The sequence below is a fragment of the Adelges cooleyi genome, unplaced genomic scaffold, assembly GCF_023614345.1.
Source record: "Adelges cooleyi isolate 19-005CV unplaced genomic scaffold, UGA_ACOO_1.1 ACOO_flye_CR_arks_rails_tigmint_CR_PRNA_651, whole genome shotgun sequence".
Classification (NCBI taxonomy): Eukaryota; Metazoa; Arthropoda; class Insecta; order Hemiptera; family Adelgidae; genus Adelges; species Adelges cooleyi.
The window spans coordinates 11,892,946-12,030,721 of NW_026096352.1; the positions used below are offsets into that span (position 1 = coordinate 11,892,946).

The following is a 137,776-nucleotide window of genomic DNA, read 5'->3' on the forward strand; positions in this document are numbered from 1 at the left end:
TATGATTATTTTAAAAAAAATGTATTATTTGTGAAAACAATGATATCAGTATTTTTGTTTCCATTAGTTAAGAATAATATACTATAATTTATAATATGGAATAATTTGTCTAAATGTAAGTGTAATATTTGTAAAATGTATAATTTATGTTTTATCGTCGTTTCTATAGTTATTTACTTTTATAAGTATTGCCATCATGGCCTTTTGATTTGCGTAATTTCCCATTGTCTTATCTGGCATTATTTTACACAGGTGCATCAATCATATACTTGACCTACTTAGTATGAAAATGTCCTAGCTGCTTCGCGTAACAAAATTTTAATACATATTTGGCACATCGGTTATGTTAATATACACCTGAAACGACTGATTTCTACAATGGAAATGTTACAATCTTCCAATAGTTGTACCAATATAAACGTTAGTAAAAGTGTTCATTAATTTTTAAATCGTTTCACTTTTATTAAAATACACTGTACACACGCACTATAGTAAGCCAAAATCCTAATTAATCAGTAATTTTGGCATTCAACACTGATATAATATATATTATGATACGTTAATATGTAGCTGTAGCTAAGTTCTTTAAAGCCAATACTACACACGAACATAATATTGGACAGAAATTTATTAAATTAAATTAACAACAATATAGTTCATATATTTATCCCAGAGACTTTAAACTACCAGAAAATTATAAAAACAGACAATTATTTCAGATATGAATCGACATAAAACTCGCTGCAAGTGTTTATAATCTCAAAAACATAAAATGTACGATTTTTTTGTTTAAATTTGTGTTTTTTATTTTGTATTTCTGTTTACTAAACTAATTGTCTTTATACTACCAAAAATGCAACACAATTATTTGATATTGTTTACATTGCGTATACAGTGTGATTAAATATTTACTAACAGCATTTTTTCTGTGAAATGGTTGTTTTAACTAAGCATATTTAAAATAAAATATTTATTTTGTCGATGTTAAATGATAATATTATATTATATTGGATACCTACAACATAATGCAAACCTGGGTGCATCTCTATCGGTTGCCTAAAAACTGTAAACACTGCGACAATTTTGACATTTACATATTGATCGTCACGGTCCCGTTTCCCCTCTAAAACCCCATTTGAGATAGGTGTCGGAATGTATTTCGGACAAGAGGAACAATAATAAAAAAGAAGCCACCAGTGCTAAAAAGGACTGTAGGAACACCGGAAAATATGGAGAGGTTAAGTGAGTCGTTATGTCGTAATTGAGGTGTTTCTATCTAGACTCTTTAGCGTCTTCAGGAATTGTGAAAAATTTCATGAGGGTTTGGACGACTTTTTGGTTTTCTGGCTTTAAATGGCTTGATTACATATTTTGTGCTATTCTATGTATTGAGCTGTGGTTTCTAAAGATAATAAAATTTTTATATTTTTCTTATTATAGCATTAGTTCTTAGTTATAATTATTTATGAACTATATTTGTATTAACCCATAAATATCAGTGCACATAACTTTTTAATACATTGGTAAGAAATGAGTTTTTAAATAAAACACAATTAAATTTATAAAAAACAAAAAACAGTTAGGGTTTTATGAAATAAGTTACGTTTAAAAATAACTATTATTGGTTCATAAGACGTATTAAACAGGTCTATAAAACTTAATAAAACCAAATTTAATTTTCTAGTATGAATTGATAATATATCCGTAGCATTTTTAACCACCGTACCCTGTTTATTTTATCAAGAATTTTCGCGGTTCATGTTTTTCAAATAAAGCATACATCAGCTATTTAAAAATTATAACGCTGTCAAACGAAAAATATACTTTTTTTTAAAATATAAACTAAATAAAACCAAATTTTAATTTTTTATTTAAATAAATGAAAATAATACGTTTTGCATAAATCAAACAGGCCTCCTGTACAATTTATACACGAAATGACACGTTTTAAAGCGGAAATAATACGTTTTGATAAAAAATTGGGAAATACAACCTTTTGGAAAAAAATAAGTATACTCCCTATACTTTGTATACAGGAAATGATACGTTTTTTGTTGACTAAATATTATTCTCCAAATGTTTTACCACTTTAAAGCATACCCACACTAACCAGTTAAGGTGACTAATGACTAAAACAAAAAAAAATTAATTTTACAAGATTTTTAAAATAATAAATAATAGAGGTTTATGCATACTAATATATATATATATTTTTTAATTTATCACTTTATTATCGTTCCGTGTATTATGATTAACAAGATTGTAATACTCCATAAAATTAGTAAATTAAATATTTTACATAACATTATAATTTGTTTAAATTGATAACCAAAAGTATAGTTATTTAACTAAAACTGTGATATTAGGTATGTAATTAGTATTAGGACACTTTAATCAGTTATTATAATAAAAACTTAGAATACTGAATGTGTATTGTGTATCGCCTTTCAGGTATGAACAGATTATAATTAAATAAGTATAATATTTTAACAATATTAAAACTTAAGATAACAATTTTTTTAAACTGTAATATTTTAAGTATAGTTGGTGTAAAATTAGGAAAATTAAACATTAGTTTAATAAGTAAATAGTTGGTGAGATTGTTGTTACGTAGCTACCAAAACTGTTATATTAATTTACATAGTTTCTTGGATCAAAAGGTTACTTTAAAGGTTTTAATTTACGTTTAAAATTCTTTAAAATTGTAAAGCAATGGCTTTACAATTTGCAATTGGAAAAAATGTTGGCTAAAAATCGAGTCATATACAGGGTGGGGCGTGGTTACTTCCTTATTTTAAAAAATCGTAACACAAAAAGTATTAGAAATATCGATTTAATTTTTTTTTCATTGTACAGGGGTACATTTAAAGTTTTATTTCACTGGGTTTTAAAAACGACATCTCGAAGGTGGCCACCGTCCACGGCAATGCACTGAGATGGCCGAAATCTCTTTAGCCGCCGAATGTTTGCGTGCAGATCGCCTAGAGGATTTCAAAAGTGCCGCCCTTATCCTCCCGATGTTTTCTGGCGTCCTGAAGGTTCTGGAAGGTCCATCACATTTCTTTTTCACAGCTAACAGTATCCCTAAACGTGTCCTCCCATAAACCAATTGATTTCTGATCAGGCACATGACCTACAGGCACGATGTTGAAATGCTTTCTGAAGTTGAGTTGTGATGACCGAACGGCGAAGGAAAAGTAGGCCTCCACGGCGAACGCGCGCTCCTCCTTTGTCCACTGCATGTTGACATTGAACTAGTCATAAAAAAAACTTTAGATACCGAGCTTTCGAACGCGCCATATACCAACACTCTAGGAGTAATGGTCACACTGTGGCGCGAGTTTCAAATAAGGAAGTAACCGCGCCCCACCCTGTATTATACTATTATTATTTTAAAATGTTAACAAACAAAATCGTTCTACCCTAAAATGTTCTAAACTTATAACTAAAAAATTAAAAATAGATTTATTGTAGTTGAATAACTACAAGTATTTAACTGGGTAAAATACATACAAATGTTTTGCATTTGCAGTGTTTTAAGTTTTACAATAAAAATAATTTCAAGTATATATCAGACATACAAATATAGCATAGCTGGTATGTTAACGTTTGTAGAAGTATAGGATGCAAGTATGCAACATTTAATGTGTCAGAAACAATATTGCTTAATTGGATCAGTGAACAAAAAAAAAAAAAGTACTCGTTGTATACCATAGTTATTATAACATTTAATCATATCTAATATTGTACTAATATAATTAATACAACGAAATTAGAGTCATTATTTATATTATTTAAATAAATGTAATGAATCTGATATTTCATATAATGTTTGGAAAAATCATATTTTACATTACACTTTTTAGTGTATGCGTAGCTAGAAAATTACATAGAATTTTACACAATTGAAAAATGGTATTATGATAGAAAATTATTACAATTTACAAACATTGATAGGCTTATTACAATTAATATTGGCAGCCTGTTATACAATACACTACGTCGACGAATAATCAGCGTTTAGGTAGCATTCGTTTTCCATCCTAGAAATTCATTTGTTTGATTGTTGACCGTCCATAAATGATCGTAAAGAGTACGGAAGTACTCTAACATAGGATTTGCGTCCAATCGAGAATGGCCAACTATAGTTTCCAACAGGCTTTGCCATTTGACCGACGCACCCTTTGACATCACTGGTCTTGCCGTAGATAAACAAATTTGTTTTTTTAGAAATAATATTAACAGCTAATACATACTACAACCGATAAATGAGTACTTTATTATTTTGGCGATTTTTTTGTACCCTCTCAAATTGCATTCGTACAGCTGTTTTGTGTCGGCGTGCTTAGGATCATACTCACCGCAAGCTATGCATAATGCTTTGAATATCTGGAATTCTATAATTGGCTGCAAAAAGTACCTGTTGACACACAATTAACATCAGAGCATTGCCAATAAACCGACCCACATGGAATTCTGGTGTACAGCTATGATTTATAAAAAATAAACGCGAGAAGCTAGGCTAACTTGTTCCAACCAAGAAGTTGGTACTCGGTCATATTAGTTCAGAAGCTGTTTTCGATAGTAAAAACTTTCTTTGGTTGTTTATTTTTATTTACTACAAACATGTTATATTTTAAGTGATAATAACTGTATTTATTCATCTCAAAACGGGTCTAATTTAATGTACATTATTATAGGTTGAAACAAAATTGGGAAGTTAAAGGTTCGGGAACGGCACTCGTCAACAATTAATGTGATTTTTAATTGGCTAATTCTAATTTGTCATGTAAATAAAATTCATGAAATAATATTGCGATCAATTTGACAACATATAGCTGATGTGCTAGGTGTTCATAATTTTTACATATTATGTTTTATTTACTTTATTTGTGGCAGTTCTGTCAAAACGCTATACGAAGCGCTCGGATCGAACGGCTTGTAATTGCTGTTGGCCGATTTATCTTTACCCTTGGCTATGGGTGACGAAACGCCTTCGTATTTGAGTCTGTACTCGGAGAAACAATCATTAAAACACAATTAAAATTAGGAAAAAAACAACAATAAAACTCGTTAGGACCTTTTGCTCCACCAAAAATCGTTCATGTGCTTGGGCGCGAATGTCCTCTTGAACACTCCAGTGTGCCAAAGATCGCTGGCGTAGGCAAATGGCAGGATCGACACTTTTTTTAGTGCCATCTGCAACAGAAATTTGTGTCTACTGTCCTGGCTGTCCGAATGCCTGTCAATAAAGTCTTGATACCGCACGGATAACACCAGGGCGTTAATCAAACTCTCCGAAAACACTGCAAGGCAATATAATATCAGTCAAACGTTTAACGTACCAAGTATAGGTATAAGAGAACAGAAAGTATATTATATTTAAATCAACCGTATACCAGTGTCGGCCGGTCGTTGGTACACTATCGGTTGTTTCTTGTACGCCATGAAATAATGCACCAACCCTATTTGGGCGTGGAACTTGTATACGTCTTCAGCACCTCCTTTACAGCAAATTTTGATCCTGAAATTTAGGTGTCATTGTCAATGCCTTCTGTTCCGCCCATCTGTACTAATGTTAGTTATTTTGCAACCTGAAATCGTTGTCTTTGTAAATATCCCAGGACGACGGTTGGCAGTCGACAAACTCATCGGATTTTTTGAATAATGACCGAGCCCACACGGATTTAGGTAGATTTCCCATGCCGATCGACGAATAAAACCCGTTGGCTTGGTCGAACAGCCGTTTAGGCGTCTTGAATACAAAAAGACATTAGCTAATTAATATCATAATACTAGTATGTATCTACCTTAATGTCCATCTTATCATTTTTGTCCGGTACGAATTCGTCCGGCATGGAATGTATTAAATTAGTCCAAGGCTGACCTAACACAGAACCTGTGGACAATGTTAGATGCATGTTAATCTCTTGCAAAATGTATTATAATAATAGGGGCTTGTCGGTAATATAAAATTATAAGCTAGGGAAGGGAGTTATAAAAATAAGCTTCTTAATTGTTTGCTGAGTAATTGTATAAAAGATCAAAAGGAGGACTTTCTCAATGCATAGACGTTTTGTCGTTTTGTACCTACGACTCTTTTCGATAGTCTCATAATAAATGTATTCTCCTTCTCCTCTTAATTCAAACCATTCATAATGATCCATTACTATAATATTACAGTTTCACATAGCGATGAAATGGTTGTGCGTTAAGGGTTTACCAGTGTCAGCTATACTTTAGCTAAAATTGTTTATTTTTTAGCAAAAACAAACAATTGTATCTATAACTTTTTTTCCATAGAAAATATGCACGGTTACTTAATTTTTTAAACACTCTTATTTTAATATATTTATTTATTGTATGTTTTGAAATCGAAAATATTTAAAAAGAAATAATGATTATGTATAATGAATTGGCAACAAACACAAAAGTAAACATATTAAACAAAACCCGTAAATAAGGAGAGGGTTGAACCAAAAAGATGTATTTAAACCAACAATTTTTCTATTCAATAACAAAAATAATAAAAAATAGCTTTAACAACCAGGAAACAGAAAGGTACGGTTTTGATGGAGAACAGCCATGCTTATAGCTTTTATTTATTTTCAAACCAATTATGATCAAATAATTAAAAACTCACCCAATAAATGCACGGGGATAGGGCCTTTGGCGGCTACAGTGTTTGGTCCGAATTTGTTTCTGAGTAATTTGCGGACGTAAGTATACAATTGCAAGTACAGCGGTTTAATGTTTTCGTAAATCCGGTTAAAATTTACTGGACATTCAGTATAATAAGGCTTAGCGTGATATGCGATTACATCTGAAACATCTTAAACGACAATGGTAATTGATTAACATTTCATTGTTTTTAGCTTCAATGCGAAGTTGAGAAGGTATTGTTTTTATTTATTTTTGTACGTGGACCGATTTCCTTATATTTTAGAAAAATATACACAAAACTACGGCGTGCCACAACTTTTAGATAATAAGTCTAATTACTTTTAAAGTTATGTGGTATTCTTTATAAATAGGTAGTATTACCGATGTACAACAGTTTGTTAAGAATATATCATTAATTTTTTCCTCCAAACGGAGTAGAAACTGTTTCTTTATTTCCCTTTTTTAGCTGTAGTGGTAGAACTTAAAATTAGGCTGAAGGTAGATCGATAGGGCTTTAAGCTATAGGATTGTGCATTTTTCTCTAAACAACAAATTTAAGCCTTTTGTTGCCATTCAAATATTTTTTATCAGTGTTTAATAATTCTACTGTCTACAAAATATGTGCATCGAAGTGTTTATTTAGAAAATAACTCATGTCTAATAAGTATAGTTATAATAATTCCTGAAAGCCCATAACTACTCCGACCTCGATATTCACCGTCACCACTAGCTCTGACCCTGCTATGCCCTGACCACTTTTCTTGTTTTTTTTTTAAATAGACTTACTATTCAGCTTAGCCATGTTGTTGAGATGTCCGATAAATTTTAAGTACTGATTTTTTATATCATAACTGGTATAATTATGCCAAGCTTTCCAATAGTGTTTCAGTTCGGCCGGATCCCATGAACTAATCATGAGTTCTTTGATATCTGAAATTAAACAGTAGTGTTACTTTTAGAAACAAATTAAAAAAAAAAAAGTCAAATATTGGTTATAACTAAAATAATAATACAAATGGCCATTTAATCTAAATACCGGTAAAAGTAATCCCGCACGATCGATCGTTTCGCAAGTATTCACAAACTTTGCCGTCGATCAAAGCGTTAATCATATTGCTCTTTTGCATTATAAGCTGAAAGGCGACTATTCGATTACACAAGCTCTTAGGATTACGTATTACGTGTATAAAACGACAACCTTTTTATAAATGGCCAAGTCCAATTGACATACACCCGGACTACTCAAAAAGGAAACGTTGTGTATCAAGTCTTCGTAGTTCAAGCCAAACGCTAAAGACATATTTTTAGCCATTGACATCAGTAATTTTTGAAAAAGGAACAAATTCACCGAAGCGTTGATCTTTATACAGAATATTAACATAGAACAATGATAAATGAGGTTTAAAGCCGGGCTAACCATTATAAGTATAAGGCTTCAGCCATCGGATGTACAATATACAATTATTATTACTATTGAAACGTGAAACAATAGAATACTTTTTCAAATAGACTTGTGACGACTTACAGCACTTTTTATCGTTTCCACACTGACGTTTGTGTTGTACTTCCACTGAGCCAACGCGTATGAGTGCAGCTCATCTTCGGTCATTTTATGGATCTTACGAAATTTCTGTTCCAAACTGCTAGACGAATCTATTGACTGAACAAAGCAATTTGATGTTATACGAACAATGGACCGTCAGAGGTTTTTATTGTTTACTGTTTCATTTGACTTCTTGCTCATCTCGTCTAGAGAAATCGCACCGGCTGGCCGCATCGTCAATAATGTGACAAAACTAAAATAAGAACATAGCAAAAACGTTAAATCTATCATTTTTCAGATTTCATTACTCAACACATGTCCTGGTACCGGGAAATCAACGTAAAATAATAACATTTAATTTATCGTAGCCCAGACCCGAGTGTAAGAAACAACTGAATAAACATGCAACTTTATCACTATAGTAACTCGGTTTGATTTTAGTTATACCTAACTCAAAGCAAAAAAAAAACACTTATTATTTTATTACAAGTATAGTGTGGCAAAACGATTTTTTTCATACATAAATACATCAACGATTAACCATTTTATAAAACGTATACCATTCAAATAATTATTATTACATTTCCCAAGATTAATACGTTAAGCAAAACTTGTTAGGATCTTTGGTATATTTTTTTGCACTGTGAAAGTATACAACTTTACCATACTTCATGTTATAGATAATTTATCCAATGCCCTGAACTGTACAATAATATTAACTCGTACAATCTAATTAATAATTAACAATTGGGTATTTTAACGGTAAAGTTCAACGGAACACAGTTTACAAATACTGCTGCCACCTGTAGATGAAATATGAATAAGCACAGTATACGCAGCACTGCAACAGAGAGCGCTAGTCATTCTCCAACAGGTTTTTGCCATGAAGTTAGGTAATGGGCGAAAAGGTTACATTAAACATTTGTAAACATTGTACCTAACAAAAAATCAATGTAATTCTACTTGTACAATTTGCGCTAACTTATAATAATGTTCTAATTTGTTATATCTTTTTGTGAACAGCAAAATATAATGATGTTTGAGTGAAAACAATTTTTTTTCGATTGGTTCAAAGCAATACGAAAGTAAGCCTGACGTATATAAAACGGCATAGCACATAAACTTATTCATATTTAAAATAATTTAGAAGATTATAGTTTTCACAATTATTTGTTTTAATATGATATCTAGGCGTAGAAAAATATATTGTCGATTTTGTCAGGTATGAAGTTATAGGTAAGTCCAAGTATTTTTTATAATATTTTTGTTATCTGCTTGGCTAGGTAAAAAAGTCACTCGTTTAGGAGTTTACATGAATTTAACTCTTTGCAACTTACCTGATACCATAAAAAACCAACAATTTCAACTATTTTTGTTCAAGTATATAAAGTCTCTTCTAATGCGACCATAATTTACCAATGCTATGTGCAAATTCAAAATATGATTGGTTATTTTATAACTAAAAATCCATGTTGATTAATAAAAAAAAAACAATACAGTAGACCCTAGCATATGACCTGGGCAAAGCATATTGGGGAGGGGGAGGTTACAGGTCTACAAAAATTATTATAACTGAAAGTGATAGAATCACTTTTAAATAAACGTTTCGATGCGTATCTGCAGATATACAAGCAATAATAGTGTATTGGCGTTGTTACTCATACATCGTATTTAATAGCATAATGAAAATATTTTTTAGAAACCTGTTGACTGTTTAATCGATTCAATCATAGCAACCTAGAAATTTACTATTGTCAGTGTAATTTTCGGCTTTTTTTCTAAATAATACTGTACTTATGTTATAGCCCCACCCTAGATTAAGCTCCAGTCTAAATTTCAGGCGTTAAGTCCTAAAGTTTTGTTGGAAAAAGAAAAATAAGGAAAGACTTTTTACCCCTTCTAAAGGTAAAATATTCAAATACGTTTGCTTATATACAATTAGGCTGTACTGTCATCCTATGTGGTCACGTTTATATGTTTTAATTTAGTTTAATACTCGAGGTAAGTATTTGTTTACTACAAATACACCTATCAATAAGATCAAAATAAAAGTCAACAGTCAGTATTGACTTTGACTTTGATGTATATTTTTACAGTTTTCAAAACGTACGTCCAACGCTGTTCAACTTTTTTTTTTACCATAATTTGTTATATATATATATATATATTATATATTATATGTTATAATAGTATTAGCCATACAAGAAAAACTTTGATGCCTACCCAAAATGAAATATTATCGTGTTAGTCATGTAGAAAAATAAGTGAAATCCTAATTATTTGGTTTTTTTTTTTAAATTTTAATAGGCTGCTCATATTTCATAACATATTATGTGGTGTACAGTGAGAACCCATGGGAAAATGTTATTCGCTACTTTGTTAGGAGCTCAAGATTATACGATTACAATTTAACGTGACAAGTTGAATTCAAGTGAACATTGTATGGGACCCTGTGTCACGTTGGCTGTAATGAGCATAAAATACATTCAAGGTTTTGCATGAGTCGTCGACGATTTTGCGACCGTCGGGTTTAAAAAAAATCAAACTAAGCTGATCTCTCTCTCTCTCCGTGTACTAATTTGTATGCGAATTAGTCGATATGCTAACGCTAATTGGCCGTGGTATTTCGGTACTATAGCTGTAGTTGTTCACCTTTGGGAAACATTTCCAAATGAATAAGACGAACATAGTACAACATCACGATTTTAAATACTATTTTAATTTAAGGACATTTTCTAGAAGTCACCATCATTAAATGATGGTGATCATTATATTATCCAATAGTTTACTTTCGTGAAAATTTGTATTAAAGTCACTTAAATCAGCCTTTTGATTGTTACCGCTTCGTTTATATTATATTATGCGTAAATCCAGTGTGTGCCAGTGTTTTCGTTCAATGAACCATCGCTATTGCGCTATGGAGTTTATATATATATATATATATTTTTTATTCATTTAACATGAGAACAAACAAACCGTACAAGCGCTGGACGATTGATATTCGTTCGGTGCCCGCCCTTAAAATATAATAAAATAATTCAGGGTTTTCGATTACCACCAGGTATTTTTACGATTGGATCACGATAAAAACGGTGGAAACAAATAATACAAACTTAGGGGGTGGTATTGTACATTATATTTTTTATTTTTTATAACGCCGCGGGACTACGCGGTCTTTAATTTCATTATTGTTATTATTATTACTATGAGGTTCACCACCGAATACCCACACAGATTAATGCGCCTGTAATAACATATAGTATAGTTTTATTTTTCCCACTTGCGTTTATGACGAATGCCCACTTTGGTGGTGATTTACGTAATCCTTACTTTTGAACTGCCCGATAACAGATCCAGAGCCCCCTGAGCTGTGTGTTTATCCTTTAATCGCGGCTATCATCATAACAATAATATGTTTATATACTGTTTAGTCAAAAGGGTCGATTACATATTATGTATATTACATATAATTATGGATGTATAATATTATAAATGGATTACACTGGCGTCTGGCACTATGTAATTTGCGTTGTTCGTACCTAAATTGAATAAACAACGACCGATAGCGTTTCTATACGGAACATTGAAATGAGTTTTTCACATTTATTTTAAATAATATTACATTATTATTATAGGTATTATGTTTCGTTAAAAATAAAAAAAATTATCGTACCATATCAAAATGTAAAAGAAAAAATGTTTCTAATTTTTAGCTACCAAATAAAAGTGTTTCCTCTTTCTGAAATTCATTATAGCTTTATAAACTCTTTATGTGCCCTTTTGTTTGTTCAACCCTATGTGAAAGATACTTATAAGTTATATGTAATCTATATTATTATGTATGGTACATGTCATTCCATCAGAAATTAGCATGGCAATTTGTAATAGTAATTCCAAATTGTTTTCTTTATTATACTGTCAATATTAGGAATACAACATTTTTACCTTGAAATGAAAAATACTACGATAAAAATGGTCCTATTTTTATAGCCTAATTGACGAAACAATACAATTTTTGGTGACCAATATATTTTACCTATAAGTATAATCTAAATTATTTGTTTTAGATATAACTGTTACACTTTATTTGAATTAAACAATAAGTAGTATGTAATAGTATGCGAAATTTCAACTAAATTGAATAATGAAAACACATTCCGCATAGCCTTCAAAATATCTATCATAATGCTATAATTGACCACATAGTAAAAAAAAGTGATTATAATCAAAATTGTCTTGGATATTATTTAATGGGGTTCTAGTAAAAAAATTAAAAAACAGTCTGCTTATCTCATGATTTAAACAAAAACCAAATAGGTAGGTATAACTAAATCTGAAAAATATGATAAAATCTAATTTGATGATAACCCATTTTAATTCAACTCGAAACAAAAATTGAGTAACTTAATTAATAATTAATAATTATATTTAAGCTAAAGTACTAACTTAACAACTAGTGGGTAACGTTGATCCTTGGGAAAAAGTTCTCACTGAAAATAAAAAATAAAGCTGAATTCGCATAAGTGTTTTGGCCCGTCTTAGATCTAGTTGAAAACACTAAATTTTTACTTTAAACTAAACTAATGGGATTTTTTTATCAAAATACATTTTTCATAGTATTACAGAGATTTTTATTATTAAATTCTATGTGATGATATTTTTATAAATTGTTTTTAAATTCTAATAATAGTATAATATTCAACAATACTTAAATTTAAATGACCGTTTAAATTAGTTTGCTGATAAGCTTATAAAGCACTATGTTTGATGCATGGAAGGCCTGACGATACGTGTAATCGTGCAATTCAGTTGAAATTTGGGGTGCTTACATTTTAAAGATGATAAAAAAATTGAGGGTATCTAGGTACAACAAATAAACAAATTTTTAATTAGGACTGCCTTATTAACACTTTTGCCATATTTGAGGGTATGTAAGTAATTATTTTTAAATTGTTAAATTGTATTATTAATGATATACACGTATAAAGCCAAAATTGTAAATGATCAAAAGTCAAAACCATATCTTTATGGGTAAATTTAGATGGCAACTTTGAAGAAACTCTTTTAACGTTTTCTTTAATTTATATATTGTTTTTTTATTGTAATTTTAGAAAATAACACAAGGAATGAAGTTTATGAATACTCAATACTCTCAAATAAACTTTATGATGAAGCGTTATACCAAAGTCCAAACATACAATAAATTAAGTCGATTAAGATACTGTTTTCTGTTATTGATGAAATGGTAAATATTCTTTTGTCTGTTCTAGCCATTGACCTAATTAACATATTAATCATTTGAGATCTCTAAACTAGTTTTCCTCGCCGATGCTTGACATGTGTTAGATAGTAAAAGAGTGATACTCATACAATATATTGTGGTAAGGAACTCCGGAATGAAGGTGCCAGCAAAAAAATGATCTTAAGTGGTAAAATGTTTAAGCACAAGATGATTTACTCCAAAACGTTAAATTGTAATGTTGTTGAGTTTTACATTTAAAAAAACAATACATGTTTCCATTACAATGGAAAAATAGGTAAGTTATATATTATAAGTTAATATATACAACTAAACAAATTATAATATTATACTTCAATAGTTTTTAATAAAAGTTCTTATAGTCAGTATAAGATAGTCTTTATAAGATAGTCATTTTAATTATTTCAAACTTTGTACATTTTTAAGTGTAATTTTATTTTTGGAAAAATCTAAAACGGATTTAAAAATGTGTTTATTATTTTATTTTCAGTCATTGGGCAACAATCAGTCGCAGTTGTTTAAATTAAAGTAAAACTGTTTATAAAATATTTGATATTAATTGTATAACGTTATTATTAAATTCAACGACAAAATAACTAATACAAAAAAAAAACTGGAATTTTTCGAATTTTGTTAACTCTGCGAGGTAATGGAGTTTTTTTATTCTGATAATAAATTGATTAGTATTATCCAAAAACCGTTCAGATCAAAGTACTTGAAATCCATTAGGTATTGACCTTAACCAGGGCCTATTTGATATTAATGGTTACATTGTACCTCACAGCTGGAAACTTGACGTATGATTTTTAGCGTTTTGATCGAATGCATTTTTTCCAAACAAAAGTATTCCCAGTTAATCCGAGTGTGTATTGATTGTTTTCCATTTGTTTTTCACGTGCCATTATTCTCCGTTTTTGTTGGACACATGGCGCATATGTATATTTTTCAAAATGAGAATGTCACAATTATTACGACCACGTTATAATTATACTAATGTTTTATCAGTAATTATTTTAAGGATATTAAAATTAATTGTTTTTTTTTTTATTGTTACTACCCAAAGAATAATCATACGTCTTTAAATGTATATGCAAAGTGGTTTGTACACGGACCACGGGCCACAGTCATAGGTCGTCTGAATTTTATCTCGTATAAAATATATTAACATCGAAGTCGATAAATCATAAACATTATTGTCGTGGGTTAAATGCTCGACCGACCTACGAATGCGAGTCGGTTAATTTTCGGCTAGCTACACTAATGAAATATGAACAGAAGACCTTTCAGTTACGGCGGAGGTCATCATTTACTTCACAAGGGTTCTTGACGCGCTAATAATAATTGTTGATTAGGTACATATTATACAGGACCAGCCGAAACAACGGCATCACGTACTACATCCGATTGTCATCTCGACTGCCATTCTCACGTGTCTTCTTTTTATTCACTCGCGATTCACTTTCAATGCGGTCCAGTCTGTTAAACGCTAAGAGCACGCAGTCATCAAACGACAATAGCCACAAAAAAAAAAATCACCCAGTACTACCAAAACTGTGTTGAGACAACCAAAGTATAAAACAGCACTAATCCATATTTTTTACCCAAAGTAACAAACATCGCTCTAACGTGCTCATGGTATAAAATAATCATAAATGTTCAAAAAAAAAGAAAAATGTACAAAGACGGTGCAAAAATATTTAAAATGCGTAGACAGCGAGTAATGGTAGTGATAATCTACACTTTTTTTAAAAAAATATTTGCTTTTCACGTAGAAATCAAATTTCTAAAATGTTTTGGCGGAAAATTAAATACCTATTGTAACAACGTAAATATTAAAAGTCTAAAAAAGTTACAACATTTTAATTTATTTTAAAAAACTAAAAAAAAAATATTATTCTACGAACTGATTTGTACTGATTTATACTGTGCTGGTTTAGACTATGCTTGGTTTAGATTGTGCTGGTTGGTACTAAGATGAGGTATTGTTGTAAAACCGATTACAGTCGATTGCGGCCGATTACGTGGGGAAGAATGGGTGTTGAAACCCTTAAATACTTAATTTTGTTTTGATTATCTTTTACGTTCATTAATTAATGTCACTTTAAAAGGTGGTAACAATTTATTGGCACAAACGAGGATATAGGATAACCTTACCACGTCTGGTTATTGGAGAGCGAGTGAAAATTGTATCAAGGTAAACAAAAAAAATTTGGATTTGAAATATTTCTTTTGAACATATTTGGTTTCTGAATATTTTATCATTTATTAATTTTAGTGACTACGTTAACTACAAAAATGATGTTAATTTATGGCATCGATACTTAAACTAAAATAATATTTAACTGTAACGCATTGGACGCGTTAAATAAATGTAATCAAGAATTTTGTCCAAATATCTATTGAACATTTTAGTTGTACTCTCAGATACATCGTGTAAAACAGATAGATCTTTGACAATAATAAAGCGGCCTAACACATGTCTTAGCAATGAAAATCCAGAAAATCGATTAAATGAATTCACTTTCCAGTCTCCTCAGTTTATATTGTTGCTTATATGAATTTGAAATTTTAAGTGAATTTTTTTTACCAGCACCCTACTTTTTTAATTCCTAGATCCTCTCCTGACTGACACTATTTTATTTATTTCTTCATGACCATTGGATAGTGAATTTTTGTATACTACCATGTATACTACTATGTTACTTAATATAAACGGTGTGTTGTTAAAATATTGTATATTAAATCTAAGCGTCCTTGGTGTTTGGCTAATTTCTTTGTTCGAACACGACGAAATCTGTTGTGCATAAAATAATAATAATAATAACACTATGTATTATAAAATATATTATGGGAATATTACGACTTTTTTTTACGGCGCCGTTAAACGCATTGGAGACCTGTATGCTGTCTGGCCGGTGACGTTAGGAAGTAAAGCACACAGTACTCTGTGTACCTATAACACACTGCATGCCACCGTTATCGGTAAAGAGCAAACGACTTAAATATATTTATTATATTATTATATTTTCGCAGTCGCACGTTAAATTAATTGGCACCGTGTGCGAGTGTGCGACGGTCCAAACGATTTATTAAGCCGTCCTAGCATCTCGTTAATTGATTTTACGTTTCGCACAGAATTTTAAATTCGCCCCGGCGGTCGTCGAATTACAGTTTTACGATTCGATAAAAGCTATTTTTTTTTCTCAACGCTGTTTAATTTTAATGAAAATCGTTTGTACAAGACATACCGTACCGGTCATCGGGTCAGATGGTTCGTTATTATACCTACTCAACATAGAATGTTCGCCTACGATTCGTTCGACTGTACCTACCTATTTGTTGGACATTGACAATACAGACCGAAATCCGTAATTCCAAATATATTATAGTTTTTTTTAATTCCATTGCGGTAGCCATCTACGGCTTGAGGGGCTTTTAATTGGACGAGCATGCCGTTGTATCTTGGCGCAGATCGATCGGAGCCGGTGTTATCGTTGCATCCTCGCCGGGTATAACATATTACACAGCGACGTATGGGTCTGTATAAAATAACAACACAGTCGGACACAGCAGACAGAGACACGGTGACAGAGAGACCGTGGAAGCTTCCTACGTGATCTTAGGAAACCGCCTAATTATGTCGGTGAAGTACTGGTAAAAAAACGTTCGATCCGTCACGACAGATAACGCAACAACAACGAAGAACTCTTTTTTTAGTGGTACCTATATCATGGTCGATGCGCCGCTATTAAAAAAATAAAAATAAAAAACATACCTACCCGGTATTGCCGCAGCCCGACGTACTTACCTAGTTACAACATTATGCGTAGGCACCCGGCCACAGATTTCGATTCCTCTAAAATCGTTTCATCAATCAATATTGTAATCCGCGGCCGCGAGGTTCCATTAAATTGGACTCGATACATCACACAGTGTGAAGTTGATCGGAGGCCGAGAAAAATAATACCATATCATATCCAAGACTAAAATACATATAAACAGCCATGATTGCTATGGATAATACCGTGCGGGAAAATTGGCCCAGACTTGGAAAAAGAAGTATTTTAAAATCTTCCACGACCGGGTCTAATGTGCAAATAATAAGAAAATCTATAAATCATGCCTGTCTATAATACCTATTATACACACGGTTTCAATAGCGACACCCGTTTTCGGAAATACATCCACAGTCGATCATTTATATATAGCTCGATGTAGTTTCTTCTAACCCACCCGCACACAGTGAATTCTAATCGCTCAAAAGTCCTATTGTTAAATATGCAAAAAATACCAAAACTTTTATGAATTTGATTATTTGAATATTTTTCTTAGACGCAATATAAAATTTCAAGGTCATATGTATAATTTTAATTGCGTTTTGTATTGTATAAACGTTTCATATTGCTATTTAAAGTATTGATGAGTGGGTAAAAATAGGTAAATTTTAGTACTACTCTCTTAAATCAATAACACATGAAAAATACCTTATATTTTTCATTAAAAATGTTCGTAACTAGTTTGAAAAAAATTATTTTTTCAAAAAAATGTTTTTTTCTTTCACTTATCTTCTAGCAATAAAAAACATCCAGGTACTTGGCATCTTATACTATTATGTCGAGAAACATGTTAAAATTCATAATTGGTTCGATTTTTTTTGCATAATATTTAATAATGGGACTTTTGAGCGACTAGAATTAATTTTCGGACCACTGTACGGCACAGATCTGTGGCGAAATAGTCTGTCGACAATCAACACTTCATTTTTCATATTATCGTTTATCGAGAAATTACTTCAACTGTTTGGCCACATCGATGCGGTCGGTGATAAATAAGACGAAATACCTATAGAAACGATCAACAAGCAAGATGTGAAGAACGCGTCCAAATCCACGGACAACGATAAAAATATATTTATACTAACCTAAACCGACAAGGAGACTCCTTGAAGGAGTAGGCATATATTATATTATGTTTACTAAAGCCCTAAGAGTTATGACAGTTATCTCGGTCCGGTTATATCGTTCATTAATCACAAAAGAAGTTAATAATAACAATTTAATATACTAGAATACATAAAATAAAAAACTGTTTACGATTAATAAATTATTTCTGTCGTCGGCTGTGCAAATACTATTTGGCGAATAACGTCATTAATCTTCATATAGTAAAATAACAGCGGCTTTTGGATTTAACGGACCACCGACGCACTGTTTTCGGTCTCATGTAAATTTGGCGGTGCGTTCGATCGTAAATCAGTAAAGAGATAATGTTTTTTTTTTACAACCGAACGGACACGAGTTGTTGGTGTGTAACATCATCGCTAGTTCATAAAAGTTAACTCTACCCAACAAGTGACAGCGAAAACGATCCGGTATTAAGGAGCATGTGATCTTGGAAAACATACCTACTTGTAATTTTATTATGATCCAAATGTGAGTACAATAATTAAAAAAACACACCTATATTATACTAGTTGTAATAAAAGTATGCCTAAGAAAACTAGTTTATTTTTGGAAAGAAAACTAGTTTATTTCTGTGAACGCTTTCGTTTTGAAGTGCCTTCATCAACTAGTTTCATTGTTAGCATAATATTATGTAACGTTTATTGTTTGTTCATACACTATTTTTTTCATTTAATAGTGTTTTATTTTTAAATTTATAAATGTTTAAATAAAATATGTTGTTAATTCTTTATTTTTTAACAGAAATCATCTAATACCTAAACAAATTTCCAATTTTTATTTGACTGCGGAAAAAAAGACTGTAAGTTATCTTTTAATTTTAAACCTTTTAAATAGGAAAAAAATATAGTATGTATAGTTCAAGCAGTGATGTACTTCAGTGTCATATATAAAACATTTAGTAATGTGATTTTTAAGAAGACGACTTTCTCCTATTTTAATTTATGATTTTTTTTTTTTGCAAAATTTAAGACGTTAAGTGTATTTTTATTTATACAGTTAAGAAAAATCATTAAGAGTAGTTTTTTTAATTTCGGTCATTTTTTAGTACAGTGTGTATACAACATTCCCTACAAATTTTTAAAGGTTCCAAAGTTTAAACACAGGTTAAGAATTAAGATATGTATGTGTATTTTGCATGGACTATTACCAGTAAATGCATTAACAAAAGACTTTTTACTAGGGGTTCAAAATAAATTTATTTTTAGAAGTCTTAATTCAAATTTGTGGTTTCAATACTTCTATAGTACCGTGTAGGGGAACTCTTCGGTTATTTTTCTTCATCACCATCGGTATGTCATAACTCATAAACCTTCATATTTTTTTCTGTAGAAATTCTAAAATCCTTAAACTTTGGTCTAAGTATGAGTATAAATTATAAAATATATACGATATGTACTTCTTAAGCATGTTCGATACTATTTTGCTAAAGTTAATAAAATATACAGAATAAAGTGAACAAAAAAAGAAAGAAAATAAGGCTGTTAGTGATATTAATAAATAGTTACCACAGAGTTAGTTAATTTAATAGCCATATTAATTGTATTATTATTTTAATTTTACTACCGTTTCTTAAACTATGGTATATTACATAAATTATCGTATTTAAAAAAAGCAACAAACATATTATTGTAAGCAATATCAGTTTGTTATTGCATTACTTGCTGGTATATACCAGTTTTTTTTGGTCTGCTTACCAATTTTCCTGAACCAAACCAAATTAACAGAGAAAAGCAAATTAACTACTCTTTCATATTTTGTAAAAACGTTACAACGTTAAAGGGAGCTTAATTTTTGGAAGATTAATGTAAACATGAACGAGTTAACATTTTCAACGAACGTTCCAAATAACTATACATGTAAATTTAAAACTATACACCTTTTTACTAAATAAAAACTTTAAAGTTCGTAGGACTAAAGTACCTAGTGATATAAAGTGTTATTTTTTTTCAAATTTAGTTAGATTAGTTAGTTTTTGTTTTCAGTTTTTCTTTAAAACCGGTTATTAGAAATTACAAGGCAATCAATACGCTTGTGCCGCATAAACGTCTCATCGACCGTCTTGCAATGTAAAAAATAACATAGCGCAAGTAATAAAGGCAAGGGACCGGCCTTATCTAACCCCAGTGTATACAGGGTGAACATATTTTCGCTTTGAATTTCAGACACAAGAAGTCGTACACATACACCATTGTGTTTGAGCCCCACACTGTACAAGAAGGCGTTCGTATTGGTACCACAAAACGCCATCGAGACAATTATTTATGACGTACATATCTTTTTCGGTGGTGCTTGTTGAGAGGAGTAGCTGCCGTGGTTATCGATTTGCATCGGGATATGGCAACGGCGGGGAGAAGTGATAATAAAACATAATGTAAAATAAAAGAAATAAACGACCAACGTCGTCTCCTTTGTAGATAAAACATCTAAACGCCGTTAAAACATTTATAATCGTTATTATTGTTATTAGAGTGTGGCCGGATTACCGACACCATGCTGATATTAGGTCCCTTTAAAACGCCATTATTTATGTATGTACATACACCAGTTGTTATTATGTAATATGAAATACGTGCATCCAGTTAAGGTTACCCTGTCGAATGGCCGTAGCCTTTGCCACAATGGTGCAGAATGTATGTGCGTAGCACACACTAGCACCGAGTACCTAATTTGTCCCTTAATAGCAAATACAAATTTTAAATAGTGAATCCCAATAAAGAAAAAAATCCTTATAATTATAAAATCTTAGTTTGAATTATTATATAAATCACATTCTAGTTTCTGTTACTTTAGTTTAGACAATAAATAAATACATTTTTTTTTTCAATAGCTATATTAACTTTTAAAACTTAAATGGTAACCTATGTTGTATATTATGTTTAATTAACTTTTTAAACTGAGAATATTCGCTGACAATTTTGACCGGTCGATAACAGTTTTTGTATAAATAGTTTTAAAGTTACTAATGTTTAATTTTTAGCAAGGGGAGTGAAATTTGGCAGACAAAAATTATGCTACACTTCACCCTATCTTCCATCAAGCAATATATATGCATTTAACTAGAGTTATGACTTATGAATACTGCAACAGTAATTTTCAGACATACTCTTTAAGCGAATTTTAGTTGAAAATTTCTTGTATTTGAATTTACTCACAAAATTATTTAAACCCCGATAAACCCATTTTTTTTTAAAATTGATTTAATACAGTGGTTGACACATAATATCATTGAGTACACTGTACATATATTAGTACAGAGTACTACTATGTATTGATAGTCAGTGCTAATACCCTACAACACATCGTGTTGACATTTTAGAAGACAATTACTTAAATTTATATTACCAGAATGTATTAACACGTGATATGACAATTACTAGAATAATTATTATACATTTTTAAATACCGTTTTTTTTTTTTTTTTTTTAAACTTTCTAATATTATTATGATATTATATTAGTTTTACTGTAAAATAGGTATAATATTATAATAGGTTTTCTTTTAATGTCAAGAGTAAGTGTACATTTTTAACCACAGTTTTCGACCAGCCAAGCAGACAAAGACAACAAGAGGAAGTTACAACCGCCACCTTCAGTTTACTGTGGTAAGTAAAAGTATACCAGCTAAGGTGCAACAATAGTCCAGTCACTAGTGTACCCGGACTACAAACGCATAATATTATTATCAGAAATCCAAGTTCCAGAATTAATTTCTGTTAGACTCCTTGATGAGGTTTTATTCGTTCTCCAGAGTAAGTACAATTTAGTCGTTTCCTTAAGTTATTAGTTCTGAAGCAAATATAGGTGTTAAAAGCACATTCATTCCGAAGCCCTGATTATGATAGGTTTAGTAAATATGCATAATGGAATTGGCGGGATACAAAGAGAAAAACCAGGCCGTTAAATTTAGTACAGCCAACGATAAAACAACGTATGCAGCTGAACGCGGCCGGCAATGATTATGTTATATTGTCCATAAAAAAAACCGTCGACTAGATTATTGTAATAAGACATCATCAATGGGAAGATCGCATTTTTACTGGTCAATAAAAACGTTTAGCGCCGATTTTTACTTTGAATACCATCTTACCGTCCAGTCCTGTGCCGAGCTGTGTACATATTATTACTATGCTGCACATAATATTATTATTATATACTGCCAGCACCCAGCGGGAGTTAACCTATTTTTTTTGTTGCTTTTTTGCCGTCCGTCCACTACAAGTGAACGTCATAAGAGGGTTGTGCAGACACGTATGTTGCAAAAGAATCTGCCGCCTTGCCATCGAAAAGATAAAAAACATGTATATATACTTATAAGAAGGTTATAGCTGTATACTAAAAAATTCAACTGGTCTACATTATATTTGCGAGTAATTTACAATCTATGAGCGCATACACGGCGACGTATCCATTAAATAATTTATACTCTGAGCAATTTTATATTTATATATAGATATATATAAACATCGGCCGCCAAGCAATATACACACTGGATAGAATAGCAAATCTCTCTGTATATTACATGTTTTTTTTCGCGTGCACACCATCATTAATGTTATTGTGCTTTCTATTTAGGAAAAATAAAATAAAACCCTGCACTTAAATAATTCAAGTACCGTCTCGGTTAAAATTTAGTCGAGAGCTTTAAGATATTGTTAAGAAATTTATATGCACATTTATTAAAGATCATAATTTATTTTCTAGGAGTTTTCTTGTTCGCAATAAAATTATACAAATGGTGCGTGCCGTTGCAGTTGTTGTATTTCTTAATAAAATCTAAAACCATTTATACAGACGACGCCAAACAATTGCACGTGCTATGATGCATTATAATTTATTTTTCCGTTAAAAAAATATACTATTGTCTATTACAAATAGGTTTCTTGTATTTCTCTCTCTATCCGAGCTTCTCTCTAGTTATTTTAATAAAACGAATAGCATTTTTATACGTTTGCAGGGCAAGGCAAAAGCTAGACGCCACTAAAAGTTTTATAAAGATAACGGCAACGTCGATGAGAAAAATAATATAAACCTCAATGGCAAGTGTAGTAATAATACATACTTATACTAAAAAAAAAAAAAATAAGTGTACTGAAAATATACTATACCCGATTTAAACTGTTTGGCCTTACCACACTAGTGTGCAATATAATATTATAATAGGATACTGTTCCACTTAAGCATTATATTTGAAAATATATACAAACAATTCATAATGTCTTTATAGGCGACCGTTTATATGATGCATAAACATGTTTATTGGGTACACCATAATTTATCGTTTGATATTATGTGTTTGGAAGAAACGATCACCGAAACATAACATGCAGCATGATAAAATTATATTCTTGCTATTGTACTGCACCAAGAGATTTAAGCAGCACACTTATAAGACTTAGAAGATATGAGAAAGGTAATTCAGACAGAGAATAAACAAGTTTATAGTAATGTTTAATTAACACTTTTAAACACAATAATAATTCAAGACAATACTTATAATAGTGACACAGAGTATCAATTAGATCACTGAGTATAATAATTAAGTACTGAGGTGTCTAGCTTAATAACTAATGCCCTTTTATATTAAACTAAAACAATGGTTAGTCCTACTACTATTCAATAATAATAACAATAGTCAATAACGATAACGCGTGATTGGGCTATTGGCCAACACGCGCGGCTACAAACAAGTAAAAGTATTACAACATCTATATGGAAATAATAATAAGACTAATAATAACAAACAATAGTATTGGGATTATTACACTATACTATTGAACATGATAAAACTTTTGGTATTTGTGCACATTGCATAATTCAAATAATCTAACCAGTAATAACCTACTAGTGATTTCCCTTTACAAACTTAAAGTAATCATAAAATGTGTTTGTTATATAAGGTTAGGATATTATACTGAATACAATAATAATTATGGTTAGCTCTTCAGCACCAAATTTACAAAACCTATCGAATAAATCACTATTAATTTTAGTATGTAAGTGTCTACGACAGTATTATTACAACGGTCAGGATTTGACCTAAGTATATAAATATTTTTTCAAAACGCTAGTTAAAACATAACCTACTTTTTACATTATTTTTGATAGTTTTTACAACGTAGGTGCGTATGCTAGTTTTTCGTGTGTTATCAACTAAATAATTATGTTAACTAGGTAAAATTATTATTAGTAAACAAGTTTGTAAGTATGACAATTAATAAATTACTAATAATAAAAATACTGAAAATTGGAGGGGAGAATTCTAAGTTTACTTCAAGAAAAATAACTTTCAAAGACTGTTAACTCAAAAAATGAAGACCTGATTCTGTGAACGCGTTCCTTAGCAAACTCGTTACTTAGTAACACTGCGTTCGGTATTTAATCATTAGTATACACATACAAACCAGAAAACAACATTACCGACAAAATGAACTATAACAGTGTTGTCCTTGCGTATAATGACTATAAGCGGTTATAAGCTATAACTACAAACAAACAATTATTAACATTTGCTAATTATTGTGGCTAAAAAAATAAAAACACCGATTATTATTTGTATTGTTATTATTACAATCAGTAATTGGTTAATTGGCCGTATCGGTTAAGTGTTCAGATTCTTTCTTACACGATATTGTTATCGTGTGCATATAACATAAAGACACCGGTGTCGTGTCTTATATAGACAGTTATCCTTAAGATTGAACAACAACAGCAGCTATACATATAAGGCCACAATAGTGCCTATAACGTTAATAGCGGGGTGGGACGTTAATAGCGGTGGCTTGGGGACGGATTGAATTAAAGAAAATTTATCAGCAATAAAAAGCCAAAGGCGTTTGAAGCGGGCCACGAAGAGATGAAATTGAAGTAACAACATAATCAAACGCGACTACCATACCGCGGTAGTGAGTGGAAACTTGTCTCAGACTGTCGCCAAGATCGTAACCGATACCGTCGGAGCCGACGACGACAAGCGAGTTATTGCCGGTCGTATATTACAACCGGCCCGTGGTCTCTGTGCAAATAATAATAAAAAAAAAAATAGTATAATAATATAAGAAAGGTCGATTGGGCTGCTTAATGAAACACGGGATCCCGAGTTCCTGGAAGTAGAAGTAGAAGTATATTATGTGTATATGTGTACACAAAAAAATAACATGTACCTATCTTCGCGGAGTTGTCACTTCGGAACCTTTTTTTTAGTTGGGTTTTTAATTTTATGGCCCGTGCAAGTTATTATACAAGCGTGTGCACCACGGGCAGGCAGGTGTAGAGCATTACTCTACTATTCTCCTGGCGTGTATATTATAAATCCAGTTTGTCGAACTCTGTCCATAATCGCTAAAGTCTTTGCCCCGTTGTATCCTCCCCCTGTGGCGGCAGGACGGTGGGGTTACTTACGCTCAAGGAAACGCTTTACCATACTTACCGCTTTGATACGGTACACCTAGCACCATCGACAAACAAAACCTTCCCGGTAAATACACACACTATCATACTATAGTTTTTCCATGAGTGTTGGACGAGCACCCCAATAAAAACCACTAGGTCGTAAAACAATCCGACTTCCTTAATAAAATGTCCTTGGTTAAATTATTATCTTGTACAGCTGCTATTATTTTTTTGGATACTAACCCATTCGACCTAACTCACGACCACAGCTTAGCGTAACGCCAATTGTAATTGTAATATGTCATTTACATTGAATTGTGCTCGAATAATGTCCAACTCTGACGTTCGGAAGAAACCTGTAGGCAATAGTCATTGGTTCATAATCAACTGAATTCTAAACAACGCCTGCTAGCTAATTTGCCACCAGTTATAAAGATAAAATTGTTTTGAATAAAATGTCGTTGCACCTTATTTTTCCCTACGACGTTCTTGTTAGTTTCTAGCAAATTAAGTTTTATTGATGGATGAATGGATTGAATGGCTGAAGGCGACATTTTAAAAATGAATGTAAAACCAACGTTTTACAGTTAAAAAAAAGCCAGTACAGTGGGGTCGGGGCTTAGTGGAGGACTGAGAATATTGTGAGTGGGAGGTTAAAAATATCGATAAAACCATTATACCTAATAACAATAATGTGCTTTTAAGCAAATTAGGGTGGATATGGTTGGGGTTGATGTCTGTCTATAATAATTTATTGCCGTTGTTATCCATATATCATAAGAATATAAATTATAATGAAAATATTAGACATAAATATTAGAGAAAATTGCGTTATAGCCACATTTTAGATTTACCTTCCGTCTAATTTTCAGACCTTTAATGCTAAAGTTTCACCTGAACAAAAAAAAAAGACTCCACCCCTTTTTCGGTTTGTCAACGTAAATTGGTAGTACTATGTCTAAAGAATATTCCATATCAATTTGGAACCAATTCGACGGTTTTTTTTCGCATTGATGTTTTTTAAAAACATTTATTTTTAACATATTATGAACCAAATCACAGAAAAAATGTTGGGTGTGTCGAATTCACTCCGTTGCACGATCAATACACGGTGGTCTAGTATATGATTTCAAAGAAAATAACGTCAATATTCTCACGTTTAGAGGGGTCTTAGAGAAATGAATAGACGCTTTGTCGCCGGATGTACTCTAGTGTGGTGAGGGTTTTGCTAAAAAAAAAAAAAAGAACACATTCCGAATCCCTTTTGGAAAGGGTACTGGGAAGTGTTTGTGTATGTGTGTGTGAATGAACCTAGAATATATTGCGGTGGGTTGTATCATTATTGTTGGCACACTATTGGGTGGAAAAAAATGTAAAGATGCACCGGACGGGTAAACACACTAGACAACAATAATTCAGCGTCCTGCGGACTAGAAACCGAGAAAATACACAACATAATGCTCGCCGAAGAGCAGGTGTGCTCTTGCTATTGAAGTAATTTCGAAAATATGTGAACGCCGCAGGTAAAAACACTTAAAAACTGTCCAGTTTAACGCCTTCGCCAACGGGTATTGTTTATTTGCTTTTTATTTTTTTCGTCTTAACGTTGGCTTCACACTCGGACACGTCAAGGAAATCGTGTCGCCTCTTGGAGTCATCCGTGTTTATCGCAAAGTCACGTTTGGAATTCGTTCGTACAATGTCACCGAGGTTAAGAAAAACGCATACCGGCAAACAATGTTTGGCGGGAAAAAAGCCATAATCTTGGGTCAACGCTTTAGCAGCCGGGTTATCGCGATAAGTACATCCATGTGAAATTGCTATAAGCATTGTGTCACCACCGCGGTGCTTTAACGTCTGAAAAACACTGATAGTCTCTACTAAGTTTGTTCAAGTGTAAAACCGCCCATTCTTGGTCTGAACTCGGACTATGTTTCATTTCAATACTATTTTATTGTAGAAATTACATTAAACCCTATTAAGTAGGTCCCAGTGTCGGTTATTTGTTAAGGGACATAAGAGGTAATATTTGGTAAAAAAAAACTGGTTTTTATCTATTATTTAGACCGTGTCAATTTTTATAGTCCTCAAAATTCCCGAAAAGTCCTTTAAACTACTTAAATTCTAGATAATTTTTCACTAGTTAAAGTTAAACATACATGCCACTATTCTACTAGCTTGAGCATATTATTAATATGCTAATAAATTAAGACATTTTTGGACATAATGTGACTACTTATTTATTGAATATATTATACCCGCAACAACGCGATCAAACAACACGATACGAGCTATTCAAGTCTATTAACGTTTGTATATTAACATAACGTTTATCTACGTAGTATTATCTCAAAGCACACAATGTAGTAATTTCTCAATTACATGGTATGACAGGTGTTTTAACAACTTAATCTATCGAGGTATCTATTGGTGACGGATAGAGTAATATCTCTTTTACCATCATGCACTTGCTCATTGACATAGTATCTTTATAGTAATAAGTTATTTTTTTTTAGTTTAGGCCCCAGATCTAAGGATTATTATTTTTTTATATCAGATAAGGATCAATATCACATGGGCGCTTTAAAATAATAACCATCTTACGGGTTATTGTTTTAACAATAATTACCATAAAATAATATGAAATCGAATTGAAAAATAATTGACTTCATTCTTATTAATAGCGCTATATTTATATAAAAACTAGATTAAAAAAAAATTAGTGTCATAAAATTATATATTAATCATAAAACCATTGACTACGTAAAACTATAAAATCTTCGTGATATTGTATAACGTTTGCGGTAATTATTACTGAAAACTAAATTATATATTTGCTTAAATTCGTTTAACATCCTATATTTTGGATGAAACAAAATTACTTAATTTTTCCTAAATATTATGTATAACACACGCTGTAGTATACTTATTGCTAGATTAATCGGAACTGAAAGATTAATATGGTAGTTTTATTAAAAGGTTATTATAGAACGAAATCGAGGGGATAGGGGTTATTTAAATTGACCTGTTATTATATTATAATATACTTGACCACCCGGCAACTAAATTTAATAATATATATTTATTTTTTTATAAAAATAAAAAATAACTATGATTATTAAAACAGTACTAATAGCACTATTGTGTTATGTATGTCGATTAAATTTAGGCAAATAATTTAAAAAATTGGACTAGACGCTAACGAAATACTTTACCATTGCGTTGAAAATGATTTCCATGTTCATTTTTACTATAATTTTTTCATACAAAGCTCTTTGGACCGATTATATAATATAAGTCTTATTAAATACACTTTAAATAATTTGAAACCCGAACATGATGATCTCGAAGCAGACTCAAAACTTGTTAATACTAAACCGGTGCGTATACTACTTCTTCTCATTGCCTCCTTATATACTTCAAGAGTAGACACACCGCATTAAATTATGATTTTGTGTTGCAATAACAATGAATAATTTATATTGTATTGTTTTTTTAAATAGTATGTATGCATTATTATTGTTAAAAGGAGAAAAACTTGTTGTCTTAGTAAGCATAATATTATGGCGTGATCTATATTAACCAATGAAATATGTTTAAAGTGAATCACATGTTAATTGACGTCAATATTAATATTCTTATTGTGTCTAGAACATTATTTGGTCTTTGGTCTTAAAACTAAAAGGGTATCGGAGGGTGTATTAGATACCTACACACTCTTTCAAACTATTTTAATGTAAGCTAACAGTGTATATAACAAGTCTTTAGTTATCGCTTTATTGTATTAATCGTAGTGAAATGTTACATTATCATTATTACTATGCAACATATAACTCTTATTTTGTCTGGATCCACTCCACTCAACGCACGGTTAATTTTATGTAACATTTTTTTTAATGTACAATAAATACTAATTGAACAGCAAAAATTAATTTTTATTCTATAAACGCTGTAGTTTATTCTACATTTAACACATTAAACGAAACTTGTTTTTTTTTAATTTTTGAATATCCAGTTTTTTGTAAGGTACAAATTCGATTATTTGCAACTAATAAAAAGGTGTTGCGGCATTATTATAATAGGGAACACGTGTTGGTTTAGCCTTTAAAGAATGAACAAGATATTATTTGAATTGTTTCTTTTTAAATTGGGTTTTTAATTAAAATGCCCTGAGTGGTGTAAACTTGTTTGGCCGTTGGAATTCACCATTCGCCTAGTTCGAAGGTCCCGTGAATTTACGCCAAAAAAATTAAAATTAAATAATTATAATTATAAAAACATATGCAAAATAAAAATTAAAAAAAAAACTATGACTGGTAACACCAATACATAGTTTAAGTTCAATTAAAACTAGAAATTTAAATTCCATTAAATGTGTAATGTATTCGGCTATTTAAAGAAAAATTTAACCCGTTGGTAAAAAACTGAGATATGTTAGCGTTTGTAATTTTAAGTAGGTAATGGGTTATGCAAATATTAAATTTATTGTATCTGATGGTCGTTTTTTTTTCTAATAGTTATTCGTTTAGAAAACGATAGGAATATTATTCAATAACGCAAAATGTTGACAGGATGGATTGTATAGTTTTAAAACTGGCTAAATGCCAACAGGTCCACAAATTATAATAATTAACTATATAGGTACGTTATAAAACCAATTAATTATGATAATGTAGACACAATGTAGGTAAAACTTGCTGTAGACTAGCCAAAAAAAAAAGTGGCAGAGGTAAATTAGTTTTTAAAAACATATATTAGGCGTCCAATGTAAAGAGAAGATCGGTGATTTATAATAAATTAGACTCGTAACGCAGAAAAAGCTCAACGCATTGATTTTAACGCATCATTTTAGAATATTTTAATATTTCAAAACCAAAATAACCCAATAGTGAAGAAAATTGACCCGTCAAATGACAGAATTGAATTTTTTTTTGCGTTGGCAATTAAATAACGGCATTTAAACAATTACAATCGACTTTGAAGTAATATATATGCGAGTTTCTTTTTTGTATTGATTACACCGCTTATAAAAAGAATACCACGTTGATTTAAAGTCTATAGACATAAGGTTCTAAGATCTAAAAATAACTTATATTTTTAGGTATATATTATTTTTTAGAAATAAACATATTAAAGTTCAATCATTCTGCGAACCATTGTCTCTTTTCGTGTGGGTCATACTGCATACATTTAGAACAAGAAAGGTGTTGGTCCTTAACTTTAACTGTATTTTATTATTGCAATATTATGTTTTAACATATTTTTGCTTTCAAATTTTTTTGTTTTACATTATAACTATTTGGACGTTGTTTATGTTTAATACAGTCAACATTTTTGAGACTTAAACATAGTAGGGTCTAGCTTCTTCCCCGTTCCTTGTTTGAATGTCCAATAAAGCCTTTGGACCCGACTTTGAATGGAATCCACCGTTTACGAATAAAATATGGTTTCACTTTATATGACATTTTTTTCTTCGTTTTATCATTTTCATTTCCAAAGTCTATTCGACTATTGTTATGCTAATAACAAAGTTCAAGTCGCAATTGTATATTAATCCGATTGACGAGCCACAATGATTTATTAGTTAAAAGCTCATTAACAAGTATAATATTTGTAACCGCGTGGAACTGAACAATAATAACTAAATAAATAAGTAAGCCGTCTGTTGGTTTTAAGTAATTTTTTTTTATTGTTGAAAACAGTGGTTAAAACATGTTACAATTACTCAATACATTGTTTTTACCAACACATATAGTTAAATAGCGAATTAAGCCGTCAGACCGATTAAGCGGTACATTCACAACGCACACGGGTATAGTTTAGGACACTTTAAGGGCGGAACAACCCGTTTAAAGTGTGTTGAACGGATGCAACAATATGCGTTTTATAAATTATCTATACTAAACACGGAAATACAACATTAAAAATCGACCGGTGTGGCGTTAAAAAAATGATTTTATTAAAAAAAAGCCAAAAAAAAAAAAATATGCATGTTTGAACAAACACAACAACTTAAAAGTAACGCCCATTGTGGCAGTAAATCGACTTTTATTTAACTATAAGGCTGTAAACGCGCTTGAGCGCTCGATTGGAGGCCATAGTTGTTTTATTATTATTACTAGTATCATCATTTTTAGAATATTTAAGATATATATTAAATTCAGTATATTATTATAAGATAATTTAAGCGTATAAGTAAACGGTCTCGTTAAAAAAAAAGAAGGTGATATAATATAATAATACTGAAAATTAAAATCAAATAATTTTTTTTGATTTTGATTTGTTATAATAATGTTTATATGTCTCGGTCCAAGTGAACGCGACTTTAAAAGCGCCATAAAAGCATATAATATGGTGGCAGTGTTTTTCACATAGATTATATAATGCATATTACAATAGCTTACAGTGTCAGTATTATTATTATTATTATTATTAAAATAATTAATACAGCTATAAATTTACATACTGCGATCAGCACGGCAACCGAATACTAAAAGAAGGAAAATAATGTGATATTTATAATACAATATAATGTATTGTACGAAAGAAAAAAATTAAATTAAATTAAAAAAGGTTGTAAAGAGGAATGTGAATAAGAGGAGGGAGAAGTAAGAAACACTTAAGTAGTACAATACCCGAGTGTATATACACGGAGTGATACTATAAACATTATGTACAACTAAAAAAAATAAACAATAAAATCAAAACGTTCAACTTATAAGAAATGTAATGTATAGAGGGTATCCTGTATTCACAAACAGTACATGTTTTATAATGTGGGTATATGTGTGTTCTACTTGAACGGTCGTCATTTTCGCTTCTTTGATATTAAGTTAATTTTCTTTAAGTTTTGGGTTATTTTTGAACAGTTATGAAAAAAACATAAACGAGAACACATAAATCCGATTTTAGCATGTCCATCTTTTTTGAAAATTAACAATGTAGCTCACGTCTAACGGTTGAGATTCAAGTAGTACATTGGATTGACGTTCCAATTAAAAACTTCTTGTATAAAATATTATACTATTCTGAAATCTAGGATATGTGCCTAATATTTTATTTAATTAAAAGCACGAATTTATAAATAGAGGTCTTAACTCATCTAATCAATAATAAGGCTAATTTTTAGATTTTAGACGGTCGGTTAATTCCCAACAGTACTAGAATATTAATAGATACCTAAAATTCCAGGTGTATTTTTAGGAGCACCAGCCACGATCTCCCGACACAGTTTTGGGATAGTTTTTCCAAATAAATAAAACAGAAAATTGTTCCAAAACGCTTTGGTTTATTATTAAATGGTATAGGTACCCGAGTCAAGTTCCAAGTTTCTCCGTATATCCTTAACATTATTATAAACTATAATTTTATCATTACTTTCTATCGTTTATGTACTTGAACATAATAATTATTAAGCAGTGAAATATTATCATCATCAGCTAACAAAACATTATTACCAAAAGAAGACAACACACACACACACACACATACATATAATATTATGACGGCGTTTAATACTTAAATACTCAGATATCAACGTGTTATGTAGGTACGAATAGAAAAAATTGTTGACTAGATATTATTTTAACATAACTGTTACACTAAACAAAATAACTGTTTATTTAAAACGTAGTTTTGAATTTTAGCAACAAATTAAAAATAATTTAATGTTTAGTGTATTGTTGCTGCCGTCGGCCGCCGAGGCCACCCTAATAAAGCATTCCCAAATCAAATAGGTACTTACAGTAATATTTGAGTTATTTAAATTATAAGTAAAACGATATATGTTGACGATAATAATAAAATCAAGTATGAATGTCTAACGATATATTTTAGTCATGTGTCATGTGTAGGGCAGCAGCGTTCGTCGACCGAATGTCCTCCTACATATTCAAATGGAGGTCTTTGTGTTCAGCGCTTATTTATTTTGCAAGTAGGTAACATAAATAATACAATTGTTTTTAAAAAATATTTAATGGAATGTTAGGCTCGAGCCCGAATAAAAACCAACGGACTTTGGTATAAATTATATTGTTTTCAAATTAAAAAAATATATATACATAATTATATACATTTGGCCTTTCAATAACCATCTTCGTCAACTGCACCGCGTGACTAATATTATGCAACTAATTTAGATGGTTTTAGTTCATTTTCATATTGTAAAAAGAAAATACCGCCGCAGTCAGAGCTCTAATAATTTGTTGTTTTCCTAAATCCAAAGTATATTATTTATTAATAACGGCAAAGCAAACCGACTATAGTAATATGTGATACAAATTAATTTATTATTTTATTTTATCCACGAGCAACACTGTTAAGCAAAAACGATAATATTGTTTTTGCTGTATTTTTCTTTTAATACTTCTAAGGACACAATACATTTAAATTATGAACATTTGCAACCCGTAATTCTAGGCACTGACAAAATGTTATTAAAAAAAAAAAAAGTGTATACACAAGATACGCGGGTAAATAGAGCAAAAAACGAGAAAACGAATATTCTGGCGACATCAAACGTATAAAGAACCACTGAAAGTTTGTAAATAATATACTGCTAAGTTTGAGTTACTACAGCTCGAAAGTCGACCCTTTCGCTATGTCATTATCAACGTGCGCTTGCATATTGTTATTGACTAATCCGCGTTTTCACTCCCAGGAACCATTGAACCGAATAAAAATCTATACATTTATATAAATATATATATTTTTCAAAACAATAATTATATATTATTATGGTTAAGCGCTTGAATATAGCTAGTACCGTTATATATATATATATATTTATATATAGATATATATGTATTATACACACTACCGGCGTGGGATTTTAAGTATTATAATATTAAGATTAGACGTTATTATTAATGTTGTAGCGGTTAACACTTTTCAGCGGATTTTTGCGCTATAGACCGGTCACAAAAAACAAAAAAAATGAAAACACGGGGTAAGGGTCGAATTTCGGGCTGTAATAAAACGAAGCAGAGAATACTCGAAGTTCCCGTCGTCCGGTCCGGTCGTGCGGAAGAGTACTTATACATAATAATAAAATAATAATATTAATAATGATAATAATAATAATCGTAATAATAAAAATAATAATTATAATCAATACAACGACGCTAAAAAATAACAATAGAGGTTTCGTTTTCATAATAATAATATTGTTTTTTTTTTGTTTTTAATACTATTAGTCTTGACCTAGTGACTGAAGGGTTTCAGGGTGGTGTCTATTACGCCGATGGTGTCTGAACCTGATTCGATTGTGTCTTTCCGGTAACAGTGGTGGCGGTGGTGGTGGAGTGGAGGTGGTGGTGGTGGTTGTGGTGGTGGTGGTTGTGGTGGTAGATGTGGTGGTTGTGGAAGTGGTCGTTGTCGTTGCCGGGGAGGCGGCGATCGCCGGTCTTCTGTAGCCGCCGTTAGATCCGGATCTCCTGTTGTTGTTGTTGGGCCCCATGCCGGTGCGCTTGCCGCCTTTGCCGGACGCCACTTTCCGGTTGTGGTCGCTTATATCGAACTTCGTGTCAAGTTTGATGAAGTTCAGGCACTTGTTCAGAGGATCGGTGTGGAACGGGTGACGTTTCATCGGCCTTCCCCGGCGATTGAACCCGATGTAACGCGACTTGTCTACCACCGACTTGTACCGTGTGTACCCGGTGGACAGCATTTCCTCGTAGAACAAACACTTCGAACCCCGGAAACGTTTCTAAAAAAATAATAATAATAATAATAATAAGAACTAGTTAGTAGGAACTAAACTGTGTATGTATTATAGTTGAAGATTATTGTTAGAACTAGAAAATATGTTGCATACAAGATCTTATCAATCTGTACAACCCGATTATCAGAGATCGACACTGAGAAAGGCGGAAGCGACGTGATTTCCTGTCCTAACCTAACCCTGAATCGAGAGAATGAAGAAAACGTCATAACGATGAGCTATGGAGCTGATGAGCTAATTTTAACGACCGGCTGTACTAAAAGAAATTGCGAAAATAATGATGATGTTAGCTGGACGGAGGACATACTTGGAGATAATAAGAAAGATTAAATTATTAAGAAAGATCCGATTGGGAAACCTAACCGTTAGGTCGGCCACGTTCAAAATTGAAAGACTGTCACAAAATATGTTAAAGTTGTAGTCATTCGAACCAGACATACAGCAGAGAAAAGTAGTAACTAATAGAGAAACATAAAGGATGAGCCTCCTGCCTCGGTCAGATTAGAAGTAAATTGGTTCAAAATATGTATACAGATTTCCTGAATATGTATAATGTGTATACATATACATATATGGGTCGTTAATTGTAAAAGTGGTGTAACTTCAAAACTTAAAATACACATGTTTTTGCTTAATGGTGTAAAATTTCATTAGATTCAAGAGTGACCAAAGAGCTTAATCAGGACTTGAACCCGGTTTCAAAAATGTGTGTCTAAATCTTTACAAAATAGAAATAAAAATAGAAAAACTTGTGAAAACAAGTTAGTAAATTAAAATTACAACCAGAAAAATTAAAAATGGTATTTTAAATAAAAAACAAACTAACATAAAAAACGGTATGTTAATTCCAAATAAAAAAAAATCATTATATTTGCAGAATATACCAGTAGTTACAATTGTATAAGACCAATAAATTGATTTTATAGTAACTATTTATAAACATTTTTTTAAACGTTTTACGATATTTTTGAGTATCAATTTTATAACAACAAAGTAAAATTTAATGCAAATTTTAAAGGTAAAAAAAATTAAGCTAGCCTAAACGGCTAAGCTTCAAACTATTATCAACCTAAATGCGCCCTCAGTAGAATTACCAAGAAAACATTTAATATATGCATTTGGAAAAATATCTCTCAGCATGCCATCCGAGTTCCTGCTTCTTAACCCACGGAGAGCAGTCTTTTCAATACAACATACTGATTTAGTATGTTTAGAATGTAAATTACAATCGATTTTTTTGGATCACAACTAGATGGTCTAGTACTAGTTTCCCACAATACCCGCTTTAAGAATGATACTAGTTATCACGTTCGATGAAATTTTACAACCACACACACTTGACCGTCTATTTTATTTGTCGATAAAACTAATGCACTAGTCGGCTTTAATGGTCGTATATAATAATATGTCGGCTTAACACAATAAAACGATGTGTTATTCAGTATAGAAAACGTAGCGATGCGCTTTAAACGATTTTTATTTTAATTCGATTAATACCCGACGAGAACAACATCTTGTTATTTTCATAGTAACTTTTATTGGCACTAAAGTAGGCAAAGTTGAAGAAAAACAATCCATAAATTAAACGCTTGTTAAACTGGTAAACTATCAAAGTTATTTTACATTAATAAAAATAACTTGTATGTACGTTTTTTATTGCAGTCGGTGGCGTTTGTAAAATGTTGACAAAAAAGTATATTGCAATGCATATTTTATTCGATTTAAAGGCAATGGTTATTGCTCGACTGTAGGGAAATTCCTTAAAACTAACCGACTAATAATCGTCTTATTATAATAAGTAATACATTAAACTATAATACGTTATATTGTTCATAGAAACGAGTGCAGAGAGTAGTCAACTTATTGACATTGTAACGACCTAATGTGTGCGTTGTATAAAAAAGAAAAAGAGACAAAGGATTAACCCGACATTCTTTAATTATTGTTTGCTTGGTAAACGAGGGATAGATAAAGCAAAACGAACATTCGAGTGTTGTAAGATTATGAAATTTGTGTTAAAAACAATACCAAATAAGATACGGATGTCATTATATTGGTTTATTATACTGTATATATATATAACAAAGAAGAAAAACTCAATAACGGTATTTTTAGATAAACCTAATTCGAAAATTATAGTAACATAAATAACATCAGCCCTAGATTTGTGCAAGACGTTCAGAAGGGGCGCGTGCACCAACTTGGCCACAAGAATTTAAGGTTAATTTATTAACTGTTTTGTTTTATATATTTTCCAACAGTATATGACACTACTTCAGATTTAACACACCCTGTATTAAATTGTAACCGTTGAATTTTTTGTACAGGTAAAATCAAGTGAAAGAAAATTAATGATTTTATCGAATAAAAGAATAATGAGTGCACTTTGATCAAACGCTTTAAACCCAAAAATAATTTTTTTTCACTTACCGACCCGACGAGGGACCATTTGTTGTTGAAACACAGATATCGACGCGACTCCTCGGCGAATATCGTCAGTCGAATGCTGAAGTCCAAAGATTTGACAGTCAGATTTTCTGCAAAAAAAAAAAAAATAGATAAACATTTAATTACAAGTTGTTATGATTAAAAATTTAAATATCACAATTTACTACACAACAGAGAAGCCAGTAATGATGTATAGAAGTGAATGTTGGGTAGTAAATAATTTACTCAAATGATGTCGGGATAGATGAGTGGAATGACTAGGTTAGACATACAAGAAGTAGTTTGAAAGCTGTAACAGTACCAAGAAAATAGAGAGAGAATAGATTAAGGTAATTTAGGTAGTTTTAACGCGTTGAAAGAAGATAGGAAAGTTGTGTAGTAAATCAAGTAAGAGATTATTTTGGAAGATATAAAATAGGTAAAGGTAAAATGAATAGGCTAGAATCAAAACTCACACGTTCCAAATTTAATTCTAAAAAAAAAAATGTTTATCGACTACACTTGTATATTTTGATGGCATATTTGAGTTTTTCGGATCTAACTACTTTAAAATAATGTAGTACAGATTTTTTTTATGTTTAAAAAAACCGTCTCCCAGTTTTTTTCCTTTTCTGAACAATGTGATTTTTAAATCTTGCGAGTTTTGATCCTAGCCTACTCAAATAAAGAAGAAATTAGTGAATGCGATAAATAGATAATTATACGAAAATGTGTGGAGTGAATGAAGAAATGACGACGGATCTATATTTGTGGTAATGGATAATTTGACTAACAGATCTACTTACTCGTGGCCAAATTTTTTGGTTTTTTTATTGAGAAATTAAAGTTTAAGAAAAAAACAGACTACTCTAGGTTCGCTGTACTCATAAAATCACTAACGTTGGGTTTTGCCAACGGTAAAATCAGTGATCAATCATCGTCATCGCGTCTCGGTGTGATCTGTTTGACTTTATGGGTAAATTCAACATGCCCTTTCACAGCAGTAAATATTTTTTTGTAACACTCACGCACACAAGTGTTATGTAATGATAATAATTGTCATTTACGTACATGCGTGCATTACAACAATAGTATTAAACATAAGAAACACGGCATTACTTTGAATTTCCAGTCACGATCAGTCGCCGGAATGTACGAATGAAAAAGAATACACACTCACATTGTACATAAATAATAATCGAAATAAATAAACAATTATACAAATAAGCTTTGTTTGTCCATCTCGCGCGAGCAAGATCAACATACAACGATAGGTACAACGGATTTCAATTAAAAACAAAGAAAAAAACAACTCGGCTAAGTTAACAAAATATTTTCTCACCTATGTGTTCGCGAGTAAATTGATTAAACCTAACCTAATCTGGTCGCTTAACTCAGAAAATCTAATTCAAAACCACCCGTTTATTAAACAGCGCTATAATTAATAATAATTATTGTACTATATTCCTAATTAATAAAGCAAACTATAAAATATACACTTATCATCGCGTCCAATAGTTTAAGAAAACAAATTTTCTTTAGTGAAAGAAGATATACTAGTTGACCCATTTAACGTTAGACACTACTCGTTTTCTGGGAAAATAAATATAGATTTTTAGTTTAACCATTTGAAAATAATATTTTGATTTACGTTATTGTACAGTACTATAATATAGTACTGTACAATAACGTAAATCAAAATATCAGTATATCAATATATTATAATTACCAAATATTTACCTTTTTTTTAAAAAAAAATTCAAGAGCTATCAACATTTGAAATTTAAATGGTAAACGATAAAAAAAATGTTATCTGCGCACATTACTCAACCGCACTCTACCTTCCGGCCTAATTTTTTAGTTCTAAGAACTGGTTACCAACCAGTCGAAATTTTCAGCAAAACTACACTTAAAAAAAATTAGTTAACCATATACGTAACCTCTTGTACTCAAGTCAAGGTAAAAAATGTCCAATGCATGTCTAATGTCCGGATACTAAGTAAAAGCTTCTAAACGTAAAACCGATCGAAATGAATATAATTAAGATAATGTTAAATGCATTGTCCCCTAGTTTTTAATTGATTTTGACATGACAAATAGAAACAAAAGCATTTTCGGTATAATTTATTTATTTTGAACATAAGTATTATTCTTAGTAATTATCGGAAATACTTAACAATGTAATTTCCTATGTAAATTGTGTAATATCTAATTGTCATTGTAATTATAATTTATATATATTATCATAATTGATAACTGTCATTATCTAATGTAAATTCAGAGAACGTTTTGACAATATAGCACATAATATGTCAGTAATGTTATAAAATTGGGCCATTATACTATGTATATCTGTAAGATAATCATAATACGATATTTTTACCGAAGCCGATTAGGTACAGCGTTTTGACTCTCAGCTGAAGTAGATATAGTATATGTTAAGTCAATATTGCCTACAGATGTAACTTTAAATTTGTTTTTTTTTTAAATCGATAGTGTATGCTGATAACGAATCCGATAACTTCCGAACCGAGTGAGAGTGAATAAATTGTTTTTGCAGATTCGTGATCAGCATTACAATTATTATACTATAGATTTAAAAACAGGTTCCCGGCAAAGTAGATTTATACCAAATGTTGTTTTGAAAATGCCAAGAAACGGTTTTTTTATCGAATGTATATAGGCCGTTGACTCGCGTCGGAACTTTGGGGATTGAGGTTGCACAAGAGAGTTCGTTCCTCCCGGCGACCTGTAGCCGGTGTTCTTGGCGGCAAACAAACACACTTAGGTATGTTAATCGCACGGTCCCATATTATAACATACACTCACATACCGTGTGCGTACGCAATCACAAAAAATAAACTAAGTATAGTGTAATCGCGTGTACCGGAGACGACGACGGCGGCGCGGCGGTCGCGTTAGTAATAATTATAACGACGGTAATGCTTTTGAAATAGGAACCGTTTACAAGAGCAATAAACAAACCAGTTGGTAGATATACATTGTCTTTAGAATCAAAATACACACACATGCCGAGGAGAGTCCCATTAATATTCGAAAGTGCGACTCGTCCAAATAATACGGTCATGGGCATACACGTGAGCTTAATATGTAGGTATAGCCACCTATAGGTATACCTCTTCCAATTTGTGAAGCGTCAACACGCGTACAAACATGATTATAACATTTAACAGCGGCTAAGCGAGCCAAATACTTTGAAGATTGAAGACGTGTGTCTTATACGGATTAGAATACAATAGCTTATATTATAGTAAGTTGGGGACCGTGATCGGCATGGCATGATGCAAATGCAAGCTCCTTAAGTGCAAATTGGTTCAACTTACGAAATGCGTTTGATGTCTCGTCGTCGGCCAGGACTCGTCCCCGGTAGTCAACCCTGACGTTTCGACTGCTGCATTCATTGTACAGTCGGACCCCGAGTCCACAACCAGGGCCGCACTTCCAAATGTCGCACAACACCACCTGCAAAAATAAAAACGCAATGATATAAGACGTTTCAAGCATACAACAACGTCGATAATTTTCAAACGAAACGTTTCGTTCCAGCCGTGACGAGCTGTTCGAACAATATTGTGTACCACAAACTACGCTAAGAGCCAGGAGAGACTTTTTGGTTGTTATCTTGGATCACGGATAAGAGCGCTAGCGGTTAAACGGAAACGGATGTTTTTTGGAATGACTCCGTTGCCTTGCAATGATGAGAGTGTCGTCGTTGACCGTCGGGCAACCGTATTAAGTATGTTAAATCGTGGCGTGAGAGCAATCAGTCAGTTTCGATAGTTATTTACTACTCGTATTTGCTACCGCAGCTTTAAATATTGTGAAATATATATTGAAAACGATTATAAAAGTTTCACGACAGTATCACGACCCATCGCCGCTCGTTATGTGGGTTTCACGAACGGCGGCGCGCGTTATCTGTTTGAAAATAATAATTGTGATACAAAGACGACGGCTTTGTAAGTAGAACGTCGGTGCATATATTATTATTATTATTATAATAGGTATAAAACTTACATTCGAAATTCCGACGATCGGAAACCTCTTTGCTTATCCCGGCCAGCATCTCGACCGCCCGATTAAAGTGTATCGGTAGTACGTGCAAGTCACCACCACCGTCGTGAGCACTTTGCGCGTTTAAGTTTCTCACGGGCGTCTTACGCGAAGACGTCGTTTATACGTGTCGTCGTTATCGATCAATCGTTTTCTAATAAAAAAACAAATCTATCACACGAGCCGACAACCCGTCATAACATTACTCTGCAAATGAAACCGATCCCATATAGCATACCGCCGTACGTATAATTTGTGACTTCTACTAAATTTCTCGTTAACGAAACACGTCGTCTTGGCCCTAATGGACGCAGCACAATATAGGCACCACCAACCCGTCGCCAGTTAATTACAAGAATATGTATATTATATAGGTAGATACTCTTGTCTTTTATCCCGGTCGTGGATTGAGAGAGAGAGAAAGAGAAACGAAAGGAACACACAGTTCAATTACACATATAGTGGCCGCCTATAATAATAATAATGATAAACTATATTATAACGATAAAGAATTTTGGATTGCGTGTAGACCGGCTCCGTACGCTTCCCAATTAAAAATGGCCCGTATCACGCGAACCAATATATTTACACTTAAAAGTCGAAAAATAGGTCTACACGATCAAGACGTTTCAATGTTATTTTTTATTCGGAGCGCGGACATGTCCATACCGAATTATAATTAGTTTTACTAGCCCCGGAATAACAATAAATTAACGTGATACACATTTTATACAACAATATTATAAACGCGTCAGAGTTATTTTTTTTTTGTTCTTCCGGTTGTTGTCGGTCGAAGGCGTCGGCGGTTCGAGTTACAGAGAAGCCGGCGGTAATTACAAGTTATAAAAACGGTCGCACACGCCCTACCGGTTAAGGGTCCTCGGTTAACAGTTTCCCTGCTGCTTTTGACCAGCCGACGACGGTACCGGTATTTCGATTATCATTATAGTAATTAAAATCCGTGCACGAGTTTTGATATCAAAGAAACCCCCCCCCCCACCACTCCCGTTTGGCGGTTAAGTACCGTTTTTTTTTTTGAAAAGTAAAAAACCAAACTAACTATACAATATTATTTCACGCACAGCGCTTTCATCAGTACGGTTGCTTCTCCAGTTCAACAAGACGTATGCGGCAACAAACATTTTATAGCAATAAAAAACGCACGGTCAGAGATAACAAGAGACGGCACACGCCCGATTGAGAAAACGGAACTTGTGGCACCTTGTGTGCACGTATGAAGCAGCTGTTAAAAAATAAAAATAAAAGGCGCGTGTAGGCATCTATCTAAACAAATGCAGTAATTGATTGTCCGTGTGTGTTTTTTTAAGTACCTACTCTTTCTCTTTTTAGATGCGACAACAAACGCAGCAGTGGTACCGTCGCGTCGTCTACAATCCACCGCGCGTTTAAAGATGATAATAATTATAATAATAACTTTATAGCTGTTAATGTCCGGTTGACATTCACAAGTTAAAATCTATAACGGGAAACTCTCTCACGAACCTGGTTTGTTGTACCTACCAAATTTATTGGCAAACCATCACAGATGAATAAATAAAAATATGGGAAAACAATTTTTTTGGCTAGAAATTTAATGTCTTACAATTATTACTGTCTAAGCAAAATGTTTTTTTAATGTATTTTGTTAATATTTATACGACAAATTTCTGGGTAAAAGTCGATGACGAAATATTTTTATAATATTAAAATACTTTTGCCAATTTAGTAGTTGTGGTTATCGAATTGTAAATCAATACTGAATACACATAAAATATAATCTAAGACTATTAGTCTGAGCATTTTATCTAAACCAGTTTAATGTGTTAGAATTTATTTACCCATAAAAATGTGATAAAAATGCTACTCGTTTAACCTTATCAATTAGAACTCATAATTTTGATGGTCGACTGCTTTGAAGCGTAAAATTTACCTATTTAAACGAGTCAATTCGTAAGTTTTTTCAAACATTATGAATTTTCAAATTCGTGGTCTTTTTATTGACGTCGTTTTTTTTATTGACAAATTTACAATTTGATTCTAGATCTAATATAAACTACACGGTAATTGAAATAACAACGTTTTAATTCAAATTTATAAACGTTGCAAATAAACATTAAAGCCAACGGAAGAGCACCACGGTGGCAACGTCTTTATCGGTAAGCCCAAACTAAATAAATCTGTACAAACAAATATTGTAAAAAATATCAATAGCAGAATACATATTGTTTAATGAATAACAACACTGGTGTAAGTGGCTAAAATGATATAGTGGACGGATTTAGTAGAATGAAATGAATTATTTTAGGCTGGACAAAAATATAAATTCGGGATTATTTTAACAATAGCAAGCAAAATAAAGAAAGAATATAGTAATATAAGACAGAATTAGAAATTTAATTTAGCCAAGAGAAAAATAAGCAAACATCAAACTGAATAAGGCAAGAAAGGTTAGAGAAACGACAAGCTGATAAGTAAATTTCCTAATGAAAATTTCCGTTCAAAACCATTCATCTTTAGGCTGTCGGTGGTTTTTTTTAAATTAATTTTTGTTTTTATCATTCTCGAAGGGTGTGCGCGCGTTCTCAACACACCGTAAATGGGCTGACGGGCGCGTGTGCCTTAACTCGTCGCAGACTTCTTTCACTCTGTCACTCTCTCTCTCTCTATATATATACCGCCTGTCTACGGTTGGGCAGTGCATAATATATTTGCCATTAGACGATAATGAGTTCTCAAATTCCACGTGTGTTTCCACAACAGTATTTTGTTTATTTTTGTGTTTTTTACGACTTGTGCTAATACTAATCGTATGCACGATGCCGGATTGCGGACACCGGCGGAGAAACGGTAATAAATTTCCACTATCCGGAACATGACCGTAATAACAACAATATTATTTCACTTGATTTCCCCGAAACGCCGCCGCCTCCGTTTACGATTATAATTTATGCTGGCATTTTCCCCTTCATATTTTATTATTACTTACTAAACAAAAAAACAATGTCTCGCATAATATAGGAGCCTGTCATGCCTTGGCAGATCGCCGGAGAAGGCGACGACTGTGTCCCGCGGCGCGCCAAATCCAATATGCGATATTTCATATTATACAGTCATAAAAAAATTCATAGACATGCAAACTTCGGTATCATTAGATAATAATTATTATTGTAACGATGTGGGTCGCTTGCCGGTTACTTGCAATGCTTTAATATTAAATTTCCACAAATTTACCATATTGTGATCTTAGGTGGTCTATAAACAAATGCTTATTTTATAATAGTGTTGATGCATTTGTCAGAATTATTCGTTATGTCAGTTTACACACACACACACATAGCTCAGACGGCATAGTATAAAATTACAATTTCAAAAATATCGAAAACGTACTTTCAAAATAGTCGATTTGGCCTTAAACAGTAAAAAAATATTAACAGCATTTTCAAAATATAACTTTTACTTTATATACAAATTATGTGAACATAATAAAAGTATTAACATTTTCTATAATCTGTTTCGTTGATGTACAATACTATTTATGTTTGATGTTTAGAAAATAAAGTTTATAATATTTATAAGTTCAGCCACTACTGCTAACCAACAGTAATGTGCTCAAACGCACGTTATAGGTATAACGTTCCGGCTGAACTAGGAATTTATGGGTTATTTCGCAGATGCTGGCCAACAGGCTACCAAAACAAGACGGGTTAGGTATTTACTACTAATTAATAGGGACTGGTTTGTAAATACTGACGCCACGGTGACGATAACGACACTGTGAGGTATTTTGTAGAATTCGATTTTAGACGAACGCACAACAACAATAATATTTTTTTTTCACAACCGGAAATTTATTTTTTAACGGTCGTAAACTTTTGATCGACCGCTCAACGTCAATGGCTCATTATATATATATTTTTTTACCCACTTATACGCCGGGCGTTCCGTATAATATTACACGGGTTAATAACTTCTTTTTTGTTTTTTTTTTATTGCCCAAAATTACGGACGGCGACTAGTTTCACCAGAAAGAACAAAATGTAACGTGTGATTTATCAAAGCGCTGCCGCCGTTCATCCGATTACCACGTTAACCCGCCGGGAAATTATAGGTAGGTACATGCGGTTGCTAACTTCTTTTAAATGTTATACACCCCATAAAAAATTTAAATCCGTCCGGGGTACTGTGGTTTCATAGAAAACGCATAGCTGGTCCAACTAAAATTACGGTTAATATAGCGACACAATAAATGTCTAGTTGATCATGTTGGGCCAACTAGACATTTAGTTATCCCAACTAGAAATGTATTGTGTCCCTATGTTAACCACAATTTTAATACGACCAATTTAATATTTTTTTCCGTGTTATTGGGAAGTTATTATAATATGATATAGACACTGCGGCCGCGCATGATTCGAGTGTGGACTAAAGAATTTGAAACAAATAATAAACATACACAGTTTTTACCATCGACGGCACGGCCGATACATTTGTCACGCTCAATGGAAATATTGTTCTACAGCAATAGGTCATTGCCGTTACGTTCTCTCGAAGCAATTGTTTTTAATATTTACAATCACTTTTTAAGCGCTACGATAATCACAGTATTGCTAGTAGTAAGGCAAAAGTTTTCAAATACCGACTGTAAAAATATAATTACATAATATCGTGGTCGGTAAAAAAAAAAGTGTATTAAAGCGTGACTTCGTGTTATGAATTGACCGTTTTTGACAAGCATTTTTAAAATTTTTTATTAATTAACAATTGTGCGATAGTTACTCACCATTAATAGAACGAAAGCACTCTGGATTATTTTTGTTAACCTAAAACAGACAACAAACAAATCAGTACATTAAAATTTGGTACACAATATACATGCATGGGTTTGATAACCGTACGGGGACGGTTTACTGGCATTGTCACTGAGCGAGTAAGACGTGACACGTGTGTATTGTACAACATTACTATTACTTTAATCTCGAAAGAAATAACCATTAATATATTATCGTGTAATTTCTTTTTTGGCGCGACAAGCATATAGTTTTTAAAACAAAATTCGAATAATAACAATTGTCGCTTCTTAATTCATGAATTAAACGAGGGCGCAGTCCGTATTGCTGTCTTAATTATTGGTGTACGAGTAATGTAAAATAAGAGATAAGAACCAAGTAAACAATAACAAGTAAGAAATACGGGTCTGGCGAATTGACCGGCGTTTTGCTTAGGCAAAACATATATCATTGATGATGCGAGACGAACACTGGCGGTATGATGGATCGGACATCGGGCGAACGCTAAACCGGGAGATAACAACATCCGTTTACTATGCAAAATATAAATAATATTGAAAAAAAAAACGACAACAGCGAAATAACAATATTTAACGTGCATATTTTAATGTGAAAGAACAACTACGAATAATATGTTATTTTAATATGTCGCCGCGATGAGTTATGGTCTAACATTATATTTAATATGGAAATATAATAACATACAAAAGCGCCATTGTGTAGAAAACGAGAGACCAATTCATTCGACAATATTATAATAGTATTATACTACATTAATTCAGATAATTATAATAACGTACCTATTATAGCATCTTGGCGAATAATAAGTATCGTATAATATGTTTATATTACTAATGCCCGCATTATTCATGTACAACATACTCGCCAGCTGTTGCTGATTTGCACATTTCGGGGGGGGGGGGGGGTTACGGTAGGTTATCTCCTAACTAGGACCGCATGTCCTAGGCCTAAGTCGATAAATCAGCCGGTATTGTGCGCGGTTAAACGATTTGAATAAATTGAATCCGTCGGCTTTTCGAACATGTTTATATTCGATTGGGAATTCGGTATCGGATCTCCATCCCACGCGCGTGCATTCTTATAATATATATTATTATAAATTCTTATATACACTCGCTGCGGTCTTACATAGGATTACACACACACACACACACACAGCGAGTAATTCTTTTACTCCTCCACCACCACCACCACCACAACCACCGCCGGTGCCTAAACACACATTTGGCTGTCTATCAAGCGTCGTTTTGACAGAGGCGCCAACGTTTAGCGGGCCTGAATAGTTTTTTTAGGCTATTATTTATACAATTTTTTTTTCAATAATACTATACATTTCTTTTCGTTTTTATTATTATAGTATAACGGCAACCGCTACATACTATTATCACAAAGAAAAAAAACTCTATTAGTATATTAATAATATTTAATCCATCCGAAATTCACCGACGTACTTATGCAAAACATATCGGTGCCGAGATCCGACAGGGAGATATAACTCACGCGGTCCAACGGTGGCAGTTGTTGTTTGCTTATTCGCGCGGCACAGATCGACTACAAAGATAATGATGACACGGTCGCTCCTTGCGGATAGCGCCTCCGGTTTACCGTTTACGTGCGGCCGACAAGATTGTGCTAATATAACATAATACTATTTGGGAAATCGCCTGTCAAACAACGATTTTTCGTTAATTAGTCACTGTCCGTTGCGCGCACGTCGGGTGTCCGACGTTGTTGGTAGAATAACGTTTTTTGTTTTATCACATTGTTTCGTGTTTGCATAACGTTTTTGTTGGAAATAACTACAAACCGGGTCGACCCGGAAAATACACATCCGTGTCGACCAAACATTGCACGCGACAATTATTATTGTACGCTTTTTTATTGATATATATCACCTATATTAATACCGCGTTTGAATTGGGTAGCCCGGGAATAAAATAATAAAAATAAAAAAACCGGCGAAATCCAACATGTCATCGTACATCTTCAAGTTGGATCTCTTGATTTTCTCACTGGTTGTGTTATACACTGTTTTGAAAGCCAGTCGGACATGGTATACCTACCGTACGACCGAGACGATTATTGAAGTAGTAAGATAGCAAAAAGTTTGTTATATTATACCATCGATTTTACAGTACAGATGTAGATAGCCGTGGCTGCACCACCCGAATACCGTCTATTGACTATTAGTATAAGACCTTCCAATTTTTTACTACGCTTTTTATCTGAATAGTACATAAAGTGATTTTCGTTTTATTAATACATTACTTTAGTTTTAACAGATTTTTATCTCATTTAATGATGAAATTATCAAGAACTGAACGGTTTTGCAGTTGTTTTTTGTGCGTGTTATTGGATGTTGCCTGAACACGTCAAATACAAATATATACATTTTATGACAGGCTGGTTATAAACGCGGTCCATTAGTTAATGTATCGACGTTAACAATTATGGTATGCCGAATAAACACTGATAATAAATACAATGTATTGTAATAATTGTTAAAAACGTTAAACATTTGCATAATATCAAAACAAACACCAGACAGATGTCACGCAATGTTGTTTTAATTGGTATTTTGTTTTACGATATTTTTTGTTCACTTTCTCGTACGTTTTAAATTTTGTTGACCTATGATTTCTTTGTCTAAAGTAATAACTAATAATAATTGTTGTCAGCATAGGTCAATACACCGGCTAATAGCTAAACGACCGTGCGCGTCCCACATCCGCACGGTTTATAGTCGCGTCTCCAACCTCGTGCCCTAAACAACGCCATGATATCCCTTGCTCATAACCGTACATAAACTTAATTAATAACCATTATCTGTGCACTGAGAGAGAGAGAGAGAGAGAGAGAGAGAGAGAGAGAGAGTATTTATGCGCCTGGAAAACAGATCTGAAGCGACGATAAATAGACCCGCAACTGGTTTCTTTTTAACTGTACGCGCGGTCCTCTTGATAGATCCATTACCTATAATTTTATACCTATACATGCACATATTATTACATAGACGGTACATAAACGAAAGCTTGTCGTCGAGATAATAACAATAATAATCATAATATGGCGGCGGCCGATGACCAGCGAATACCGCGCACACGTCTTAAGAGGTGTACCAAATCTCGGGGCCTATTATCACAATTTTTGGTATGTATATATACATATATACATATCTAGGATATATTTAATAAATAGTTTTTTCCTCGTGGAACGGAACATCATAACGGGCTGTCGCGATGGGTTGTATATTATATTATTATTATCATGGGAAGAACGGGTATATAGTGTATAGGAGAGAGATAATGATCGGGGCTAGGATTAATAGCGTATCGATGAAAACGAGTCTGTCAACCAGACGACGGCCGAGACTGACCAGTGTGTGTGTGTGTGTGTGTTAAGTGCGCGCCTGGGAGAAAGAGAAAGACAGCCAGAGAGGGCGCAGAGGGCAGAGATATTTTAATAATAATAAGAATACCGAAACATGTGTTTATAATAATAATAACCTATTACGGGGTCTTAATGATTTTCAATTATTAATGCCGCGAACAACGACGGACGGGCACTAATAAATCGTGAACAATCAAACGCCACCGCGGCCTGTGCATATAATAATCATAATCGTGTACACGTAGCACAGCACAACCGGCTAATGGCTAATAATAACCACCACAACAACAACGACTACAACTTACTGTAATAACAACCGACCATGGTAATAATGGAGTTTTCGTGAGCCGACGGTGCAAGACTACCGTTTTTTTACTATATTATATACCTATTTGCCGGCAATATTCGATTATATTATTATCATTACTACTATTGCTGCGACTAATAATAATAATAATAATAATAATACCTACTGCTATTACGATTGCACAACTACCGCGGGCCGGAATATCGTGTGATTTATACTTGCCTAAATTCAAGACATTACCAAAATCCATGTAACTAGGTACCGCGTTCGGTCCGACCGAATCGCACCATAGAAGAGTCTTCTAAGAAGACTGCCCGAATTTGAGTTTTTACCGCCCTAAATCACGACGTTCGACGTTTTTCTCCCTCAGATAAAATCAAAAACTACATTTAATAAAAAACATTCACTTATACATGACACAAACCAGTGATAATAGCAAAAGTGCATCACTGAGAATTAAAAAAAAAACTTAAGAAATATTATCTGGTCTACTGGCCTGACAAAAGTTTGGTTCCTAATGGCTTCGGTATTAAAGTAGTGAATGACATTTTAGTGTAACGCTTCGAAAATCTTAAAAAGTATATAAACTTAAGTCTAAATGTACTTTGGTACAAATGGCATGCATATAATACACATGACACATACCGGGTCGCTGTCTATCCGAGATAAGTCATATTTAATCGAGTGAAATATGAAAAGCGGACAAGGTGATTTTTTTTTTAAATTTAACATTCAACAATTGTTGAGATATCCATTACTGCCTGCGCCAATGTTTGCTTAAATTTGTTCTAGTCTATTCGGCTTGTCCTGTAAAAATTGTTTGGATAAGTTGCTATGCAAAATAAAAAATTTATATTGATTTAAAACTAATAAAATTATAATAATTACGTTTTATTTGACGGTTAGAGAGCTATGTTAAAAGTTCAAATTGTTAGTCTCGGAGACTCTTAGACATACTCTTGTGTTTCAAATGTTCAACGAATAATATCAACTGTTAAAAGCTTTCTTATTCATCATGACTTTATCAAGTAATGATGTGTGGTCTGTATTAATCTGTTTCGAAAAAAAATGTACAAATTATTGATTCGCAGAAGAGACAATATTATAATAATTATGTAGCTGTCGTATCGCTGACTTCATAATTACTTTATTTTACGGTCACAACGAACATGATCGTCTGGTTGATATTATTATATCATTTAACAGTTAACTAATGAATGCCACCGACAGGTTTATAGTAATTCAATATATAGGCTTTAATTATCACCATTTTACCATCTATACCTAACCTAACCTACTATTGGAGTACATCCCACGAGGGGTCAGTGTTGTAACCAATAAGTAAGTAGTAACATTTTTGTTTATAGATATAGTTCTGATAAATATTCGTGTAGTGACGCTGTACATCGACGACAACAGAAATTTGAACGATCATTAATTCCAAATTAAGTAATTATACACATAATAACACAGACCGCAATGATTGCGGTGTACCGATAGAATACATTATTATAACAGCTGAATTTTGAGGGTAAAAAATAATAATATGCTGAAGCGGCCCATAATTTAATAGTACCTAATTATTATGTAGTACTACTCATTACTGTAAATGAAATCTAATGAAATTTATTTACAAAATTGAAAATAATATTTTTCTTTTTACGTAGCTATACGAGTACCGTTAAGCGCACAATGTAAATATAATATTATAACAGAACAAAATAAACTCCTGAAACACAAAAAACAAATACAACAATCGGACAATATGAAAAATCGTCCAAAACAAAATTTAACGTTTTGACGTTAAGTTTGTACGACCCAAAAAACAATATGAATAGGTACTTAAATATTTTGCTAACGAGAAAAGATTTGAATAGGTTTGACAAAAAACGTCGTGGGAAATGGCATAGGGGATAATATGAATATTATATTAGATAATATTACTTTTGTACATGACCAGGCGGCATGAGTTTATTATAATATGATATTAAATGTATAGTCTAGTTTAAATACACACAAGTAAAAAAAAAAATGTACGTTAACTCGTCTAGACTTCATAATAGATATGGTTAATATCGGCCATGTGGAAAAGTTATCATTTTTTAATTAAAACCGACGCATATTAATGGAAAATTACCGACCGACTATGTTCATATTAATTAAACCAAATGCGCCACTGGCCGTCCGACCCTTGGACATTATTCAATTAAAAGACTTTCACGGGCAGATGGTAATCAAAATGGCTATTACTTTGGAAATCTAGATTCCGGGCAACTGTACATAACACTGCACAGCAGCTGTTTATCAAAAACGCGTATCCCCCCGTTTAGTACATCCTAAATAATATTATGTATACCTCTACAAAAGCAAACCCGTATTTAAACAACAAGAAAGCGTGTTTTTTTTTCCAATTGACCAGCGACAAGTAGCAAACTAGTACCTACCTACTCCTCCTATCGATGGCCCGTCCCTATAACGACTACAATATTATTATTATTACTAAAAAACGGAAGTGCACGACCCAAAAAAAAAAAACGGTTCCCGTCGCTCCCACGACCATTCGCGTCCATTCGTTATCGGCCGATTGTTGTTTTTTCGCTAATACACATACACACACTTGTACACGTGTTTTATTATCCGCCCCGTAGTATATTTTATGCGTACACAGAGCTTAAGCTTATCAAAAATCACAAGTGGTTATTATTATTAATATTATAAAACGAAATATATATAATATTATAATAATATATACAGTCGGCAGCTGCTGCTGCGGCTGCTGCGATAGGCTTGCATTATCCGGCGCACATACCTATCCACGGGGTGACGACAAAAACAATAAGTAATTTTTAAATGTCAACAATTGTACAATACTCTATAACACGGACGAAAAAGACTATGGCTTTCGTTGTCGCACGAAACCGTATATTATTATTATGGGTTATTATGATGGACACACGCGCCGGTTTAATACCGTGTAATAATATTATTATTATTTTAATACCTACTATTTTGACATTCGCGCTGGCGCCACCGCCGCCGGTCCAGCGCCGGGCGGTTAATTGCATATGTAAAAAACCTACACACACGACGCCGAGAATACGCCTTAAAAAACTCGGTTAAACAAATTATCTATATATATATATATATATGTAGGTATATAAATATACGAGAGCGGTAGTTTAATTCGCATTTTTTTCCCCTCTTTTTTGCACCCGGCAATCGGTAACCGCTAATCGCGCGCTCTAAGGCAATTATATATCGTTGTGTATGTTTTATGATGTGGAAGACATTATATACACGGAGGGGCACGCGAATAATGTAATTGTTGTGTAACGGCCGCCGTCGGTATTGGATTTAGTTTGAAATCTGGAAATAATCGCAATAATATGTGCTCATTACATGTGGAAATCGGGTATCGTCGCTTGTGTTCGACAATGGTGGCGAATAATACAATTGTTTTGCATAACTCGTCGGCCATTGTCATCTAAGTATATATTGATATAAAATGTAATTGGTAACATAACCTAACCGAACGCGTTTATCCCCACGGGATGAGCAATAATTGAACCGTAAAGGTTTTGAAAATATCTACTCAAGGCTCAAGCTATGATATATAACGATTTGAGTTGGGTATTAGGTACATTTTTTTGTTTTGTTAACTTCTTGATTGAATACGTGCTAATAATGTAGTTATGTTGTTAACAGATATATCAGCAGTCTTGTGCTCGATTAATATTAATAATAATGTTAAAAATTATTATGACTGTTTAATACCAGTTGTTGTACGGCAAGGTTTTGTTTGGTCTTTGGCCATATACGGGACTGCAGGCTGCAGGCTATTATTGTGAATTAGTAATTAAATAACTTTAAAACGGTCGTCAACTTCATCCACCCCACAGCGAATAGTATAAAAAAAATAACCCATTAATCAAACAGTATTATAATATTAAGAGGCTGTGAGATTTCATGTAATAATACTTTCCAATACACCGGGTCGGTTGAAGATCGTTATACTTAAGAAACGTCAAATAGATCAGTCTCGAAGCGCGGAACCCATACACGGCGTTTACTAATGTATTAAAATATAATTTTATACAGCCAATGATTATAAGGCCGGCATAAATCATTTCGCTGGAAACCAACGTTAAGGTATTTATGAATATATATTTTTTAATAATATTGTTATAAATCAAATTCCTAGCATAAAAAAAGCTAGTTTTAGTAAATCAACATTCTACTAGTTTTGAGCTTACATCCGCAAAAAAGAAATAGAATTAATCATACAGCTCATCAATATTTATTATATAATATATAATATTATAATTTATAATATTATTTATAGTAATTTATCGTTGAACCCTGTCCGTTCATAACATGTTTAATTACTCATATTAATGTTGAAATATCAGTGTTATTGTCTGTCCATATGTGCAGATACTGTTTAAAAATAAACTACCAGAAAGAAACTTTTCTATGTAACTTTTCTTTGAAGTATTATATGCATATTATATTATAAACCGAAAAACAGATATAATAATAACAACAATATAGTCTTTGCATTTTATTGGCTTTTACTCCGGATTAGGTGCTCTAGGTGACATGGGAAAACGTTTCTATGTCTTCACCATCGATCGCGTTCAAACTAGCACGCACGTACAACATCATTACAATTTGGTGATTATATATATACCTACTTAAGTTATATGATATATAACACAAGTGTCGTGGACAACTGAACCTTGAACCACAATTGGATATCGTAAGTGCGCATAAAAAGTAGAAAATAGATAGTGTTTCAAATCAAGATAAAAATGCTATTTATTAAGAAGCAAAAGGTAGAGGATGTATACAAAAATACTACCCAGAAATCAATTTTTATTTTAAAGGAAAATTAAAAATTTTTTTTATAAATAAATTTTAAGAACAAATCAAACAAAACCAACCGACTTTTCGCGTTCGATTGACATTCTGGAAAGCAACTATTAGGGTTTTTATTCGAATGCAATTATTTCTCTCTTATCGTTTAGCTCCGGGGAAGGAACAAATAATATGTTTAATGGGTTTCACATATACTACATTTATTCGCCTTCATACACTGAATTGTGTTTCAGGAGTCAAGTAGGAACAAAAAAAAATTGTACTATTGTATTGTACATTTGTATTAGCAATCAACATTACTATAAATTATAATTATTATCTGCGGGATGACACGCGGAATTCGTTTTTTTTACAGCTTTAATAGTATTTTTCAATTGAAAACTAATCCATATAAAACGGTGATAATGATATTTCGGTGTACTCGGCGTACGTTTTGTAAACAATCTAACATAGTACTATAATCTTAAACACGTAGTACGTTTCCACCGGCGGTTAATTGCAGTACTTTTTTTTTCTAAACACTCATTATCTTATCAGCTATCACACTGAGCTACAAGTCGGATGGCGGCAAGCGCTGTTGTCGTCTAGAGACTTGGACGGATTACCAACCAAAGCACACGGTTGTATTGATAGTGTATTTGAGAATAATTATTATATTATTATTTAGGTACCGGGTACGATGTTACGGCACAACCGGTGATGGTAAAATATAGCTGACGGCACACGTCGAGCACTGCAGAATGGGCGTAGGTAATGGTGTTGGCTGCCAATCGCGGTTTTAAAGAGCAGAGACTTCTTGTTGTGTGCCGGCAAGCGATGGGCGATTGGACACGGCGATATAGCGTTTTTTATATATTGTACCTATCTATAGTTTTCTGAAGAGAGAAGGGAAGGCAGACCGATTCGCACCTGCAGGCGACAACGTTGCAGCCGGTTTTTATCCGCTCGGTCGTCTCCTGATAGTTATAAAAAACCCGCATTGAATATTGGCAACAACTTTCAGAGTTGCCGGAAAACCCAGACAAACCAATCGGATATTTATCATTCGAACCGGAGCTGCAAACGCGGAAATTTTTAAAAACCATAAGGCTAAAACTAAATATTATCATTCAAAACCAATAAACGTTTTTACCCGGTTTTTGTAAACGCCCAAAAGAAGAACCAAAAGTTTTAACTTTTGTTATTAAAAGTACATTTTTAAAGTTTTTTTGTTAACAGTTATTTATTTAATAAAAATTATTCTGTGTTGAGTAAAGTCTATGAAATAATTAATGTATACAATGTTATACATACATTGTTGTTATTTGTCTATTTCTAAAGCGAAGTATAATTTACAAATTACCTAGCAAAATAAAATTGAAAAGCATCATTATAAAACCAATGTGTTATCGCATTGAAGCTAAAACGTTAAATACCGTTAATATTTGTAAGTCGAATCTTTTTAAATAAAATGCATTGTACTAAAAAAAAAAATCCGGTCATATCTATATTGTTTGGATAAACCATGTACAATTTAGTTTTTAAACTAATTTTTTTTGGATTTTCTTTTCAGAAATCAGTTGGAAAGAAGTGGATTTTTTAAACTTAACACTCTCTAGAGTACCAAACTCATGCAATATCAACTCGATAGAAGTGCCATACTCGAGTTAATCAGACAAAAGAAAAAAGTTATCGAGCGATAGCCGTGACAAAAAAAAAATCAATTAGTTGGAATTAATTAGATACAGTTTTAAAAATTGGTATTGCTTCATAACAAAAAATCGAATATTCAAATTAACCGTATAATACAAAATATTATAAGTTAGTTTAAACGCGATAAGATCACATATCTGAATTCTGCCATCCCCACCTCCAAGCGGCATACACCACACTGTGTGGCAATCACCGATGACTGTCGTGTTCCAATGTTTTACACGTAGGTAGAAGACCTGATGTGTATCGGCTTTATACTTTGAGACTACCAAAGCAGTTTTGAAATGTCCTATATTGCAATCTGTCTAAGACGGCGAGTTATCTCATCTCAGTATAGAGAAAGAGAGAGAAATGGGGATAATAGAAAGAGCTTAAAATATATTGACTATGTGCCGCCGGCGACGGTACGATTTGTTTACTCTTTTGACCACTAAGAAAGCTGTTACGGCAAACATTTATTTTAATTTTAATATTAATTCGTCTACTAAATTATAGCTGTTCTTACACGTCTGGAGCGATGGTAATTAGTTTATGATTTTGTCAGAGGTAAACTAAGCGGGCATTTACATAATAAGATATCGTGTACCTGTGACAATCTATACACTGGTTTACTACACGGATCTGCTGCGATAAACTACATTAGAGCCGTCTCTCTTGCGGTTGACGTTCAATGACGTTCTGACATTAAAAAAAAAAAAATAATAATAATATAGTAATAATAAAATCGTTCATTCACGTGTCATTAATAGTACTTAATCTGTATCCGACGATAATAATATTATTATTATTATTTTAATACTAATATTATACACACGCTATTCGAGTCGGATACACTTGTATCACATTCTACATAATCCCCGGTCGTAAACCGGTGGGTGTACTTGTGTAATAGTGTACATACAACGCACGTTTACTGTCTCACATGGGATTGCTAGCAAAACGTCACGGTTATTATTTTTGAAAATAGAATTTCTGCCGTCGTTTGCTGCTCACGGGTGTCGCGAGCGAGAATACATCAGCCTGATACGTTCGAAGAACTAGGTTCATCAGTGCTGCGAGGTAAAATTTATCGTTTATTTTATTGTCGGTGTCCGTAATTGTCTCTGGTTGAGATCAAGACACGAACATCGCCGCTTCTTCGAATAGGTTACAAACTAATAAGTAGAACATAATAAATTCGTCTTGGAATAATAAGAATAATTGACAATATAACGTCAATGTTAAGTCGTATTCGGCAGAGACAGGGACACATATCAATATGTATAATGTATGTAAGGTTGTTGGCTGGAAAGTGTGTATGTTTGTTATAAACAATACGTGACCCGTGACTTGATTAGTATAGCTTCGTTCGAATTTAGTAGCTAAATAAAGTTAATTACCCAAATATTAACTTTCTCAGCTTATGGTGAACTATAATTATTATTTATTTGACGTCAGTGTGGATTTAGTTTTCAAATCTTAGGTATGATGTGTAGTATGTGACGTAGTGAATTATGTTGTCGAAAAAAAAACGCTTCGCATTCCTGACAAAGCTAAATCGACTTAGTAGAATTAATCGAATTAGCTACGGGAGTGTTAAAAAAACAGAAAAAATGTGATAGTTGATAAAAAAAAAACACTCGTGAACCGAATTCATAGTCTATCGTCACATATATACGTTTATACTACGTTGTAGTTTTTTTATTTTTATTAAAGAATAAACAAATTGAACCGATTAAACGTTTGTTGAGCAATAACGCGCTATGATTAACGATTCGATATCACAGCAGCGGTTGTTTAGAAGATTTCCAAATCAATAAAATAATGTTGTCTCGATCAGATTCGGTCAAAGCAGGAAATCCATGTTTTTTAATTGCTCGGCGTTTTCACGTTTATTTTGGTACTGTGCCATTAATACAACAACACTAAAACTTTTAAAACATTATCGGCAATACCCACTATACTATACTGGACGGTTTCACAAACCTCGCTTGTGCCATTTGCACAGGGCACCGAATGCGAACACGACCGAGGAACACAATATTATAATTATAATATTTTTTTATTGTTTATTTTTTCCATTTTGAATAATAAAACATGCGGCCGTGCACAATTTACCGGCGTTATCGGTTGTATAATAATAATAATAATATGGTACCGGAGCAATGATTATCCTCCACTCGGTTCACCTTAAAAATATATTGTCCAACGTCCTGCGGTATAGCTATGACGTTTTGCATGTTATAAAGTGTACACTGCGGATCTAATATTATAATAATATAATATAATGTACATAGAATAATAATAATAATTTCTGCCACGAGGGTTCTATGCATCACACAACCGTCATGGTTTGTCTGGGGGATGGGGTAGAAGGGGGGGGGGGATAATAGGCAAATAATAATGCAAAATTGTTCTCGGTAATCGTACATCGTATATATTATATACATAGGAATAATAATAACTCAAAATCCGACGAGACACGTTACGACATAGTTGGCCGGATCGTAGTGCTGATTATATTATTATTTTTTTGCTTCCCTATCTTTTGTCGGACGTCGGCATAATGAAAACGATTCTTTTATTTTATACTATACGAACAGGATCGTTTTTCACTGCCACCGGATGGCGAAAGGGTTTCGAGGGTGATTTAAATTGCAAATCGCATTGATGCGGCAACAGAGGGTATCCATTGTCTACCGCAGCGGTTTCCGAAGGGTCTTTGGCTGAATTTTTTTGGGGGTCTCTTTAAACACAATATCATAGGCGCGGAACGCGTTTTGGAATATTAACATTATCATAAACAAAAACCAAAAAAGTTATAACAACATTATAATATTGTTGTGTACTTAAAAGAAAGCGTGCGTGGCAACGATCAGTGCTAGACGTCGTACAATGATTATAGTACTAACATGTATAATATTATTATAGAAACGAGAATAGACAAGTGTATTTATAATAATAATAATGGAACGGGGCACTCGATGGGTTGTGGAAATGAAAAACCGTTCTCGATGGTGCGCAACGACATTAATTATTATTATTTTAACAAGGCGACATAATACATTGTTAATTATCGACATTATAATAATATATTACGACAATACAATACTATAAAAAAAAAACCATACAAAGATCGTCTTAGACAGATGATGTGTTATTTTTAGTCCAGATAAATGATATAATTACCGTCTAGAACATAATTTTGCCGGCGCTCGTTTAATCCTTTGTTTCCCGACTAATAAATCACCGCGAGTCTATTATTATACTTCTGGATATTGTAAACAACACTCCGACGTTCTGTACACAGTGTTTAACACGTCTAAGTCGAATTATTAAATAATATTATCAATTACTGATTGTACTAAACCAATTACGTTCACGCACTATTTGCTCATACACTTTAAATCTGGCTTCAAGTTCCAACAAAACACAGCAGCAGCTGTTAAACCTATCATATTCATGACTCTACGTTAGCTGTTATTATCGAAGCTGTCTTTTGAAAAACTATTAGTTTTGATAACTTTCGGATCCTTCAGTGTTGTTTTAAGACGTTCCGTAGCAACGAACTTGAGGGTTTTTTGCAATTAATATTGCTTAGGAATTGGTTAACTCGTGCCCGCGTATATAATATGACCTTTTTACTATTTTCAAGCGCAGACATCGCGAACGTTATCGCGGTAGGTATTCGATTTCGACACGGCAGTCGTTTGTGCAACTCTAAAGCCCGTCGTTTAACTATTAATTTATTGCTGGGATTTTTTTTTTCGCACGTCCAAAGCAAAGACCGAACACAATGGGACATATTTTTCTTAAGCGTGTAGGTATTATTACCACCCCACATGACCTCCCCTCCCAGCCGCTGGCTGTACACAAACGCCATACGCATAATCTCTATTATATTGTTTGGCCGTAAAAAAAAAAACAGTATTATCAATACAAGCGGTGTTATCAGTGAAACGGCCTCTGGGATATATTTTAATTGTCGTCTGGACCGTTGGCGCAGGATTTGTTGGCTGCCGGTTAGGTCACACACCAGCGTTCATGCAGTGTTCTGGTGCCCAACAACGTAGGAATATATTTTTTTATTGCCAACCTCGACACCTTCGTGACGTTGTTGGTTTTTTTTCTCCGGTTTTTATGAACACTTAAATAAAATTACTATATAATGTTATTATACCTACCTACTCAAACACTGACGACAACGGCGGAAGCGGCGTTAGTAATGATTATTATTATTATGAATATTTTACCTACGGGGATTTTGCCCTTTTTGAAAAGTCGCACAGAGAGAGAGACGAAGCCGCGCCACAATAACATTATAATATTATTATTATTATTATACAGTTATGCCACGTGTGCGCAAAACACTTTCGGCTAGTAAAAAACCTTTTACATGCACCCAAACCGCGTTACGTGCGTCCCCGACCTAAACACTTTATTACCACTTCATTATCGGAACCGCATTGTTGTCCAAGCCACAGACGTCTGTATGGCGAAGTGATAAACGCACGGTCGTCATTCGCTGTTATGCATTTGATTTAGATAAGAACGTGTTTTATCGAACAGTCTCGGCAGCCTTAACCCGTAGACTCATTAACATAGGGGTATTAGAAAAAACAAAATACAAATACTGTCGGTCCTCACTCCTCTACCGCACATACCCTGCCCGTGAACCAACATAGTGTGCACATATAATAAGCATAGAGACACATCACCCCCAAGGATCCGTTATAAAAATATGATAAAATTATACATTTTGAAGATCATAATAATTTTAAATACCACGAAAACGAGATTTTGAAATGATAAAAACCTACACCTTTGGTATGTCATTCCCACACCAAGATGAACATCACATTTCAACATGCAATTAGTGAAAATATACCTACTCATTTATTATAGCCGTCCTTTTGTTGTCGCGACCAGATAAACGGTAACACATTCGTAAAAATCTACTTTCTTAGACAATCGAGGTAAAATATTATAGTCTGCTATTGTTTATGTCTCGGCTGGCACCTAAATACGGAAAAAATACATAGTTGTTCCAATTAAAATATTATGGTTAATATAGGGACAAAGTACACTTCTAGTTGGAATAACTAAATAAATAGTTGGCCTAACTAAACATTTAGCTGGCCAAACTAAATGTATAGTTGCTTTAACTAAAAATTTAGTATGCCCAACCATAATTTTAGTTAGACCTACTATGTTTTTTTTTCTGTAAACGTTTGCAACGCCCCCCTCCCCCTCCGGCCCCCTACGTAAGGGGACAATATCATTGTTTTTTGATAAATATATAGATAACACTTTTTAAAAAATAACGAAATTGAATGGCTGACCCTTACGCTGGACTGTAGGTACAAACGGCAAGATAGGTTCAGACTAAATTTACCAAACAGGTGCCAGTGACGAATCTATAGCTGTTCATTCCGAGTACGTGCACTGCGTATTATCGCCGTTTTATACGTATGCAAGAAAAAAAATTTAAAAAAAAAGTAAACCACTTGTGCACTGCGACGGCGGTGTTCTTTTTTAATGTTTTTTTTTTTTTTACTCACTAACCTAAAGACCGGACGACCGAAGGCCATCCGTTAACATTAATGATATTATGTTATAGATTTTTTTAATTTCACGCGCATAAAAATTCTTCAGGCAACCATATAGTGCACGGCCATTAACGCGATTCACACTACCGAAACCACCCCTCGCAGAATATGTGGATTTCGCAATATCAAGTCGTTGTAGGCCATCAAAATATCAGTTAATCGGTTCGGAAACAAAGCGGTGTGCATTTGCTTGAAGATTCCTATACGTGCCGGGTTGCAACACTACCGCAGAGAGGCCCACAACATCCATACAGGGTGATTTTTGTTAAACACTCACACACAGTTAGTTAAGGACGTTAGGTAAGTGATCGCCAATGCGGTTAGGCATGGCAACGGTTCATGTAGTATCAATATTAAATTTAATACATTGTTAAAATAATATAATCGGACAGAACAGGTTGTTGTCACCAAGCAATTGAGGTTTTAAAATTCGGAAACTGGTCTATCTACGATTTCGTGAAATAGCACTTATCTTTTTTATTTTTTAATGAATTCGCCAATTTTAATTTTTGATAATCGCCGTGAGAAACAAATTACGTCCACGGTCGATGTAGTTGTCACTATTTTTTTATTATTATTCTTAAAAATTAATACACACGATGGCAAATAAGTCCGGAATCCGGATTGACGCGGTCACTAATCCCTTCTCCGGTAAAAAAAATGTTATGCTACTTGAAGTTAGTACCTACTGGAGAGTGGAATTTAATAAAAAATGGACATCTATTTATTGAATAATATTATTTATTAGCAGTTACTTATTTCAAATTCTAACTCCCGCAAGTGTCTATTTTACATACTAGTTATGAGTGACAACATTATTACATCGTCAAAAACTTCACTCTCTAGGAGCGATGCTACCAAATGCATTCAAAACCGTTCTTTTATAGTTTCTAAAATGAGTTTTGATTTACAAATAAAAACACTTAATAATGTCAGTTTAGAGTAACCTAACATTGATCCCATACTAAAAGTTGTACATAAATAAAAACCCGAAAAAAATGATCATTTAAAAATTTTAATCTGCAGCCTCTAAAAATGTATGTCGCGCAGGTCGCCTTAATGATTGATTTTATCAATCTTAAACTGTTATCTGTATTGCACATCACTGTAGCCGTTAATGGACAGTAATAAAGTACTCTACACACGAATTATAGACGTCATACGCGCGTTCTGCCGGTCCACAGTAACAGTAATAATATTGGTTAAAAAAAACATAATAAAGTAACATTAGCCTAGGGCCGCTGATCCGTGTCGATCAGTGTTGTTAATATGATATTTTAATCCGATATGACCGAGCAAGTGTAATAATCGGTATAACATTATTATTAGACGGTTTTTGTCATGGATATTAAATCGGTATAATAACTCAATTCAGCTGATGTAAACCACCGTTCAATAGGACAAGAAAATGACGTAGAACCAGGTCGTCGATGGGATTTAAATACACTCGGGCCATATTATAATCAATCGTACATGACGTTTGTGTGTTGTCGAATAAATTAATCGGTTTGTGTTTACACGAACGACGATAATTAATAATTCTGCAATCCCGTTGGAAATGTCAATTTGCACAACTACTACCTGCTCTGCGATAAAATATACAACCGACCCGGACTTGATGACGTTACCAAGCAGATGTTGTTGTTGCAAATACATACAATTCGAGCACAAGCCGATTGATGCATAATCAGCGACGATAGAGGCTTTAACGAGTCGAGAGAAATCATTGAATTTGGTTCGTTTGGAAGCCTTTGACGTACCATATCTCCCCAAGTGCCCTTAAGACAGGCGGGAGCAACGGTTGCGGTCTTGGGAGTGTGCCGGCGTAATAGTGTAGTAATAATCATTTATAACAAATATATCGTTGACACGGACAATACGAATCGTTAACCCGGTTAACCCGGCAGGTTGTTAAAAAACGATCATTTGTATACATTAGTATAAAACCATTGTTGCGTCTCTCTAATTTTGTCAGTATTGCCGGTGTCGGTTTTAGATTCGTTGGTCACCCCGGTGGTCTAGATAAAAAATTAGTCACACTATTTAACTACCAACATGACCTATGCGGTCGAGTTAAAAAGAAACCTACGACAACCGCGGATGCCCGTCGTATCAACAACACGATTATCATGGCATAGCTGGTGATCGGAATGACGATTTCGGTATTTTGGTTCGCGGCCAAAATTTGGAATTAATAAGAACCGTACTACACGAGCGTCATCGGAAGACCCCGAGAACGTTTAACGGAAAAAAACATTACTATTTTATAGATTGGAAAAAAAACACACACACACATCATTTAAATAACCTGCGCTACTATTACTTAGAACACCTAGTCCACCGATCCAAGGAGGACTAGACGTGTTCTAATACCCCTCCGCTTATTTCTACGGTTGCAGCAGCTAGGACATCTCAGCTATTGATAAATTATCATCGAGTACAAGTTTTTTTTTTTACTAAATTGCTAATTTGTACGGGTTTTCGATATTGTACCGCACACAACGTTGTCGCAACTACCGGCTAATAATATGTACTGTAACAGCTGATCGACCTACGGACGCTATGATATATTGTTGCAATACCAAAGCAATAATGAATTTATTATACCTAAATTGATTTTTTTAAGAATCCTACGGTTAGTCGATAAACCAAATAAGAACGCGCCTGGTCCGCCTGTAAAAAATTCTTCACTTCTTTTTCAACTATCGATGTAGCTCATCGACACAAACCTAATTCCGTACAACCCAATCGGGTTCAAATCTAATTGCATCGCTCTTCCCCGATGGTTGAGTCACACAAGGTATAATATAGCTAAACATGGTTATGGTGATTTAACAACAATATTGTTAATTTTGTATATATAAAAATAATATCCGTTTACATCGTGACCAATACCTAGTGGAATAAGTAGGCAGTAAGCAAGTAAAGGAGATAACGGCTGACCTACAAGTTTAAAAAAATAATATTTTCTTTAATGTTCGACAACATTAGTTGACGAAATAATAAAAATAAAGATAATATCATCTTCCATCAATGCAGCCCTTCTGGCTTCATTAATTCGATATTAAATAAAACAATGTCGTGAGTTTTTAAGACAATGTATAAGGGGCACAACTTTTGTATTTGGCCGATGATGTATTGTGAAGTAGTCGGTATTTGCGTTGCGTTGGTTTTGCAACGCTAATGGTCGTTTTGTTTTAACACATGGTTTAAAGGACTTGTCTCGCACACCTTGACTTATCTTTTTTTTTTGTCCGAAATCGATTCTTGGAATAGTACGTGTTTGTGCGCTCCCGGAGTCTTTATGGTAATAACGCGGTACTAATAATTACAAAGACCCGCCGAAAGCATAAAGTGAGAGGAGCATGGTAACAGATACATGACGGTCGTGCAGTGCAGTCTTCGCGGTTAATTGATGACTCCTTCGGTGTCATATACGACTCCAAGATGACAATGAAAACGGGCCCGATCGCATTAGTGTCTCCCCGACGACCGGACAAGTTATTGACTGGCCGTTGTTGTGAACGCCAACCGGTAAAGGTCACCTGAGAGGGCAAGCGTTTAATTGCGTTCGATCTCACCTCTGAACCTGTCGTTCTCCCACATCTCCAAACCACATTAGGCCATCAACGCATTAAGGCCAAATTGTTTTTACATATACCTACTCTTAAAACAACATCATTTAATTAGTGGCCTAGGGTATTTTTTTTTCTACTTCACAACAATAAACTTTTGATTGCCATCATTCACATCAATATTTTGCAATAGCCAATAGTCGATTGTGATTTAAATGTTGCTCGGTTCCATTGGTCTATCGTTCTTCGAACGGAATATGAGTCATTGGCAGCTGTTATGCTCGTTGGCCGTTTCAGTTTACATTTTTTCAACGAAATATCAATGAAAATCCAAATTACTCAATGACTTACAACGTTAGCCGTATAATATAGCATACCGGACCTGAACGAGTATATGGGTAATACTATTATGTGGCATTCACAATTAATGTATTCATCCGAAAGTCCCATTTGGACTGTTATTAACTCGTACATAATATATTTCATCGGGTTCAGACTTGGTCGATAAACTGGAAATTTCGAATTTCCACCGCACACACACACATTATACGTACATTATTTTCTCGACCAGACTCACGGTTGCCCAAAAGGACAATCCGACGACACTAATAATTACTGTTGATCGGGCGCGCACTTACACGGTTATTGTAAACATCAGCGGCGGCTGAGGGTATAATGGTGTCATCCGGAGTCTTATCTCCGAAGTCCCCGTACTTGTGTATACACAACATGTATACTGTGTATTACACCGGATTGCGTTGTCGCGCTGTATAATATGTAAGTGAAGTGTATCATATATACGGGACGGAGAGTGTGTGTGCCGTCGTACCTACCCGACTTGTGCGCCGCTCACTATGTTAGTAACAGGATAATAATGTATGTGTGTGTTCTCTTATTCCATATATATATATATATATTATATTCTGGTATATTCTGTGTGTCAACAAAATGCACTCATAAGCGAGCACAAAACGATAATGCCCGGCACGGTTAATTGCTCAAGGTTTACTCAATGGCCGACTATAAGCGTTGACAGAAAGAGAGAGAGAGAGAGAGAGAGGAATTTGGAATGCACGCCAGAGAAATACAGATGCATCGCGATCGAGTTTTGGGTTGTGGACGGAAATCGTTTATATTTTGGTCGTTTGGCGATAATATTGTTTTTCGAACCTCAATCAAAGCGTAGTAATAAACAGTAGACGGTTGTGGTCTGGGAGTTGTGGCAAATTGCATATTTTCCTAAATCTGTCTTGTGTTCACCTAAATTTTTGTTAACACCGCGGTCGGTTGAACTCTTTTGGTCAGTTGATCCGTACGGGCGTGCACCGAGCTGATTAGGTTAACGGCGACGCCTCGCACGGGCTAAATTACAGAGTTCAACGAAACGCAATTGGTGCAGTGGTTATAGATTGTTTTTTTTTTGCCCCCTTTAGCACTGCATTTGGATTACGATTGTGTGTTAAGTACAATTTATAATATATGATAATAATGTTACAACCAATTACCACCCGTACTGTATGGCCGTTGTTGTACGGTTGCTGTTTTCCAGAACGACATTCTCGGCGCTATAAGAAAAAGTATAACACCAACGACGACAATCGCACGGTGGTGACCTACTAAAAAGGGAGTGCTGATAAAAAATAACAATAACATTATACCAAAATACGTTTGAGTTGTGCAACGGCGGTGAAAGTGAATCAAACAACAATGCCTAGTTGGCGGGATGATGAGACGTACGAAAAGTTTACAGCCGTGTGTAAAGTGAAAAAAGAAAATATGTTAAATGTCACTTTAAGTGTCGTGCGAACGCGGTGTGTGGCAATTAGGATATATAAATTTCTTCGAAAAAACAAAAGCTATTGGGTTTTAGCGCTTGGGCCGATTATAATATTATCAATATTTATTCAATACCGAGGATTAGATATCTCTGTTGTTTTAATATTATAACATAATAATAATTGGCAAACAGAAAATAATAATAGCGCGCGCGGTTCGGGTCACGTTGCACTTTGACATTTCAACAGGTTAGCTATTGAACCGCGTATGCCCGTATCATGGTATTGTAGTAATAACATTATGTATGTATATTATATCCGGCCGACACATAAATCATATAGTTATAATATATTAATATACATTCGGTGAAATGTGTTTTTTTTAGATTTAGATTGACCTAACCGACAGTTCTTATTGGCCGTCGTATATTGGATTTCGTAGAATGACATTTTTTTCTAAAAAAAAAAAAAATTATATATATATTATATCAAATATTTGTATATATCAATACAAACATCGCTATATTTATTTCTCCCTGGTAACACAAAACAATATCGCGAGACGAGTAACCGTTGTTTTTTTATTTTATTAATTACACAACAATTGAAAAAAAATAAATACATAACCATAATAATGTGTAGTCATTATCGGGCCGTTTAAACAGTTTGCCACTATGAATACAACCAATTAAACGGTACAGCGGCCACCGGGTACACAAACACAGCAAGCCTTTCGGAGGGCGCGCGTTATCCGTTTGCCCGAAATACCTAATAGATTTTGGGGTAGGTATTTTTAAACGAATTTTTTTTTTTTTTGCAAAAATCTACGTCTTGTCCAGTTGTAGGCAATGCCGATTTTGTCTGTTGTCTGCAGTCGTGCAGTCTGCGTAGCGCAATAACGACATGTAAATATAATAATACACTATTATTATTATTATTAAATAGGCATTAACCGTTAATCACGAACGAAACGTGTGTACAGTGTATAAGTTCACACACACGAGTCTCGGGCTCGTTTGATTTAAGGTTGGCGCCCGACGAATCGACAAACGTTATACATTTCTCGTTTTTAAACTCCTTAGCCGTCGCCGCCGCCGCCGCCGCCTCCTTGTCCTGTTTTAATTACTAACCAGCCCTCCGAGACGGTCTAGGTATGTTTTATTTTTTTTAATTACCGGTCAACGCGTTTACTCGTTTACTCTCACAAACACACCCTCCACACAGGTGTGTGTATACCTATATACATATTATTATTATATGTATATACTTGTAATATATTGTGTACGCCGAAAAAAACTGACCGACGACGATCTCGCGGTTCGGACGTGACCACGAAAATAGCTTTAACACTAATATTACAATCTAATCGATTTGTAATATATATATATATATATATTTTTTTTTTATTAATTGATTCGACGGACAAAGATAAATATCGTATTACAATTTCGTAGAAACGAAAAAAATATACCGACTAGGATATTAGCACGCTGGTCGTTTGTAATAATTATACCCGTTGTAAATCGGTTTTCAGCGTCTCCGACATTTTTTTTAAAAAAAAATTTTCAATTGCGACGGACGAAATAGTAAAACTTTTTTTTTTGGTAAAGCCTATTTTTATAACATTAAAGTATACTCACGTAAGCGGTTGAACGCGACTCATGCAGCAGGTGAGGATTCAGGTGCGTAGCGGCGGCGTCGTAGTCGTCGGCCACACACCATGTCTGCACGGGTAGACCTGCCGTCGACCTTTGGCTAGTTTTTCCTGTCGCCGTTGATGATACAATAATAATAATAATAATAAAATACAACAGGGTGTATTTTATTATATTTCCTGCGCTAGAACGGTCACCTCACGGGCCGGGGGACCGATTCGCGGCGTTTTGGACGTACGGTTTTATAATATTATGTTTTTTTTTTATCTATCTATCTCTCTATCTATCGATGACCGTGTGTCTTGCGGTGGTAATAGTACTAATATTATTCGCAGCGTTTGTCGAATCACCGTTTGGTCCGGACGACCGGGCCGTGGTGCGGACCGCGCGTCCGCCGGTCGCGGGTCGCGACGATCATGTCCGAGGTGCGGAAAACTTGGAAGGATAAGTAAATTCAATTTTTTTTATTATTATTTTTTTTATTTATTTAATCGACGCACGAAAAAAAAATTAAAAAGAGCGCGAAACGAGCGTGGTTGTTTTTTCTCTCTATCGTTATTTTGTCCTTTTGACGACGACTGCTGGTAAGCCGTATAAGCGCGCGGCAGACGACGGTCCGACTCGGTGGTTTCGACGGGTTTGACGACGGCGATAATGCATGTAGGTAAATGTATACAATATAATATAATATCGTACAAGCAGAACCGCGTGAACGACGGCCAAACACAGACTGATGAAAACGACCCAACGGTCTCGCGGTCGCGCGGCGGCGGCAGCAACAGCAGCGGCAGCAGCAGCAGCACCGAAGCCGGCAACGATACGACACACACACACTCACACAAAGTGGTGGCGGTGGTGGTGGTAGTGGTAGTAGTTTTATATATATATATATATATTATTATATATATATATATATAAATATATAATATTATATTATATACGGTTTGGTTTTTTTTTTCGCGGACACCCCCTTTGGTCGTTAGCCTTTGTTGTGTGTACGTCTGTTTTGAAGTAAAAAATTGATAATAAAAAAAAACACGCCAAAACGCCTTCCCCTCTTGGTCTTGTAGGTTTTTTTTTTACCGACCGGTAGTCGACCACGGAAACGCCACCAGAATGTCAATTCTCCTATGATAAAAACAATCCACAAAGCTCTTGAGGGGTCTAAACGGCTATAAGTAATTTTTGGAAAATGTTCACAAACAACCAATCATTTTTTGTTTTTTTTTTGGTTAGGCGATTTTGAAACCGACAAAGATTTTCCCAACACAGTTTGAATTAGCTGCAATCTTTATTTGATATTCAATAATAGCTGTTTTGCATACCATGTAATACAGTGTGGCCACGTAAAAAAAAAATGTTTTAATGCCTTTTGCTGGTTTTGAAACGCCTCAATTTAGGGTGATCATTTTTATTAAAAAAAAAGGACTCATAATTTTATCCAACCTTTAAAAAAGACCTCGTACAACATTTTTTTTATTATTTTTTACATATTTTGATAATAACATATTAATATAATTTTTAATTTATTTAATTTACTAATTAACGACTCGTTTAAATTCCTTGTGTTATATAAATAAAGTTTGTATACTAACTTTCTAGTTCCATTTTTTATTTTGATACAGTTCAAGCAGCGTAAGTATATATTTTTTTGAAAATTACAACACGAATTGACAGTTTATCTCAACTGGATTTGGTCCAATCGATTTTTTTCATGTAAATATTTTTAAAATACTATGTACATTCTCGAAATCCAAAATATGTTTTTTTGACTCTATTTTAATCTTTTATTAAAAAGCCAGAACATGACATTATCTATACTTGATCTAGCATTGAAATCTAAAACAGTATTAAAATTCATTCTTAAGCTTAGTATCCTTTTGACGATAACAGGTCGTTGAATAGGACATAATGACCTATTTATCCTTATGTCGATGATTTCTGAAACTCCTTGAAAACAGTATTTTATTTTCGAACTATCCTAATATTTTCCTAAGAATCTAAGTTAAACATCTTTGAATTATCCTAAAAATTACTCTATCCAATTGTATTTAAATTATAAAAGGTCGACGGTAAGACGGGGAGGGGGAATAAATAAACTATAGCACTGTTATTTTAGAACTTTTTCTTACATTTTGTTAAATTGCTTACAATATTAGTGTTTTTACTTCGTCGAGCGCAATTATAGAAGTAATTCGTTTCAAGTTGGTTATGACGTCATAAAAGTTGATAGGTACAATTTAGCGCAAGTCCGGAGGTTTTTGGATAAAGTTGCAGCTACGTCAAATTAGCTCAGAAATAAAAAATACATTTTTCACCACGAAGGAGTAAATCGCGAATTTTTTAAAGTAGGTCGAAATTAGTTGCCGAAAGGTTGCTAAATATTAGTGAAAGTTTACAAACGATAGGGTTAAGCTCGGGGCAAGTTCTCATCCTACGTTGTATTGAGGTTGATTTTACACCTCCACGGCCACAGAGTTACCCGCCATTGTGATCGAACAAACGGTAAAGTTGACCATTTTACAAATCACGGTGCGGTTTAGCGATCATTTTCTAACAACTATTACCAGTTTTATACTTTACTCGGTTTCTAAACACTAGCTGTTGTAGTTGACTCGTGAAAGTGTTTTGTTTTTTTTACTCTTGTGGTTCACATGTGATAGTGGATTTCTTTGGTTTCGTTGATTAACCCAACTATACTGCGTTGTCGATTCCCATGTTGAGGTAGGTCGGATGAGATTAGATCATTTTACTTGCCAAATTCAATTGTATTATGTACACATATATTTATAATGTAAAAATATGATATCTTATACTCTTTCATAGCATCTTTGAGGGTAAAAACATAAAATATTGAGTCATGGTAACTGTTTATACTTACCCTAGGTGTCTGGAGAGCTTTGTTTGTCTTTAATTAATAGTTTCATCTAATAGCTATGAAGTGTTTTTTTTTTTTAATAAACGAAATACAAAGATAAAATCATTGAGTGATTCAGTGACTAAGATGCCCGAAACACTTGGTTTCAATATTTATCCAAGTATTATCATACGCACTTTGAGAGTTTAATTACGATTCTTTTATTAAGCGGTACGGTTTTTAAGAAGTTTCAAATAGGCAATGATTAATAAAAAAATTGGGTTGTAATATATTTCGACCGTGTCGATTTATTAGCAGATTAATTTTTAAAAGCTTCAAAATATTATTTTTAACTTTCCAGTTTCAACGAGTAAACGCCATTTTGGTGTTATTTTAGACCTAAAACATTTAGTAGTGATTATAGATTATATCTAGCAAATACAGTGTTGCTCCTTATTCATCCAGGGTAGTCGAAATGTTGTCAGGCTTATTCAAGCTGATTAATGCAATTGAATTTTTACCAGTCACCGGTCAATAGCGAAAGTTTCGGTCGTTTTTTGGCGCCAGTGGTCTTGAAATCGGTGACGGTCCAGGCGCAACACTGGTACCCAGCATGCACACATTCATATTATATGATAATCAAAAACATAAGTGTGGGATACAACATGTCCACCGCGAACAACGGTTCTGCACTGAAGCTAAAAAAAAAAAAAGAAACCGAAAATTTAAGAAAAACATGTACCTATATATGCTCGAATGTACGTCCCCCGATTTGGTTATAACACGTTTTCCAATGTCTTGTATAGTAATTTATTTCGCCAGCCGGACCGACACGGCGACTAATTAATGTGATTTTTTGAAAACATTGTAATCCATCGAGACGAGAAAAAATATATAAATTGTTTTATTTCTTACACACACACACACACACATGCGCGACAAGTTTGTCTAATGTCCAAGATCGTGTAAAATTTCTTAGACGTACAAATGAATATAATAAACATTATGATTAATACAAGTAATTATTTAGTGGCAACAGTATATTATGGTCTTTTCTTGTTTTACAAAAAAAAATTCGCTTATGCGGTACAAATGCACATTAAACTACCTTCCCGTCTAATGTAATATTTATACACATAAATAACAATGTCAAAAAAAAAAAAATAGCTAAGTCCGGAGACGACTACCTATATACAGTTCCGTTCACAGGCTGTAAGTTGATTTCGAAGAGAATATAATACACTTAATCAAGTACAACATTTCGTCTTAAACACTCGCTCGACCGTTATGTTGGTTGTTCAAGTCAAAATACTTAATTATGGCCAAACGTAAAGGTCAAAGTACAGCTTATTACGCCATTTAAGGCAAAATTAATCTGCCCATTTATTCCACGCCTACGTTGAAAATGTTTTATAACCCTTTTTATGGTTTACGAAGGACACAGACAAACAACTATTTAACGGTTAACGTTCTGTGTGTAGACGATACAAAGTAAAAACTATATTGTATAATTGTTTAGTGCCTATAATAACCGTAAGTTACATTGTAGGTATCTGTAAAACACCTAAATATATTATTAATTTCGATACAACGTTAGATGTGGTGGTACTTGATTGAAAAACAAAAACTGCATTTAAAGTTATTCTAAACATGTTAATATTTTTTTAAAGGTTTTGTTATACTATGTATGAAGTGAAGTGTTCATACACAGTAATACATATTGTACTGTTTTAAACTATGTTTGGATGACCGTAGATAATTCTTAGTGGAATAGATGTTTTCCGTACTTTGATTAACTGTTTAACGCGCGTAACAAAGTAATCGAATTTATTATTTTGTTTTTAAAAATGCGTACTAAAACAATCAAAGTCCACTGAAACGGGCAATGAATAATATGTTGTGTTATACACTGTGATCTAACGTATTTTTGACTATACCGTTTTTATAATGTTTTTTTTTTTTTTTAACATTCGACTATACAGGAATTTTGTATTTGTCTCAAATCATCTCCATATGCATTTAAGTAGACCTCGATGGTTTTGCATACAGCAGCAATAGAACGTCTGCACTATTTAAAAAGCACAAGTAAGTACATGTATACAATTTTATATGCGTTGCATTGTGTGAGCATATAGTATATCTTCGGGCAATCTCTTCTAGGGGGGTCTTCGAGTCGGTGTGCATAATTATGGAGAGGCACGTTCACGCCAGAGGGACTGATAAAGAAAAATGCAAATGATTTTTTACAATGTAACGGTGGTTAGGTTATTTTTTTGAAAGCACTTGGAATGAAACGGTCGCAGCTGAACACTTGAAATGAACCGACGCGACTCCGGAGTCGATCATGGTGTCGTATTCTCAAGGGGCTTCGCACCCGTCACACCCGAAGCCAGTGTAAGTAAGTATTAACTTGTCGACCGCGACAAAAAAACATTACATCTAGGTATTATACACAGAGAATAATAAAACAACAGTCAACTAGCAAAGCTTCCAATTACAAATAATATGTTATAAGCTCGTTTGAGTCGGAGGTGGACATTACATTTTTCACCATCGGGGTAGATTGTACATATTATATGCCGTTCGATATTGTTTAGTCTGGATAAAATATTAGTCATCACTATTTAACCGTCATCATGTTGTAAATGTGTACCTACACTATTTAAGAACTACCTATAATGCTTTAAGGGTGTGTAATGGCAACAGAACACGCCTGAAAACTTCTATTAAGAAGTTCTTGAATACCGACAATGATATTTGTTCCAACCTAGTAACAAACAACTTAAAGTCACTTAATTATATTATGTGAATGAATACCGCTTGAAGGCTGAGAGACAAGAAATAAATAGAAATTGTTACGGTTAAGCTCTTACCTATCGGGTAATATTGTTAACCAATAAATACTTTGAAGTGATAACATTAGAACTAATAGAACGGGAGATTAAAGAAACAAAAAAAATGATATGAGCACGGCTACTATTAATGTGAAGTATTTATAATGAAAGATACGATATCGTTTGAAGATAAAAACTCAATATAAATACTTGAGTGTTACATAATCTCTGAAGTCTTAATAATAAATAATTAAGAATAATAATTATACTATTACCAGAATAAACAATTTTCAATACAGTAGGTACAATAATTATGTTTACAGTTTAGTTGTTTAATTGTATAACTCACTTTCATTTTTATTCTTATAATGCTCTAATATCGTTTTACTTATTTTATTTTTTATTCTCATTTTTTAAATAATTTTTTTAAATCTGAATTAAATTCGATATAATTGTTAATGTAATAATAAATATATATATATTTGTTCTTATTGTAGTCAATCCGAGATTTCCGGACAGCACTCATAAATAAATAAAAATGTATACAATTTTATATGTCGTGTAAAAACAAATTTTAATAATAGATTATTTAAGTGACTTAAAATTTAGGTTGGAATACTTTTTCTAGACTTTTCTGGAATAAGTAGACTACAATATAACGTTTTAAAATGCCCACTTTCTTTACTTTAAATATACTTAATAGACATCTGATGGAAGAAAGACATGTAAGTCACATACACAAGCAGTTGTAAGAACGAGTATAGCTGGTGGTTTGGTTGTAGGGATTCTTGGAACATGACCGATCAGCTTATACAGTAATTGTATTAGGCACTTGCACAATTATTTGTCACACACCAAATGTCTAGTAAAGTCTATAAAGCTTAGCACGGCTTAACAGAAATCTTAAGTCTCAATACTGTGATACAAGATGGTTATTAATGTATTTTTAAGTAAAAAAAATGCTTTATGCTTGTTATAATATTAATTCGACTAATACACATTAAACGATTAGTATTTGATAGAAAAAGAGCTACGGCATGAGCTGTTGGATTACTGATTTTTTTATGTCTTGGTTTGTTATGCATTCTAGTGTCTTTACAAGTGTGTCTCTAGACTACACTACAAGCCGAAAATGCAGTGTGACGCCCATTAATGTTTACCCGGTCATGCTAAGCGAAAGGAAATTCGGAGAAATAATGTATTCAGCAATACCTTTATAACGTTATGACGTGGCCATCCAGGGTACTTGAGATAAGCGCTGGACAAGGACATGGCAAACCAGTTTGTATGTTATTATTTATTTTTTCCTATGCGGTCAACTAATTTTCGCACATGACCCATGCACGTTCAATGTACATACATATTGTACTGTGTATTGTACAAAAGTATTAATAATAATAATAATAACCACTACCGTACAGACCTACCGCATACATTTCTACCTAAAATAATAATAACAACAACGGCTGAAACGTTTTCTGCGTGTGTCGCCGACGTCAGTGAAACATAGTTCCTTTCCTTGTCGCTGATTTCCGATTAGAGGTGTGTACGTTAACAAATCCATTACAACAATACAAAATATTATATACGTTTACCGTGTTCTGTGCTAGAAAATACCTTCACGTTTCAGCCACCAGTATCAGGTGCCATTTCAAAATATAAGGTCATACAGCTTTTGCTGCGTGGCCACTATTGTTCACTCCTATACGATTGTCTTCTTACTTTGTTGTATAATCGTTAAAGCGTCATAGTTTTTTTAACTCCCTCCCCCCCTCCTTCAATTTAACCAACATCAAACTGGTATAATATACTCGTATAATAAAATATGTTATCAAAGTAAAAACAATTGTTCTAGCCTTGAAATATTGCAATTAATTGTCGCTTTCCACCTTTTGGTTTTCAAACATGAAACGTTCAAGCTCAAATGCGATCCCGATCTAAGCTCGGATGGATTTCGAAATGAACATTATTTTTCACGGGTTTTCGTCGGATTTAATCGACTTAGGTATAAATATTATATTACTGATCGACAACCAGCGATGTACCACGTCAACAGCTCAGTTCGATCCGCGTTCACGCCGACATCATAATAGGGGCAACCCGACGATAACGTTTCGGTCGTCCATTCGCTACCGCCGAGTCAAGCCCCGGATCTTATTGTGTTCGGATAGCCGGTTTTTATTAATTAATTTTTTATCAGATTTCGTATTGCTTTCGGTGTAATTCAATTTCGTACCGGCGACGGCGTTATAACGTTTTCCTTATCAGCGATCCGGCTCGGACAAATCTTGATTGCATATACAACACAACACAGCTGCTTACGAGCGCACACGTAGACACAATATTATATCAGGTATAATATTATTATATTATTATTTTTATAGGTGTATTAAATGGTTATAGAAGTAACTGGACAGCGTCTGGTTTTCACACCCAGCCCGGACAGCAGAAAGAGCCTATTTGGGCCACCGCAACGTCGATAGGGCTTCGGGCATCAGCGGCAATCGACTAACCGCTATAGAACTTCTATACCTAACCGTTTATCCCATTAACTGTAACACACACGTACACGTAATGACTTTTGAGAAACTTCTAAACTTATACAAGTGGTACAGCTCGGGAACAAAATCAATTAAAGTATAATTATCGTAGGTACAAAATGTAACGCGCGAAATGTTATTAAGTATACAGGAGTAATCGGAAATATTTCACTGAAAACGTCATTTAAACACAAAAACACATGTGAAGATGGTCCAGAGGTGATCTAAAAACAATCAGCTTACCAAACATGCTCACGTACCGCATACACTACGGTTCGGACGAGTAAAAAATAAATAACTAATAATGTAATATCGCCAATAGACAACCCCTTTCCGAACGGCAAGCGTGCGCTTAAATGCGTAAGTTGATATTTTTTTTTGTATTTTTAATTACCTTAAAACACATCAATACAACTATCCGAGGACACCAGCCGTACGCGTGTACCGTATATTGGGGCGTGGACCTAGTGTAAACAGAACATTGAGTCGATGGGCACTTTCGTTATCGGTCACACACGATTATTAGACAGGAATTCCTCGTCGACAACAATCTATAGTATTACAAGTAATTTACAAGTTGTTTCGATCGCATACTCTATCGCCATCGCGGTGCCTAGTGTCCAATCAGTGAAAGAAAACCAAACGATATCTACCGTAAAATACCGCAGTGACGTCGTTATGTTGGCAATTCAGGCCTTTGACGGTTTCATTTATCCAAAGAAAGATCCGTAAAAATTGTCACTTTTTCATTATTTTCATTACTTAGGTATATCTAAAAGTTGAAAATCCTTTTTCTCGTTAAGTAACTTTTTAAATTTTTAATTAAAAAAAAAAAAAAACAAAACAATAATTATTGTTATATATCTGTGACTTCCACGCTATGTCCCTCGACACTACTGCACTTTACAGTTTACTGCACTTATGGATAATATGATATGAATTTTTAAGTCTCGAAAACATCAAAAATCAATATTATTCCCTATAAATTCCTATAATTTTAATTGATTATTTTGAAGTATTTGTGGCACGTGTTCTCATCGTTCAATACAGTTGAAAATTGTCATACTTACTAAAGATAATTTTAAACAAAATTGAGGGGAGAGCTGTCAAGCTTCATTGGGTTGATGATTATAATATCATTTAAAATTATAATTTAATTTAATTTTAATTTTTAATTACAGTTTTTAAATTGTTTAATACAGTTTAATGACAACATACTGAAGTTTTACTTTTTACCATTGACGATCAAATATATCATATTGATATCGTATATTTTATAATCGATGATTTTACAGCTGATATGTTAATCTCGTTGAAGGAGGTAGCGATGTTACGTTATATTACACTTAAATCAAATACAAATTACGATGACCCTAAAATACAATATGTAATTATAGTTCACAAACTATAACAACTAATAATATATTATTGCTACATGGCATTGCTCGGTTTAATGAGATTAACGTATGTATCGTATCGGTTAGGTATAAGGTTAAAACGACGAGGCTTTAAGGAATTTTTACCTTCTGCTTAATTTTCGTTTTACAAGATTAACGATACCGTATTATGTAATATATTTTTATATACCTACATTACAAGCTTAATCCAATAACGGTTTTATGATGTTTTATTGTTTTATTCAATAATAACCGCGTTGGTGGCAAATGATAATATAATTATTATAACATTATTGTGGAACGTCCACACACCATCGTCGTGATAGGACATTTTTTTGTTTTAACCTCAGCGATCCTCTGAAATGCACGCCTTCTGTGACAATTATTACTAACCGTCTGGCAACATAATATTATTAATCGGGTTAACTGATCGATATCGAAACCAAGTGTGAAAGCGTTCAACGTACCAGCCATGTCGGGCTCGGGGATAATGAATGCGTTTTTACGAGGAGAAAGAAAATGCACGCGTTGTAAATCAATCGTCCGATATCTGTTAACGTCAATCATCGCGGTTGTTAAAAAATAAGAAAAAAAAATAATAAGGATCGGCCTGGTTCTAGGTAATTGCCCGACGAACCCAAACACCGTGTAAAAGAAAAATGCATGCTTACCTACAGAAATCCACACAGAATAAAGACCCCCGAAAACATCACCCCTCGACAATTATTTCCCCATTATAACTGGTAAAATATAAACAATTTATCTTAACAATAACATAAGTTAGACGAGAAGAACAATGACAAAACTATTTACATACTAAGTACATAATATATATAATAATAATGTATACATAATGTATATAATACATGGTTTAATATGTATATATTATATAGTATTACAAAACCAGCTTCATATATAAAAGCGATAACATAATTTATAACAACTATAAATGAACCATTTAATTCTTTGGCCATTCTTATAAATATTATGGATTCCAATATAGAAGAGTAATTTTATCTAACGACTTTGTTTAATGGACATTTTGGTTAAATAGTTAATATTAACTGGTTCCACCAGAGATTACAAAAAGTGAATAGATTAAAACAAAAATGTTAGAAAGCGCCAGAAAGGATAACGACATAACGTACGTTATTACGAGTGGTCACCGGAAGGTAAGTTCCGACGCTATCGGTAGGTGGAAAAGTCAAATAATTTTTTTTGGGGGGGGGGGGGTGGAAAAAACATTAGCATCCGATCTTCAAATTTCTGATTACATCTCTGTTCAAATGAATTATTGTTGCTAAATTAAATTTTTTTACCGTTCATAATTTTGTTATTTAGAAAGACGCCGTATTCTTGTACTCGAATATTTTCTTTCAAAAAGGTTCAGAAGCTATTCGAGTAAAAACAGATTACCTATTTAGACATGGGAAGCAATAAGACCCGATAATAAGGGACCGATTTACCGGAGACATAAAACCCAAAGGACCCGAGTAGCCAAACGTAGTGTACTCGCTTTCAAAACGATAGCGTTTATATCGTTTAAATTCCGACATCTGAAGTCGTGGTGGGTGTCTGCATAATAATATAGATGTTGCAAAATCATCAGTGCGTTTCACCGGTCGAAACGCGTGTTTCCGTTTTAGTGAATATCGGTCGACCCTCGGACAATATAATAATAATAATAACAATACATTAGAGGTGTCTCTTTTAAGAAGACGAAGACGAAGGTTTCATTGATGAAGCACAACAATATAATATGGTCGGGGTGGAGATTCACAACAGTACACAGTATTATAATAATAATACAATATAATATTATAGACACTGCGACGTTCGTCTTGGAGTGGTCGAACCGACGAGCGGGTTCATTCATTTTGCCGTGTCGACGTGTACAGGGTGGACGGCGCGGATGAGGGGGGAGGCGGGATGGGGGGGGCACAGGGTAGTAAAAGTAAAGCGGATTATTACCATTGTGTTGTGTGCTCGATGTAAGAATAGTCTCTGCGTGACCTCGCGGGCTCGCGGGTTTTTTTTCTCCAAGGGACTCGCCAAGGCCGGACAATAGACCACGAAAACGGCATGAGCCCGTAATTTACTTCCACACATGGCCCACGCTTGGCCGGTCAGTTGCGCGTCCCGGGGCGTCCGAGAAAATTAAATCGTCATATCCACTATGGCCGGGGACGTGTATGTATTTCACAAGAATAATACACCTACCCCGGCGAGTATACAACACCACCTATACACCACGATAATAATATAATACCTGTACACATATCTCTGTAGAATATCCATATAGCTTGTGTACAATATGTACATTGTACAACGACGCATGTCCCCGTGTGATACCGTTCGGGGCGACAATGGCGGCCCCGTGACCGAGCGGCTTCTTCTTGTTCTTATCTTGGACACGTAAAAGGCAATAATAAGAGTGCCTTACATAAAGAAAAATATTGTCATTTCGGAGACTACCGACTAATAAATTGCATCTGGATAGCTGGTACGCCGTTACTGCGTGCGTTTTGACCTTTCTAAAGGACTCGGCCGAGTCCATAACACGGCGAACATCGGTTGGACATTTTTAGTCTTTTATATGATTTTTTTTTCTCAGTCATCGAGATACGGCTGCCATTATTATTATTATTATAGTAGTCGTAGATTCTATTATAGTGTACAGCAGAACGCGATCCGCAGATATCACAGGTCGAGCAGCGTTACGGCTGACAAATTACAATATGTCTTTTTTATTTTCTTACAATATAATCGTACCTATTGGGAAATGCACTAAAGAACGAAAAACTAGCTTGGTGTTGCACTTAAATCGTGTTAAATAAAAAAATGTGTAATAATAAAGTAACGTTGCTACTATAGTACTAAGGTATGGCGAGAAATCTGATTTCACCGTTAAGTAAAACGGGGCAAGAACCTCGCCTTAACTAAGCCCGTCATTGGGGAAATGGTAGACGTTAATAATTATTAGTTTTATACGGAATTTACTTTTTTATTATAATATCTTGTATACACTGAACGCTAGAGTTCCTTAATTAAACACACAATAATAACATGGGATTCTTGTCGCCAACCATATGATGATACCCGTTTAATCATTGACGTCAATACGCCCATTTATTCAAATCAAAAGACTTTTACACCGATCGTGGGTACTAATAATTTTACAATTGCTGTATAATATTAGTAATTATGTATACTTTCTGTTAGAAAAAAAATAGTCAATCCGTGAACGCCTACCCAATGACGCACGTTGGTTTTTCTATTTTTATATTAACTTTTAATCAAATTGTGTTATTCCGGGAAACTCCTCTTAGTAGTCCTATTAAGTAACACCCGGCGATGGGCCTGAATAATTGTCAAAAGTCTTCTTCTCCATCACCATTTAGCTTAACAGGCGTTATCACATGATGGTTTCTTTTGTGATCGGGTCTTTTTTAACTGGACGGTTTTCGTACTGGCCATTTAACATAATATTAAGTATATAGAATCGCCTAACCGAGTATTCTACACTGGCTGCCGTCTTAACCACTCGGCCGTTCGTCCTCCTCAGTCTTCTTATCCGGTTGCATTGAATTGGGCCAGATGAGATAATAATATTCGTCAAGCACTGGCCTATATCAACATAATATGCGTACCTAACTGTAATAAACGTACAACGGTGTGTTTTGAATAATAATAATTTACTATCGTCGACAAGTCGAATAGACTTATTCAATTGCCACTCGTTGGACTTGTTTTTTTTTATGGAGACGTTATATTATCGTCAGTAACTAATAATTATGTTCTGTGCAAATTATATTATATAGTATTATTATTATTACACAAACAGTATTGGGGAATTCGAGATAAATCGTGTATAACGCGGTCGATGGAAGACGACACCAAGTCTGCGGTTATAGTATATAGTGGCAGAGGCGACCTTACACGGGGTTAACGCGCGTTATCGATGAATTGCAATTATTAGATGATAATTTGAGATAATAAAAGTAATAATATTATTATTATTGTCAATAAATTCCGCTGTCGCACTGCGTAATGGGCCTATCGAAATCGTTGAGGACACATTTTTAAAAAAAACTAACACAGCTGTAAATGGATTTTCAAATAATTCATATTACCATATAACCCCACATGTAACCTATTACAACAACAACAACAAGTCGTGTTTATTCCTCTTTGTCCTTTTGGTGAAGGTAAACGTCATTTTTATTCAAACCAATTACATTTAGCATATCACTGGAGTTTATTCGCACGTGTGTTGAGAATCGAGTATGATTATTATTATTATTATTATTGGCACTTGAGAATCGAAGACTATAAAATTGACGTCTTGATGTATTATTATTATTATTATTTAGTATACACTTGGGCCATTACTGTCATATTTTGTTGTGCACATTTTTATTGATTCGGCGTGTAACCGCATAAAATCGTATTGCGCTGAATCGTTGTTGCAAAGCCAACGTCTTAACAACAATGTTGTAGAGGGTGTCCGTTCTCGCAGTGCACACACAGTCAGACCTGCAAGAGATGATAAAATCACGATTGTTATTATGCCCACCTCAGGCTATTGTCTATAGTAGTACCTAATATTTTGGTCAGAAAATCCAGTCGTTTCCCACGTGAAAGTAAAATTAAGCGACTTTGAACTCGGCGACTAACTTTTAACATACTTGGGCCTGTCATTGTTGCTAAAATTGTTATGTTTATGAAGCTGAAAAATTGTTTAACATAAAAAAAATGACTAGAAAAACATTGAATGATCTAAAAATGGTTTTAAATGCTTGTAAATATGTTCTGAACATTGCTTAAAAATTACATTAAAATACCTTTTGACGTGAACTTTTGTCATGGTGTCTATTTGAAATTCGTGAGATGATTTTTGTATAACAATCGATGACGTCGTTTATTTCAATGTCTGTTGCTATTGATAAAACTCGCATTGCCTTTAAAAGCTTAGACATTGAAAACACTTATTAATAGTATTTTTAAGTGTTTAGAAGTAAGTATTAATAAACAATAACATAAAAAAAAACAGTGTACTATTGCTATATTAATAATAATAATTATGAAGACTCTCAATTCCAAAAGAATATAATATTGAATGGAAAATGTGTAAAAAGAATTAGCTACGAAGTGTCCCAATAATAATTATTGAACGTTAATTAATTATTTGTTTTTATATTATATATTTTTTTTATCTCTACATTTTACACATTTTAACAGATTTAATTGTTTTTAAAAAATATGAGCGTTTTATTAGTAAAATATTATACAATAAAGCAACGTTCTCCCGGCAGCAACCATTGTTAGGTTGGGTTAATCGTTTACTACTATTTTATTATATCAAAGCCATTACAGGGTAACAATTACCAACTGTTGACTCACCGCTCACGTCAATCTTGTTGGTTTTACTCCAATTCCTATTTACCGACTCCACGGACACGCGTTACCACATAATATTATGTTATTTCTGTTCGGGTTCGGCACAGCGTGAGTTTACGTCACGGCCGAGAGTATCAGGAAAACAAATTATTCAATAAATACATTTTACATATTACTAACGCGTTTAATTATGGGTTTTTGTAATCACTAAAAAAATAAAAAACGAATATTAGTATCGCCATGGCCGGAAAAAAATCACTACTTCGAGTTTTGGTAGTCAAGTTCAGAGTTTAAGTGCTTTGTTGTTTTGTTAAAAACACACAATGTAATTATATCTACAGATTTAGTGTAACTAACAGACTGAGTAAAAAAAAACAGTATTGAAAAGTTACTTAGGTAAATGCATTGTCACTTTGTATTTCGTTAAGTTCTAACCATATATAGTATAACAGTAGTTTATTTGACAGTGTGACCATTAACAATAATAGCAATATTTTATTATATTTATAAGCAAATATTTGGGTGTGGTATGTTGGATACCATGTCAAAAATTTATTTTTTAAGTTTGTAGTTAAAAGGTTCTATCTATTGTACAAACACTATTCGATTTAAATCAAAAGGTTCTGAACACCGTATGTCTTAAAATGTCTCTAACAGAAAGATTTATCCCGATAAACTTTTATTGTTTCTCAAAAGAATTTTTTTTTTCATAACTTTAAATTAAACTTTTATTGACAACAAATTAAAAACATTATTACATTATGACATCAGTGAAAGTATGAAATAAATGTAATTAAACCTTAAAAAAATGCTCTCCTAAACAATTGTGTAACGTCAATATAAAACCCACCCTTTAAGCCCACGAAATATTTAATAGTAAATAACATAAAATAATTAACATATTATTTATAATTGTTTAACTGGTAACATAAAACAAACCACCCGTTTTGCAATTTACATTATTTTGCACTGCAAAATATATACCGTTTGCGCTTTAACATGTTAACATTTGTGAGAGATATAGAACGGCCACCGCTCTATATTACTCTATGGTTCTACTAAGTCATGAAGAATGTGAAAACTTGTGAATGCAAAAACAAATACACAGACAAGGCCATATACAAGGAACAATACGAATGTTACTCTAACAAAATTACATTATTTTGTCCATTCGTTAATCAATAATTCCGCTATTAAGTATATGATAATAAAATCGTTTCGTAAGAATCAATTGTAGCATTAAATCGTATATAAATAAAATACAAATTAATTTTAAATTTTCCGTAAATTAATAATAATAAAAAAAAAGCCGGCTGACCTATTTTAGCCGAGTATAAATTATGAAAACCACTTAAAATCGAGGATCTCTTGATAATTTTACGCCGCGTTAATCTCTTAAACAACCTAACAGGCAGTTAACATTATAATAAAATAAAATTAAAAAAACGGTGTAATATAATTTGTACGCTATAAATCATTTTCACGTTTCCTTCGAACGCGACACCGACTCGAGTATATTTCAAAATCAAGTCTATATATAAATATCAGGAAGCAAAAATATATATTATACTATAGCCGTGGTACCTTCTTCTGCGTGGTAATGGAAAAATGTAAACACGTTTTTATTAACTAATAAATAGCGGAATTCCGTTCAACGAAATTGGTCCAAAGAATGTTTCTAACCGTTTCACACGTTACCGAATGACGTGGTGTTGAATATTATAAGTACAGTGTCTTACTACTTCTACCGAGAGAGTAATTCTTTTATAACGTAAACCTATTATATTAAAAAAAAAAATCAACTTAAATACTTATTTAGTTACTGGTAATAATAAACACACCTAATATCCGTTGGCGCGGTAGTTGCGTGGAGCTAAAGATTAATAATTGGGTGTACGTGTGAAATACACAAGTTAAAATTATTATTTGGTATATTATGGCGTAGGTACCCGTGTATAATTAATTCAGTGAGAAACCTGAGAACATTTTACTAAGGGGTAAGACATTGGCAAACTTTAATAGAAATTTCACACATTTTAACTGTGTCAAAAATTTGCGTTTTAGAGACGAACACATGATCAGTGTCGTCGGTCAATAAATTTTAATATTTAACCTTTCATTTGGTGTATCTAGGTTGATAGATCTTAAATTTAATCTGTACACAAACATTATGCTTTATTATTCAATATTCCTATTGTCAACACATTGTAGATTTAAGCCCTCGAATAAAGAATTAATCTATAAGCAAACTAATATTAATTTGCACGTACTACTTTGCTTTAAATTCTATTTACTAATCTATTCTACTTGCTATTAGATAAGTGTATTGATGTTCAAGTTTTCAATCATAGCATCTTTCTTGGTAAACGTTTTACAGTGTATTCAATATCTTAAAACTATGTTTTACTATAAAAACAGGAATTTAAACCGTTGCCAGCCAACATTTGTGTATTTGTTACTACCCTAACTTGAACTTGTAAAAAAAAAGTTTAATAAAACTGTTTTAAAGTTTAGTTGTATAGTTTGAAACGATATAAAAGAAAATTGTTACAATTTTGAATAAAGAATATTATAAACTATGTATAACCTAGTTATGGGGAACGAAAAGGTTTTAAAGACAAATTTTATACAAATAAACACTTAATAATAACGCGAAGACAAGAGTGTCTGCCGAACCGATTTTAAACATTTTTTTATGTTTATAAAGTTTAACATCTTCTTTATAGGGGCTAAAAGGCCAATTTTTCATTTTTGTTTTTTAAATTATATTATAAGCGTTTTATAGTTTTTCTAATAAATTTAACCAACGTCTTACTAATGTTCTAATATGATAGGTAAATAAAAAATCGGTGTTTTAGCCCCAATAGAGAAAGTAGTAAGTAGTAACTGACATCCGTCCAATAGACACGTCGAAAAGTGACTTCTACAAAAGTATTTGTTTATCAAACATTCGTCATAACACAGAGAAAAATAAATTAAACATTTTTTTTAACAAGAAAAACTTAATATGTATTAACTTTTAATTTAGTTGGCATATTTAATTTGGTTCCTTGATAATTTTTTCAATATTGCCTATTCTTTGCCACTTTAAAAATAGTGCTTACCGTTCTTCCTAATTCTGAATCAACATTTGTTGTGGCTATATACAAATAATGTAAATTTTGGCTTGATAACGATTTCAAATCCTGTAAATAAATATAAAAATGTTGGTGGATAAAGTTCTACGATTTTAGATTCTAGTTTTTTTTATTCAATTAATAGGTTAAGTACATCCCAACATTTTAAAATATCAGATACCCCGTTAGGGTATAAAATTTAAGTGCTTATAAGCTAGGTATTATTTTAGGAAAAAACTTTAGTTGTTTTAACCGTTTAAGTTAAAACTAAAAGTTAACTTAAACTTCCAATTGCAAGTCAATTTAAAACAAAATAATAGTACCTTAGCTTTTTCTTGACAAATTATAGTCTATGTTTTATTTTTTTATAAATTCTCAATAACAATAAGTATTTTTTTAAATTTCATAAATTTATTTTTATGTTCACGTTACCTTGGATCGCAATAAGAATAGTATTATTGTCTGTTCTGCCTCACAGACGTGTCAAGTGGCCGACCTAGTATAATTATTATGAACAAATATATATGTATCTAATAAAGCTTAAGGTAAATATGTTACGGTGTTTTAATAATATTAATTATGTCGGCAAAAATCAGGCAAACGAGGTGGTGCTTGGGGTGTTTGTTTTATATATTTTAATACATATTATATTCGGACTTCTCGATTAAGTTTTACTGCTATTTTGTGTATGTGTGTGTTTGATTTAACAGGAAAGTGGCCGTAAGCTACTTGTTATATTTTAAACGATCACACCTACGAAAACAACGTTTCTAGACGTGTATTATAGATAATTACATAGAGATTAGGTATGATCGGGTTTGCTTACAACACGACCATTCGATCTTCATTGCACTGGCAAGTCGATTAATGATATCGTAAATAGACGAAAATTATATAAATATATATTTAAGTTTTATTTGATAAATTATGAATATTACAATTTTTTTTCCTTTCCCAACGGTCCACTGAAAAAGTGCACGCATATAGCAATCTTTTACAGTTTTTACAATTTTATAGTCGCCTCGGTGTACACTAGCCGGGGTCTTTAACAGCGATGAACGTTATTTGGAGAAGAATCGCGTTATATTACTATCATCATCATTATTATATACTATAATATAATAGGAGGTTAGCTGGTATACCTACACAATAATTTTCGTTTTTATGAGTCCGTATGAATAAAATGTATAAAATCACATAATACTATATACCGTACAACAATACTATATTATATTATAGCACCGTAAAACGGCGCCCCAGTACAATACACACTGGTCGATCCCGACTACCAGCTAAGTACTATAGTTTTGGCCGTCAGCACCCGAAACGATAAAACTTAAACAATGTAATAAAACCCGACGTATAATAGCCGAATGCTTCGAGAATGCACTAATATTATGTATTTAAATATTATATTAAAATAACTATTAAACTGTTCAACTCCAAAGGTCATAGCCGACTATATTATAAAGATCCTAAGCGCTTTCCTTGCGTAAGTCACGGTTATAAAAAAAAACCAAATAACGTACTCCACTTTCCCACATCCCAATTTAAGACATTTCTAATGAGCAATAAAAAAAAAGTCATGACCGAGAATGTTATAATTATTATCGTGCTAATTACAAAAATATTTTGTTCAACATTTGGGAGAACCCTCAACTCTTAATACAATGACCAAATTGAATTTTTTTTAGATAATATTAGTATAAATTAGAAATGAAAAAATCTCAATTTCTCTAGAAGGTATTTCAACTAAGACACACTAACTTTTGGTACAACAGTGCATACACACTAGTAATGCAGAATCCTGAGACCAGATAAACTTCGGCAAGGTAAGAGGAACACATAGTAATATTAACGGAATAGGAATTTTTATTCAGAGGTACATTCCCAATTAGGCTACATAATAATTTCACACCCCGACTAAACCATTATCGCACAATACTGCCTAACAATTTCTACCCCTATTAACCCCTAATAACCCTCTCTTGTATTTATTTCTATTAGGTACATAAATTAGTAAAACATTGCGTGGAACACCCATCAGGTGTGTTTAACCTATTTTCATAAGAGCACTGATATGAATTTCCCCAAACTGGATTGTATAGACGACTTAAAGTAAAAATAATAGTAAACGCTATCTATGATAGGTATTAAGAATATTGTTTTTATTTACAACAAGCTTACGAATTTTAAATTTTACAAATTCTAAAGAAAAACTCATTTGTTTCTTAAACATCGCATCTAAAGATCCAAAACTTGAACTATCAATAGCCCATTGTAATTTTATTTAATGTCAAAAAAGAAATGTATTCTTATGGGTCATTAGTTACATGGTCTGGATTTTTAATGGTACATATAATTTTAGCTTCTTTAATTTCTATATCGGTTTAACACTTTTACAAAAAATGTAACAAAGTTCGTTATAGAATACAACATGAAGCTTAATTTTGTATACTTCAACAAGCAATAATTGATAACAAAATCTGTAATAGTATGAACCGAGATATTAATGACAATCGGGTGCATCTTAAAAAAACTGGACAGCGTGTATTTTTTTGTAGTTGATTGTAGTCTTATCAAGTATTAAAAAACAATTTGCAATAATTACACTGTTTACAATATATTTTCGTTTATTTCAACAAAATATTAGTTTATAGTATATAAGTCGTCCATTCAAATTCACTACTTGTAAGTCTTTATAAGTTGGAAGCAAAAAAAAAAAAAAGTCTTTATAAGTTAATTTAATTCTGAAAAAATATACATTTTTATATAGTATATTTTTACTATTAAAATAATTACAAGTTATCATTAATGATATAATAGTTACAACTTTATACATTAGGTATATACTATTTAATAGTTAAAGCAGCAGAACCCTTATAACATTCTATTCTGAGGTCTATAAAAGTCTGAGCTGCGTTGGGCTCCCCAATTAACTTTATATAAATTTAAAAAAAACAGTACATACAAAATTGTTGTGTATAAATTGACTAAAACTAATTCCATTTCCGTCAGTGTTCATCACTTGAACGTCAGCAGTTGAAATAGTTTCAATAGTTGTTATACTGTTATAGTAATGTCCCTCATATTTTGCAGATTTCACATTTTAAAATTTAAATATGAATAAAACATATTTCTAATATTTTTGGCTAAAAAAAGTCACCAAAAATGTGTGTTTTTTATTGGCAAACTGTCTATACAAATTTGTTGAGCATATGACATCATTTAAGCTATAAAATATTTTGATCCATTGTCGGTTTCGCACCATTGATCAAGTAGAGTCGTTGTTAAGTTTAATTCGGCCCGTGTGAGCGGCGGTCATGCTATGGTAATCTCGCATTGCCGATGCGTATAATATACTTAGGCTTACTATATAGGTACATAAAATAACAGCTATATGCCTAATAACGTTATAAATGCTCTGGCTCTGGCGGCAGCCACGATTCATTAACGATAACCCGGACGCGAGCGGTTCGAGACGTTGGTCGTCGTTTAGACACGGTGTCGACGAGGCATATAATATAATATGATATTATTATTATTATCATTATCATCATCATCGCCGACGTCATTGTGGATATAGTGCGATACGGCACGCGGTCGATAATATTTTTTTTTTGTGCTTAATTAAAAAAAACCGAATCGATTTCCAGAGCATTCAAAATATTGTGGCCCTCGCACAATGACAACGTTAATGATGTGACAACGTCACAGCTATATCTATACATAATACACCATCAACCCCTTTGGTGGTGTCGGCATAATATTATTAGATTGCATAGTTGCTCGACCGACGACGGTTTCACACATCACCGGGTCGCTTTCGACGCACAGAAGTGAAATAATAATATGGAGAATAGCAATAATTGTTGTGTTTGTGTACAGACTACATTATATTATTATGTATATTCCTCGACGGGGTCGTTCAAACGTTTCGTTTGTACAAGACAAGCCGAGCATCTTGGTTTTGCCCTTACCCGTGAGTTTCGACATAGATTACCATAAAATAATATCAGTAATATTATTAGAATTCATTTTCTTGTTTTCAGAGTAAATAATAACATTAATATTATTGTTATGCGGTCGGTGTTTTCTCGCGACTAACGTGCCGTTTAGGTTCCACTTCCGGAAACAATGCAGCAAGTACGATTTTGTATGATGAAAATTTGTTACTGTTTAGCCTCCGAACAGCTAACAAGTCGAGCGAACTCATAAAGTTTGGATTTGCATACAAAAGCTAAGTTCGTCTCCGACACCGCAGGGTAGGTATAATGCCGTGAACATTGTTTTTGGGATCTTTTCGAAAGTACCAAGACTTTTCCATTTCATTACACATTTTTTTTTTTTTTTTAGAAATATATACAATGTGTACAATAAGCATAAATACTAATTACAATAAGAAATATACACATATAAATATATATTAACTGTGTGTAGCGTATTTAAAGATATCATACAACGATGGAACTGCAATGGCTGGAAGATCATTTAAAGAATTTGTCGAATATCACTATTCAACGGTTAATAATAAAAATAAATTATTATATCATATAAAAGGTCGATAGATATAGTAGCAAGTAGTAGGTAGTTATACTTAATTCAACTTTTGGCATTTTTGTTCAAAATTGTATTAAACATTTTGCTTATTAATTACCCTGGTCTTCTTATTCAAATATTGTGCGCCACCGATTTGATTCCTTACCTATCACTATACTCATGGTTGTTAATTTTTAGATTATTTTGTTGCACCTCTCCTTATCTTTCGGTTATAGCTTATTTATTTTTAGATCCTTGTATTTTTCCATCCTTAGTCTTCCACTTCCAATGTATCATTCAATTATTGTTTTTAATAAATGTTCATGCCTTCGCGTATATTATATTTTATCATCTTATCTCTTCTAGCTATGGAATACAATGCCGTAGTTGCCGTTTTTAATTTATCCTGTCTGGTACCTCTTCGTTTGTAATTATTTCTGTTCATGGACCTTTAGCATTTTTCTGAAACATCTCATCTCAAAGACATCCAGTTTACTTTTTGCTACTGAGCTACTTGTCCACGTTTGGCTACCAAACAACGCTACATTCTATAATTATTAAAAATAAAAAAATTAACGTAGAACGATTTTTTTCCAACGTGTACAGAACTGTTTAACCTGAGTCTTAAATTTCGGTTGCCAGTTGAAAATGTGTATTTTTTTGCTGTATGACATGTACTAGTATATAATAAATAGGTGTAAGCAACACACAATTGGTAAGTATTTTTTGTTTGTGCCTTATTTACCTTAAAGTCGTATTGCTATGAAATAACATATAAATAGTAATACATATAAACATAATTTATAATGGTCTGTGTACCCAGATTTTTCGTACTATTTCATTATGTGCTAGTATATAAAACCTTAAAATATTGTGTGTAAAAATACATTTATTTTACATTGTTTTTATAGTCTTATTTTCCTTAGTTCCTTTTTCGGATTGATGTGAAAAACATAAGATTAATAGCTCTTAAATTACTTAATTATTAACACTTACTAAATAAATATCCAAATACATAAACAATTTTATAAATGTTGAATATAGCACGCAATCATGTACAGACAAATAATTTGAAATCAAATTTTTGCACCCTGAATTTTTCTTATGTAAATACGGTCAAGCCAATACCAACGGGGCTACTTGAAATGTGTTTTATCTAAATTTGTATTTGTAGTGTAGTTATAGGGCAGACTTTCAGCTATTGATTTTACAATGATATGTTTTCATGATTTTTATATTTGTGTCTGGACCCACGAAGTAGCGAAGTAACATGTTTAAAAACAGAGTTTAAAATTTTAATTTTCCTAAATGATATTACAGTGGTTATAACTTAATGACTCACTCATTAACATTCAATTTGATTTGAGTAAAAAAAAAATAGTATCTTCGAAAACTGGTTGAGCTTATAACCGAAAACTATTCATTTTTATTATTAATAAAGTTGTTTTAGAATAAAACCAGCATTATTAAAAAACTGTTAAAAATACAAACCATTTAAATTTTTATGTCACTCAAATTGTTGCCGAAAAAAAAGAATGCTTTAGGAGGATTTTATATTATCGTGGGAGACCTTGTATAAGTTATGAGTCAGTAAGCAACGTGTGTGGCAAAGTTCATATCTTAAATACATTTTTTTTTCTGAAAATGTACACCGACTTTACTTTTATAGTCAAGTATGAAAGCCAAAGGTGCTGATTTTTGTCTAACACAAGTTGTTTTGAAATCCATATTTTGTTATTCATGGTTTTAAATAGGTTTTCAAAATTATTTTACAGTTGCATTACCAAGTTTCGAATTCTTAAGTAATGTTTATACTAAAAATTATAAATTTATAACATTATTATTTATTTTCTTTTAAGCCCATTTGACCGACAATTCATCTACATAAACATAGGACACTATATGATTACCACCCCTAGCATTCATTTTAGTTCTAAAAAATAATAGTAATAGTTAAATTAGTTGTATTATATTATTGATTATATCCATGTATATTTTGTAGTAAAATTCTTAATCTACAATTAAGGTATTATACATGTAAGTTCAATTTTATTTTAGTATTTAGTTTAATGTTATTCATATTAGCACTTTTTAGGTGTGCAACCAAACAGACAATCTTTTAATCACAATTTTTAAAATTTTAACCTTTTTTTCTCTATTACACTGTTATAGGTACGTGATAAGGTTTAACTCTATTAGAAGGTATTTATAGCTGTTATAATTCATAAATATATTATATTTAAGTAATTAAATTAAAAGGTTTAGAATACAATCAAATATTCGTTAATATAATAAATCTTTACATTCTAGTTTTAACATGATGATAGAAACAATTTTTTTTAAATACCGCCTACGAATATCGTCGCAAGTTTATGTTAAAAAAACCCCCATTAAGTGTAGATGAAGTGTACATGCTCAATTAAGTAAACAATTTTTGGCCACGTATGGTTGTCGGCTAAAAATTTGCTTAGTACAAATAATAAAAGTGTTGCTTTTTTTTTTAAATAAATTATATTTTAGTAGGGGATTTCACTGATTAAATTACACCGTTTATTGCATTTCTTTATTTTTCACAAGCCGCACTTACTCGTAAAATAACTTGCCGTAACGTTTCAGTGTTAATATAAAAATTAAAATTTATTTTTCCTATTTGCTACATCGGTTTTTTAAGATGGCGTTCAAAGGAAGTTTTATCAGTATGATGGTATTGTCAGTTTTTGTTTTGGCAATAGCTACAGGTAATTTATTCTTATATACTTTTACAAATATGTTATTTAAATAATGTAATAAAACCATATTTTAATGCGTATTTATTATATGATAATTTTGATGGTCGTTATAGTAAAAATCTACTTATGACTTAAATAATTTAAGGCTTTGATGGCAAACTAAGGGCTTTAATTTAAATGAGTCATAATGTACGTTTATTTAATTCTGCCGCCGTAGAGAAAAAGTTCTTTCTAATTTTCAAACTTAGTGGTCACGATCTAATCAAAGTTACTCAAGTCCTGGTTTCTTATTATCAGAAGATTTGATTTTTTCTGAACATGTAAGTTAAATTTGTTGTAAAGCTATCAGAAACGTCCGATTTTTAAAACGTACTGTTTCTAGTTTATAAATTCTGAATCTTTGTTAAGATCGATCCTAGAATTTGATTTAGTTTTTTGGAACTCTTTTTAAGTAGGTCTCAAAAATAAACTTAAAAGAACAAAGTCTGTTTCTATGCATGATTGCTCATAAAATAGGTATTCTTTTATTATAATTGTTGTTGTTATTATTCTTCTTTTTTTTTGTATTTCAGTCATTAACGGAGGTGAGTGTTATTATTACATTTTGCTTGAACCTTTACAAGTGAGTAATCCATTTTCCTGTATTAATTATTATATTTATCCCTCCTTAAAATCCTTAAAATATAAAGTGATTCTTATCATGCAAAATTCTTCTACGACATTGTTCTATTTTATGCTGTTTGGTGGAAAATAAAATATTCATAAATATTTAAGGATAATGAGATTATTTTAAGTTGAGCCTCACAGAGATTGAATATTTTTAGGCAAAACATTTTATTAAATAGTCGAGAAATGTCTTTAGACATTTTTTAATTCTACTACATTCGAATAGCTATTTAAATATTGTTAACCTAACCGAACCAGCAATTTTTTGTTTACAAAATAATAATTTATATAATATTTTTATTATTTTAATAATAATAATTTAATTTCTATCATTTTTTGAATTATCACAATATACTGACATGTATCAATAAGTATACCTAACCTATCCTAACCCTGTATATAAATATAATTTACTCACGGCTAACTGGAAAATAAAGTTCCAGGAGAGGAATTCTTGAGAGGATATGTGGAAGTAAGCGTAGAACTGGATGAAGGGGCAGAAGTAAATCAAGGAGAAAACCTGGACTTAACAAAACGCACCCTTGTGATCAACGGTGTGGGAAATCCAAAAGGTGTATTTGGAAATACAGATATGAACATTAAATGGTGTCGAATAGATGAAGTGTCTGTCAATGGGATAGCAATTATAGTAGTTAATGGAAACAAGGGAATAACAATCAAGTACAGTGAAGAAGGAGGAATCGCAGTAAATGGTCAAAAAATAGATGGATTCCAAAATATAAAAGGAAGGGGAAAAACTGTTTTAAAATCGAAAAGTAATTATTAACGAAATACTGTTATTTGTATGTCTTTATAATTGATGAACTGATAAACAAAAAAATTATTTTCTACAAAATATTGGTCTGAACATTGTTGGATCATATCACAAACGTATTAAGAAGTTATAGGAATTTTAGTGAGGTAGTAGTAGGTAATTTAAGTCCCGTTTTGTAAATAGTTAAACTATTATTCTTAGTTAAAAGATATAATTCATTTTTACACGTTTTAGACCAATACTTTCCTTATTTTTACTACAATAACTTTACGTTTACGTAGATAAGTAAATAATAATTTAGGTTAACTTTGCATTTTTTTATAATTATACGTTACTGTGTCCAAAATTTAATTAATTGAATATTATTTTTTAGAAATAAAATCTGTCGGTATGTATACTTCTACGTAGATAAGTAAATACTAAATAATATGTTACGTTACTGTGTCTGATATATTTAATTCACCACATATTTTGATTAAATTTATAAATAATTTGCCGAACATTTTGACCGGTCGATAACCATTTTTGGATAATTAGCTTCAAAGCTGTTAATGTTTAAATGAAATGTCAGGAAGGTTAGGTGGTGCGGTTGAGTAATGCGTGCAGATAAATATATCTCCACTCTTCCTACTCTTCCTTCCGTCCTAAAATTTAATATTTTAATAACTTTAAAGATAATTATCCAAAACAGGTTAATAACCAGTTAAAATGTTCAGTCAATTAGTCTCAATTCAAAAAGTCAATCAAATATGTATACGTTACCATTTAACGACTTTTTTTTAATATTTGTTTAAATTTCAGGTCGTGATTTGTGTAAGTAAAAAAAAATTATTGAAATGTTACAAAATTAAAAAAATTATTATTAAAATATTTAAAAAAACATTTGTATTAATTTCAGGCTGTTGTTTTTGTGAGTGTACTAAAATTATTGTACTTTTATCAAATTTAATCATTTAATAGTAAACAAATTAAAAAAAAAAATCATTTGTATTAATTTCAGGTTGTGATTTGTGTGAGTATACAAAAATGATTGAACTTTTATTAAATTTAATCATTTATTATTAAAAATAATTTGTATTAATTTCAGGTTGTGATTTGTGTGAGTATACAACAATTATTTAACTTTTATTAAATTTAATCATTTATTAATAAAAATATTTAAAAAAAAAACCATTTGTATTAATTTCAGCAATATTGAGTGAGTACACTAAACTTATTTTACTTTTATCAAATTTAATCATTTTCCGCTAAAACTACTAAACCGTTTTTAATGAAATAGACAATAAAATCATTCCAGATTTAGTCTTAGCCGGCGTAGTTTTAACGAGCTTAAATTATCTATTGATTTAAGTATAAATTAGGTTTTTTTATTAATTTTACGAGATTTTTTTTTAAGGTAATCATTGAGTAAGAAATGTAAACCTATATTGCTTTTACATAAATGTTTATTTTTCAGACTGCATGTGCGGTAAAGGTAACATAAATTATTTAAAATTATGTTTTTTTTTATTTATAATATTAAAATGTTATAAAATAATAATTCTAATATAATTAAGTATATTTTAAAAACTAAAATTATTGTACTTTTATCAAATTTAATAATTTATTATTAAACATATTTAAAAATAAGACAGTTCTTCTAATTTCAGGTATCACTATAGGAGATACGTCAGTTGTGAGTAATATCTATAATTAATAATTGTTTGTGTTATAATTTCATGTTTTTTAACTACAGGATACTATACAGCGTACAGGGCTACAGACCAGCACCGGTCTGTAATTCATCTTACTCAATTTTAAAAAAGGATTTTTATACTAAAATAGTACATATTGTAGGTAATTATGACTATTTTATAAATACCTCACATATTATTGTTAAGAGTAATAATTATCTGTTATGTGTTACACGAATTATTTATGTTTAAAAATATAATATTATGAATGAATTGTTTACAATCAAGTATTAACACTATTTATATGTAATCAACTTCAATCTATTAAGTTTCCATTAAAATGTATTTACACTTAGTAAAATAAAAATTTCCTTGAATATAATATTTATTTCATAACATAATTTATTTATATATACGTAATAATACATTTTGATTCCTATTAAAGTAAACCGGCCAAAAATTACACATTGCTCCTTGACTAAAACAAATGCGGAACAAATAAAATCTATTTGTTCCAGAAAAGTTCCTGTGAGAATAACTCAATAAAAAAAATAATATGTACTATAGTTAAAACTTATTTTTTTTATATTTAACTATCCGATTCTAAAAAAATTACTTATTTTTGGGCATTGGTATAACTGTGTAAACGATGTAAATTAAAATGACCCTTGAAGTCATGATGGTTATATTTAATTTAGTTTAATGGTGAGCATACGATCTATAAACCTGATAAAATTGCAAAATAAATAACTAATAACACTTTTAAAAACTCATAGAATACAATTTATCTGTAACGACAGTGAGTAAATGTGTAAGTAGATTTCAGTGATTTCACAGTGGAGCGATTTTAAACTTTGACCAGCTGCCATAAATCAGGATAATCAGAATTTCATTTAAAACATTAATTTTTTTTTATGATCCTCTTGTATTGATAAATACTTTAGAGGTACTCAAGTGGTTTCTTTTAAGTTTAAAATTGCTTCCTTGTAAAATCACTGAAATTGACTTACACACTTATTCACAGTGGTTACAGATATATAAAATTAGAAATGAAATTCCCTCCATCTGTTAAATACCTAATTCTTTTTCTTTAAATTCTAATGCTAGATCATATAGATTTATAGAAATAATAAAGTGCAACCCACCACGATAGAACTAGATGTTGGTAATTAATATAAATGCAGCTTAGTTTTAGTGCCGTAGAAATGCGTTTTATTTTTAATACGCGGATTTATATTTTGTTTTAAGTAATATCATTTTTTTAAATTTTGAATTACAATAGAAATGTTTAAAATTCGAAATCAAAACATGTTTTGGAACACTCTCCATATCGACAAGTTAATAAATGTTTATCCACAAAAACACAATAAGTGGATATATTGTATAAACAGGTAACATAATACAAATTGTTCAAAAGCTATTGTGTTCGTATTATTTTTAGTTTATTCCCATTTTACCTCTCAAGTTGAAATCGTGTTGTGGACATGGTTAGGTTTGAGACACCAAGTATACCAAGCTTCCCCAGAGAACTGGGTTCTTTTGTTTTGGTTTTAATTAGCTTAAAATGGAAATATGAACATGAGAGTATACATACTGCGTTACTTATGTTTTAACAATTTAGTTTTAATTAATATTATATTATATTGGGATCTGAATTAATTAAATACGTTTCATTTTTAAATTGAATAGATAACATCTATATTTATTAATATTAATATTCAAAACTATTAAACTAGTATAGACGAGGTTTACATATAGTTTTAATCGTGTTCATTTAACATTACTAAAATAAAAATGTATAATACAGAGTGGTCCATTTAACGCAAGACACTCATTTTCTTTAAACATAATTACAATTTTGTTTCTTTATGAAAACATTTTAAATTATGTTATTTTATAATATTAGAAAATATTCAAATTTTTTACAAGACGGAAGTTGGTAAGTTTTACAAAACTGTAGTCAGGCGGGCCATGCTGTATGGTAGCGGAGATGAGTATACTTAGGTGGATGAGTGGTGTGACGAGGGATAGGATATATTTAATTATTTTTTGTTTAAGAATACTTTCCTTAAAACATTTTGACTGGTTTCTAAATAGTTTAAGATTATAATAATCTGTACAGTATAAAGTTGTTAAAGTACAAAGGTTTAGGATCTTACCGGTGAAATGTAGTATTATTCTTATATGTACTCATCACTCAATCGCACTGACCTTCCCGTCCAATTTTTAAACTTAAATAACTTCAAAAATAGTTATTCAAAACCCGTTGTCGACTAGTAAACATTTTGAGCAGATTATTTTTAGTTTCGGAATTTAATTAAATATTGTTGCTCCTATTTAAGTCGCAAAAGTTGATAGCGTTTTGGAAAATACTAAAAAATGTTAATATTTTGTAATTTCATAATATATTTGGTTCACTAACGAAAACATAAGTACTTTCAATAAGAAAAACTATAAATTTGTTATTACTTTCTGAAAAAATGAGTGTCTTACGTTAAATGGATCACTCTGTATAGACGGCTGTAGAGGTTGATGGGTTTGTTTTTGGCGGAATATACTATGCTCTAATTGTAGGGGGAAATTATACACTGTGATTGGTTCATATAATAGTAATTTATACGTCCGATTAATGATGGGCGGGTACTGACATGGATGTAATTATAGATTTCAGGGAAGGTTAGTTGCAAAACTCGTCTGACTGTATATTGAAAAAATATACATACAAGCAGGATATTTAAATTTGTTGGAAACAATTTCAGAACAAAACTTTTTTGTTTCCTTATTGTTTGCCCAATGCTACAAATATTGTGAAACTATGTATTTATGAAAAAACTTAATGGGACACGGGAAAAAATATTTAATTGGTTCAGCTAAAATTATGATTTATATTATAGGGACACAATCAATTTTTAGTTGGAACAACTAAATGTTTATAGTTGGGCCAACTATGTATTTTAGCTTCGAAGCAAAGCAGAGAAGGTGTTTTTAATGTGATTCATAACTGTTAGAGACTTAAATTCATTAAAAAAAAAATAATAATTTCTTTTTTATAATCTTAGTATGTGACTAAACAATCAAGCATTTTATTTATTTTATTTTATATACTCGTATTTCAATTAGCAAAAAAAATTAATGAATTATCAGCATTTTTATTTTCAAAACAACAGAAAAAAAAAATGCGTCTAGTTCACTATGCTACAACTCCAGTTAAAAAAATGTATTAAGCTGAAATGTTATATTTACACTAGTAAGCAAGCAAGCAAAAAAATTGATTGTTTGAACATTTTTAATGGCCTGTTTTTTCCACCTAAATTTCATTTTCAGACCACTGTGCGTCAGTTGTATCAAATTTAAATTATACCCATTTCCCATTCCCCTAGGGGGATGTAAGTTTTTTGGGTTTTTTAGCCGTAGTTTTAAGACCTTTAAGTTGAAAATTTGCCAGTAGTTAGAACTCATATGTATCCACAACATATTAAACGAGGAAAAAATTCGGCACTACACTTACATTATCAATTTTTATTATTCAATAAAAACTAATTTGTCAAAATAACATAATTAACTGAATATGGATTTTATTAAGCCATAATTGATATAAAGTCGTTTTGAACAGAACTCTAATTTTTGCGGATTGACTGAATTTAATTTAAGTAACTCTAAATTGGCAGCCAATTTGTAAGAAATAATAACATGAGTTGATTATACTATAGATGTTCTAATTATCAATTTGACAGACCGAATAATCCTCGATCGTGACCACATTGTAAATTAGGTATGTAGATGATATTATGGCATTCATAAAGTGATAACTGATAAAAGTTTAACACAAAAATATTTGACTTTTTTTTGGAAAAGTGAAAACTAAAATAATATTGTTTATTGATAATCGGTTTTTTTTTGTTTGAGTAATTTTTAAAAAATATTATCAGTTTAAAAGATATTAAGTGTCCTACGTTAAATGTATCAATTTGTACATATCAAAATGGCTTACGCTGCGCCGTTTAGTTGCTACGAAAAATGATTGATTTCCCCAGTAAGCGTAAAGCGGTTTTTATGTGAACCAAAAAAACATGTTATTGGGAAACTTGTGTTTGATCAAACGTGTAGTGCACGTTATGACTTATATTATGTGCTCGTGTACTAAAAATGTACTATGAAATCTAGTTGTTCACTTACTATCAACTCTTTTACACGTTAATTCTGTCTTGATTTAGAAAAACAACCATATATTACATAGTATCTAACTATATTAATTTTTCACTGAAACACATGTCAATATGCTTCTTCTTCTTTATCTTCGCCTTACACTCCCAACTACATGGGCTCAGCCACCCTAGTTCAACACCTCCATAGAGCTCGGTCTACTACATCTCGTCCAATCACCCCCGCTATCATCATATCACTCTGTATTCCATCCACTCATCTTTTCTTTGGTCTTCCTCTTCCTCTTTTTTCTTTACATTCATCTTCATAATACCTCTCACTGCCTCTGTTTCATCTCTTCTCATAACATGACCGAACCATCTCAACCTATTCTCTCTCATTTTCTCCACAATTGATGCAACTCCTAGACTGCCCCTTATGTATTAATTTCTTATTCTATCTTCCCTAGTCACTCCACTCATCCACCTTAACATTCTCATCTCCGCTACACTCATTCTCTATTCCGTTTTCTTATCTAATACCCAACATTCCGACCCATATAACATTGCTGGCCTCACTACCGACCTATAAAATTTACCTTTCAATCTTATAGGCATCCTTCTGTCACACAAAACACCCGACGCTCCCCTCCACTTCATCCATCCAAAATTTATTCTATTTTTCACATTCTCCTCGTACCCAACATTTTTCTGTACCACCGATCCTGAGTACTTAAACCTATCAACCTCACACACTTCATCATCACCCATCTGCATTACCTGTCTTACCCTATAATCTTCTCCGAAATCAAACACGAATGTCTCCGTTTTATTCCTACTATCCTCAGTCCTTTCCCTTCAAGTGCCTCTCTCCACTCTTCAAGTCTCTCACCCAATTCTTCCCCAACTTTCCCCCACTAACACTACATCATCCGCAAACATCTTACACCATGGCATCTCCCCCTGTATATCTTTCGTAATCTCATCCATTACTAAAGGGAACAAGTAAGGACTCAACGCTGAACCTTAATGCACACCTACTCTTACACTAAAATCTTCAGTTTCTCCACACACGCTCTTCACTCTTGTACTTGCCCCTTTATACATTTCCTTTATTACTTTCACACACACCCTCGGAAATCCTTTCTTCCTTAACGTCCACCTCAAACCTCTAAAAATCAGTAGTTAGTATTTTCAAGCCAGTACAGTCCAAACTAAGTACAGTGTAAGCCAGCAAAATTAGAAAGTATTAAATTGAGGTGCTTTATTTACAAATAAGCATCAAAGCGTTTATTTTAAAGTGATTTTATTCACTTTAATCTATAATAATTCCTATAGACCTGTAACCTCTCCGTCCTCACTATGCCCCGACCCAAATGTACTGGTTTTCTTACTCTGTGTTTGTCAATTTTAATATAAAAAAAAATTGTTTCTTAACATTTTCTCAGTGAATTTCGGCAAGAAATGCATTTAGAGTACTGATACATATCATTCCTGCCAGTTTGTTACAAGATGTTTAACTAGATTTTTAAATTTAAAACGTCTTAACAGACTTAATTAAAACAAATTTTATGCCCCAACAGTTAATAAAGAAAATTAAAATACAACTCATAACATTCCACAATACGGTTTTTCGTTTTAATTTACAAACTGTATTCTTTATTTGCTTGAAAAAGCAATAATTATCTAGCGTTGTTTGGAGAACATTTACGCCTAATTCTTTAGCGCAAAACCTTGAGTACGCAGAATGCGCTTTATTAGCTGCATGGTATATTTAGAGCAAAAACACCTATTATGACAGACCGGAAGAGAATTACTGAACGCTGGTATAACTTGAGATTGTTTTGAAGTTCGGTTTTTTGAAAATTCCACTGCTGAATGGAATACGTACCCGTGCAAAATATTTAATTAATATTTCTATCAAACCACGTGTGGCGTCAGAGACGTCCTTGAGGGCATGTCGTCGGTAAGGTCCAAATTAAACATAAAGGCGGCGGATACGTTTCTCACCTGCAGTACGCGCTAGGACGTGTCGCTGTGTTGCGGCAGGAGGTCCTAGTCCCAATATTGTTATTACTATTAAATTGTACACCGTTTGGTACGGTTATCGGAGGTCGGTGGACGTCAGCACTAAAAACTGAACGCACTCAATAAACATGGGCGTTTTATAGGTTAACAGCCACTCGGTCCCGGTTCCCTCTTGCCCCGTTTGTGCGCGTCGCCGCCTTTTGCGGCCTCTGTTGGCTTCGGCTACGGCGGTGGCGGCGGCGGCGGATCATCAAAAAGGACTCGGCGAGGCAATAATTTACACATTTATTGAATCCTCTTGTTTTTATTCTCGCACCGAGGTTTTATGGCGTCAGGGGGTTAGGGAATTTGTAGTAATACTTATTATATTTTACACATATACAATACATACATATATATTTCTATACCTATAATGTTTTACCTCATAATAATATTATCGTCACCGCCGCCGTCTCCGTTTACTCGGTCACCGCAAAGACCGACCAAGTTCCAATGTCCAGTGTTTTGCGCTTACAACCAAATGGCGGACGTTGTATTTTCTGTTCGAGTACAATCATTATTTACCAATAACCATGTCCGCTTGTATAAGCTGTGTATAGCGGACCGAAACACCACAGTGAAACGGCATAGGGCAAAACGTTGGTCGCAGCATTGAACTTTGTTAATTTACATAGTGAATTTTTCATTTCTATTCGTGTTTAAAATATGTATATATATATACGCTCCGACCAGACGATGTTTGATAATTACATTTAGCGTCTGATTAATAGCGACTGTGTGAATAAACAACTGAACACAATATAAATATATAGAACGCGCATTGCCCATAGTCAATGAAAATGTCCACTAGTGGGAGGCTGCCATATTGTGAACAGTTATGGTTTTTTTCTATGATTTAGGCAAATAAATGACGGAGTTATCATCGTATTAACATTATGTTATCATTTTATATGGCACATAACAACATGGCAGCGTTACAGGTCGGGACATATTTCAACCCGTATGCGCGTTCCACATATTGAGTTCAGTGGTATAAACCACAAACAATATTGACCGGCATCAATACCTAGCAAAAATATATCCTGTGTTAAAAAGAATAAATTGTTGACAGTTAAATTGTCTTCAGCTATTACTTCCACTACTTATCAGTTTTCCGTATTTCTCAACATTATATCTGTAACAACTGTGAATAAGTGTGTAAGTCGATTTCAGTGATTTTACAGGGGAGCGATTTTAAACTTTGACCATCTGCCATAAATGCCTACTCAGCCAATAACTCACATCTCTCTCAAAGTTTTCTTGTTGGTCCAACGAGTTAGACATTTATTCAAGGTGTGCTCGACGCCTCGGACTACATCCTAGCGTACTTATTTAATTTTGACCAAAATTCGACTTACACACTTATTCACAGTTGTTACAGATTGACGTTTATGTTTACCGGGTTTCGAATTTTGGACAATATTGTTAAAAAAATAATAACACTGGTTGAGGTACTGTGGTGATGGTAGAAGATGAATTGAGTGAAAACCTCTAGTGTCAATGAAATGTTTGTCAATGTATATCCCCCCATCCTCTGAAAAAACCTCATCACTCCTCATAACATGACCAAACCATCTCAAGCTATTCTCTCTCATTTTCCCCAAAATGGATGCAAATCTTAGACTTCATCTTATGTATTCATTTCTTATTCTATTTTCCCTAGTTAATCCACTTATCTGTCTTAGCATTCTCATCTCCGCTACACTTTTTCCCTGTTCAGTTTTCTCATCTGCTGCCCAACATTCCGATCCATGTAACATTGCTGGCCTCACTACCGTCCGATACATTTTTCCTTTCAATCATATTATAGACATCCTCCTGTCACACAAAAAAACACCTGACGCTTCCTTCTCCATAGGACCAGAGTCTTATCAAAATAATAATTTATCAATAACCAGTAACTGGTTTGATTCTTAAGTATTTAGAGGTAGGGGATTCATCCTTTCTAATATTCAAACAAGTAGAAAAAGAATAGCTGTAATGAATGCAGTTTAGCTAGTAGATAAGTAATTTTTTAATTATATTTTAGGTGTAAGGGTATTTTAATATTTTGAATGATTTTTCTTTTCCTCAAGCTTTTCTCGTCCCTCGATTATTGAATCTGTTCTACTCTAGAGTAGTAGAAAAAATATATTAGACGACGACTGAGCTCGCGTTCACCACAGTTTGTCGTTTGCTCATTAATACAGATTAGGTGCAGCCATGTGTGCAATTGCACACAATGTGATTTGTATTATATTTCGTTGATGTTGGGTGCGCTTTTTCTTCGCTCTGGTCACCGTTTAGGTTTAGGGTCGCGCGTGGTCCGACCGGTAACAATAACCGGCACATTTGCTGGAGTGTCGGTAACGCGTTGTGCGTTTTTAATCCGATAGTCTGACAGGCATTCAGGTGAGATTACCCGAGGCCGAGGGAGAGAGATGCTCGCCGTTAACGTCTACATTTCGGTTTGTGGCTTATGTATTCCATTGAGCGTATTTCGTATGAGAAAACTATTGCCTTGTTTACAATTATTATCGGCCACTGAAGGGCATCGACCATACAGTCCAACTGCTATTTTAATATTACAGTACATTATACGGTAACTACACACACACACACAATCAATGATCAAAATGCATTATCTTTGGTTTCCCTCAGGATTATATTATATTATGACGCCGGGAGAGTCGCGTTTGCTCCGAGGGGACCGTGTGCGGATTATTATTATTGTGATTGTAAAGGATCTAATCCGGGCAAGGTAATTATGATCCCACCGTTTACATATATATATATATTATATTAAAATATAATACCTGATTGTTGTGACTGTACTGTTGCCGGTTTTTATGCAATATTATTATATTATTGTCCTATGACGCGCACACGTCGCCCCAAGCATGTTATGACAGCCGGGTATATTACTTTAAAACGTAAACAACTATGCAAATTTGTCTCGATACATTAGGCTAGTTCAACAAGAAACTATTAATTTTATTAATAGTTTTTTTTACTACTGTGTGTATGTGTGTGTATAGTCAATTAGGGTAAGGCCGTTGTCGACCAGCCGCAGAAAAATTTGCAAGGCCAAACAGAGAAAACAATTTTAATGGATAGCTATATATTATGATGACACGATGAAAAAAAATGAACAATTTGTTTTAAAAGAAAATGAGTATGTTAGGGATAAAAACCCTAGTGTAGGTAATACACAGCTATGTTTTAATCAAATTAACGGGGTGGAGACTATGGTCATTTTAAGAATCAATTTTCCCCATCTACGGCCACCTCATTTTATATTCACATTTAACAACAAATGCTGTCTTATAAAAGATGATAGGTAACTGAATAAAACTGTAGAATATAGATGGATGACAATAGATGGGATCACCATCCTTTATAGATGGTAAAAGTTAGTAAGTGGATAGAAACATTTAAATTTCCTACGCCGTTTTCAAATAGTTTCTTGTACTCAACAAAATCTAACTAATGATGGATTCATAGTCAGATTATATTTAAGTACATCAGGTAATCCAGTAACTCTAGAACAAAGTGTAAATGGTTATGTTACTTGTAACTTTTAGGTAGAATTACATATACTGAGGATAATGTAAAACTTTTAACAACACATACTGAAGAATATATACTTATATTGTTGATAAACAGTTACATGTTTTAGATAAAGCAAAATATACAATTGACGATGGCTCTGGCAGTAAAAATTATTTTTACAACCATAAAAAATCATTGGAATTTACAACACACATAAATGTATAAGTGGGAAAAGAAATGTGATTGAGTAGTGCAGCGATAAGTAAAATATTAGATAACAGCTATGTGTATACATATATACGTTACTATTTAAGTTTCAAAAGTTAATAGCAATCTCTGGAAAATACTAAAAAAGGTAAATATTTTGTAATTTTATAATATTGTAAAAAAACGTGAACAAAAATTGTTTCAAAAAAAAAGAAAAACTACAAACTTGCAACTATTTGGAGAAAAATTAAGTGTCTTATCACCCCGTCTCCAGTACCGTTGTATTTATGAAAAATATACAGAGTGATCATTTTATCGTGAACCACTCACTATCTTATAGGGTTTAGTATATAATTAAATTTATTTTTTCATATTGTTTTTGTACAATGTGATCTAAATTGTTAACAATTTTTTTTTGTCCCCCTCCTAACTTAAAATATGGTAACGCATACATTTCATTAACTTTTTAAATTGAGAATAATGTACTAAAAAATGTTGACTGATCTATGACCAGTTTTAGATAAGTATTTTTAAAGTTATAAGAGTTTAAAGTTAGAATGGGATAAGGGAAGTGCGCGCAGATAAAAATAATATACACTCCACCTTATCTCCTACCCTAAACTTGAAACTTCAATAACTTCAAAATCAATTAGTGGAAACCAAACCGTTTGAGAGTATCGCAAAGTTTATTTCTATAAATAGGTGCATACACCGTCGACTGTTTATTATTGTATTATTGAAATACGTTACACAAAATATTTACCCGTCAAATTACCTTGTCCTCGTCCTGTCAAGCGTTTATATGTGTATACACATGATGATAATAATAATAATATTAAAATGTAAAATATTATAATATATTTCACCGTCATCGTCGTTAGAAATCTGAGTGGAAACCATGCGTCGTCCTTCTGTCGGATCGCTAAGTATGCGCGTGGGTGAACGTCTTACGCACACGACCCAATTGGAACGGCTCTACGCAGTAATACAGTTTCGTCCTATCTCCACTTGACTTCGACTTTCCTTCGAGTTCCAGTACCAGTTGTGGAAAATCACTACCGTACTACCCACCACGATAGTCTTATTAATTAACAATACACGGTCATTCCATAAGGGTAAAACGTTTACGCATTGTCTTGCCGAAGAATAGTCAAACCCGAAGAGGTAATTGTCGCTTTTTCTATATAATTTAAGTCAAATATTATTTTCCCCGTCGGTGGTCTAAGATTCTCATACCTACCTACACAGTCACAAAAGTTTACTAATCCATCTAAAACAGTTTACAGGTGGAAAATACATTTTTATGTTTATACATGACATAGTATTAAAACACTAGTTACCTAATAAATTGATCAATTTGTTTTTTACGCGTAGCTAAGAACTATAACATGTTCGATTGAATAACACACATTTTAACAACATGTTTTCTGTTGAGATTGTTTTGTTGTAAAAAATCCCTATATCAGCTCCCTTAGCTATCGGCGTACACGCTTAAGTCTTATAATTGATTAACGGTATTATTATTCATGATTAAGGTTATTACTTATTATTAACGTAACCGTTACGGTGCAATGTGAGAGGTGAAATGCCTACTATTCGCCCTGGCGTTCTAAGGTTAACACGGATTGTCCTTTGACTGTGATCCCCAATTAGCTTTGCAACATTATAATACTAAATACACAGATTCCGAAGGCTTACCGTCCTCTAAGCATAATATATTATTATCCCTCTAGAGTGCGGACACACAGTGTTTCTTTTGACGGTTGTTCTTTTGAATACGCCCTTTTAAGATAATCCACTCGACGGTGTCCTAGTGGTTCGAATTCGGTGCTACCTCGTTTAATTACACGACCCTATTAGTAGCTGCTGTTAGCAGTAATAACAAACATTAATAATTGGGGACGTGACATATTTGCTGTATTGTTTGTAACACGGGAAAATTTATAAAATAATATGTTACTGCAATCGTTACACCACCAATAGCGTTACGAAAAAGCGATACGATAAGTAGAAATAGGAGAAATCGAGTGATATATTAGTGTTTGTGAGATGGATGGTGAACGATAAAAAGATTAATACTTAGGCAAGCCACTCGTCATTGGAGGAAATAAAGACTGGGCTAGGTATACTCAAAACACACGTTCAACAAAGACCTGCCGGCCTAAATTTCCGCCATGTCTAGCGTTCAGTTGGATCGTATAGTGTCTATACAGCAATTTGAATAAAGCATACAAATATTTTCCTCGTCAGTTTATATAACAGTTTTAAAACGGCTTCTGTTACAAAATTGCAAATTATATTATCCAATGTTGCAAAAATTTAACATACTTGTATAATTGCCTAGATTTTTCTTATCCTCATGGATATCCTTATAGTGGTTTTCCGTATTTCAACATATTACTACGGCCGCGTGAAAATAAATGTATTTTCGTTTATGTTTAACGACTATACTACCGCGCATTAGCGTTACACCAAACCTAAACTATGTACATTACAGTGAAGCAAACAATTAGTTTGCACATTAATGCTCTTAGCGCCAATATATTATTATGTGGTATTAACATAGGTGAGAACAGACACTCGCTGCTAACCGAAACGTCCCATTTGTGTGCACGTTATTATGTTCATCGCCTACCGGTTAAATAAATACTGCATACATATATATTCAGAACGGTTTCATTGTTCGAATAACAAAGGGTTTTAAAACAAGTATCGCTACCGTCGGTTCTGGCCCGTAATAGTGTATTAGAAATAATAGTATTGTTTGTAGGTACGGTTAAGTTGGTGTGTTTAACGACTATCGAAATCCTACTGACGAAATTTGTACAAGTCATTATGTAATAATATCACCTGTTTCAAATATTCTCTTTGAAATTTTTAACTTATGTTTCGATAATCGATCATTATGATCAATCAACCAAAAGTTATCATATTGAAAAACCGCAGTCATTATTGTCATAGCAAAGCATATATATTGTTTTAAATTTACCACGGTGTTGTTTAGAATTGATCACATGGAATTATTCAAATTGCATACCAAAACCAAACAAAAGGTTACTCATATCTAAAATTTAGAAGTGTTTTTGACAACTGACAATAGTTTTTACTTATCATCGCAAAATGGATATTATTTAAAAAAAAATTGATTTTTCAAAGTGTAAAGGTATTTATTTTTTTATAAAATGAGTATTTTTCTACCGTGTCTTGAACAAATCTGTTGTACATAATATAAGTCTAATAAAATAAAGTTGATAACAAAAAAATGATCTCTGTGTTATCTGTTTTTAAAAATACAATTTTAAAATTATAATGGACAATTTTTTAAGCTTGGATATAATTTTTTCGGTTCAGGATTTGACGTTATATAGACGCTTGTAACTTGAAATGCACAATGGGGGGAATTTTTTTTTCAAGTTAAAACCAGGACATGATAATATATCATATTTTTTTTTGGTCTTTTACCAAATTTACTTTAAAAGTAATTTTCTACACCATTTAATACCATATGACATTAAAATAAAAAAAAAAGATATTAAACAATAATTAGTTATGAACTTTCATTAAAAAAATATACAATGAGAAATATTAATTATTATTTATTATTCAAAAAACGCAAGCTAATGATAATGGGACTTAAAAATGTATATATTTTATTTTGCTAACGAAATTAAAAAATAATTTCTAGACAACAATCACATTAAATTTTCGTTCAGTGCTATGAGCTATGGCGTACCTAATGTCTGTAGTTACCCAAATGGAACAAAAGAAAAAAATATCTTATACGTTATCATATTATTCTAATTAAATCAACATCAATGGTACGAATTCATAATTAATATATTTATGATTCTATTTAAATTCAAAATAAAACGTCGACCTGTGTGGCACAGTAAATAACTTGGTCAAAGAGGAACGGGGAGGGGGGTCGATTACCGCACAATGCGAAACATACAGGCTGTCCGCCCACGCCTTCTTTTCTTCTCTGAAAATTTGGTGAAGCGAAATTAGGAAGACATAATCGAAATAAATATGTATGACCCTGTCTTTAGGTAAGGGTGCTTGATTGTGTTCGTAGCGATATGACGTGTGAATGCCAGTCGCACTAAGTAAAAATGGAATTGAAATAAATATACGTATTTTATAACAGAATTCTTGAATAGTACTACATAAAACTAACACTTAAACCCTACCTAACAACTGTACAGTAACTTAAAAACTTAAGGCCATCTGGGAACCTGTGACTGGACTCTGGTCGTAGACTTTTTTCAAAAGTAAGAAGCCAAGTGCAAAACTATTACTGGACGACTCATTTTATACAACTTAAAAACTTATACGAGTAAAAAAAAAATGAATGGTTTTAAAATGATCTATGATTAATTTTGATCTACATGGTTTAATGTGAATAATGGTTTCAAATAAAACACATAACCATAGTCATTAGTTATTTAAGTATGGTATAATTATTATGACTAACTTTAAGTAGTACACTTTCTTTTACAAACAAAAAATTTAAAAAATAATCAGGGTTTGTCGTGTACACGGATTACAAAACTAAAAATATCTAAATGCACAAATACACATACGCCCAACAAAGGACTTAAAGAGTGTCAAGTTTGTAAATAGTAGTAAAAGTTTTAACTTTAAAAATGCTTTTAACTTTTAAGTGCTTTGAAATCAATATTGGTGAAAACTATAAATCGAATATTATGTTTGGCCCTTTTTTCGAGGTTGAACCGTTTGTGCTTAGAACAGCTTACGTTATGTAATCTGTGTGCTTGTTACGAATGAAAACGGAAATTGATAAACAATGATTGCTGTCATTGAGTGTAGCGCCCAGTTTTTGACACCGTTGGCTGTCAAATAACGTTGATGAATGATATTATCATTACACTTGAGCGTACGCATTCACGGCGCCTTCGGTTGTTTTTCCGCGTGTAACACTGACCTTCTGCGTGAAAAAAAAACAAAAAAATAATTACAAAGACAGTATGTATAATCACGACGGTCTTATAGTGTATTACCTATAGAGTAGCTGCCGATACGCACTTGTAAAAATTGCAAACGCACAGTACTATATTATAGGCCGACAAAAAGCGTGTCATAAAACCGTGTCCAAATCTATAACCTGAGCGAATATTATTAACACTGTTATAACTATACTTGTGAGTGCGCGTTATTTATATTTTGTTCGTGTCCCGAGCAATGGATATATTTATTATTATAATAGCACTTTTGGAATCGCCAGCACAAAGACAACAGGCTTATTTGAATGTTTATATTAGTTGTGACAGGATGAATTGGTCTCGTGGTGGCGGTGGCGGACAAAAAAAAAACGCATACTTACACCGACAAACTCCGACTGGCCTATAATACACTGCTCTCCGTCTTACGTCGCCTGCATGACCACGAATGTATACACACACATACATGTAAATAGAAGCGTCAATGCTCCTCGTGCTCTGAAAAAAAAAATGATTGATGTTTCATTTTTTGTACACATATTTTGTATGTATATATATATATCACTATTATGTACACTTGTTTAATAATAATATAAGTTTATATTCACTCTTTCTCGTAATGCCTTTTGAGCCTAAATAATGTGCTCGGTTGTCACTCGAGTGTTATTTATCGGTCGGACGGAAGAAAATAAAAGAAGATGAAAAAAAAAATTATAAATTTCCGATTTACATTATCTTCTCTATTATCGTTGGTGTGTGTGTGTATACACTTCTGCCGTGTGTGTAGGCGCCTTTTACAATGAGATACGTGTCACAATCGATTCCGCTGAAGAATCTCGTCATCGCTTCGTACACCGAAAACACCATAATATTATTATTGTTCCATTCGTGTTTTCACTTTGTCGTGCCTAGTACGGATAGGACTACCGCCGGGTGACCATGTGTTCTACATCCATGTAGATCCGAGTAGATCTGTATGTATAACATTAGATGTAATGCAATAATAAACATGTTATATTATATTATAGCCGTAAGTACAATATATAACATTTGAGGGAATAATAGTTTCGTAGGTACCGTTCAGTTGTGACTTTAAGCTGGAGCTGTACAAAATGTACAATGAAACCAATGAAGATACACATTGGCTATTGGTTATAATTTATCAGTTGTATAAATATAGTGTTTCATAACTAAATAAAAGTTCATAATACCTACGCATTATTGGTCAAACTAATAGCAAATAATACGGGACACCCGAAAATATGATTTCATTTATAATAATTTTTTCAGGTGTACCGTCGAATAAAATATAATACAAGTATTTATTTACTAGAGATAAATAGTAACAGAACAAAATTACAAAAAAGGCTAATTATTATAAAAAAAAAAGTTTTTCTAGCCGTTTAAAAGTCAGAGTCATTTAATATAAAAAGAAGCCTTAAAGATTTGTATGCAAATTTTAAAGATAGTGTTAATATAATATAAAAAAAGATTATTAATTAACTGTTCATAACCCGGATTTTTCGGTTTTAAACGGTTTATTCTTTTATCAGTATTTTATCAGGGGTTTCTACACCATCGTTCATTCATATTACACATTTTTAACACTTATAATAAACGTATAATTATTATAAATTAACACAGTCTAGTAGGAGATCTAAGGTTTAAAGTTAAGTCAAATTAAAACTTAAAAATAAAAGTTTAAAAAATGTTTAAAAAAAAAAAGTTTTTACAGATTTGAACTTGAATCCACTGTGTGTGAGCTCAAAGCCTTATCGATCGCATTCGTACGTGAAATCAAATTTAGTGGCGATTTTACGTCCCTTAAGCTGTGGTACTCACAGCTGGGTACTCTATTATCGTTGTAATAAAAAAATAACTAAGTATGCCAAAACTGAAGTAGAAAAATATTAATGAATGGATACAAATTATTATTTATCATGTACTATTTATGTTTGTTCCTACCTGACACTTCTATATCCACATGTATAATAGGAGAGTTGGTAGTGGCCATAGTGAGACACTAATAATTATTTTTCAAATACCTAATTATTTAAATTTAAATGATACTGAATTCTAATGTGTACGAATATATTCCAAATTGTCTTAGCTTTTCTAATACACATCAATAAATTGAATAACTGAAGCACATTTTATATCAGAACACTTTTTTTACACATAGTCAGAGTATGCCGTAGGACATAATGAGACCGCTTAAAATAAATACTTTAAAAGCAGGTTGTACTTGATATTTGAATTAGGTACCTCTTTTAATAAAAACAATTTTAATGATAATAAAGATTAAAATATTTATAAATTGAACAAATGAATACAAATAAAAATAAATATTTTTATAAAAGTATTTAATACAACAGTTAAGTACCTCATTAGTATTTTTTTCTTCAATAGTATTTTAAAATTTTAATTTTAATACAATTAATAATTAAAAACTATTTAGAAATCTAGATAATTTTTAAGTATCACACTTTGTTTTCTACTTAACAGTCTTTAGATAGGTTAGATTCTAAGATTTGTATTTAATTAAATAAATTAAAACACATTTTATCACTACATGTTTTTCTAACCAGACTTCAGAGTCTTAGGTATAGTAAATATTATCTATATCTAAAAAAACATAAATATATGTTATCTTGTACTGCGCCAATACTCAGCCAACGCTTGGCACGAGTCTGCCGAACCCGAGCTAGCCAGTACTGTAGTTTTTGTTATGCCAGTATTGTGCCAACACTCAGCCAACGTTTGGCACGAGTCTGCCGCACCCGGGCTAGCCAGTACTGTAGTTTTTGTAATGCCAGTACTGCGCCAGTAATGGCGTAACGTTGGCAGCCAGTACTGGGTCAGTACTAAGACAACGCTTGGGCCAGTACTACGTCAGTAATGGCGTAACGTTGGCAGCCAGTACTGGGTCAGTACTAAGACAACGCTTGGACCAGTACTACGTCAGTACGGGCCAGCCAACTGAGGGCAGCCAGTACTGGCGCAGTACTGCGCCCGTCGTTAATACTGGCATAGTACAGAAATTTCTGCTTGGGAATGTGGTTGACCTGAAGTTTAGTAAAAAAAAAAAACCCACTCTCAGGGAGATGGAAAATAGGTATAATTTTAATTTACAACTACTGACGTGCGAGAACATACCAAATAAATATTCCTTATGAGTTTCAACTCGATCCGACTCTTTTTCTCGAAATTATAGCCAGTAAAAGTTCTAACTTTAAAACTCGTACAGTTTTTTTTTGTTTTTCAAATTTTAATTGTGAAAAAGTAAACTCTTTCAACGTTTACACCCCCCCCCCCCCCCCAATACCAACTAGATAAAATTTGTGATTTATAGAGTTGCAACTCGAAGGAATTGGTCCAGTATTAAAAAGGTTACAGTGTATACAGACAAAAAAAAACCGACATCATTGTAAAACCAATAGCATCTCTGCTGCGCATCGAAGCTAAAATTATAACAAAATCTGAGAAATTAGATTTATGTAATATTTTTTTTATATAAAATCCGTAAATTTAGCCAAATAAAAAAAGGTTTTTTTCGCTTTTTATAATAAAAATTAGGGCTTATAGTTTTGTTTCTATAGAATTTTCAAATGCGCGTGTTTCCCCATGCTATAATAAACTATGTATAAAATATTATACCATACCAGGCCGGTCTTTGAGTTGCTGCGACGGTAGTATGTTTTATAGGCCATTTAGGCAAATGGATGACGTAATAATGTTATGGGACGAACCGCTAGTTGATTGATAGGAAGTTACAGGGAAGCGCACCCTACTGAGATTACACAATGGAATGCTATTTGCGACCAAATCCTATGTGAAAACCCCACGTACGTTTATGGTCTAAAAAACAAATTCAAAGGATTTGCAATTTATCCACTAATATATTTCAACCCTCGCGGTTGTTATGGTAAATCCACCTTAAAAGTATGCATCGATCATACAGCAAAAAAAAACGGTTATTCGGCATAGTTTATTTTTTATACAATAATATGTTTTCTCTAATAGTTTCCCACCCCATCTATACCGAGTGGAATTTAAATTGTTTTCATTTTTATGAATCGACACACAACCACATTATTTTTTTGCACATGCTTCCCTACCGTGAGTGACCACAACCCAGTAGTTTATTTTGGGAGGGGAGGGAGGGGGTGTCTACGGTGTCTGGACACCCCCCAAAATGTTGTTCAAAATACGCCACTGGCATAAGCTACATAATATCTACTACCGCAATAACTAAAAACATTATTATAAAGTTGTTTGTATACTATTTGGTGAAAATTCGGTATTTTGAACAATTTTTGCTTGTATGATATATTTTCTATTTAGACATTTGTTAATTTTTTAAAAAGTAGCGTCCGTCGTTATTTTGTAAATATATATTTTTTTTTATTTTACTCTACGTTTTACATTTGTAAGTTTTATGCCTGCTATTGAAATGTATAAAAAATGTATACTGCTTTATTAACAGCAAGCTATTAAATCTAATTGAAATATACGAGTAGTTTATAATGCGCTCTATTTTTATCTATACATTAAAATGTAAAATAAGAATTTTTTTATCATTGAACTCGGATTGTAGCTTCTTATTCATATAGGTCACCCCGGTTGAAATCTCGGGACTTATTTTTTCGAACAGCACTTATTATATTATTATACTTCTATTGTTACAATAATTATAATGCAGCAGTCTGCGTTTTTTTTAAAACTTTTTCATATCAGATAAATAAATAGAGGGTAGCTTCTCATTGAATATTCCGGATGGGGTTCTGTAAAACATGTACTGCAGTAGTCGAGTCTTAAGTGTGTGTGTGTGTGTGACAAATAATCGGAACCTCGTTTCGTTTCAGGGTGTACAATTTTTAAAAAAACACAAACACCGAGTCCGTCAAGGGTAAATGAAGAATGCGGATATCAGTAGTATGTTGTAATAGTTGTCCGAAATGGGTTTTTTTTCTTGTAGACGGCGTGACAGCCTCGGTGGGGCCAAGTCAACAACGGAGTCGTACAACCATCCCGATCGTAAGACGGCTACACCTTATTAGCGTTTAAGCTATTCCAAGTATGCAATAACGTTATTAATTCTCTATACGATTTGTCGCCGGCGTCTTAAATACCCACGCGCAGCAAACACACTTGAAAACATTAATTTTGTTGGCTAGACATAACTACCGAGAACATACTATGATAATTTACTGCGCAGCACGCTATAATAATATGTACATTCGGGTTTCGGGGACGAGACGATAGGTATACTTGCCTATAATATACATATGTAAGATTTTTTTATAAGTGGTTTTTGGAAAAGCGAAAAAAAAATTAAATCCAAATCTGTTTTCATACTACTTTCAAGGCTAAGTCTGTAGCCTGTACTAGTGTGTTTTCAAACGAACTGATAATAATACAATATACGAAGAGGCTAAAAACCACTTTACAGCACAAAACTTGAAACACGAATTTAAAAGTTTTCCAACATATAAATGTATAAAAAATGTATTAAAAAAAATTATATTTTAATAGTTCAAGTTGTTTATTTACAAATACAATCAAAACAAAATTCTTGTTTAAGATATTTTAGGAGATATTGATTATTTTTAAGTTCATAACAAACTGAGGGTGCTCTAAATCAGAATTTTAAATAGATAATTACCAAGTATTTACTAACAAATTCTAATTTATTATTTTTTTTACAGATCTTTGATTATGTTTACTTTGAAGAATAAATTGTTTTTGTCATCTATCAAGCACGGTAAAAACTAATAGATGTTTTAAATAATATTTGATTTTTGAATACTTGGCATTCCAAAGTAGTGTTATTATAAACTTTGAATAACATACTAATCGCTCAATTACAATTTTATACCACGTTTTTCTGAAAAGGATGATGTGACTAAAATCAATTTTAAGTACTTTTCCAATTTTTGAAGGTAGTAGAAGATGAAAACTGAACTCTGCGTTCTATATTTTTAGCCTAAACTCCTTAACGTCTGAAGCTGGAAAAGTTCAAATCATTGGACATTGGTAACCAAATAGAAGTCACTTTATTTTTGTGTCTGAACCCAGGATATCTTTTAAACCGCCGAACCGATTTCTTCGTGTAGCAACTCTATAGATCAGAAATTGTACCTAAAAGGTTCTTTCTTAGGCAAAAATTTTTAAAAAATCACCCACTCCCCTTCCAAAAATACCTCCAAAAAGTGTACATATTTTAAAAGCTGTAAAAGCTTACTATTGGATAGTGGCATGCCTAACAAATGAACCATCCAAATTCCCTCCACTCGATTCGCGGTGTTATAACTAGTGTTTATTGCTCTACGTTCAAACTGCTATAGGTTTTAGCTGAATATAAAGCTTACACGAGGAGAAGACATAGATAACACAGTTATAAAATCAACAAGTTCAACGTCAAAGCCAAAACACACACGACCGTATTGGAGTAGACGTTTCCGGTCAACAGCTGAAAAAACAAACGTATTTTTTTATTTTTCAGTCACTGTTGAATTTGCGTTTTACGCGCGAGACACAAACAAGTGTGTCAAGTCAAGTACAAGGTGATTGTGTGGTAATCGGATTAAAAAAAAAAAAACATGTACCGTTTTTTAAAGCCTTTGCGGCCAAGCCAAGCCAAGCCAAGCCGGCCAGGCCTGGCGTGCTGTTTCATCGTGTCACCGGCCGTTTACTGTATGGATTGACAAGGAGTCATCCGCACCATGAACGCGTTGCTCTTCAATGACGGCTGGATAACTATGGACATTTCCATCAAGGACCCGGCCACACACACTGCGGTGCCCAGTAAAGTACTTTTCGAAGGACCCGTGACCCCGGACAACGTGGACGTGAAACTCTGGCTCATGTCGGTCATGTTGAGCTGCAAGTACGCCGAAATAGTTTGGTGGTACGTGGAAGCGATACGTCTGATTTTGGGGGAGGGCCGCCAGGCAACGACACTCGTGTACTTGCGGACGACCCTGCAGAAAATCAAAAAAATTCGGCCCCCGCTGATGCGCATGATGAGCGCCTTGACGTTCGTCAACTACACGGACGTGACGGTGACCGTGTCCAAGTTCGAGCATGATCTTTGGCTGTTGATAACGCACATGGACGCTTTCTATGAAAACCGCGAGTTCGTTGTGGAGCCGTTACCGCAAACCCTGACGAGGTTTTTCGATTTGTTGAGCAAACTGAACGAATCGTTTGATAGCGCGTTCCAGACGTATTCACTGACAGTGATCGAATTCGTAAGCGGATTTTGCTACGTTCAGTTCGTGCCAAACAGAGAAAACTTCGAGCATTATCACAGACAGTTGCAACCCCTATTACCACGAAAAATGGGTCTGTGCGACTTCCTGACTCACTGTACTCGACTCTTCGATCCAGGAAAACATAAAATATTACTTCAACGACCTCGGTTTCATAGCTCGTACCTCGTAACCCCTAGGATTCACTACAGTATCTTATTAAGCGACCTACCGAATACAAACATTCTCTGCCATCACTGCCATCATTTACTACTCGCTGTTATTTTTTGAAATAATAATATCGAAACACTAATCAAGACGAAATAATTATTATTTTTATATAAAATTAAATTAATTTAAATAAAAAACTGTGTGGTATATTAATTTATAAATCAACTATGTTAATAAAAGCAATAAGACGTTTTCTCAAAAATCTGTAGTCAAACTTTTGTTATTAAGGAAAATCCCCCCAAAAAAAGGAGAATACTACACTTTGACTGTAGTCAATTCTCGGGTTGCTTTGTGTAAGTGAATCAACTGGTAATGCTACTGTTGTTAATATATTGCTTATTAGTAATTACCGTATATAGTATTAAAATTACGTTGCTCTATAAATTTAAAAAAAAATAGTCGAATTAGATCCAGATCTGTATAGGATACTCTTTAAATATAGTATTATTAATAAACATGGACCATCTAAAAAATATAAACACTTTTCCCTATAAGAAACGGATATTTTTTCTTTATTTCACTTTTTCAAGCAAAGTTTTAAGGATTTAGGTCTGAAAATTAGACCGAAGGTAGAACGGAACTATAACATATACAATTTTTGACCGTAGTCAAATTCCAAGTTGCTATGCGTGAGTGAATCAACAGTCAACAGGTAATGAAAATGTTTTCATTATATTGTTAATTACGATATACGGTTAACTACGGCAATACATTTTTATAGACAGACGATCAACATTAATAAAAAAAAAATATTTTTAAGCACATAATCGTCATTAGGTACAATGCTTTTATCGATATTTGTATTTTTATCTGTGAACACTGGACCTCCCTTACTTTGTCACTTACTACTACTACTCACCTACGTTTAATACTTCCTTACATTTATACTGGTTTGAACCTACTGAGTGTGAAAAAGTTGACAAAAATTAAAAAATGTAGGCAACTGATTACACCGGGTTTTACTTGGCGAATCATCCTGTACATAATAATGTGGCTTTGCATAATGTACAATGGCGGCGTTTTTATATGCTAATGTATTATTATCACGCGTTTGAAATGGGAAAAAAAATATTCAACACCCGGTGGTCTCTCCCTCACACACAGTGGGCGGGGGACTCCTCTGAGGTGTCCGATCATTAACAAGTTAAAATTATTATAGTCAGCCGCAATAAAACGTATGACCGGCGGATAATACCCAATGAGATCCGAGACTTCCATAAAGTGTCCGACGCGAAATATTATATTATATACAATATTTTCGGTTATTAAATAATAAACGGAGATGTTTTTCGTTTTTTTTTTTTGTATTTTACGGCGTCCTCGGAAATGCCAACGCCGGGCATCGGGTTACATTTGGCAACGGTGAAAGCCAATCCGTGTCGAATGATGCTCGGCCGCCAACCCGCCGTTTTTTTTCTCTTTTAAATCAAATCGGCAATAAACATTATCCGGGAGACAGCCCAAAACCACCGGCGACCATACCGGATTCACATAATATTGTACACACACACACACAATCAGTATAACTTATATTTCTGTGTAATATTATAGTGTGAATATAGCGCGACAACAGTGCTCGGTTTGTTCTTTGGTCGCGCAAACACACTGCAATTATTCACCACCGGCTTGCATTTTTCCAGAGTATTTATTCTGATGTCCGGATGCATGTGCGTGTTCCAAACAGGCAATCTTCGTTGTTATAATAATAATCGACTGAGACCCGAGTGGATTACCGCATACAGCCTGGACGAACGTGGGCAAATAGTTAAAATATAATGTACCACCTCAAGCGGGGAGGAAGGCGCTTGGAATGCGAAGTCATTTGAAATAGTTTTACATAACGTTATTATCATCACTATTACAACTACAGGTCATGCGGTGTAACCAATGGATTTTTTTTATGTTTTCACGTGGGCGAGGGTGGCGTACGCGACAAACCTCTACACTACACCGCGCACCGGTAGCTTATGCTATGGCTATATTAGTGCAACGCAAATAGTTCCAGGTACGACGTCTCGAGCTTTTCAGATTTTGATACTTCACGTTTTGGAATTATTTAATTCTCTTTGGCTCGTTAAATAGTTTAAAACATGAGCCGTGTGACATAATGACAAGGCGTATTAGTACCTATGTACAACGGTACGCCGGGTCTCGTTCATTTCCAATACTTACCGTGGCACAGCATTCCATTTCGGAAGGTGTGTTTACCGGCCGTAAATAATGGGAAACTTAGTTGACATTTTGGAAATCTTAAGCGCTACACCGACAGTTGGAATATAGTTGGGAGCAGCGCACTATGATTATATGCTTGGCGAGTTTATGATTTATTATGTTTAGTTTAATAATTGAATTTCGTGTTAAATATTTGACTAACTTGATTCAGCTGTAATACGATAATTTACACGTTTTGATTCAAGTAATGTCTCAAAGCCCTATCTTATTTTTTACTTTTAAATTGCTCCATTTGTGTTAGGATAAATAATTGTGGTGTTTTTTTTCAAAACAAAAACAGGGAAATCAGTCAAATTTTAAATTTTTATCGAGATTAATGGTTCTAATATGGTATGTCTTGACCTGAACAATTTTTCACGAAAAATTATTAGTCTGCAACTATTATTATAGAAATTGATCAGTTGTAATATTATAGACACTCAAAAGTTCAATGCTATTTTCATAGTACATCGTTTAAAAAGCGAATGTACAACATTTTAGTATCTAGCTGGTTTCACTGCTCAATGTGTTAGGAAATCGGATAAATTCGCTATGTTAATGTGTAGAATAATAATTTTTACTGGGCGAAGATAAAGTCGAATAAAACTCATAATATAGGCGTTACTCCGGCGGATGATTAACAGCTTTAACTGACGGTTAATCGATAAACTAAAGAATTTAGCGGTTAAGTGGATTTTCAAAACTTTATAATTGTTTTATACACGTGCCTTGTACATTATAGGTCGCGAGGAAGAGTGGTAAACGAAATCTAGTGTAGTTTTATCATTTAGTTGATCGCGGACATTCGTTTATTATTTTTCTATTGCATCAACTGCGGGTGGTAAGCGGCTATATGAAATCAAGACATTGTATAAAAAAAAAAAAAAATACATAATTGTCTTAATTTATTTCGGCAATATTTTACTACACTGGACCGTGTCAATTACCGGTAAAGCGTGCGTCCGGTCCGTTTGGATATTGCGCAACTTTCATTAGTTTTCAAATGACCAACACAACATTAATAATTACACATTCAGTTGCAAGTCTATTAGCGTGCTACGGGTTAAAAGAAAAATTCGAATCGACCTACCTGAATGATCAAAAGCAATCACGATAACATATTAAGGAATATAAATTATCTTAAGACACACCGCTCACTGTCCAATACTTGCGCCTATTATTATTATTATTATAATTCCAATGGCGTTTTCGATATCATCCCGAAGTCCGTGGTTGTTCTTCGGTTAGGTACAATGTCTGTAAATAAAGGTTCTACTAATGGGTTTAGAAGGACACACGCACACATAATATACACGGTGCATTATCCTCCGCATCGACAACATATAGTTGCAGCACCAGCAGTTTAGTCGATATTGGTATTTTTTTTTCCTCATAACACTAAACACGGACGCTTTTAGATAATATACTATTATTATTACCGTTTGACGGTATTAACATATTTCAAATTACACTGATAATAGTTATTGAACGATACAAACAATATCCTCATCGCTTAAATCGATTTATATAATTTTCGTCAGTTTGTTTGATTTTTTTTTTTTATCTTAAATATATATATATATATATTTAAAAAAAATCATATATTTACGATTACAACCCGAATGAATTACAAAATACCTATTCGTGTGTTGACCATCTAGGGAATTTTGTCAACAAAACGACTTCTTTACATATATAAAATACAAATGTTCGGCGTCCGAGAAAAGTATGCTGGGCCGTAAATCACGTTTTTGGTAACCACAAAATCTCAACAAATATTAAGTGTATTGACCTCGTTACATGTTAAAACCGGGATTTTCATTAAGCCGAATCAAATACCGGTCAATTACGTAGTGATTACACCTAGAAAATACCAAATACGAACACTTAGTGGCAGTAACTAAATGTATAGCTTTAATAGTGGTATTAATAAAATGTTTGAATTATCGAACAAAATAGTTAGATAGAAACAGAACAAAACTGTTAGCAGATTTGTCTATTAATTAACAATAATAATAGAATATGTTTTATACTAACATAATATTTAACATTTGAAGTTCAAATAGTTTATATACTAATTATGTAGCCAAACGTTTACTCTAATATTTATTTCTAAAAAGTAAATACCCAATTATTAACAAAATGAACAGGTTAATTGAAAATATTTAACAAAGTTCTACATAGTTAATGACGGTGTTTATGTTTTTTTACATGATGTCGAAAAAAGTCACCAGTAGTTCAAATATTAGAGTGGTCCTTAAAAAGTCTATTTTCGAATTTTAACCTCGTTGCCCCCTAAAAAGTTTCTACATATAATAAAAATAAGATCAAAAAAATAAATAAATTAAAAAATATTAATTTTAACCCGTGCCCCACAAGGGTTGAAGTTTAAATGGGATTGAACATAGGATTTCGAAACTTGTACACAAATCAAGATATGATTTTTTTCCTACTCCTTAGTTTGAGCTGAAATTTTGATGGTTTTGTAGCTTGGAGTCTGCTGAACACGTACACTATACCCAAAAGTTCCTATCTGTCAAAATTGATGCCAGAAAATGAAAATTCAACAAAATAAGAGGCGTTTTTTTTTTCCAATAGCATTGTATTTAATGTATCTGGGGGATGTCACTTGGGTCAGAAACCTAATATTTGAGTTCAGTGTATCATAATTATTGGCGACATAGTACAAAAATTAATAGACTTAGCTGTGATGTAATAAGCTTAAATCAAAATCCTAGGAGAACTAAAATGTTTTGCAGTACTGTTATCATCACATGACGTCATCTGCCATCCCTATTATATTCTCTAGGCATCGGGCATCACCCGGCAATCGGGCTGTCCTTTAGATTTTTAAGTTAAAATTATAGTATTTAACATAAAACCTAAGACAATCGCATCTCTTTGTGTTCTTTTTTATTTAAAAATAAGCTAAAATAGTACCAAACAACCGCCTATTATTTTGTTGAATTTTCATTTTCTGGCATTAATTTTGACAGATAGGAACTTTTGGGTACCTATAGTGTTCGTGTTCAGTGGACTTCAAGCTATAAAACTTTAGCTCAAACTAAGAAGTAGAAAAAAAGTTATGCGTAGATTTGTACACAAGTGTCGATATCCTATGTTAAGTCCCATTTAAACTTCAACCCTCGTGGGGCTCAGGTTAAAATTTAAATTGATACATATTTGAGAGGTATAAGTTATCACCTCAAAATTAACCACCCAGGACTGTCAAAGAGAAGGACCAATAAGAATAATGTATTTTTTTTTTAAAAATGACGTGTATCATTAAAATTGTATTTACTTTATTAGTCGAGATTTTTTGCGTGGGCATATTTTATTATATAGACACTTTTACTAGTAAACTATTTAACGTAGTAGACCTATATACCGTAGACCAAAATAAATAGAAAACCATTTGACGGCAAAAAAAATATAAAGTAGACATTTTTACTGTAGACTTTAAACCCGTAGCCCGTGTAGACTGTGCAGCCTTTACAGAATTGAAATCGGGCCAACCTAAGTAGTCGACATTTTGTCAGTCTTTTTGGTGTGAAATATAAAAAATTCCGAGTGTATATGATCGTCATATTGTCTGTTGCAACACCTACAACACCGTCGACGTAGTGTTTTTCAAAACGAACATCAGTTATTATAGATTTAAAGTGGGAAAAGGCATGCAAGGGTGAAGGATAGGATAACACTAACCGAGGCCGTCGCGAAGAGTGCACGGAATTCGTAATTCGCGGTTGTTGTTCGGTTCAAGTGGTCTGTTCTCGGTGCAACAGCAGCGAACACTCGAAAGGCGACCCCATACGGCAGTGGAGATAATAACGATTGAGATGTTTTTATTATTTTTTTTTTTATCTTTAACCGTACAGAGTCATTTTGTGTAGGGGAAAATACATTTTGGAACTGTACGACCGGAAGCAGCAATGCGGGTAGGTACGCGCGCATCTCGTTTGGCGCTTTATACGTGTATATTATAAAATTTCCATTATTTTATTATTATTATTTGACGGTTTAATGATGACGGGTCTCGTCAACGGACGCGGTGAAAGAAAAGACAGGTAAGAAACACGCACAATAACAATAACGATAATAATATAAATGATGACTCGACGACGATGCGGAGGGTCCAAACGTTAATTACTTACCGTTGCCATCACCTTATGGGTCATTAACAACAACGGTGGCCACACATCATCGCGCTTGTCAGTCAAGGCGGACGTACATTAATTAGAACGGTGTTACGATCAGCTACCACCGGCCGCCATTTCCATAATAATTACTATAGTTCAGTGCTACCACGATTGTTATGTGGCTGTTGGCAGAAACCGTTCGATTTGTTCAAATTTTAAATTTATTCAGTATCCAATACAAATGTTGCGCAACAGAAAATTCGATACAATGTTACTTTTATGTTTTTTGAACCTAACCCAATTATTTCTCTTTGCCTGACCTACATTTATCACATTCTTCACAATTTATTTTATAGATCGAAAAGATTTTACATTAGTACTTTTTAATAAAACTAGTGGTATACTCTAATTAAAAAAAAAAATAAAATTTGTATACCCCTCCTCTCACTAATTTGTAAACTAACGTACATGAAGTTCTTTATAAATTATATTTTTACATAGGAATATTGACTAATCTGTAAACCATTGTTTATTTTTGAAGAAATTTGTTATTATTTATTTTTTTGTCTGATTGAAAGATTCCTATTAAATGTTAAATGTTTATTACAATTTTATTAAATGCTAATAAGATTTAAAAATCAAAATTATTTTATGTGGATTTTCTTTATTATCTGAGAAAACGCAATGTATATATTTTATTCATCAAAAATCAATCAAGTTGAAATAAAAAATAAATTGTCTCCAACACACGAAAAAAAAGGTATCACTGTTGACTTTTCCAAAAGCTAAAATGGTTTAACAAAATAACATAAACTATACATTGGAAATTTTGTTAAAATCATTTTAGTATTTAAGTATAAAATAAAAAAAATATATTCTTAGTAGAGAAGTAAACGTTGTGTTAATATTATATTTATTAGTTTAGTTCACATTTACATTAGAGTGTGATACAAAAAACCCATTTATGTGCTTTTAAAAATAATGTATAGTTAAAAATAAGTGATTGATTAATAATCAGATATACTTTAATTCTATATCTAATCTATCACAAATTCTGTGTGATGAAATACTAGCTGTTGTCAACAATTTTATAGCTTGGCTTTTACACATTATCTATCGGCTAAACTTTCCAACTTGACGTTCAGCAAACATGATACTATAGTATACGACGTATGTAATACCTAAACAAAATTTATAAAATTGATTAATTTTTACTACATACTAATTACAAATATATTATAATAATATGGTTATTGTTAAGTTTGACTTTTACATCAATAAAATGAGGAATATAAAATATAAAAAAAAAAGAAATCAGCGTACGAATCTTATTGAGATTGGAGAGGTCAGAGGTCTCATGAATTGTTATTTTTACAAATTATTATAACCAGAAGTGATGAAATAGAAATATTAATCAATAAAGGCAAATATATATTTTAATAATTTTCAAATCAAATCATTTTGTTATTAGAATTATTATATTGTTACTAAAAAGGCTGTTTAAAACGAAAAATAATACGAGCAAGTACAGTGGCAAAATTGGATCAAAGCATAGTAGGACGCATAAGTCACATGACTACAGGAACCATTATTAATATAAAAGTGATATAATAACTTTCAAATAAACGCTTTGATGCTAATTTGTAAAAACTGCACCTCATTTTAATACTTTCTTACTGTGATGGTTTATACTGTGCTTGGTTTGGACTTCACTAAATTGAAATTGCAAACTAATGATTAGCATCGAAGCGTTTATTTGAAAGTGATTTTATCTCTTTCAGTTGTAATAACTTTTATTTATAATTTTTCGTTTCTCGCAGTTGGTTCAGTGTGAATGAAGTTAAAAAAAAATTAAAACCTAAAAATTGTACTTTAGTATTTAAAACTTACTAGAATTACTCTAAAGAATAGTTTATAAAAATATTATCATAATTTTTTTTTAAGATTTAACGTGTTTATGTTAAAATATACAAAGTGTGCAAAAAACACGAATTTCTGGCAGTAAAAAAGAACTATTGTCTCAATTTGTTTGTACGTTCAATATGTTATAGATGCGTAAGTGTAACTCAAGACAAATTTTCAACTAAGAAGACCTAAAATTACGGATAAAAACCCAAAAAAACTTTCACTTCCCGTGGGGAGAGGGTATAATTTAAATTTAAGACTATATACGTGTAGGGGCATACCAAAGAAATATTTCTTATAAATTTCAACTAAATCCCACCCATTTCCTAAAAATTATAACCAGTAAAAGTTGAAGCTTTAAAACTCGTATGGTTTTTATTGTTTTTTTTCAAATTTCAAGGGTGATGAAGTGAATTTCTTCAACTTTTACCCTTCCTCCCCCCTCAAAGTACCAACTCGATGAAATTTGTGATTTATAGAGCTGCTACTCGAAGGGACTAGTCCAGTACTAAAAATTAAAATAGTTAAAGTGTATACAGACACAATATTTTCTGTGCACGAAGTGGCGTTTTATCATTATAAAATCGAAATTGGCACCATCTCGTACAAACTTACACTTAAAAATAACTCCGAATTGATAGGTTTGTTCGGCGTTGCTTTAATTTCAAGTGGAGTTGCACCGTTCATTCGCATTGCTAAAAGCAACATTTTTTTAAAACTAATATCCATTGACGTCCAATCACAACTGTACAATCCAAAGTTGATACCGTCTCTCTAAACCAATATAACCTTATAAATAGTTTTTTTATTCGACACTTTTGGAATTTTTCTATATTACTTTTTCGTTTATAAGATCCAAAGTATAAGTATACATGAACAATTGTACACCGTAAAAGATAAAACTTATAATGAATTGTAATAATTAGGCATAATTGATTGAATGAGTCAAACATTGCTAAAAAACATAAGAAATGTACATGTTTTTTAAAATAGATATAAAAATTATAGTCTTATCCATATAAATAACTATAGGTAATGGTAAAATACCAATGATATAAAGTAAGCAGTCGTTATGAGATTGCAGGAACAAACAGCTACTTGAAGTAATACGACAGGTCCGACTATAGAATACAATTCTTTCATACAGCTAAACATAATATTATGTTTGATATGTCAAAAACTAAATCGTTTGGTTTCTCTTAAAAAAAAATAAAATAGTAAAAAGTAATAATAAACAAGTTATACTTACAAATGAACGTTTTGACAATCCCGAATTATAGTTTTCAACTCTTCATACATTTGGATATGATGATCTAATTAATTTGATCATTATCGTTATTATTACAGTTAATAAGTAAAATTAAAAGTAATCCAAAGATACTAACAAAGAAATAAATTAGATATTTTATTGGACATTGGTTTTGTATTATTTATAAATCTCAATAATTATATCTCTGAATACATTGACTTACAAACAATTTAAGGCAAATGGAATTGTAAAAACAATCTCAATACTAGTCATTTGAATAAACTGTTCCAAACTCTATTAACAATAATTTAACATCGCGTAACAATTTATTAGGTTGTCCATTATAGATGTCAACTAATTTGTATTAAACTTTTAGGAGATAAAAATGCTTTAAAATAATTTAGAAAAGGTAATAATTTAAAATCTTACGTAAGAAATATTAATTACTTATAATCAAAACATTATTAATGTATACAATTCTTTAACGTTAAGAATCATTTTTTTATGTGCTTGTCTTAATCAATTTTGTTGTCTAGTTTATCAATCAAATTATTAAAGAAATAGGGATTAAAAAATAAAATATACCATGAGTTTATTATGGACAGCAATAGAAATAAAATATATTAATTACAATACAAATCCATTTAATTACTTTTTATGACTCTGCCGTGCTCGAACGTCTCTAATGCTGATGTAATAGTTTCATATTGAATGGCTGTTGCTCCGCATAGTGTGAAATATAGTAAATCAAACAAAACAACCATGTATCCGAAAAAAAAACTGAACACTACTTCATTTGTAAAAAGAAAGCTAAAGAATTTCTCGTACGATTTTTTAGAAATTGGATAGTAGAAATACGTATTAATTATACTTGCAGAAATAGTTGCATCTTCACTGGACTTTATAAAGTTACTTAGTATGGGAACACCTATCCAAAATATGTAGACTATTCCCATCACAGAAATGTAGAAATTACAGAACTTTTTATTTAATTTTAAAAGATTCTCCACTTTAAAATTACATAGGTCACTAACCAAAAAATCAATGCCGGTTGTGTCAAATAACTTTAATATTCGGTTAGCATTTCGGATTAATGTTGTACATTTTAACATAGCAATGAAATAATTAGTGTAAACCACTATTAATATACCAAGTTTTTCACTATCAATGTTATGGTAGTAGATGTTATATAGAAGTCCTAAAACACTACACACGAATACTAGAACTGTGTACAAGAATAAAACAATAAATATATATTTTTTTCTTATTGCCATATAAAACATGTTTTAGAGCAAACTATTGATAGCTACTCTTTTATCGAAATTCATCAGTTCAACCACATTATTTTTCTTTCGTTCACCTAAAACATTTTTTTAATGTAGAAATAATCATTAAAATATATAATTATCGTATCTCAGATTTAGGATAGATAAAAAAATGTATTAATAAATTGTTGTTTGTGTCATTATAGATAAATATTTTACTTTACTTAAAGGTATTAAAGAATTACAACTTAAATCAAAAATATGCCACAGCGAAAATACTTTTTATGTATAAAATAAAACGTTGACAATTTATTTAAACTTAAACATTGGTGATTTTGAATACCTATTCGAATAGTAGTTATATGAATTTTGCTACTTTAGCCGTTATGTTTATACATTTTCCACGTACACTTTTTTTACCGATAACCGCGTAACTCATAATGTACAACAAATCTAAAACTCTTTAAATTTTGTATGGAAGTGCTTTTATATTTCCTGCAGTATAGTGCATCTTTATAAACACTATATGAACAAAAAGAAATATCTGTACCCTCGCTTATACTTGTGCTTAAACTTACTGACTTATACTTAAATTGTGTTGAAGTCGGTAGTAAGAGTTGATAGCTGTCAGAATATCACACCAATGCACTTTTAGAGTACGTTGTTTGTAAGCCTTTGCTAAAGAATAACTGATTCCTGAAATGACACAAGTATCACTACAGTGCATCACTGCACGCTATTACATGGACACTTTTGACATGACCTCTATAATTATAATATAATATAATTATATAGACGTTACCTTTACATTTCACAAAGTAGCCTTTAATTATTAGGTTTTGTACTATGAAAAGTTAATAATTAAGAGACTAGTTGTTAGAAAACGTTGGCCAAGTTCCTTATATATAAGTAAATGTATATTACACTATATTTAGTATGCATATTATAGTGCATTGATTGCTGTTAGCTATCATGAATATACAGCGTGATTCTTTTATCATGAACCACTCAATATCTCATAGGGTTAATAAGAAATTAAAATGATTTTTTTAATATTGTTTAGATGTTAGGATGGAAAGAGAAGTGCGGTTCAACAAATTGAAAAATACCAAACTTTCAAACTAAAATAAAAATACCCAGATATGTCTTTCAATTTAACATACAGGTGAAATTGGTAGCCTCTCTTTTTTTGGAGTCAGTTAAAAATTAAAACAAAATTTAACGGAATAACTATCTGTAAATTATCCAAAATAAAGCCTAATTATTTTAATAAAATTAAAATTTTTTTTTTAATCATATACTATTTTCAATTATAAAAAAAATATGATAATATAAATATTATTTGGTATCAATTTTAAATAAAGATCGAGAAAGTAATTTTCATCCATGTAAATAATTTTCTATAGCACCTAACGGTATCATATCTCGACAAATCTTAAGAAATTTTACTGTTAGACTATTTACCTGTTTAAGGGTTTTATTATTGTCCAAAGAAATTATATTTTTTAATTATCCGTTAGAATGGATTTATCAATATATTTGCTTCTTCGTTTCCAAAACTTAATCGCTCGTTGTCTTCCTGCTCAAAAAACGATCGATAAACCTTTACCGACTATGTGTCTTTTAGCGTGTCAAGGTTATTGTATAGTATGTCACGTATAAAATTTTTAGTAGCACCTAACGGTAATCGGTAACAAATCTTGACAAATCGTGTCTATAGACTCTGGCTTATCATCAACGTCAAAAGTTACGCCAACGTCGGTATCTATTTGATTCAAATCGTTTGAAAAATAATTTTTCTCTGTTTATGCCATGGCGATACATTTAAGAATTCACAAAACCGGACATATAAATGTGGGCCCCCCTCCCTGCCCACAGGACTAAAGGGATTTTTACAAAAACAGTATTTATATATAATATATACATATGTAAATAAACGAGGCTAAAGAAATAAGAATTAAAGAAAAAAGATAAATTTGGAAAATTATAATTAAAAGAAGGTATAATATGATAGGACAAACACTGCGCCATAATAGATTGCTGAATCTGATTATTGAAGAATATAGGTATAAAACTGATGGATCATAGTATGAAAGTTTGGGAAAAGCTTATGAAAAAGGGAAATAAGGAGTGAGTCTACAGCATCGAAGAATCAGTTAGGGTTTATGCCAGGTATATCAACTAAGGAACCAATATTTTGTATTTTGTATGTAACCAGTATTTTTTATAAAGGGAGAAGAAAAAAAAACTGTGTGCGGTATTTATAGATTTAGAAAAGGCATACGATAAAGTTCCCAGTGAGGTTAAGAAAATAGTCTTCTAATTAAAAAGTTCACGTGGACATAGCTTAAAAACACTTACAGGTAAAAATGCATATGGCTATACTAACTCCTGCGTTATGAAAACTTAATCGCTCGTTGTCTTCTGCTCAAAAACGATCGATGAACCTTCCTCAATTGCCGACCGTGTGTCTATTAACGTGTCAAGGTTATCATATACGGTATAATATGCCAGGTACATAATTTCAATAGCATCTATCTGTATAAAATTTTGGATTTTATACAGAGAAAATTTTATCCGTTTGTTTCAAATCGTTCGAAAAAGAATTTTTCTCAGATTTTGCCATGTATCGAAGCTTTTTAAAAAACTCAAAAATGATTTACTTGTGCAGGTTCTATTCACCTAAAAATCTGATATTATAATATTCGTTAGTCATTTTGACCTTTGAAGAATGGAGAATTGAAAAACTACTTATTTCAAAAAGAATAAACTCCTAAAAATGTGTAAACCCAGTTTGGTTTCAGAATCACTTATCACTATAAAATATTTATGTTCTTTTTTACAATATTGTTTAATGAGCTTTTATATTAATTTTATCATTTTAACAACTATTCAATCTATACAACTAACAATAAGAAATAAGAAAATACATTTCTATAAAATGTATATCCTATATCATCATTAAGATGTCCAGCATATTAATATATAGAAAAAAATGTATTTCGGTCTTGAACTCCCATAACGAATATCTTTTTAATTTATCAAATTGTATACAAATATTCATAAGAAGATAATAAATATAGTATTAAACTATAATATATAAATCAACAATATTGTAACACAATACTCAATATTATACTTTTTAGGCTTTTATATTAAAAATAGCTTTTTCTTGTTAATAAAACATTATAACTGCTTATATTATATAATTAGAAACCGTTATTAACTATACATTTTAGTTAGTATTCTGTTTATTAATTAAGAATACCGTGTATCTCTTATTTACTAACGCGATATATAGTCTTCATACTAAGACTATGCGCCTTATAATTGTATATTATTATACAGACATGCAAAACTTAGTATGATTATTAAACAAAATATTATTAAACACTAATAGTTTATATATTAAACGGATACGAAATGAGCTTGTTTGTGTTATTGAGTTTTAAATTTTAAATTTAAATATAATAAAATATATGTCAAGTGCTATAAGGTATATTTTTAACAACTTTTTTTCTTTTCTTTCAAAGTTGGTCGTTATTTGTTAGGAAAAAATGTTTCGTCTAAACTGTATTGTCCGTGGAAAAAAAATGTAATATAAAAATAATCTAGCGGTAGAAATTTTTTAAAAGTATTGTGAGCATATTTATAGTATGTGATAGCATTTCTCGCAGCATACGAATAGTGTAAATCCGTACTGTTGTTGTTGGCTTCACCTTCGAAATCGTCAGACAGTTCACCGTCAAAAGCACCTTGAAAGTCCACCGGCAAGTCGGTTTGGCTGTTTATCGAGGAAACGTCTTTGTTGTCATCTTTCAGGTCCAGCAAATCGTCCGTGACGAACTCGGAGTTTCCCACGTACAACGTAAAGTCCACATCGGTTTCATTGGCACCCAATAACATTAAATCTCGCCTTATGCTTTCCGCCGTTTTTGGATCGTTGCCTTGCTGTTGTGTAACGTCGAAAGTGGTACGAACACCAACGTCGTCGACACCCAAAGCATTTAAGTCTTTGGATACGATTTCTTTTAACGCGTTCGCCATTGATCGCAGTTTTTTCACAAACTCCTTGTTGAATTTTGTTATTTTACGGCACATCTGGTAAGTGACGCTGGATATCACCGGGCTTTCGATGTGCAAACGATAAATGTCTTGCGTTAGCAGTGTGCACAACGACCGCCAAACGACACTGTACACTTGAATATCGACTCGGACATCAACGTGTTTTTGTGCCGTGCTCAGGACGTGCTCGAATGTCGCCAAGTGCCTCCAAGCGTGATAGTACATTTTTATCTTGATTATACGTGTCACTCGAGTGTGGTATTCGACAAATAAGAACGGATTTCGCACCCACTCGGCCGTACGGTAGGCAGCGATCAGTTTATCCTTTTCGAGTCGGAGTCGTTCCTTAGACCCAGCCCAGTCGACGTTGTCATCTTTAGCCAGGCCAAACAAGTCGGTTTCCCGGTAAAAGTAATCGACTAAAACCAAATAGTCCATATTAAACAGGCTGGCCGAAGCGTAGATGTGTATCAGTCGTTGGTCATCCCGGTAAAGGTGCTCGATGTACTCGTCGATGTCACGGTTAACTATGGAATCGCAAAAGTCCTTTGGATTCGATGGACTAACAGTGGTTGCGGGTAAGTATTTGTTGTGTTGGCATTGGTCTATGTAACTCAATAAATCTCTCTCGTGTTGAGGGTAATCGATAAATGTGTCTGAAGCGAATATGTACGGCCAACGGAATGAAGCCTGCAGTCGGATACAAATGGTCCAAATCCAAGAATGAGCAAAGGTACTTGCCTTGTACAACACTGCAATCATTCGGGTTATGACCGTATTAGGATGATTATATATGCTCATGTCTGCCAACTTGTACAGGTTGTTTTTTATCTTAGTTAATAAATAATATACTATCACGCCGTTAACACACTGTAGAGCCTCCATTTTTTTTTTATACTTTACTATTGAAAACGATTTCGCCTTGATGCATTTAAATTCACCGTTGCATATAGTTGTCAACAGTTTTTTGTCTCTTTTGTCTAGCACAATGCGTTCGTTACCTTCTACCGATTCTACCGTTTTAAATTCATTTATTACCTCAAGAAATTGTTCTTCAAAAAGGGTCTCGCAGTATTTTTTGGATAACCAACGGTATCCCTGTGTAATATCATGAATACAATTTATGTTAAAAGTTTAAATTTTATTTTAATATCTTAATTTAAAAAACATATAGGCCAAAATGACAAATATGGACGAACGTTTGGACCGACGCAACCCCCCACTGATTTTTTTGAAAATTACACTGCATGTCTGTCACAATGACGAAAATTTTCTCAAATTTTTTTGGATGTTTTTTTCAATTATTTTGGTCGTGGTCGGAAATATTTTGAGTTTTTGTCTTGACTGCTCTTTTTTATCATTTTTTTTTATAGTATCTTCGGTCATTAAAAAAATTGATTAAAAACTAGTTTTTTATGTAAAATAATCTCACCTTTCTGAAAAAAAATATTATTTTTTTTCGCTTAACAGAAAGTCATTACAATAATTCAGTTTATAAGTTGTTTTTTTCGTGTTGCCTAAAATTTGAGAATTTTTCTAACTTTTTTTTTTAGAAAGCTGTGGAATTTGTTTTATAAAATGTGTAAATTTCAAATTGGGATCTTCATAAAAACGCTTACCCCCCCCCCCCCCCAAAAAAAAGAACTATACTTAGAAAAGTCGAAAAAGCGGAAAATGTATCTTATATTTACACATAATTATTTCAAATATTTTGAATACTGTGGTCGTTTTCCCACGTTTTATCAACTTTAGGATATTGTAAGCGTCCAGTTTTATCATAAGTGTAAATATAATGAAAAAATTATAGTTCGTTAAACCTCTCCTGTTAGAGAGTAGAATTTAAAAGTGTATAACGTTTAGAAAAATTGTTCGAAACATATTAGTTGCCAGTTCTCAGGTAATTTTAAAAGCACTACACCCTACTTAAATGGCATCTAAGCCTTATATAAGCGACATTAGTATGATCAAATAATAAACACATCGTTTTTGTAATAAATTGTTATTTTTTTTTTTAATGACCAGGCTTTAAGTTATATTTTACTGTCTATAGTTTTAATAATATATAAAATCGAACTGAAAAAAAATCGTTTAACCTACATATTATAAACAGTAACAAAGGAAAAATTAATTTAAAAAAAACAAGTGTTTTCCATTCTTACGGAGAAACGACTTGTTGATAAATTTAGGTAAGAAAAACTAAATGAATAATCGTACGACCTACTTAATATTTATATTTTTTTAACTTACCATGGTTGTAAGAAAGCAGTCTACTGCACATAACAAATAAAATACAAATTTTAAAACACTCATTCTTCT

The 137,776-nt window shown here is 32.6% G+C and overlaps 3 protein-coding genes and 1 long non-coding RNA gene across 6 annotated transcripts; 2 read left to right on the forward strand and 2 right to left on the reverse strand.

The window, feature by feature from the left end:
- Positions 1-3,876: 3,876 nt before the first annotated feature.
- Positions 3,877-8,287, reverse strand: LOC126844611 (angiotensin-converting enzyme-like). Of its 2 annotated transcripts, none has more exons than XM_050582917.1 (10): positions 8,189-8,287; positions 7,450-7,593; positions 6,644-6,832; positions 5,811-5,899; positions 5,595-5,755; positions 5,400-5,524; positions 5,081-5,306; positions 4,886-5,008; positions 4,277-4,420; positions 3,877-4,198 (listed from the first exon to the last, which is right to left on the reverse strand). In XM_050582917.1, the coding sequence occupies exons 2-10, from the start codon at positions 7,577-7,579 to the stop codon at positions 4,021-4,023; spliced, it is 1,365 nt and encodes a 454-aa protein (XP_050438874.1). In that variant the 5' UTR covers positions 7,580-7,593; positions 8,189-8,287; the 3' UTR covers positions 3,877-4,020. The 2 variants fall into 2 exon arrangements, with proteins under 2 accessions (XP_050438874.1, XP_050438873.1); XM_050582916.1 differs by lacking the exon at positions 8,189-8,287 and adding an exon at positions 7,700-7,884.
- A 23,228-nt stretch (positions 8,288-31,515) lies between these two features.
- Positions 31,516-70,445, reverse strand: LOC126844677 (uncharacterized). The gene is made up of 5 exons (XM_050583042.1): positions 69,694-70,445; positions 46,821-46,860; positions 41,311-41,449; positions 37,970-38,076; positions 31,516-35,524 (listed from the first exon to the last, which is right to left on the reverse strand). The coding sequence occupies exons 1-5, from the start codon at positions 69,714-69,716 to the stop codon at positions 35,009-35,011; spliced, it is 825 nt and encodes a 274-aa protein (XP_050438999.1). The 5' UTR covers positions 69,717-70,445; the 3' UTR covers positions 31,516-35,008.
- Positions 70,446-98,017: 27,572 nt separating this feature from the next.
- LOC126844951 (uncharacterized) lies at positions 98,018-98,433 on the forward strand. Its single transcript, XR_007686661.1, has 3 exons — positions 98,018-98,035; positions 98,211-98,236; positions 98,297-98,433. It is a non-coding gene; the product is annotated as an uncharacterized LOC126844951 (long non-coding RNA).
- A 20,082-nt stretch (positions 98,434-118,515) lies between these two features.
- LOC126844644 (uncharacterized) lies at positions 118,516-120,765 on the forward strand. 2 transcript variants are annotated; one of them, XM_050582977.1, is made up of 3 exons: positions 118,516-118,639; positions 118,851-118,906; positions 119,128-120,765. In XM_050582977.1, the coding sequence occupies exon 3, from the start codon at positions 119,868-119,870 to the stop codon at positions 120,684-120,686; it is 819 nt and encodes a 272-aa protein (XP_050438934.1). In that variant the 5' UTR covers positions 118,516-118,639; positions 118,851-118,906; positions 119,128-119,867; the 3' UTR covers positions 120,687-120,765. The 2 variants fall into 2 exon arrangements, with proteins under 2 accessions (XP_050438934.1, XP_050438933.1); XM_050582976.1 differs by having other exon boundaries at positions 119,490-120,765.
- Positions 120,766-137,776: the final 17,011 nt, after the last annotated feature.

What these genes read in the sequence shown, in the direction of transcription:
- LOC126844611 (XM_050582916.1), bottom strand. Translation starts at nt 7,790, where the DNA reads ATGCAAAAGAGCAATATGATTAACGCTTTGATCGACGGCAAAGTTTGT. An exon ending in GATTTTTGGTGGAGCAAAAG is followed by an intron (nt 5,009 to 5,080) that starts GTCCTAACGAGT and finishes CTCCGAGTACAG; the next exon opens with ACTCAAATACGAAGGCGTTT. An exon ending in ACAGAACTGCCACAAATAAA is followed by an intron (nt 4,421 to 4,885) that starts GTAAATAAAACA and finishes GTGTGTCAACAG; the next exon opens with GTACTTTTTGCAGCCAATTA.
- LOC126844677 (XM_050583042.1), bottom strand. Translation starts at nt 69,716, where the DNA reads ATGAGTCGCGTTCAACCGCTTAC. An exon ending in CGAGACATCAAACGCATTTC is followed by an intron (nt 38,077 to 41,310) that starts GTAAGTTGAACC and finishes TTTTTTTTGCAG; the next exon opens with AAAATCTGACTGTCAAATCT. An exon ending in AATGGTCCCTCGTCGGGTCG is followed by an intron (nt 35,525 to 37,969) that starts GTAAGTGAAAAA and finishes TTATTTTTTTAG; the next exon opens with AAACGTTTCCGGGGTTCGAA.
- LOC126844644 (XM_050582977.1), top strand. Translation starts at nt 119,868, where the DNA reads ATGAACGCGTTGCTCTTCAATGACGGCTGGATAACTATGGACATTTCC.